Source organism: Protomyctophum parallelum, assembly GCF_964188405.1.
Source record: "Protomyctophum parallelum genome assembly, chromosome: 6".
In the NCBI taxonomy this organism is placed as follows: Eukaryota; Metazoa; Chordata; class Actinopteri; order Myctophiformes; family Myctophidae; genus Protomyctophum; species Protomyctophum parallelum.
The window spans coordinates 37,062,835-37,207,013 of NC_139701.1; the positions used below are offsets into that span (position 1 = coordinate 37,062,835).

A 144,179-nucleotide genomic window follows, 5' to 3' on the forward strand; every position below is an offset into this window, starting at 1 on the left:
CTGTACAAGTGTTACCAATAAGATACCAATTTTCTCCACTAGGCCGAAGGCATGGCCGAGACTTGTTTTGCTCCGTCTGTCAGTGTGTCCATCTGTCATTCTGTCTGACCAGCTAGTCTGAATTTTGCTAAACTAATTTTTATTTACATACTTTTCAAACTGTTTATAGACTATTTTTTCCATCACTTTTGAGATGGAGCTAAGAATAGAAATAGGGCGGTAGTTCCCGGGGTTAATTGCTCCCTTTCTTGTGTAGTGGCAGTGGGGTTACTTTGGCAAGTTTGAAATCTTGAGGGTCCTGTCCTTTTTTGATGGAGAGGATAATTTATGTGGGTGATGATTGGAGCTATGGCGATGGCTGAGTCACAGAGAAATTTGGAGGGAATATTGTCATGGCCAGTGGCGTTGTTGGGTAATTGGGTTGCAAGGCAGTGAAGGCACTCCGTTTTTTAATCGTCTTTACAAACGCCTAGGTTTTTGTAGGCTTTGATGTGCTCTACAGTCTACTCTACACCAAATCGACCGCAGGGGCATATCCACACCTGGTCCTACGTGGGCCTAGGGCCCCTAGGAGGCCCAGGTCATCACAGACACAACGGGCCAGGAGGCGGGCCGTAGGCTCATTTGGCTGTCAATCGAACAGCTGGGCACGCTAGTTTAGTGAACGCCCACCAAAAAGAAACACGAAACAACAAAGTACAAGAAGAAGCACAAGAAGTTAGCGAAAATTGTGACAAAAAAAACATGGAGGAGAAACTAAGACCACGGCAAAGAAAATGGAATGCAACATACAACAACAACGGTAAATGCACCATTTACCATTTTAACAACAAAAGGATTGTGAAAGAATTTATCCGTGAGTGAAGCCAGTGCAAGACGCACAACAAACCACGTGCTGCAGGAGGCTTCACTGTGTGATCGTATGGGACCAAAACAAGATTCCAACACAGATAAGGTAACAGCAGCTGAAATAACTAGTGTTTATACCACATAGTGCAACACTCCCAGTCATATTACAGATCAGAAGACTGTGGCAATAAGCCAGTAATGTTGAAAATGGCATGTTGTTGTACCAAGGCAGCATCCATAGTTAGCCTACAGATCTTCTTACACCTGTCTGTGTAGAGTTGTTTTTGAGAGTAAAAGTGGCAAAACGGCCCACACTTTTTTTTTCCAGGTGGCTTTGTTAGGAGGAGGATGCTTTGATAGTAAACCTTTCTTTATTGGTTCATTATTTGTTGTAATTAATGTCTTCACAATCAAATCAAAGCCTCTTGGTTGGTTGTATTGTCCAGTTGTATTGGTTGGTGTATTGTCCAGTTGTATTCTTTGGTTGGTTGGTTGGTGTATTGTCCAGTTGTATTGGTTGGTTGGGTTGTATTGTCCAGTAAATTGCAAAAATGCATATTAATTCATTAAAAATCACACCAGTGTGAACTGAGTGGTGCAACTCCGTGTGGGGTACCCCAGGGGTCCCCGGAACTTCCAGACCCACAGGAGCGCGCCCAGGGTGCCGACCTGGTTCCTGGTAGTCACTGTACTGTACTGTACTGTACTGTCACACCCAAAATCATCATATACAGTTAATATGTGTGTTTGTGTTAGGCTGTGCAACAGTGACACTTTTTGTGCTCGGACACAGCAAATGTGCCCAAAATGTGTTGACCTCATCACATTTGTCATCACGTCTATGGCCGTTTTTGTGCATTTTGTGTATTTTGTGCAAAACTAATGCTTGGAATGGAATCAGAATCATGAAAACCCCCTAGTTTGACATTTAACATGCTACTTAAAGAAAAAGGAAAGTTTGACATTTAGGGTCACAAGAAACCCCTATAAAAATTGGCCAATACTGACAGCCGGTCAGCAAGTGGATTCACGAATGTATGTATATAGACAATATTTTAGGCCAATAAGAAATACCAAATTTTCCACCCGCCCACCTCGGCTGCTGGACTACCATCCAGCTCACTATTGTGCTATCAAAACCGATTGCTTTTAGCATATTAATCAATACAATATGTCAAATGCCTTTTGGAGGTCCAGCATGATCATGCCGCAATATTTGCCCGCGTCCAATGCAGCATGTTTTATTGATTAAGTGCTAGCTGTTTGCCTGTTTCATCCAAGAGCAATCCCACCTAGCTGTTGAATGTTGGTTCTGCAGAAAGGCAGAATATCAGTAAAAAGAAGAATTAAATGACCACTTTTAGAACACAATTTATGTCTTTTCGCTCTGTCTCAGAGGGATGTTATGTGGAAAGTTTAAAAATCTGCCTAGACATGTGCCTTACCATGGCATGGGTGCCTCCCAATTTACCCTTTTCCCTAGAACAATGGTTTCTATTTCCGTTGATGTCATCATTCATGATCATTGGTAGGCAGGTTATTTCTGAACCCACCAATGAGAGGAGAGAGTACAGAGTAGAAGGAAATTGTGCCATGATGAGTGAGCACTGAGTGCTTTGAGCTTTTATGGCACAATATGGATACACACGCGTCCTGTGCTGAGTATCTGCCAAATCATTGTGTCTCACATTGCATGTGGCTAATCAATACTAATCATAGTCGACGTCTTGGTTTCTTCCACTCATCCACTGGAATGAGGTTGACTTTCTGGATGCTGGATCATCCTCTCGACAGGTCAGTTGCGCTCCAATGAATCGAATCATGGCTACAGTTTGTACACCAAAGACCAAACTACCAAAGTCACCGTGACCAGACATGGTGGACCGTCCCTATTGTAAACAAGTGTAATGCTTTATGGTGTCGTCCACAGTTAACAGTTTTGTTTTGAGTTGTGCTTGAAATGTAGGCCTACTGTAATTCTCCAATCTGTTAATAAATTCTTCAATCAATCAAACCTCATGTAAACGATGTAGTGACTTTGTAGTGCATAGTCTGCAATCTGCATACAGTTCATACCATAGGTCACAGGTGCATAGGTTGAGGTTCATACAGGTAATTTGGTGACCAAAATACATATTTGATTGAGTTTACACAAGGTAACTAAAGTAAAGACCACTGCTGCCCCCCGAAGGATTTTCTGATGGTGTGATACACACAGGCAACGTACCCGTTATCAGTGAACAGAATATATGCGCAAGTTTACTTACTTCTCCATTTAATCACTGTGCGTTCATTAGTGTAAAGTAAAAGGAGTTGTACCAATAGCATAATAATTTGAGTCTCCCAGTAACAAGGAAGAAAGCCTATTTAATCATCAGGGTTTGTCAGTGTCTGTGACATTAGGCCTACAAGGCGTATTAATTCATTCGGGTGTTCTCAATCAGCTGTGAATCACACCCATCAATTACATCATTCTGTATCCATCAAAGAAGTACTATTTTCCACATCCCACTGTCAGAATTTACACAAACCATCCAAGATTCCAAGTGCCCAGGGGTCTATTGACCATATGCACAGTTGCACACTGTGGCCACCTTGCCATATAAGTTAATGGCAGGGTGGTAACTAGGTGCAATTTCCCATTGACAGCCCATACATCCAAACAGTCATCTGATTGTATTAAAAAACGTAAAATAAAACTCACCAACATTGCAGCTGTACGAAAAGCTTGAATTATCCTCTTTCTATCTGCAAAGGGGTTGGCCAGCTGGCTGTGAATATTGTTGATTTTCTCATGAAAGAAGGTTTAGGAAGTTACATTTTTCAGTGTATTCGCCACAACACGTATAGCATTGTGTTCTTCTATTTTTGCCAAATTTGAAATGTTTGACCCACCATGTTTGACCAATAGAGATGCTAAATTTCATGTGGTTTTTAAAGCCACAAGGAATTGTATCTAGTGGGCATGCATGCCTTCTCAGTGACTAAATATATACTTTTGCCCCACTTTTGACATTTCATAAACCTTGATGTTTAGGGAGTAGGTAGTGTGGTTGATTCATTCTGTTAAATGTGCAGAGTAGGCTACCGGATGACTCTTGTGTAGCTCAAATATACCACTTTGTGTGGAACATGCATTGATGGCTATAATTTGGGCATTTCCTACATTCACAATGTGCATGTTCAACATTTAGACATGCTAACATTTTGAGGATGTTTGTGTTGATGTTGAACATACATGTTTTCTGTTTCACTGTGTGCACTGCACACGCCATGCCACATTTATATTTATCAGCCTGTATGGGAGATGGAGTGTGTGATTCGATTTCTTGGATGATTGGATTGCTTGCAGTTAATCATCATTGGATTGCTTGCAATTAATCATTCTTTGTACACTGATCTATACAGTATTGAACCAACAGATTAGAATATACTACTAAGAGCCAACAGCTGCCTCCTTCTGCCTTTTATAAAACTGAAATGTGTTACGAAAGACCAGCATGGCCAGAGGCTATGAACTGGATACTATGAAATATTAGATACTAGAGAAATGTGCAGACAAAGTCTTCTTCCCAGTAAAGTAACTAGATAAAAATTAACCTAATTTAAAAATGTACAACTGCATACTCTGTTCTCAAAAGGTATTGTATTATAGTCAATTGTATAGTAATATATAGTGTATTATTTACAGTTCTCTTGGATAAAAGAATAGATGTAGCATGTAGGTCATAAGCGCCCAATGTCCATGTTCACTACCAGCTACTACAGCTAAGAAACCTGTTAGGTTTGAGTCCTCCATCGACTGATTAATTCCTCTATTTGTAACGTAAGCACAATGTTGCTAGATGCTCCGATAATTGGCCGGTGATCGGCCATATCGGCCAATATTCTCTCTGATCTGCTGTAATCGGCATTTACCCTATCTGTGATCGGCAATTTACCCTATCTGGAGAAACTGATCTTTTACACCATTTAAGTGGTATACATGTCCATCAGATATACCGTATAGTATAACATCATTTTGCATTTTTGTGACATGCCTAAACATTCTCCCCTTCCTCCCCACGCAGAGGAACAATTGACGTGGGTTTTGACATATAATCATTTTGGAAATATACAAATTTGCAACATTTCACAAGATCAGTATCGGTATCGGACCTATCGGTATAGGCCAATCATGAGAAAAACAATCGGTGATCGGAATCGGTCCCAAAAAACCTGATCGGAGCATCCCTAATTGCTATGAATGGGAATGTTTGTTGTTTTATGTCTATGATTTAGGCATTGGGACTTGGACTTATACTGTAGAACAGTGTTCCCAAACTGTGGTGCGTGCAGTGCACCCCTTTTGGTGCGTGAATGCCCTCTAGTCTAGGGGGTGCATGACATGAAAAGGGTAATGCAAAATCCGGTAAACACTGTTGTAAGGGGATGTATAGAGCAGCTGTGGGGGTATACAGCAGTTGTGTGTCTCTCACATGACTGATACGTGACATTCCGTGATTATTTGGCAGCCGCATAATCATATTATAAAAATGATAATTTTCGGCCAAATATAACGAGAGTGAGTGTTGGGGGGGTGCGTCAGCTAGGTCAGGAGGTAACAGGGTGTGCATGGCCAAAAAGGTTTGGGGACCGCTGCTGTCGAGGTCCTGAGGAGATAAGTTGGCATAAGTTGTTACTGAGAAGGCCGGTCTTACTATTACTTTAACCATTAACCGTTTCCCATGGTTTAAATAGGGCTGCATAACTAAGGGCCTACTATAATGACTGTCACCATTATAGTGGTGTGGACTCCACTTGATGATTTTTAAAACGTACTATATATTCATTGTGACGGTATGTCACATTTACCGTACTATGAAAACCTGCATCTCCCTTCCGTCCGCCCGTTAGTTAGTTAGTCACCCACGCCTCCTTATGGTCATGCCTCGTGACATCTCGTGACATCATGGAGATCCATAGATCTCCATATCTGCATATACTGTATGGAGCCGGTCCGCAACTCTACATCTGACCTCAAACCCTTAGATCTCCATATATGGAGCTGACCTCATCTGACATTCCATGTTGATTCTACCCCACCTGTCCTTCCTGTTCAACTTCTGACATTCCATATATTGATCTGACCTGATCAAACCCTGTACACTCAAGACACGCTCCATATATGGCCAGTACAGAATTCATTCCATATGTTGATCTGACCCTCCATGCCAAAGCGCCAGCACTCTCCAAGCAGACTGCCGTCACTCAGGCAGATGCGTGCACACAACCTCACCCTTTAGGTCGTTTCTTGCCCTCAGGGGTCTTACTGGTATAGTAGTCATATAGTGTACTGTAGATACTGTAGTGCTTGGTGTGGAGTCTGTGGACGGCCCTTTAGGCTAATTGAAAATTGTGATTCTAGGTTGCATAATTATGTCATCATGAAACTTGCTAATTTAATGTGTCAGTAGTTGTACCCATTAAGTATGCCGAACTGCTCAGCACAGGCACTCACCTAGGGGCTCGCTGTGGGTGGACTCACTGTCGATGCACCCGCCTTGTTGTCAAGTGATGTAAATATCACAGTGAAAGGGTCATGCTTTTGCTGAACTGGGGAACATAGGGCACTATGTAATATTATGTAAAAGATGTATGTAAAAAATAAATGACACAGTCATATATTCCACCTTGCGGCAAGCTGAAGAAACCCCTTGAAAAGTACTGATGACTGCTGTAGGAGTAGTCTCCATTGCGTCTCCGTCGGTCATCAAATTATGCGTCAAACAAAAGAAAATATGTTCCCCAGTTACATAACCACACCCCCATCACTGGTTTTTACAAAACCTGGCAGAAGTGGAACTAATTCATGAGTTTTAGGAGTTTTTATGACTAGTTCAAGAGCTATGAAGACTTGTATTGTTTATTTACTGTTGCGTGACTGTGATATTTCAATATCCAGTGCTACAGTAGGTTATCCATCATTTATATATTGTTTGTTACATATTTGTTGCCATTAACTAATGCAAAAACTTAATCAAGTCAAATTCCTTGTATGTGCAATTTGTGAAAATATATCCTGTTTAGCTAAATGATAATGCAGCACATTCAGTGCAGTGTGAATGATTTCTTGTTTTTTTGCGTGAAAAAGTACTATACAGTGATCTAAACTTATATATATATATATATAGCCTGCTACACACAATTTATATTCACATTTTTTTCCTCCCAAGAGATATTACAATATTGAATAATAGAAATGAACTTGGGAAACAGTCCTCTCATCTCAAGTAATTTAAACATATATTACCTCTGCCAAGGATGTCAAGTTTTTGTTGGTCCAGACCATCTGTCTGTTTGCAGTTTATCTCAAGCAGTTATGAACGGATTTTTCCACTTGGTGTAGTTTGGTTGTGGTCCAAGGAATCATGTCAAAGTATTTGTGGGCATGGCATACATGGACATCTGTATCTGTACTGTACCTTCTGAGAAGATTAATTTAACCAAACCACAATATTTTGAAAAAAGGTTTATCAATGGCCCATGAAGAACTAATTGGGATTCAGATGTATTTCTCCCTCCTTTTTTCTCTTCAGTTGTGAATATTCCCTACACACGTGTAGGCCCTAAGGCCTAACTGCTAACCCCTGCAGCTGGTCTGCGTGGGAGGGTGTAGACTGTAGACAACTAAGACAAGCATGTGTCTCCATGTGTGTGGTTTTCACCTGACAGTGAGGAGTTTTGCCAGGAGGGAGAAACACATTATAGTAACCCAGTTCGTCTCTCCACTGAACAGGCACCCTCCCTGACCAAACAGTTCACTCTCCCCTGCTGGCTTTCCACCCTCGCACATGCCCAATTGTGTTCAATGGAGGACCCGGCCAAGCCGGATGCACCGCAGAGATTTCATACCCCTGGTCTCCGTGGTGAAGGGAAGAAATGCTCCACCGAGCTACCCAGGATTCAGATATATTTCGATTTTCTCTCACTTCTTACTGGTCAACTGTGTACTGCCACAAAAACCCTAATCCAAAGGCAAACCAAAGGTTTCTATGGTTTCCTCTCCATAGAAACCCTGAGTGTTTCCTCTCCATAGAAACCTGTTGTAAAGAAACGGCTTATCGTGGCTTAACAGGACTAAATCAATGACCTACTATAGGAACACACACTTTCTCTGATTCCTCCTTACTGGTCATACATTTGTGGTCATAGGCTATCATTTGGGTACATTTAAGCCACATTAAAAAAATCCCCCAATCTTCTGTTTGTCCATCTTAACATGGCATGTGCATGTAATAGGATTTCACTCCAATAAGTCTTAGTTCTAGTACCATTGTCTAAAGGGGTGTTATTCCTACCCCGAGAGCTGGAGCTTTATGCCCTGTGCAGAAACTATACCCCTTAAACCAAAATGGAGAAAAGAAACACAATTTAATGTTTTTCCTTAGAACTGGAGAAGATTCCTGTGTTCAAACCGGCTGTGACTCTCCCCTATATGAATGAACACAGACTCTCAGACACTGTACACACACAAAGAGCTCTCTCAAGAAAGTACATTAAAGTTAAAAAAATGTTAAATATATACTGTATATATAAAAACAAAAACGCTTGAAAAGAAGTTCCTTCTTTGCATACTGGAAGCATGCACAAGGAAATCTGGTACTGATCGGTCCAGAAATTAGCCCCCGATTAGTCTTTCGAGACAGACTGTTGACTCACGTCAGGAAAAGAGGGCACTGTTATCCCTTTGTTTTGCAGATGGGTTCCCAGATTGGCCCCGGATAGACAGACCTAGCCTGGTTAATAAACCAGACCGAATCAGCCGTTGGCAAAAATAAATTGCCTGCCGGCGGATTACGGTCTGGAGAGGCTCAATTGTACGCCCATTTCCTACACCAGAGAAATGGGGCGGCCAATCGGGACACGGTATGCAATATGGGCGGGCTTTGGTACAGTGACTTTCAATGCTTGAGACCTTTGACTGACAGTAGCTCTGACCAATTGCGTCAAAGATGGATTGCAAATGAAATCCAAGCTGAACCTCCCCAGACTAATATCCTGCGGTCCGTGCGATATTAGTCTGGTTTATTAACCAGGCTAAGACAGACCGGCTCACAGATGAGTATGTCTGAGAGGACTCAGCCGCTAGGGGCCACGTTGGGAAATGTTAAGTGCTTGCTAATTGTGTCAGATTTGTTCAATTCTTTCTCTAGTGTTATTTTGCAACTGAATGCTGTGCATTGCTTGGTGGTTTGTGTGTGACATTTTTCAGGGCTACTTATCGTCCTAATTAACCCTTAATTAGCAAATTAATTTGTAAACGCACCCTTGGTTTTTAAGGAATAACGGTAATTGGGTTTTACTAGTTGAATTTTATTTTATTTTTGAGGGGCGCTAGCCCCTCAAAAATTATTCAGTAGTGTAGTGTGAACTATTATTCAGTAGTGTAGATTTCCGTCCTACACAAACATTAAATTCCCATTGACAATGAATGGAGAATTACGTCATAGTGCATGAACAAATCGGCTTAGTGTCTATTTTTGAGGGGCGCCAGCCCCTCCTATATGTACAGTATAGGGGCGGCGGTGGCGCAGGGGTAGAGTGGCCACATGGCAACCGCAAGGTTGCCAGTTCGAACCCGGGCTCCCCCAGAGTTAGTGTTGAAGTGTCCTTGAGCAAGACACTGAACCCCTAATTGCTCCTGATGTGCTGGCTGGTGCCTTGCATTGTTTCCGCCGCCATCGGTGTATGAATCTTTGTGTGAATGGGTGAATGTAATGCACAATCTATGTAAAGCGCCTTTGATAAAAGCGCTATATAAATGCACCATTTACACACAGGTTTAATGTTTGTCTTTAGTTCAATGTTTGTTTTGTAAACTCCATTGACAATGAAGGGAAAATGTACGTCATAATGTGCCTCATTAAGTCATATTGTCTCTTTATTGTTAATGGTGTTTAATGTTTGTTTGTTTTACATCACCATTACATCACCATATCAACATGAGTTAGACTTTAATATATTAGCGCCCCTCACTTCACACGGGGTGTGATTTTTGTCCTACACAAACATTAAATTCCTATTGACAATGAATTGAGAATTTTACGTCATGATGATGTTAGGATGATAAGAGCTCCCCTCACTAAACATGGGTGTGATTTTTTTTTATGTTAATGTTACCATTCTAAATCAAATTACATCAAACTGAGCCTTTGCTTGTATCTCTTAATAGTAAATTGCTTACATTCAGAATCTTTAAATTTGTCTTGGATAGGACCAGCTTTACATTCACTAACTGTCAGTGGCAATGATTCAGTAAGACCTCTAGGTGGCACATTGGACCAACAGTACTTTATCCTTTTGTGCATATTATAGGTCTGTCCATAATATAGGAATTCCCATTGACATTGAATGGAAAATTACGTCATAGTGCCTAGTGCGTGAGCTGCCAAACATGTTTGGTCACATGGTTAGAAATCATTCAAAATATGTTAATATTCTCAGTGATGCCATGGTGTGCATCAAGCCTCCCTGTGCCATAAATACCAAATGGAGAATCAGAACCTTTGATTCTGGCTACTCATACTTGAATACACATTGTGAATTGAGAGAGTGGAAGGGGAAAACCTGAATAAGAAACTGACCTTTATAGAAGAATGTGAGCTATTGTTTGTCAGCACGACTCCTTTAAGAATTCCCTGTGATATCACACACTCTGTGTGTGTGTGTGTGCGTGTGCGCGCGCGTGTGTGGATTTATGACTCATTGTTGTGCACTCATGATTATGCAGGAGCCTTTTTTCCTTTCATATTTTTTTCAGCTGTTCCCAATGTACAGTACATTATATAGATCCCAATGATTCTGTGCCCAAGATTCGTTTGTAGTGTTAATATCTGTCAATTACCTCTCCTGAATATCAAAGGTGTTGTGTGCGTGTGCGTGTGCGTGTGTGTGTGTGTGTGTGTGTGTGTGTGTGTGTGTGTGTGTGTGTGTATGGTGCACTGTATGTCTGGGTCTCTGTGTGAGTGGGGCGCACCCCTGCTGGCTGAGTTGTTGTGATCATGGCTGAGCCAATCAGCTGGCTAGCACCATGCCTTCCTGCTCCTTAATTGGCTGGTTTTCCTTGGCGAGGACTGCTGATACACAGAGCCAGACGGTTTTATCAGGGAATGAGCCAGAGCCACAGGGAGAGGGGGATACAGCATAGAAAGGGTAATATTGAAGGGAAACACTCTGAGTGGGAGACAGTCAATAGCCACCACCTAGGGTCTGCATCAATTCAGAGGGAGAGAGAGAGAAAGGTCATTATTATTCCCAGTACATTCAGGAGCAGACAGAGACAGTGTTCCTTCAGTCAGAGAGGTGTTTTTACTGAGAGGCAGTAACAGCTCATCCTTCTCCCGTTTGCTGAATCCAGTGCCCTGAAAACAGACGACCAAGATGAACCACAGCTCCACTGAAGCGGAAGCAGCGACTGTTGATTCGCTGCGTTACCTCAGGTAAACTCCCAGTTTGAAACTGTTGAATTCTGATGTGTGTGGTACGTACTGTTGCACTGACTCAAACCTCTATGTGTGCATGTGCATGTCATGTTTTTATGCTCTGCTTTGATTTGGTCTGTCCTCTTCAGTTCTCTTCCATTCTGTTCTATTCTGTGACCTGTAGGATGCAACTCAATGAGCATTATCCACTCCACTCTCCATGTATCTGATTGCAACTGAGTGTTGAGAGAGAGGGCGGGAGGGGGTCAGAAAGTGATTTAAAATCAGGTTATAATAATACGCCAGACACCATGTGTCCATTGAGTGGCAATGATGTTTGTTATTATTATGGTGATTGAGATGAAATCGTTGTCATTCTTATCCATGATTTCAGCGTCTTTCTGTGGTCTTTTCTCTGTGGATTACATACTGTACATTTGATGTGTAATTTGATGTTATCAGGACCCGGGTTAATGGCTGTTGTATGTATATGTATGTACTGTATATTAGAGGTTTCATCAGTTTGTTCCACAGGGAACCTGTCTTGGGAGACCTATACAGCATCAGATGGACAGACGGCAAGATCAATAATATATTAATGAATCTCTGGGTTTTACTGAGCCATAGAGACAGACAGACGTGCACAGAAAGAGAGAGAGAGAGACACAGAGAGAGAGAGAGAGAATTTCAGTGGGTGTTTGGCATGTATGCGTACTATACAAAAAGGTGCTATGTACATGTAAATCGTGCAAGCTGAATGATGGCCATCATCAAGCCATAATGTACCGATGCTGGCAGTATTGTGGTCCTCTGTATCTCTGCTGCCAGCAGTGTTGATAGGCAGTCTGTGGTCCTTTCTTCCTTGCATTTTAATGTCCAGACCGGTGAGCCTACTCGGGGACCACACAAGTTGGGGAGCTGGAGTACCCACAGCAACCAGCCTACTCTGGAAAGAACCAGCCTACTCTGGAAAGTTGGGATTGTTTGCCCCACCTGTTCAGGCAATAACCATTGTCCTTATTGCGAACCTCTTGTTCATAGGCAATTTTAGGCTCTCCGAGCAGGGGGGGCACAGATTATTATTATTATTTTTAGGCGTACCAAACACATTTTCTTTATGGCCACCAGGGGGGCACCAGGGAGTTCCATCGTGCATTCTTCCAAGCTGCCACACATCAAGTTTGAAGTCATTCTTAATTATTTCGGATGGTACCCATGGTAGAGTTATGTCCGGGAGAGACTGACAGACAGGCTTTTTTGTGAATGTATAGATGGTGTTGGACCCACAACATGTTATGTGCAGTACACACTTGGAAAATGTGTATAAATGTTCACATTTGCCAGTAAAAATCCTATATATTTGTGTATATTGTGCATATTTTAATATTATGCAGTACATATCCCATGGTTACATGTGTTAAATGAGCTGCTTTCGTCTTTCCATCCAGCAGGTTTACTGTAAGCAAGGCTTGGCAACTAAGCATGGTAATATGTGAACCCGGAAGGATTAGATGAGATTATATCTAATTGCTCTGTAATAGTAATGGATCATATAAAGCACACATTTTATGTACAAGACAATGATGATAATAAACATGAGAAGAACTAAATCACCAAGTCACACAAGTCATCCACATTGAACATCTCCATAATGACTTGATTGGATTATACAGAACCTCTGGGTAATGCACACGATTTAAGGAAACAAAATGCTACTGTTGCTAAGTTATTGTAATTCATTCTCCATAAATGGGACATCCCCAATGGCTGGCTGAAGTAACAAGTTGCACACTGGCAGTCTGTGACAACAATAGGTTCACAGCTCACATCATGTATTTCACTCCAAATATAGCATAGCCTTTTCTCTCCATTAGCATGCACGCACATTGTTGCTGTGGCCTAGGGTGGGAAAACCATGGAAACCTTGTATCTCCATAATTCACATCACATTACGTTTCATCATGATGTACGTGATGTTGTGAGTGAGCTTGTACAGTAGATCTGCTATCTTTGCTGTCTCCTTGTTTCACCAAACATTGCTTGACGGTAGGATTGTCCTGATCTGATTGGAAATCGGGGCCGACCACGTCATTTTCAAATGATCGGAAACGGATCGGGAGCCAAAAAACGTGATGGGGACATCCCTAGTATCACTATCAATATTATATCCGTATCATGATATTGGACTGGATATTGTCTCTGATTTGGGATATTATATTATTCTGATATGGAATAAACGTGTTCTATAAAATATAAATATCGGATCGGGAAAAATCGGTATTGGCAGATGCTCAAAATCAAATGATCGGACCGGGAGAAAAAGAAACGTGATCGGGACATCCCTACTAGACGGGCGGTTTACATTTTTATACAGCGATGCATTTGAATTCCATCAATTCCTTTGGTTTGCTACACTCTGTCTTGTCACCTTACTACTCTGTCGGTGTTTGATGGTCTGAGTCAGATGGTCTAACTCTAAAACTACATTATCTTGTAAGTAAAAACCGACAGCAACAACAACAAACTGAACAAAAAAGAAAGTGTTGATTATAAAAGATAATTGAGTTCTCTAGCTGCAGTAACAGCTAGAGTATTTCAGATTTGATTTATCTGTCTATCTCTTTCTCTCATCTCATTCTGGGGCTGCGCCTGCTCTTACCCAAAGCAGTATATGTGGGGCTAAATTTAATTTATTTATTTTAAAACATATTAAATCACACAGACCCGGCCTACTTGCTGCAGTTCCCAGAGTTAAAGCCGAGTTGAGACATGGTGCAGTACCATATTTAGTTATTATGACAATTGGAAAACATGCAGCAACTCTGCGCCCTCCCGCGCACTCAGATCAGCCAACGCAGGGAAGCTGGAGGTACCTTCACTAAAAACACCGGAACAACGCTCCACATGTCCCAAACTCTTCTCCCTTCTGGCTCCAAAACTATGGAATGCACTTCCCATTGCAATTAGAACTGCAGACTCACTCCCAATCTTCCGCCGTAGTCTGAAAACCCACCTCTTCAGACTTGCCATAGCCCTGACAACCTTACAGGCGTATGCAAAGGCTCAACTTATGTAACTTAGATAATAATAATAATAATAAATAACTTTATTTATATAGCACTTTTTAAAACATGCATTACAATGTGCTGAACAACAGTTAATAACATCACATCATAGTAATAAAGCATAGCATAATAAAATAAAAACAGATTAAGAGAAAACAAAAAGTTAGGTGGCAGCTGGCAGCGGCATTCTGCACCAGTTGTAAGCGGGAGATGGATTTCTGTGATAAACAGGTGTACAGACCGTTACAGTAATCTAATCGGGAGGTTATAAAGGCGTGAATGACCTTCTCTAAATCTGCAAATGACAGGACGGATTTGATTTTCGCAATTGTTCTGAGCTGGTAAAAACATGATAGCATTTTATGTAGACATAGCACTATATAGTACCCTGTATATATGCATAGTAGACATAGCACTATATAGTACCCTGTATATATGCATAGTTCATTATATAGATATCCCACAGTTAAATTCTTAGCATACATAGGATTCATAATGACTATTTTTAAGTATTTGATGTATTACCATGTCTTTTGTTCCTGCTTACTGTAAATCACTCTGGATTAAGAGCGTCTGCTAAATTGTACATTGCGTAGACATTTATCTATGCACCACGTCTCTCTCTGGCTATATGTTTGTACGGCTGTAATGCACCTATACACGTAACTCGAGAACCGTTCGCCCCACCGACTTCAAATTCGCCACACGCGTTCCACTCATCCACAGGGAGTGCAGTGCCCGGTGTCGAGTCGGTCGGACCCACGGTTGTCCAGAACCGCCATAAAAGACCTCTGCCAGGGCTCTGGACAGGGTCCATATACTGTATGGAGCTGGCCTGTTCTGACATCACAACACTCCATATTTGGGCATATCTGAGACAGAACTCCATATATAGGAATAAAGGGACACAGGGAGACAGACACAGAAATCTCCATATATGGGCATAAAAGGGACACAGACAAATGGGTGTAACGGGTACTCTGACAGAGGTACAACATTATGGAGTGTACGACATTGCAGATATCCTCTAGTATTTTAAGTGAGCATTGTTCAGCCAAACTAGCTGTAACGGATAGAAAGTACTTCTGAGCTAAAAGTCAGTGCTCTTTAGTCGACCAGTACTGTTTGACCATAGATTTAGGGGGGCACAAGTTATACAAAGAAGAAATAGGGTTTTATATAATATTTTTCCAGGCATTGATTATATCTAGCATGTTAAATTTGATTAACCTAAGTGACATGCCATTCTTGTGTCTTTATCTCATTTGTTTCCTGGCTGTTCCTCTCACTCCCTCCGTCTCCTCTGGCACAGTTTATGTTCTCCACCCACCATCACCCCTTCATCCACAACTCCTTTCTGCCTACCGTTGGCTCTTTCCGTCTGTTGTTTTTGTCTATTGTCTCGTCTGTTGTCTGTCTCAATGTGTGTGTGATAATGATGACGATTGTGTGTTTCTGTATGTGTGTGTGAGAACTGAAGACTGTCACTGTTGAACCTAGGCTGTTGCTGCTTCATGTAAACCACTCCCTTTTCAACTCACTCCATTCTGTTTAGTATAGAGAAGGAAAGAGGAATCTATAATGGAAGGATCCTCTCTTGTCTCTCAAGTCCTTTGAAGGTTCCTTTAGCAAACTTGCCTCTCTGTCTGACCATCTGTCTCTCTGTTTGCTGGTCTGTTCATCATCCATTCTTTTGGCAGTCTGTCCCCATGGCTGTCCGTGTCCCTACTCCCTAACTTCTTGTCCTTCCCTGGCTGTAATGGCCTTGCCTTATTGTTATTCCTCTGGCTTGCCTCCTTATTATTCCTCCTAGATCCCTGCCACACTTCCCACTCTGGCACCTCCATTTGCCCGTGTGACAGGAGGGACACTATATAGGCCATCTATAATGATGTAAGCGGAAAAGGTGAAACGCAGAGAGAGCAAACACGAGCACAGAGAAGATTTGTTCCCAGGCAAGGATTCGATCATCACCGTTACTCTGCTATTAAAGTTCGATTAGCCATGAGAGCTCTCAATTTGCCATGTCTGAAGTGGGTGTGTGTGGGTGGCATAGGGGCAAAGAGTCTGAAGGGCTCTCAGCCCGACATCTCTTAAATTGTTTTGATGCTTGGCATGGATGTGAAGAGGAGGATACAGACATACAGTGTTAACACACCCATGCGCAAAAGCACACATGGAGGCAGGCACATCACGTGTGTATGGGTGGGTTCCAATAAGAGAGCTGATGGAAACACATACACACATGCACATGTACATGACTGTACATGTAGTTATCAAAGACAGTGTCCCGAGTGTTTTGTCTTTTTGCTGAGCTGCAAGTTTATGTTTTATTGCGTGGTAGTCTTTGATTAACCTGACTCTGAGTCAGGTTAGTCTTTGATGGCTCTAAAGCTTGCTTTTTATTCTCACTTGTCTCTGACACAGCCCTGCTGACTCATGATTAAATTAGCCTTCCACAAGGAGCATGTCCGTGCTTTGTTTCTCGAGGCCAATTTGAGAAAGGATTAGAGAGAATTGTATAGAGAATTATATCCTCATTATATTCCCTTTAGGATCCATTTTGGAGAGAAGTGTGCAGGTGTTCATTTGCAATATTTATACTAGGAGTGGTACATTTTTAGAAGAGCTTCTCAAGACTAGGTTTGCTTTCCCTTAACTCTGAATCAAGAGAATTAACAAACAAAACAAATGCGTTTACCCCAGTAGTCAATAATAACCTTTCATTTTATAATATGGCATTTTGGTGAAGTTGTAAATGGCACATATGCTTTCACATAATACAAAAAAGGAAAGAAATAATACAATTACAAAAATTATTGATTTTGGTTGATTGATTTAATTGATTGCATTCTATGGAAAGAGATGCTCCCTCTTTGTAATGTAATTGCTGATACATTTCACTTCAAATGTCAACAGTCTTAGTCAGTATCCATCTGTGATGGTTCTGCATGTGTCTGTAAGCGTCCCAGAGTCAGTAATCCATACGAAAAGAGCATTCTATTCTATCCCAGTCAAGCTTGGGTTGTGGAGCCTGATGGCTACTGACACAAAGGACTACTGACACAAAGGACTATACTGACACAAAGGACTGACCAAGTGTCTTTGTGGTGTGCCAGTGTGGTAGTCTGTTGCTGAATGTGCTCTTCGTCCCTACTAGCATACCATAGAGGGGAGAAGAGCTAAGGTGTGTGTGTGTGTGTGTGTGTGTGTGTGTGTGTGTGTGTGTGTGTGTGTGTGTGTGTGTGTGTGTGTGTGTGTGTGTGTGTGTGTGTGTGTGTGTGTGTGTGTGTGTGTGTGTGTTTCTGTATGTGTGTGAGAACTGAAGACTGTCACTGTTGAACCTAGGCTGTTGCTGTTTTATGTATTTTTGATCTTTTTATTAAGTTATTATATTTTATTAAGTTATTTTGTGAATCAACCGGCAGCTTTTGTGCACACTGCACTTCACATCCACAGAATAAAAACCACTCTTTTCAATTCACCGGGCTGTCCATTCTGTTTAGTATAGAGAAGGAAAGAGGCATCTACTGTATAATGGAAGGATCCTCTCTTGTCTCTGAAGTCCTTTGAAGGTTCCTTTAAGCAAACAAACAAACAAGACTGAAGGAGCTTGTACACGGCTGCGTTTTTCGGATTAGATCCTTGCCAATTTGAGAACCCATCGTCAAAATAATAAAGGAAAACAGTGCCCTATTTTCCTTTATTGATGAGAGTCAACAGTCTGTCTCGAGAGACTATAGTCCTTGCAGACTGGTGCGTTTCTCTGAAATAAGCTCCCGATATTCGGGTCCGAAAACGCAGCAGTGGGCAAAGTGGTGTGTTCTTCCCTCCATGCATGTATTTGATATTTGCAAATTTCCGGTGTAGGAGAGGTACACGTACAGTAACAGTAGGGTCTGTGTCATTTGCAAATAAGAATCGCAATGCAATTTTGGTGTCAACAAGGATCACAATTTGCACTACGGGCCTCCGTCATTGGACCAGTGCCAGACATAATTCACTGCATTTACAATTTTGCAGACGCACTTATCCGACTTATAATAAGCAAGGTATCTCGGCTCACATGCATCAAATCTGTATTAATTTTGGCAGCAAATTTGTTGCAAAGCAAGTTTGTCATAGTCTTTTTTAATACATTTTTGAGTGGTGCAACCACTCCTAGAACCAGCAATGTCTGTCTGTCCGTCCGTCCCTATGTATGTTTAGGGTACCAACAGGTGGCGCTGTTGCAACACTCACTTCAGACAAGGTCTGATTTGTATTTAGTTTCAGACATCTGAACTTTTTTATTTATTTTTTGTTGACTAAAATGTATTTTGGCAGGACTTGATTGTGTCGAAATGACCGATTTGTGGCTACTGAAAAATTGCCGATCTATGGCATGTAGATCAGCTATTTACAGGCACACAACCATGCATAAAATGCCTTTTTTTTTGTCTGTGAAAAAAGGTAGTGGAACATTTTTCATCATAGTTTTAGTTGACAAAATAACAATGCGTCAAATGCAGAGACACAGTGTAGTTTAGTGCCTCAGTAAACTAGGATTGCAATTGCATGTAAGCCAGGAACCTCCTTCAACCCAGATCCCTGCCATGGACCCTTCCCACTCTGGCACCTCCATTTGCCCAGGAACCTAGCATCAGTCTAATATACTATCAAAATAATATGAAACTATAGGATAACAGGCAAACAATGAACATAGCATGTTTATGTTTTCTTTTTCTTATTATTTTTTTCTTTTTTTACAAAAAGATTGTATTGTTTGCTTTAAATCACAGAATGGTTTAAGGCACCTCAGTATCTCTCTGCACTTCTAGAAGTCTATACTCCCCAAGGTCATTGCGGTCTGCGGACAAGTTGAAACGTATTGTCCCAATGACCAAGTTTAAAGACCAGAGGTTCAATAGTAACCCCCAAATTGTGGAATGAGCTCCCCTCCCATATCAAACTGGACCCCACGTCAAGACGTTTAAATCTCGCCTCAAGTCCCACTTTAATACCGTGGCTTTTGATCCCGTTTCAGAGTTCTGTGGTCTTTGCTTTGATTCACAGTCTGCTGACACTGCTGCGTCTTGTATTCTATAATGTGTCTCTTTTTTGTTTGTTTTTGTTTCTTATTTTACGGTGTGCTTCTTGCTGTTTTTTATGCTGTAGCTTACATAGTGTATTTAGCTTTTTTATAGCCTTTTCTTTTTGGTCTTCTGTGCAGCAGTTTGGTAACCTTGTGTTGTAAAATGTGCTATATCAGTAAAGTGGATTTTAAAAGGGCTGAGGCCTGAAGAGGTTAGTCCTTGTTATTTTCTCGCATCATACATCATCTGCTCTTGGCTGCTCAATTGTGTGCAGTTTGCATTTGAAATTATGTTTCAGAGGTTTTTCTTCCATGTGTAAAGCACTTTGTAACACAAATTTCCTGTTATTTTCCTAGTTTGTTTATTTCAAATGAAAAGCTGATGTGGTGATGACTAGAATGTCACTGAATGAAGGGATGGAGGAAGTAAGAGATGTGGGTGTCATATGGGGTAAATTGGGTAAAAATGGCTGAAGTGATGACGAGCAGATGTCAGGTGCTGGGGTTATGCTAAGAGTTATCAGATACTGTAGATTGGGTGAGTGGGAGAGGAGTTATTGCCATTAGGTGAGATGAATGAGGTTAGGAAGGGAGGAAATGTTATCACATGAGATTATTATCAGGTTATCAGCTTCAAAATCGTGACGTATGTTGCGCTGCGTATTGTGGGCCTAATGGCCAAAAAGTTGGCTAAAATGTGCCTGAATAATGGAGTTTAATATTAACTGTACAATATGTAAATACATTGAAGGCAGGAAAATAAGCCTAGATCACAGCCAGAGCACTGATTTATTAATATTCTGTGCAAGGTTGGAGCCAAGTAGAGTGCTCGTGAGCTGACGAACACCACGACATGGGCATTCTAGTTATAGGAGTAGGATTGGTAAGACCTGTGAATTTTTTTTCCAATAAGGCTGCTGTTTATAGAGCCTATTGCCTGTTTTCCAAAACTAGCGCACAACATAGAGTGTAGGAGCGCCACTAACGGCCCCATGCTACTCTTTACACCCAACTGAAAATGTTGGCTGAAGATGAAGGTACTAGAGCAACCAGTGGTCCGGGGACTACCACTGGTGCTTGAGAGGATTCCAGGTGGTCCCCAGCTAAATGATGGAAAGTTGGTAACCAAATGGTTCTCTAAAGGGTCCATTTGGTTTCATTTTACGCTCTCAAGAGTTAAATTATTGTTAAACATCTGCATTACTTAATTTACATAGAAGTCTACACAATTAGAGAATGTAAAATAATTGTTATTTTGATCAACGTTTGCCTGCTATTTCACCTAATGGTATATCAACACCGCAAAATATTATCCAACGGTAACAAAATATTCTTTAGTTTTGGGTCTGAGAGGCTAAAGGGCAGTCCATACTAATTTCTTCTCCGAAGTAGAGTTCGGAGAGTCACATCATATGGGAGTGCAGCTTTCAGAACAAAAATTCGGAGGAATGCGTTTCAGAAGTTGCGAGTGACGTCATGTTGTAGTTGTACCAGAGCTTTCCGACGGAAAGTTCGATGGTCGTAGATAGTATGGACTGCCCTTTAGTCTCATCAAATGGTGGTCCGTGGCTCAAATGCTGAATAAATAATGGGCCTTGATATGAAATAGGTTGAAAACCACAGTGCTCCCCCCCACAGTGCTCATTTGTGATCCCCCCTATGTGCCATTGTTGCCACCTTTGGATGTGTGCTCTATAGAGCGTTGCAGTCCTGCAGTACTTAAACGTTCTGAATCGTCTATGGGATAAATTAATGGGAAATTCTCTTCCGGGCCATGAAAGGGGGCGGGACTGTGACACTCTATAGAGGCCGCTCAACGTGCCATTCCAATTTGGGGTAGATTGGAATTGGATTGGGGGTTAGGGACATGACTTATACACAAGGATCATGAGGACCTTGAGGCTCAAATGAAATGAGGTTGACAGAATGGGGATGCTGGCCTCTCCTCAGCACATCTGCTCTGTATGAAAAAAGAAAAATGGATGTGGGGGCAGAGAAATGATTTTTACAGCTAACGCAGAGCCATCTCAGGCTCTGAGCTAACGTAGCTGCGGCTTATAGTCCGGTGCGGCTTATATTCCGGTGCGGCTTGTATATGGGATTTTCCCTAAATTTGGCTGGTGCGGCTTATATTCAGGTGTGGCTTATAGTCCGGAAATTACGGTAATTGAAGTTTGAGCCACACATCTGTATTAACTACTTGAACCCTAGCACCCCTATTTTGGGAGCGAACGGACGGAACTAGCACTACGTGCTGTGAGCTTGTACATCACCTAATTTCCGCTAAGATAATTGCAGGATGGGGCCTAGTATACAGCAATGCAGAACTCCAGTAAATAAAGTATAATGCAGTTAGTGACAGTGTATCCACAAGGCCAAAGGCATGGGGAGAGAGTATGTTTTGCACTCCGTCCGTGTGTGTGCGTGTGTTCGTCTGTTACCAGCTAATCTCCGGCACCGTTAACCAGGCCAAATTTTGCACACACACTCCCTGGACGCCAACGGTGAACCTCTGCCCCAAATCTTCCAGAACGGCCTGTTATAGCGCCACCAAGAGGCTGACTTTGATTGATTTGATTGATTACTCCTCCAGATTCTGTCCAAAAATCCCGCAAATTGTTACACACTATCTCTATAGTCATGTGTCCTAGACGGATCTGTCCGATATTGCAGATTCCATCCTAATTGGCTATTTATTGACTGACTATTATTATACTTATTAAACACAATGGACACTATAGGAATTGACACTGCTGATTATAGGAAAATTACAATCACATAGATTTGTGGAGAATTAAGACGGAATGAGACCTCTGAGCTGTGAATGTTCTGCAACATGTGTCAAGCTGAGGCATGGGTCTCAGGAGCGCATTCTTTCAACAAACGGAATTCGCATTACGGGTGGTTTGAGGAGGCGCTTTCCGTTGTCCTAAACCGGTGTGCATAAGATAGCAATTATAGTGAAAGCGCATCAACACGCCTACAGACACACCTCCACCCGCAAATAAAGGTGTCTGCATAATAGTGGATATAGTGGCAGCAAGATACCATTTACGCATAGTGAAAGCTCCTAAATGCGTAATTCACGGATAATAGTTAATGCTTGCGGGTAAGACATGGCATACGTTAGAGACCTAAATCCCTCTAATGCTATAGTTGCATGGATGTATTAAAGTTTCTTTAATTGCCGAGCTACAGTACTATACTTGAGCATGCATGAATGGCCATTTGTGCGTGTAATTTGCCAGGGGGTTTACTGTATATGAGGCGGGTTGTGTATGTACCTTTGGGCATTATCTTTTGTTTGTCACTGTGTTTGTGGGTGTCTGCAAGTGCAACACAGAAAGGCTTTCCCTAGTAATTGGGTTCACTCTCTTGCTCCACTGAGCTCTGATTGTCTGTTTGGTTCCCATCCAAGGAATACCATTGTTGAATTATGCAACGGAACAATGAATGATTATGTAAATGAATGATACTCTGTTGTATCTTTGGGATAATCTTAAATGCCGCTATGCTCTAGGTAGATTGAAGTGAATAAAAGTTATTTGTTTTCTATGCTAATGTGTCCACTCCTAAGGGATATATTCACAGTTGACAGAGTTCAGACTCATTTAAACTCATAATCTCAAATAATCCCATGCCTAGGAGTTAAACTCAGTGTTGGAATTTATTGACAGTGCCTTGATTGACAGTTTCTGAGGTCAGAGACACCCACTGGCCAATGAGTGAGTGATGGTGATGTGGTAAGACAGACAGAGACAAGACACACAACACAATCTAGTAGGCCCGGGAGTCCAATCAACCCACTTGTTTTGGAAAAGACAAACAATCACACACTCTGGCATGGAATAGAAGAGATGTGATGATGGTGGTGGTAGGGCAGAAAATGGGATCAAGAAAATACTTGTAGAAAGAAGAAAGAGGTAGAGGTGAAATGAAAGAGACAAAGAGAGAGTGGGGCCATAAAGCTTAATTTATGTTGTCACACAACAGAAAACGTGTTCGGCGGGCAGACAGGCCACATTTTTAAGAAAAACAAATATCTCTCTCCCTCTCCCTACCCCCCCCCTCTCTCTCTCTACTCTCCTGTTAATAAAGTATTCAATCAAGCAATCAATCAAAGCAAAGATATATCCTCATTTAAACATATTCAATAGAAACTTCTAAGACACACATTATCCATACATTAATTGGCAGCCAAACCATCAATAATATACAGGTAAATGGCTTGAGACAACTAATGCTATGTCCAGACGATGATGTATTCTGTGTTACCCAGGCAAGTATTTAGCCGATCTGCCCTTTCTGTCACACGGAGACGGCGTTTTTGGGGGCACATTTTTAAACCACCTTCCAGAGTGGGAAAGTTTGGAGACGCGACTTTGTCGTCTCCGTGTGTATAGCGAATGCCGCCTATATTTGCTGAAACGGTGATGTCATAGTCCCCTCGCCCCCTCCAAACTAACCAGTGTTAATGGTTTATTTCACCATAACCACTTACATAAGTTCACAGCTATTTTATATTTGCACATAATGTCTACAAATCTCTTCTAATAGCCGATCTGAGGCCCATGCATGAGCTATTTTCGGAGAACAAATTATGGTGATTTACCAATCTGGAAAAACAAGAACAATCAGCTTTTTCTTTTTTTGGGGTGGCCATCTACAGGCCGGGCATGTGTACTACAGCTTTCTCTGGAATCTGGAGCAGTTTACCGCTCTCGTCTGAACGACATGCATAATTAACATAACCGCAATATGTACGAAGGAAAGTTTTATATGGTTTACAAACTTGCGCAGCTAACAGCCCGAGCCGTCCTCGTGTATACAGGGTCTTCTTAGGATAACCTTTCAAATGCAGTGTCATCCTCATTATGGTTGTGTAGGCTTCACAATGTATAAATCTATATTTGACCTATCTCTGAAATGTACCATTCAACACCATGGACAGTGTAAGGCTCAGACTCAGAGCAGATGAGGGAGGAATAAGTAAGCACAAGTACTGTAAGAACCAGCCATGTGGCCTACACTGTAGGTCATGATGAGTAGCTGAAATGAGGGGTTAGTTGAACATGGTGAAGGCACACAACATAACAATAACAAATTAATAATTATAATAATAGCCAAAAGCATCAGGGTCATTAAGTAAAAAGGTAAAAAGATGATGAGATCGCTAAAGTCTGTTTCTCTTCTCTTGCCACGCAGCAGTCTCTCTCTCGCTCACTCACTCAACTCGAAACTGTCGTTTCCATATTGAAAAAAAAATTAACCAAAATAAATCAAAACAACTCAAAGCCTACAAATGGTAACCAAAACAAACAATAAAAAGGTAATAATAAGGTACAGCTGTTGCAGTACAAAAAAGAGAACATTGCAAGGACATAATAAATGGCATAAAGAATAGGCTACACATAGTACACAACATAAAAAAATGTTTGTCGGCCGGTCCGTGGATAGGTCGGCCGGTCCGTGGATAGGTCGGCCGGTCCGTGGATAGGTCGGCCGGTCCGTGGGTGGGTCGGCCGGCTGGGAAAAAATTAAATAAAAAAATTCTCAGGGGTTGGTTGGAATCGTGTTGCCTCTCTGGGCGCATTATCGATGTTTAGGAGGTTCGGGGACCCCCACATGGTAACTCTTGACATTTTCATGATAGATCTTTATTGATGGGAGGGAGACAGAACCATTTATATTGATCTGCATATTCTTCTTACTATAGCTCTCTCTCACACACACTTTTCAGATATCACTTGATATGGACATTTAACCAAGCTATTTCCCGATTCACACAATTAAAATGAGCCCACCCCCGTCCAAAACGGTAGAGGAATGACAGAGTTACCATTTGGGGGTCCCTGGGGGTCCCCGAACCTTGAGACCCCCAAAGACGCCCCCAGGGGGGCGACACGATTCAAATGAGCCCACCCCCGTCCAAAACGCAGAGGAATGACAGAGTTACCATTTGGGGGTCCCTGGGGGTCCCCGAACCTTGAGACCCCCAAAGACGCCCCCAGGGGGGGCGACACGATTCAAATGAGCCCACCCCCGTCCAAAACGGTAGAGGAATGACAGAGTTACAATTTCGGTACAAAATAAATAAATATATATATATATATATATATATATATATATATATGTAAAATATATATATATATATATATATTTTTTCCCGTGGCCGGCCGACCCACCCACGGACCGGCCGACCCATACGGGCCGGCCGGTACAAATGGATTCTGCCCTTGCTGGGACATCCTTCGTGTACAGCGTACGTGGCTGTCTTAAGTAATTAAGGTTTTTACATTCTTGCATGGGATATGCCACGTGCCTACATTATAACTGAGGTTATCAGGCTGCTTCTGTGAATGCACGCAGTGCTCTGTTACGGGAAGGAAAAGGTCAGTGGTAGCCTGAAGTTAAGGTTAGCCACATCTTCAACAAACAAACGCTGAGGTGTTGCACTGCACAGCTTGTTGGCATTTCACTATAATTTTTCTTGTAGTCCCGACTCCCGAGGCTTTTACAAGGTCACTTGTAAAACCTGATTAAATGCATCCCCTTAAATTAATTCTTCACAGATTCCATCCCAAACACAATTTCCTATTGTCCACCGTCCGGATTTATACATGATGTCACACACCAACCACATCTAACGCTTGACGCAACCAAGTGTAAATCATGGCCAACAAGATTATTGTTGCGTCATAGCAGACAAAAAACACTGACTGGAGTATCTCAAAAGTTACTGGATTGACACTTTTCTCTCTTTCTCTCTCTTGCTACGTGCAGCCGATGCTGTTCGACTGTCATTGACATTTGACATTGCTTTTATATTATGCAGCTGCTCGGGAGAATATTGTGTTGTGTCACCAACCTTGTTCTCTTTGAAGCTTTTGCCCAAACGCTTGCTACCGACACAACATCAACACATGCAGGAACAGAACACACACCCTGCACGCACACAAAACAGTGCAACTGTGAAAGGTCATCAGTGTGGCAGTTTAGTCATGACCACAACCGACCACCTCCCACCCCAGTGCTGCATCCATCAATTATGTACACTGTGTGTGTGTGTGTGTGTGTGTGTGTGTGTGTGTGTGTGTGTGTGTGTGTGTGTGTGTGTGTGTGTGTGTGTGTGTGTGTGTGTGTGTGTGTGTGTGTGTGTGTGTGTGTGTGTGTGTGGTGGCGGCTTTATGGGTGAAGACGTGGCTGAAGTCGAGGTCGGAACAACAGGCATGTGGGTGTGATGCATGTTAATGTTTGATCATCAATATGCTCTTCTGGCTTTTATAGTTTTGAATTTGATTGATGTTTTTATAGTACATGAACATATCTGTCACAAGGATAAAACGTATTTTCTTTGTGGTCCTTTGGGTGCAATTGTATGTGTAAACTGACTAATAATTGGTTTTATACAATTCCCAACGGTAACGGAGTGGCATTCCGAAGCACTGCCATTCCGACTGCGTGGCTATGGCGTGCGGTTAAGGTTAGGTTAGGGTTAGAGACAGGGTTAGTATTGAGCGAGTCGGAATGGCAGTGCCTCGGAATAGACAACTAAAATAGTAAAAAAAACGGTTTAAGCCTGCAGGGAAAAGATAACCAAATCATTCGCGTACATACTGTATGTAAGATGGTTGACAAAAGTATTACCGATGACACAGCCAGTTTTACAGAGGTTCAGTTGTCCTTACAGTAAGGAAGAATAACACATCTGTGTGGCTGGGCCAGACCCGTAGAAGAAGAGAGTCGCGTCAGACTTTGATCGCAGTGAGACATAATGAGAGCTTCCACATATCATTCTTACTGGGAGTCAACGCCTATTGTCGTCACTATCATACCAGATCACGCGGGCCTGAGTGTTTTCCTCGAACCAGGCAAAAAGAATGTATCCAGCTCACAGAGGAGAGATATATAGTATATACACACTGCTGGTTCTCTCTCTGAAATGTGTTATTGCCTGTTTCCCTCCCCACATTCTCCCCACATCCTTTGAACTGATCTTCCACTCCATGTACTCCCACTTGGCCAAGTTGGCCTGTGTGTATGATGGAGGTCAGATAAAGCTCAGCTGATACACTGTACACCAAAGGGACTGTGCATGCAGTGCAGTGTTTGCCCGGGACCCAAACTAGTTAAAATAACAGATCTACATTCTACAAGCACACAACGTGGTGCTTCGTGAAACGTTGCGAGCTTGTAGATCGGCTATATTTCAACATTTGTTTTCTAATTTATGGAATTTCTTGGATTTTGTTTTAAATTAATGAATTTTTTGTCTTTTTTGGGAATGTTTTTTGAAAATGTTTTGAAATAATAATTCCAAACTAAATATAGGAAACAAAAAATGAAGGTACCCATAAACATGTGTCCGAGACCCCAGAAATGGGTCCTGACTCCCGACCCACTGTTAGGGAAACAGTGGTGTAGTGTGAAGAATGTTAGAGAGAACAGAGCCACCTCAGCCACCTGACAGATTTTGCATTATAAAAAATCATATGATGCAAATATGCACCTATCTTTATTTGGCTACGAGAAGAGAGGAAAAGATAGGCTCAAAGGTTGCACACATTATCATTATCCTACCCTAGGCTATTATACCCTATTTTGTATGCTCTAAAAGCATAGATTAATTGTTCTTCACAGCCAAACATGTCTCTGTGGAATTCCTTTGTTCATTTAGTATGGATCCCCAACAACAAGACTTAAGAATACCGTACCGTCCCTCGTAATGAGGATGGATTATGTCTCAGGACTCACTGAGCAGTGGATTTAGATTAGCTTATCTCCCTGCGAGTGGGGGATGTTTGTATTGTGTAAGCAAGGATGATCAAGTCTGATATGAGGTGTCTTGTGACTCCGTATGCCGGTATGAATGATCACTGAATTATTTGATGAGCTCGGCAGTAATATAATCGAAGTTGATCGAATTGAAGTTTCTTCCCACCTCTCTGTTCTTGGCAGTAAATAAGCCATATACTGTGTAGACCAGTGGTTTTAGCATCGCAACGCATTGTGAGCTTGTAGATTCGGCTATTTTCACTACTTTATTTAAGGGAAAATGGCAAATCTGGGAAGAAAATGCTTACCACTAGCTTTCTTCACAGATGTGTTCATAAAGGTGTCTACTATCACCGAAAAAAACACATCTGTGAAGAAAGCTAGTGGTAAGCATTTTTTTTCCAGATTTGCCACAACTTAAGCTAATTTTCCCTAACTAATTATCTATTTTCGAATTTATGGAATTTCTTAGATTTTTGTTATTTAAGACATTATTTTGAAATAATAATTATAAACCAAAATAAAAGGGATATGTACTTGTGACCCATACAAATGGACCTGCAACCCACAAATGGGTCCTGGCCCACTGTTTGGGAACCACTGTTGTAGACTGCCCAGTCACCAAAATCACAAATCGATTCAACAACCGATTGAAAATTCTGGTTCTGCACCTGCGACAGTGAATTCCAGTCCTGCCAACTGTTGTATCACTGGCATCCCATGCATAATATAACTTTCTGCAGTCTTGTCCATATCTGTTGATCAGAGTTTGTATCTCAGCTCTGTGTTCAACTGTTCATGGATAACTTGCATTTCATATATGATGCAATAATGGAAAGTACCAAACCAACTCATTAATGCACCTGCGACGTGTCCTCAGTGATGGATCCTAATTAAGGTCATCTGGGTTTCGGGTCTCGCAACATCATACCCCTCAGTCAGGTGACACAGCCGGGGTGATCAAGTCCCGACTTATGTCCCAGTAGCTACCCTCGATCAGTCCCATTAGGGAAAGACCAGGGCCACACAACATCTATTGTGGAGGTCTTGTGATTGTGAATCACAAACTGCAAGCTTGTAATTGACAATATAATCCTACGGTCTGTAACTTTCGGTTATATTTATCTTGACTGCAAGGCCAGCCCTGCGAACCCCGTCCCAATACTCACATTTCTGCCTCCTCCGTGCTCCAGCATGGTGTTGTTATGTGAAAGTATTTGTAAGATGTGAACATTTAAATGAACTCAACAGCTGTTATATGATACTAAAGGCTCTATTTAAGTAGCTGTGTTTATCTTTTCTCATGATCTTCTGTTCCTGTGTTGCCTTAAAGGGCAACTTCACCCCTTTTGCAACCAGATCTTATTTTAATGATGTTTGGGAGACACGAAACACTTTCCTCTGGTTTTTATGTGGGCAATATGTGTTTTTAGATATTTCAATATTTCAAAGTGTCCATGGACTCCATGATGTCATGGACACTGGGCTGGCTCACTTCCTGGATTACATTGTCTCAGTAAGACAGCCCTCCCCCTAGCCAAGGAGGAGCAGTGCACCAAAGCATTATGGGAATTGCAGTCCAGGAAGGAAGTAGAGGCCAGTGTCTATGGCCCAATCCCAATCCACTCCCTTTCTGACTCAATGAGCCCTCACTGACTTAGCTGCGCATTCATGTGAAGTCTGCGAGGGCTTGAGGGATGTCCCATTTGAAATCGGTAAGTCAGTGAGGGCTCAGCCCCGCCCCTTTATGTGCCCTTTGCCAAAGTCAGCATCGATGCTGACTTTGGCAGCATAAATTACCCACAGTTCATAGCGTTACCAGGGGAATGAGGGGGATCCTCCAAACGTCAATAATTTAAGTATGCAAATTTGTTTTGAATGTCAACAAACACAATAGTGCTTTCTCACACAAGGGAGACGGAATGGAAGGATAGGCTATATATATTTAATAACAATAATAATAATAAGGGATAACATGATGAGAAATGACTAATGAGCAAAGTAAAATAATATGGAAATGCAATTTATAATGAATATTATTATATATGAATATTACAACCCATATCACACAGGAAAGTGTATTTAAGAAACTAATAATAAAGTGATCAGCTTAAATACTAAAATAGACGTGATAGACATGTATAAATAGGCCAAGCATGTAGGTATAGGGTATAGGCACTGGCTGTGAATAAGGACAGTTTTTATAAAGTGATGCAAAGTGTCATGAATGGCGGACTCATCTTCAAAGAGCTGTCCCATTACTTTCACAACAATGTGGAGCCCTTGCAGCCTCTCACCCTCAAGCACTTACAGCTGACGTCACTAAAGTCATTGAGGGCTCAGGGCTTGAGGGAGGCAATTGGGATTGGGCCTATGACAGGGGTGCCAGGCAGTTGCTGCTGTCAAAATATGACCCCCAGTCAAAAAACACTTTGTTTGAAATGCATGCTTTCTAAGGTGTGATTTGGGGCCCTAAAGATGAATACAAAATGAATATCAACATCCTAATACTGTCCAATCTTTAGGGAGGGGGGTGAAATTATGACAGGCAGTTTCTGCTGTCAAAATATGACATATTATGACCATGTCTGGCATGGAGGATTTCAATGGGATCTAGCTACCGAGTGCATTTCCATGTTGTGACCATAGCCTAATGGAAATAATTGGCAAATAGCTTTTAGGCGGATTACCACCATCTTTTGGCAGTAGTAATGTGTCTCAAAATAGAAAGATAATTATGTTATATGGTCTCATGAAATTGAAAGAACTAGCCCAGTGCATGGCTGTAGAGCACCGAGTCGGTAACGATGTAAGTTGGAGATCCATCCATGCCTCACCCGGCTATGCAATACCCGTTGTACCCATGTCAGAGTACCCGTTCCACCCATCTGTCTGGGCAGAGGCCTTTTATGGCGGTCTAGACAACCATGGGTCCGACCGACTCGACACCGGGCACTGCACTCCCTGTGGGGGGTGTGTAACGTGTGTGTTGAATTTGAAGTCGGCGGGGCAAACGGTTCTCCAGTTACGTGGATTACAGACATACATACACACACTCACAGAGATAGATGTTTGAACAATGATTGTATGAACAAGGCTCAAGTAAATTTTTGTCTCGCCCCCTAGTGGGTGGAGAGACATGGAAAACCAGTCTGTGGCCGAGCTCAGCCAATCACACTGGTTAAAGTTGTTTTTTATAACCAATCATGTCGCTTATACAGGGTCATGTAAGGGGGATTTAGTCGACCAAGATCTTATGATATTTAGTCGACTAAAATTAGACAAAAACTTTTCAGATGACTAAATGACATGTTATTCAAAAGACTGACTAAACTAAATAAAAATGTGCTGTCGAAATCGAAACTGGTTACCTGACAAAGCATAAATGTGTCATGGAGTTTTGTTGTGGGGCATAAAAGGCGATAGCCCTTGTTGTTTGCGTTCTTGGTATTGAGAAATGGCCCTTGTCATCTCTGCTTTGGATCTTGACTATAGAGTCAAGAAGTCATGAAGAGTGCTGCTTTCTGCCCTCTAGCTGTGCATGTGTTCCTGTGATGATGTTGCACAGAAACCCCTCTGTCCAGCCAATATTAGTTTTTTTTTTCCAGAAGTCATACTGTATTTATTGTCTTTCTCCCATCCCATCTTTCTCTTCGATGCTCCCCTCTGTTGCCCGGCCCCTAACCGTTTCCTGTAGCTAACCAGCAGTGACATTAGCGGTTTCGGATGTTATCAGATGATTTTCTCCTTGCGGCAAATTACAAACCACGTGAAAGGAAAGCAACGGATTTGAATTGGTTTTATCGGTTCAAACTATCACCCCCAGGTCAACATTAATGTAGCTACATAGTTGTGCAACATCAGATGACACACGCGCCGCCATGAAAGCACCACCCATAGTAGGTCAATGACGGTGCTATATTAGTTTAGACCTGCACACGCAGATAGCGGTGAAGGATGACACTTATAGGTCTACTAGGTTGTCATCTTAATGGCAGGGTTTTATTAACTGGATGGGTGCGTGTATGCTCTGTACTAGCACCACCACTGCCATTCATCCTGTTCTCCTCTCCTCTATCCCCCTCTTCCTGCTAACTTACTCTGCTACAACTCAGCCACACAGACGTGACAGTGGCTCCACTTCTTCTGTTCCCTTTTTAGCTTTCCCTCGGTTTGATGTTGCCATGACAATCCAGCCCACTTGCTACACCGCCAGGCTGCAGTTTTCCCTCACTTGCTACACTGCTTTAACTGTCCTCTTTATACAGTGTGTGTGTGTGTGTGTGTGTGTGTGTGTGTGTGTATATATATATATATATATATATATATATATATATATATATTGTACATGGCCACAGTGGCTTCAAGACAGAGGTTTTGCAAAATAAACTGGGTAAGTGCACTCCTCGAAGCACAGATATCCACCAGCACTTCGAGTGCTGCAGTTTTGGAGTGGAATACTGGAAAGCTCGCCTCGGGTGTACAGCCAACGGAACTGCTCAGCCTGGTATTCCTAAACGTGTAGTAAACTATGCTTTAACGGTTAAACCTAACCTTATTCCTATTTCCTAACCTTTACCTCAGTAAAATGGTGCCAAAACCTAACCCTTTTCCTAAAGATAACCCGAGTAAAACTATGCCTAACCTTAAACGTATTTCAAACTATTCTCAGTAAAACAAATACAAGAACCGCCCCACCCAGCGGTCGGCGTGAGGTCAGCAGAAAAGAAACGAGGGCGGGTGTGTTTTAAGGCGAGCATTCCGGGGGAAATAGTTAATATGACAGAGGGTGAAACTGTTTACTGTGCAACTGGTGGCTACTGGTGTGTGTGTGTGTGTGTGTGTGTGTGTGTGTGTGTGTTGCCCCCTGCGGGCAGCCATTTCTGCTCCCTACGAGGACAAATTAAATCTGTTTTGGAGGTATGCTGCTGTGTAGAGGCCCCATAACGTGTGATTGGTATGATTGGATGTTGTGTGAACAGTGTTGATTTTGTTGACTAAAACTATGATGAAACAAAGAGACAGCTCCAGTAGGCTAGAACTAAAAGACTGAGTGATTTTATGTTTGGTTGTGCTTGGGTGACTCGGCTCACAACATGTCGCACTGCGAGCTTGTAGATAGGTTATTTTCAGCATGCGGCATGTAAAATCAGACATTACGATGAAAACGAAAACATTTCAGATGATAAAATGTGACTAAAACTAAACGAAATGTTATTCAAGAGACTATGACTAAATCTAAACCAAACTTTGCTGTCAAAATCAACACTGGATGAATGATTGAATGAAAGGTATATTTTTTAATAGGTCAATAGTCTTCAAATGCAGTGGGAAAAAAAGGGAAACGGCAACGGCTCGGCCTGTGTGGCCTTCATCAGGCTATCTTTATCAGCTATCATAAAGATAGCCTGATGAAGGCCGTATGTAAAGATAGCCTGATGAGGCCAAAACGTAGCTGTTTCCCTATTAAAGTTTTTTAACTGCATTTGAAGACGGTGTGCGGGTGTTTGTTCTTTTTCATTGTCGGGCATCTTACCCTCTCCTACGCGCCTGTCGCCTGTAGGTGTGCAAAAGCCTTGCTTTTTAATAGGTCAATAGTGAAAGCAATTACATACGGTATGGAGTACCATTTGTACTCGAGACACGAGACCATTTGTGCCTAATTAGATGGGGAAAATAAATAACGACCTCACCTGACCCGAGTCTGAGCTGTTCCATTCATTTTATTATGTATTATTGATCCCACACACACACACACACACACACACACACACACACACACACCCCTGACCCGTACCCATTCTAATTGCATCTGAAGCTGACCCATGAAGCCCAGCAGCCCGCCTGTGTTATGCCTTATGAATTGACCCATGCATCAGGCTAATTTGACACATTTGAGTTGACTACCTTCTTCTTCCTTGGACTACTGGAAGTGTGCATGCAAAGAGTCATGCCAATCGGTCCAGCGGTGTCTGAGCACAGGCACACACACACACACACACACACACACACGCGCAGGCAGGCAGACAGACAGACAGACCTGGCAAAGGCAACTCATATTTTTGGTAACAGCTGTACAGGATGATGCAACATAAGTATTTCTGTCAACATGGCTACCGTGCAAAATGTGTCATTTATTTTCAAACGCATTCATGCACATAACCATCTGGTACTTTTTTGGTAATCAACTGGTCATGTCCACCATTTGTCCCCAAATGTGGCCTATGAATATAGTCAATATCCAGCCATACAGCAGCCATTTTGCTCTCACATCATATTTGTGGGTTGGGAAGAAACCCCCGTCGGGGTGGCATTGACTAACGAGCGAAATCGCCACCATGTCAATATGGTGAATGTCAGGAGAACACACACACACACACACACACACACACACACACACACACACACACACACACACACACACACACACACACACACAGACACAGATATTCTGCTTGTTCAGTTCTGCTGCCGTTCTCTACCATTCAGCTATTGAAAGGCGCTCTTGTCTGGAGGCAGAGCACTGTGAGTGAAGAGGAGCGTGTATGTGAGGAGGGTCAAGAGGACAAACGAGGATAATAATGGGTCAGTGATGCAAGTGCAAGACGGACAAACATTAAGTGAGAACAATCTTGGAATAGTTCAACTGATTTATCATGGAAATTGCTGAAAAGGCATGCTTTTCATTTTCAGCCCTGCTTCACAAAGTTACAATTACTGTACACAGATTTACACCTGAGAACTCTAATGAGCGCAATCACAGTCTTTTAGCATTGTGGAGCACCTGTGGAGCAATTAGGGATAAAGATAAAGTATCTTTGATGACTAGAATCATCACTGAGAAAGGCTTCATTGTCTTTGCCAAGCCGGAATGGCTGTTGGGAAAAATAATTCTCGCCCTTCTCCTTCTCTGTCCATCTATGAGCAGCTAATCTCGGGAAGCTGCTCCTAACCCTCAAACCAGACTGAGCTGCACCCCCACCCAAAGGACACAGTGTATACATTGATGTTATTAAGCCTCAGGTTTGCCAGTAGCATGGCTCATCAGTTGTCTGTATTCAGACAAGTGAAGATATAAATTGTGTTAGCCATCATGGTCCTGTAGACAGAGGATCAGCCCCCTAGCTGGCACAGTGGACATGAATGAACGGTGTGACAACAAGACATTGGCCTGTAATCTGTTTGCTTGATTTGTCCTCTGGCCTGCGGCTGCCGAGAGGGATTAATGCAGGGTGCTAAAACAGACGTTATAAATGGATGCTCAGGAAATAAATGAGAGGGCACAGGATGTCTGTGTGATGTGCGTATATTTGCTTGTTTTTGTGTACATTTGCTGAGATTGATGGACAGAGGCTCTCTATTTTTACCTTTTTATTATGTACCTCTGTAGGAGGCTGTCTGTCTATGTGTCAAGAGCTAATCTCACAAAACCACCTGACCGATCGAGAGATCAGTGCGAAATGTCTTGTGCACGTTGTCGATTGGCCAATGATATACATCCACACATTTTTTATAAAATACTTAACTTTGAGGATGGCCGCTATAGTGAAAACGCTTAATGTAGTAGACCCAGAACACACCTAGTTTCTTGGGACAGAATGTTGCCTCACACAATTTTCAAATGCTTCCGTTCCGTCATACGGTTTGTACAACGGAAGCACTGATATGGTTATGTGATATGATGCCCCCACACCACACACATTTCCGTTTAGTCTTTGACATAATCCTTTTTACCGTGTTGAGGAGCATACAGTAGGCGTTCACCAGAGCTTTCCATCTCACTCTCTTCTGGACTGGGCCTGGGTTTTTACTTCCTGCCAGCTGAGCTCACACCAATGTTCTTTACGTCCTGGAGGGTGTTTCGTCTTTGCAATCGTGTAAATAATTCATACTTTAGATCAAATTAGTTGAACCATAGCTTGCTACTGGATATTCAAATTTCATGAAAGTATATAGCATTCGAAGACTATGAAATGGTCTGGCTTTAGAGACTATATAGATAATAATACAAAATAAACAAACAAGAAAGAAACAATAACAGAAACTGCTTCGTTGGACAATCCACTGCATGCTCTTAAAAGACTTTACTCCAGTGTGCCTGTGTAGCTGTAGTGAATGTAGGACAGTTGCCAAGGGAGGCATTCTGAGGCTATGGAAATCGGTCTCTATCCCTTATTTATCCCTTATCCCTTATATATCATGGTTAACAGAGGGGGTAGGTATTTTACACATGGAAGGACTGAGGTTGGAACTGTCTGATAGTCCCGTAAAATGCTGTGGAATATTTGGTCCAGTGTTGCAGCACTTGAGGGCTTGATGTCACAAATGAGAAGTAAATGTCTACTGTGTTCCCTTCTATGGCTTGTTTTCTTTCAATTCTTTATATTTCGTTTTATGTTGCTGTGGGACATTGGGAGTGGATTATTGTTGTTTGTGTAATTGTCTTGTGGATATATTGTATTCAAAATGTAAAGGAGAGGAGATCCGAGCACTCAAGAAATGTGGGGGAGAGGGGTCTTCATCATGGCGAGAACTGGACCAACAAATATACAAACCCATTCAATAGTGTCTATTCACATAATGTTACAAGTCAGTGAACAGGCAATACTGCATACGAGCATACTGTACACACAGGTTGTACTCCGGTAGGAACATGAGCATATGAAAACCAATAAGAAAACCAATCAAATGACACATTGAGAGATGCACATGAGTGCATAAGCAGTATTAAACACGCACATGCACACACACACACGTGCGTGCGTGTGTACAGTATATAGTTGCCATGGGAATCCTTAGATTCACATGATTTCTTTGATTTATTTCACGGATTTATGTGGGTGGGTGTGAACGTGTAAAGCATTACATGTGCCTGTGTGTGTGTGCGCGCGCGCACTACCTGCTGGAGGGAACTTCATCCAGATAAGATTTGTCCTGTGGTGCATTGTAGACTACTGAATAGACAGCTGAGAACGCCCTTTCAGTGGAGTATTCAGATGAGGTCTGTCTATTATAACTATTTTCTGCCTATTTCGACCAAAACTAGCGGGCTGTCACTTCCTATATGGCTTCATTTAAAACCGGAACCACACACACACACACACACACACACACAGGTAATAAAAGAGGACATGAGCTTCCCAGCACCTGTGGACTAAGGCAAATGGGATCATGTTCACTACTTACAGGCCACACAGGTGCATCAGGGCTGAACAATGAGATTAATATAATAGACGAATAAAAGGAAAACGCAAGAGGGTACAACGGATATTGCATAACTGGGTGGGGGAGAAATATAACAATATTATTCTTACGCAAACTTCACAGCCATGTCTGACTAAAACGTCTTTGAAAGACCTCAAAACCGTGGGACAGTTTGGATATATACTGTGCTTGGGATTCAAGGTGTATGTCACCCTGGGCCGTAGGCAGCATGGGACTCCCTCCATGATGATTTGCCTACTGCATCTTGCCAGCCAGGAATAGTGATTGATCATTACACTGATCTGTGCTATTCCCTGTATGACATACAGAAAGAAGACAATAGTGATGATCATTACACTGATCTGTGCTATTCCCTGTATGACATACAGAAAGAAGACAATAGTGATGATCATTACACTGATCTGTGCTATTCCCTGTATGACATACAGAAAGAAGACAATAGTGATGATCATTACACTGATCTGTGCTATTCCCTGTATGACATACAGACAGAAGACAATAGTGATGATCATTACACTGATCTGTGCTATTCCCTGTATGACATACAGACAGAAGACAATAGTGATGATCATTACACTGATCTGTGCTATTCCCTGTATGACATACAGACAGAAGACAATAGTGATGATCATTACACTGATCTGTGCTATTCCCTGTATGACATACAGAAAGAAGACAATAGTGATGATCATTACACTGATCTGTGCTATTCCCTGTATGACATACAGAAAGAAGACAATAGTGATGATCATTACACTGATCTGTGCTATTCCCTGTATGACATACAGAAAGAAGACAATAGTGATGATCATTACACTGATCTGTGCTATTCCCTGTATGACATACAGACAGAAGACAATAGTGATGATCATTATAACTAAGTAAACCTAAACCAGTGGTTCCCAAAGTGGGGTCCGGGGTCCCCCAGGGGTCCTTGAGGGAGTTCCAGGGGGTCCCCAGCTAAATTATAGTTTGGAACCAAATGGACCCTTGTGGGTCTGTAACTCTGATGGTGTACAAATGGAACCAAATGGACTCGTTTGTACACTCTCAGAGTTAAATTAACATTCATTTTACAATATTAATTAGGTGTCCCAGATATAGAAATGCCATTAATTGGGGGTCCATAGACGAATGCACGTCAACCTGTGGGGTCCTTGAAATTAAACGGATTGAGAATCTCTGCTAGAGCTGTACAAACCTTCTCTTATGGGGGTCCCTGGCATATCTTTTCAAATGGGGGTCCGCAGGCTAATTGGTGTCAATTTGGGGGTCCTTGACATGAAAAAGTTTGGGAACCACTGGCCTAAACCACGGGACGAGGGACGAGCCGGTTTTAGCGTTCGTCCCAGCTGTGTGATGCGTGAATTCCGTTTGTGTCCGAGCATAGGCATGGTAACGCCCCGCCTGCCTGTGATTGGCCTACTGTCCTCCGAGCTCCGTCCGAGGTGGATATGCTGGAATCCTGGATAGTCTGATGCAAGGTTACTCCGTGGTGGAGTAACCAAGTAGAATGGTATGATACAAGGTTACTCCGTGGTGGAGTAACCAAGTAGAATGGTATGATACAAGGTTACTCCGTGGTGGAGTAACCAAGTAGAATGGTATGATACAAGGTTACTCCGTGGTGGAGTAACCAAGTAGAATGGTATGATACAAGGTTACTCCGTGGTGGAGTAACCAAGTAGTATGGTATGATACAAGGTTACTCCGTGGTGGAGTAACCAAGTAGAATGGTATGATACAAGAGAACGCTAACTAATATTGTTTATGGTTTAAGGTTACTCCGTGGTGGAGTAACCAAGTAGAATGGTATGATACAAGAGAACGCTAACTAATATTGTTTATGCCGTTTGCTTTGAAGGAAAAATTGATTGAACATGCACGCCATAATATGATTTGGGTGAGTTCTAAAATAAAGTGTTTGTGTTGAAACATTATTGTACTAAAAAAAGGTATATTTTCATTCATCTTCATCTTTATCCTTTTTAGTGTAATAGTATTAGTTTACTATAATTAGATTAATACACGATAATCAACACTAACTCTTTATTTCAAATCATAGTACAACATTAAATCAAAGCAAACGGCAGGCATAAACAATAAGTTTGCCTCTTCTACAAAAATAAAACGTACAAGTTAGTTACAGGGCTGCATTCTGTCACGTGTGCCAAGCTGTCATTCTCTTGTTGTATTATTTATTTCTCAATCTCACCACGGAGTAACCTCACGTCTTGGAGGACAGTCAAGACGGGCAGTGTCAGTAGACCAATAACAGGCAGGCGGGGTGTTACCATGCCTATGCTCGGACACAAACGGAATTCACGCCTGTGTGATATGTCAAGTGATTCAACTGGCCCAATTCAATGGCCCAAACCACACCGATGGGTCACCATGCATGAGTTGCATGGTCAGCTTGTCTCTGTGACTGAGTCACATGGATGATGGTCATGATGCTTGGATCTCATGATGCTTGGATCAATTGACTTTCGCTTTTTTTTCTCTTTTCTTAAAAAACTGCCTCTGATGCATAGAAGTATTTGGGCTAAAAGCTTTTTGGGATACGTCTTGTTAGAGCTGTATTTTCAGCAACTTGTCAACTAACCCTTTTTAAGAATAGTTTGTAAGAAATGGCCAGTTGGCCACTCATACGAGATCTTATGATCTCTCCGTCTTCCTCTCTCCCTTTTCGCAACACACATGCACACACACACACACACACACACACACACACACACACACACACACACACACACACACACACACACACACACACACACACACACACACACACACACACACACACACACACACACAAACAAACAAACACATTCTCTATTCTCTTTCTCGGTTCTTTCTATGCCAACATCCATCTAAGTCTTCTTCTCTGTCCAGCCCCGCAGCCCTACTCTAAAGGTAGCACTACAACACGCAAGCACACATCACACACGCACACGACACACACGCACACACACACACACACACACACACACGCACTACAGAAAGGCCTATAATGATCTGGTTATCATGATTGGCTTGGCCAATAATTTGGAACACACTAATAGCAGTAGGACATACAGTAGTTAAAGGTCATGCACATTAACATATCCCTCCATGACGGCTAACCCAGGAAGCTCCACTGTGATGATGAGTGCTGAAAGCACTACTTATTACACTCATAAGAATTGAGCAGATGAGGGACGTCTATGCCTTCTCCTCTCTAAGTGGTGCTTAGCTGGAATATTCTGAGCTAAGGATGAGAACGCGATTATCTTTGTGCTAATGGGTTTATATGACAGCACATGATTATTATTCTGTAGCTTTGCTCAAGTTTGAATATATTCATCAAGATTGAAATATTCATACGTGTACACACACATACAGTACTGTATGTCATGTGAAATGTGTGTACGGCAGACTCCACCAGACTGATCTCCCATGCGTTCACCACCCTGGTTGCTATCTCCCTAACCTATCTCGTTCTCTCTCTCTCTCTCTCTCTCTCTCTCTCTCTCTGTCTCTGTCTCTGTCTCTGTCTCTGTCTCTCATATCATTCTGATGTATGTAGGTTGTGATCCTCCATCAGAGCAGCTATGGTGGACAGATTACAGGTGTCAGTAGAATAGATGGAGGTGAGGAGTAGAGGCAGATATAATCATGGAGAAGGATGGCAGAGGAGATGAGAAATAAGGACAGAGAATTGAAAGCACAGTACACCAATGGATGGAAATAGCATGTGGCGTTAAAGTTAAAATCCAATACTGAAACGGAAAAGAAAATTACAAATAATAGTGGAGGAAGAAGCAGAAACCCCATTGGTCTCCACCTAAAAATATAAAACAATTCACAGACAGACAAAGAATTCAAAATGAACATAAATAAAAATGTAATTTGTGACTGTGAAGTTGGCCGACCGGCCAAGGCTCCAAAAAGACAGACGAGTCCAAGAATGCCCTTTTAGGGGTTTTTATTCACCTTTCCAGTCCCGTGCAGATTATGGTACAGTGTGGCCTCGGCAAAGACAATGACAAAAAACAAGCTTTGGCCAAAATAACAGATGTACAAACAAACACACTTGAAGACAACACTACTGAACAACACCTAAAACAAGGAGAAGCTGTAACAGGCCATACCCTTACTTTCCAAAGGGCCCTGGCAGCTCTCACTTAGGCTGTTACCTGTGTGTCAACCAAGGTCTAACTCTCAAACATCAGCTGCGGTCTCCCCTTTATAGGAGAGAGACATACCAAACCATATCACAGCAAATTGGCAATTCAATTAACTCACCATAAGCATACAAAAGGCCAATGAGTTAACACACCATTACTGAAGGTTTTAACCTGAACTTAAACATGAAATTCCGGACGTCCATTCATACACAAACTATAGTTTGGTTTTAAATAAGATTGCTCTCGAATCAAACACCCCTCCTCCTCTGCAGCACTTGGCACCTTCCCAGTCAACAGGAATGCCACTGCAGAGGGAGAGGTGACTCACAATCAATTCAACTTCACATCAATAAATACCTTTAAAACAATTAGTATCCTTCAGCAATGCATTTCAGTTACAGTATCAATAAATAGAACATACACTTTACAACTTGAACCACCACTTCCAAGCCGGCTAATTGATGATAATTAATTGGAAGCAGGTGTAGTAAAGTTTATGAAATGTCCCCAATCATTGTCTGTGTATAGGGCACGGGCTGCCCCGTGACAGTGACGATAACCACTCCAGTAGTAGGCTTGCCTAGAGGTTCCGAGTGTGAATGTACAAACCCGCACCACATTATTCTTCATAATTGCTAATTATCAGTGTCACTGCCGTGTCATTTTATTTATTATTTATTGTGGCTATCAGACTGACCCACAGAGTGGCGTATAGGCGTATTAGCTTACTGGTTCCCAATGTTGGGTCCAGGGACCACCAAGGGGTCCAACACTGACAATAATTTTTGAATGTGAATATTGTATGTTTTCTCCCCAATTTAGTTGTGCCACTGCCAATTCATTTCTCCCCAACTGTGCTGCCACAACTAGCCCCTACTGGCTTTTACCTTCTATCTTCTATATCTTTTCTTTGAAAGAGTAGCCAGTTATTAAATTTTCTCCCAAATTTAGTGGGCGAGCACAGCGCACACCGATTTTTGGCGGTGGTCTTTTTGTGGAGTGCCATTTCATGTCAGTGGACAGTAAAATATGTTCTCATTAGTCTGAAACTAAAACTGACTGACTGGCAGATTAAAAGATAATTCATTATGATTCATTATGAAATTATCATTACTTGTCAAATGTTCGTCTTGAAGGGCCAATGGCATTTATTGGCCCCCACACAAGCCCTTATTGGCCCCCCACACAAGCCCTTATTGGCCCCACATAAGCCCTTATTTCCCCCCCACAAGCCCTTATTGGCCCCCACATATTATTTCTTTTTAGAGAAAGGGCACTCTCTGCAAAAGGGCAGGTGCTCAAGCCCCCCTAGCCCCCCCCCCCCCCCCCCTCTGCACGTGCCTGCTGTACTGTATATAGTGGATTCCAATCCCTAGACTGAGAATTGGGAGTTGCTCAGTCGCAGCTAATATTGAAATGGAAACAGAAACACATCTAAAAATCATATACAGTGGAAACATAGACACTGTATTATAGTGAGAAATATATTTTCAATAGTGACCTATTCTTGTACTAACTTGGATGAACTACATTACCTTTTGTGAGATTATTATTCCCAGGAAGACAATTAATATTAATTATTAATAATTAACACAGCTCAATAATTCCCTTGAGAATACTCTCAATCTGAAAAAGCCATAGCTCGATCGCCACAAGGGTGAGATTCACCAACAAATAGATGTTTGAACGGTAGTGGAAAGGTAAATAAAGCTTGCCAAAATACAGCTCAGTTAAGTCAAGGTTGAGGATAAACGTAAGATTGGCAATTCTTACGTTTTGAGGTTGAGGTGACAAATGGCTGACTACTTGAAGACTGTGCTTTGTTCCTGTGTGACATTTGCACATCTATTTTCCATCTCTCTTTATCATGGATTGAAATCCCCATAGCATGGAGAGAACCATTGAAGAGCAATAGTATTGAATGATAATCCCCCCTTTACCTCATGAGTCATGAAAGGCTTTTCAAAGAATCATTGAGAAGGCTACGGTTCAAGGTTTCTTTAATGTTAGATCTTGTGTAAGGGTACATTAGACATACAAGGGTACATTAGTACAATTATTTTATTCTTGTAGCAGACTAGCAGTACCTGCAATAATTACATTTTCACAGAATGTCTGCCCCCAGAACACGGACGGTAGCATTCTTTTTCTTTTTTTCTCTCTCCAAATAACCTACGTATAAAATAGGGCATATGTGTTAATGATACCTTTTTAATATTGTGTTTGTGTGCATTTTCTGGGGCTGAACTTGGACAAAAAGACTGTGTAGGAGCTGGATAGACATGGATGAAGGCCTAATATGTGGTGTACGCTGTGTTATTTTTCTCTCCTCTTAGGAGAGGAATCTGACTAATTAATGACCACCTTCCAGCACTTAAAACGATTGTAACAATCCCACCAAATAACACGACGAGACTCCACTTTTGGAAACATTTTGGTTCAGCAGACTTGAGTTGACATTAGATTTGGAGCAAGTGAGAGAGGAGTGATAAAAATAACATAATATTCTGGGCTCTTGTACTGGTTCATGTAGAAGTGTTCCTCGTTACACTCTGCAATTATCACACAGCAACTGTATTACTCACTGTGACACCCTACTGAGCACAATGTTAGACATGCTATGTTTATTAGCTGTCACTCTGGACTCGAGGATATTGGATGTGAGATTTGGTGTTCATGTCATCATGAACTTTTGGCACAAACGTATTAATTTGATAATGATGTCATAATTTTACTTAGCCCCATATGTGCCCTCAGTCCCTACGCTCATTCTGTAGCTCCGAGATGAGGTCCCCCTTCCACTCTGTTGCAGAAACGGCGCATAGATTCCTCTAGGAACGTTGCTCACCCTTTTCTACACACCGTATCCAAAAAGTAAAGGTCCGATAATGAGCTTAACTCATTTTAATTTAGGAACGGACAAGAAAATCGAAGTCACGGGTTGAAACGAGCGTTTAAATCGCTTGTTTAGTGAACCGCTTCCATGTTTTTCAATTAAGTTGTGTGCATTAGCTCTTCCCCGCCGCCTCCCCTGGTCGAATGTGGAATTAGATTTTCCAACTGACTTCAGTTCAGTCGACATTCGAGTCAGGGGAGGTGCTAAAGCTGCCTCTCCGGCCGCAACTTCCTTGGATGACTGACTTGGATTTTCTTGTCCGTTCCAAAATTAAAATTAGTTAAGCTCATTATCTGACCTTTAATTTTAGGATACAATGTGCAGAAAAGGGTGAGCAACGTTCCTAGTGGAAACCATGCACCTGTACGTGACCTCATCTCGGAGCTACAGAATGAGCGTAGGGACTGAGGGCACATACAGGGCTACATTTTACTGAAAACTCTGTTGTGTTTATTGTTTGTGTCTAGTTATGTTTGTATAATTAATGCTTGTTTGTAAAGTCTGTGTAAAGTCATGTACCCCTACAGCACCTACACCTTATTCCTTGTACACCTCCAGTATGTATAGCCCATTATAAAAAGATAATGTCTTCAGTGATACCGTGCAGGTACATTAGTGCACAGGCCATGTGTCAGAGATAGTGCGAGCAAGGCAGAAAGAGACGGAGGGAGGGACAGAATTATGAAGTGGCGAGATGAGTAAACAGAGTCATTAAGGGAGATATGATCACAGCTGAGCAGGGTTCCTCCAGAGGAGGTTACATGTGGCCCGTCCATCACAGCTTGGTGCAATTAACTCATCCTCCAGGGATGGACTGCTGGGACCTTGCAGCTTGTTACTGTCTCGTCCCAGCGTGACTGGGGTTGCTGCTGCAACAACACACACCCCGTCCCCTTATAATAGAACTCTCTCACGAGTGTGCCTGTGTGCCTACACGCACAGTCGCATACACAAATGCAAATGTATATGGCTTATGGCTTCTTCCATGCTAAATGTAATGGATTTTCCACTTCTGCACAGCAGGAGCTATTGGTTGTCGGAACATTCCAAAGGTTGCTGTGGATTTGACCTATAAGAGCAGAAGTGTGTCTATTCAAAGATTGGACCTGCAGGGCATTGAAGGAATTCAAGAACCTTTTGGGGATTATCTGCTTGTTACTGTTGGAATGCCGCAGGTTCCTAGCTATAAACATCAAAAGGTGCTTGAAAATATATGTTGCTACTGTGATAGGGTCTTCATTCTGACACTGTGTATGCCCTGTGCTGCTCCCTTGTGGTAATAGCACCTTACTAACAGTATTGAGCTGGAGTGGAAACCCTTACTTTTCAGTGGATAAAGAAAGCAGTAATATATCCATCTACAGTAGTACCTCCTATAAATGCATGGAATCTGTTTATCTGTTCCCCGCATATTGAACCGTCTGATCGATCGACTTCAAACTCTGCATGCATGTCTCAGAGGATCCAGTTCCCCGTGTGAAGTCTGCAGGATCAGCGCTTCTCCAAAAGATATCTATAAAATCCTTAAATGGCACACTAGACAGACTAGTCTTGCCCCCGGGTGAGGGGAAATGCTTTCAAGTAGGAACTGCTATTATGGAAGGGGGGGGGGGGGCTTTCAGTTAGGAATTATTTTTGAAATGTGAAAAAGATCTATCTGTAAATACAGCATGCGTTCCCAACAGGCATCATTCCCAATTTTCCAGTAAAATTCAAGCAAACAAACTCAAAAACATAGTGTAGCCTACTATACCAGTGCAATCAATGCCAGCTCAACATGTGAGCTGTTTCAGTGTCGGGGCTGAGGCCGCAGAACAGAAAGCAAACCCTATGGACTGAGGTGAACTTTCCAAAGATCATCTTGTCACAGTAAGTCAGGAAAGCTCCCCGAGGCGAGCTGGGGAGGACAGCTGCTGCTTCTTCACTGGCGCAGGTAAAGGCCAGCAGCTGCAATCAGGCTGTGCCTGTCTGTCTGCCACGCACACCACACCTACACACACACACACACACACACACACACACACACAGCACGTGGTTGCTGATTGTAATAATCTTTGAGGTACAGCCTGTATTCAGACTAGACACTCAAATCAATGACAACAAATCGCAACAAATACACATACGTACGAGAATAGAGCATAGAAAAGATAGTGGCTTATCATGATGACATCTGTAAATGTCACACATTCTGCTGAGGGAGATAATGGTGATCTTGATGAAATATCGTTAACGTTTTTATATATACTGGTACACACACACATCAATCTCAATATACATATATATATATATATTGAGGTTGAGTATCCCCACCTGGTGGTGATGCATTATCTTTCTAGAAATTGGAAACATTAATTGCATTACTGGAACAATGTGATGTGCACTGAGCTTTAAACTGACATATTTACATTGTAACTAGATAAAGTGCCAATCGGCACAGGTCTCCACCAGGATTCTTCCTCAGCCTAGTGGGAATATGCGTGCACAGTTTCATCGCAATCGGACGCTGCGTTGAGGAGTTGTGGCCATTTGCTACTCCTGAAAACTGTAGGAGCCAATCGTGGCCAATCAGGATGGAATATGAGAAATCAAACAAACCTGTCTTGATCACATGACTATGGAGATCATGTGTACCGATTTGCGTGAAATTTGGATAAAATGTGAAGGAGTAATAATAGAAAATGTGTTTTACATATGTCGGCCTCCTGGTGGCGCTATAAAGAGCAGATGTGAAAAATTCCAGGCAAAGGTTTTTCCTTGGCCTCTAGGGAGTTGGCATACAAAGTTATCCACAGATCTGTGCAGTTAGAGGTAAAAACACTTTTCGGCCAGTTATAGCGCCACCTTGAGGCTGAGTTGAAATTGTTCATGTGGCATTTCGTCCTCGGCCTAGTGGGAATGTGGGTGCACAATTTCACGGAAATCACACGATGTGTTCATGATTTGCAGCATTTTGTTTGAAACTGAGCACTCCTGTGAATTTTGGAAGCCAATCTTAACCAATCAGGATGGAGTCTGAGAAATCTGAAAGACCGGTTTGGTTGAATGGCTCTAGAGAGACTGTGTACCAATTTGCGTGATGTTTGGACAAAATCTGTAGGTGTACTGTGCAAAAACTTGTTTTGCACAAAGCGGCCTCCTGGTGGCGCTATAACAGGCCGTTCTGGAAAGTTTGGGGCAGAGGTTCATGGTTGGCATCCAGGGAGTGTGTGTGCAAAATTTGGCATCGACCGGGTTAACGGTGGCCGAGATTAGCTGCTCACGGACGGACGGACGGACGGACGGACACACGGACGGACGGACGGACGGACGGACGGACGGACACACGGACGGACGGACACACGGACGGACGGAGTGCAAAACATACTCTCCCCCATGCCTTCGGCTGGTGGAGACAATTATGCTTAAGCATTAAGTGTGCATCCTTAGCTCCGAGAACAAAAAACTTTTGCCTCAATAAAAGGACAAAAAAACTATTTGGGGATTTCCATTGCATTTGGTAATCTTATCTATTGGTGTCTGGTTATGGTATGGCCACATCACACGACATACCTCCCCGTCAAAGACCATCCTACAGGTGACGGTAGAGGGAAAGCGAACAAGAGGCAGAGAAAGTACTGAAGCTAATCTGATACAGTCTTCTCCTTGCTGTGCCTCTACTGTTTGTCGTCTGTCTGTCACGTCAAGTCGAGGAGGCTGATGACAAGACGTTGATTGTGTTTCTGGATATATTGGGATGGAATATTTCAGTATAGGCCCATGCAGTAGATTGATTTGGAGGCTTCCACATGCTGCTGTTGCAGAGAGCAGCGTCAGATTTGCTTTGCAGAATCCTGGAAGGCATTGTAATTGCGAGAAAGAAATGCATTAAATATATTTGTGTTTAAAAGATATTGGCCCGCAGACACACACACACACACACACACACACACACACACACACACACACACACACTGTGGTGCACTGGTGTACAACAATTTTGAAATAATGCTATACAGGCTGCATGCAAAATAGAAATATCTATTATTGAACAGCTATGTTCATTAGTAGCCTGCGGCAGAATTACTTTTTGTAATTAACCTTTTGACTCAAAAAAATATGTTTCCTCATACTTACCCGAGGGCTTGCTTGGCGTAAAGCAATGCGTTTCATGACAAATACCATCCAGTATTGCATTCGTTGGTACATCTAGGTACTTGTACAGTTGTACCATATTAATTTCCCATAGGATTTTGTTCAGAATTCAAGAACAGCTGTAGTTCTTATCACCTCCAATAGGTGTCTCTGGTGTACCAGGAGAGTGCAGGGTGTAACTGGAGCACATCTGAGCCCATCTTATTTAGAGTTCATAGTTCATAGAGTATAAAGTAGACCTGAAGCTGATTCTACAAATCCTAACTGGATCTGTTGCTATATCAGTGGTGCTCAAACGTTTTGTCAAGGACCTCCAAAATTACTGTGTATATATATTTGGCCGCCAACACCCATCCAGGGACCCCCATAAGCAAAGATTTTTGTTAAATAAGTTCGCTTTCAAAAATACATTCAAATCACGATCCAAAATCCAAATCCAAAATAGCGAATCTACACACGCTATGAGCTTGTATATCTGCTATTAGTAATAGCCAAAATATAAAATAATGGTTAAAGTGGTTAAACTCTAAAATGACACAGATGCTTTCCCTGCATTAATGGGTTAATAGGACTGAAAGTGCAAAACTGAAACCGTGCATTTAGAAACCTGTTTCCCAAACACTGGGTCGGGAGTCGGGATCCATTTATTTTTTTGTTTCCTACATTTTGTTTTGAATTATTTCAAAACTTTTTCAAAAATCATTCTCAAAAAAGTTTTTCATGAATTAAAAACAAAATGTAAATATTATTCCAGTAATTTCATGAAGAAATCAAAGGAAGATCTAAGAAGTTCCATAAATTAAAAAAAACAAATGTTTAAGAACTAGATCTATGAGCTTGTAGATAGCTATTTTTAGTTTGGGTCCCGGACAAAGGTCTAATTTATTTTTTGGGGTCTTGAGCTAAAATGTTTGCGAACCACTGCTTTAGAACATGTGTGGGGACATTATGACACAAAGCCAGCGAGTCACACATTTTACACAGACATGTGACTCAGTCACTCACTGTCCAAACGTAAAGGCTGCCTTGAAGTCTATTTAGGTTTCATGACTACATTCTGCCGGTGCAGGAAGACCTACAGTACCTGGACCTTGACATTGGGTAGCACGTAAATACCCACCGCAAACGTGTAACCGCTTTGATCTCCTGACAAAAAGACTTGTGACATATTGTCCTATGAATGCATTCATAAGCATACCAACTATAATACTCTCCTAAATACCTGTGTGTGTGACTTTAATGGGCCACCATGTGGCTCATCCTACAGTGCAGGACATAATTATCTCCCACCGGATCAAAAAACGTTAGGAGAAGGCGAGGAGTAGTCTCTTACAATAGCTGGCTGCAGATTATTTAATTTTTTTGTGATTCAAATTTTTTTTTTTCAAAGTAGTACTCTTGAAGATAAAGAATATCCACACTCTCTTGAGTATAGTTTCTTTTGAACTTGTTTATTTTTTAGCAATCACACAACAGCAGTCTACCTAAAGAGCAACTGCAGCACACAGCAACCACACTATAACTATTATTTCAGTAACACTTCTTTAATAACAGGAATTGATTTTCCACCCCCCTGTAATGACTTACAGTGCTGAGAGAATTCCGATCCAGGCGACAAAAGCCATCTGAGAATTTCAATCAGTGCTTTAAACACATTCATTAATCTAGACCGGGGATTGTAATGTAAAGTAGAATGAAGGGCAAAGATGAAAATAATAGCCACTGCGATTGCTGCTGAAAATGAGACTTATATCACAGAAAAACACTTGTTGCTACAGTAACTACATCCGGTCTTGTCTGTCTTGTTTCCCCCAGCAAAGTGGAAGTGGCAGCCATAGAGACAGAGCTGCTGAGAGACTACAGGTTTGGACAGCAGCAGCTGATAGAGATATGGGGACATGCCTGTGCCATCGCCATCAACAAGGTCTGTATAACCCCTTTAGTACAATATCCATCACTTAGGATCACAGTACAATATAACCACCTATAACATCCACACATCACTGTCTCATAATGTCTCTATCCACCCTTCCTTCAAACGAACCTTGGTGAAGATCCTGATAAGAGTGCTATAAATTTAGATTAAGAGAGACGAAGCAGAGGGCTAGAACATGTTCTGTTTTTTAGTGGAGAAGTAATGTCTTGATTTTATTGTCATGGCTCTTTGAGCCATTAGGCCTGTGGCGCTGCTAGGCAGAGGTCACTGTTTACTGGAATGTGAGCCGTGTCTGTCCTGATAAGGACAGTTTGTCTCTGCTCTCTGATCTTCTCCTTTCCTCTCCTCTGTGCTTTTTCCCCTTAATTTTGTCGTTTTCTACCGCACATTACGCAAAATTAGATTTCTTGAAAATGTCACATGGTGGCCTGTGTACGGCACAGCAGGTCAAACAATCACTACTGCTTCCAGATTTCCACTCTCGCCCATTACCGTAACATCACCGGATGGTTCACGGAGGTAAATGTTATGATTTCATTTTACATGGATTTTTTCCAAACATCTGAGCTGAATCTCCAGGCAGTGCTGCACCTGAGGACATTCATTCAGCTCTGCTATGGTGTGGGTTGTGTGGTTGTGTTCTGGAGTGTGTCAGGGGCCACAGAGTGTCTGTCAGTCAATGGAGGGCTGTTGAGAACACATGTGTTTCCCTTCCACCAGAGCGCTCCGTTGGTTCATTGCCACACCGTCTTCCTCAGCGGTCCCACAGTAGACTGTGGTGAAAGTTTGTCTCAGGCAGCTACCAGACACATGAGCTCTCCGTTGCTGTCGAACGCATGGAAGCAGTGGAGAGATGGATGAGGCGGGGTAGTGAGAGAAAGAGAGAATCAGACAGGCAGGCACACAGATGGAGAGAGAGAGAGAGAGAGAAAAAGAGAGAGAGAGATGGACTTGGAGACAGAAACACAGACACAGACAAGATAAAGACACACGCAGACAGAGACGCATAGCAGTGAGGAGGGTGAGGAAGGATGAGGGTGGGACAGAATGAAAAAAGAAAGCCAGACTGGATCATTCTTGAGAAGTTGACAGGAACAACAAAACCCTGTCAGAGAGCGAGAAGGACAGATCCTGCAGGAGACAGACAGGCAGAAACACAAGAAGAAAAATAAAGCCATGGATGTAATACAAAGAAAATTGAATGTCTCGAGACAGAGTGAGAGAGTGCGTGTGTCTGTGCGTGCGTGTGCATGTGTGTTCATGATGCTCCAAGCATAATATGCCCCAACAGATTCACTTCCCCTCCATTATCACCAGCCACCACTGGCCCTATCCCGGACCCCCCCCCCCCCCCCACACACACACACACACACACACACATACACATACCCGAGGCATGGTGTTTCTAGACAAACATGAGCCACCCGCGGCCACGGAGCAGGATGCTGCCGGTTACCATCATGACATCATAGGTTAACCGGTTACCGACACCACTGTTATTTATGGAAAATGAGTGGCGGGAGTTGCAGACAGTGTGATTTCACTTCTGGTCCACTGTTGGTTTGCCAAATGCACCGCACAAACATGCATGTATGCACGCACACACACACACACAGTCACACACACACACACACACACACACACACACACACACACACACACACACACACACACACACACACACACACACACACACACATACAATTACACACACACACACACACACACACACACACACACACACACACACACACACACACACACAATTACACGTACACACACATACACAATCTGGAGTTGTGTGGGCTGGCTCCTGCTGCCAAGCAGTGGAGGGATTATTTACTAAAAAGAACCTATAATCTATCTGGCAACCAGAGGGGGGGGGGTGTGTGTGGGGGGGGGGGGAGGGGGGGGGTGTGTGTGTGTGTGTGTGGAGATAGGATAGGATAGACCCTTGACCCCTTGAGGGCAATTCAGCTGTCTTGGGGTGCGTGCGTGCGTGCAATGTTCATTATGTGCATGATAAAGGTGCATGTGTGTGTGTCTGTGAGTATTTCTGTTTGATCTGGCACCATATTATAATTGTAGCGCTGGCTCAGCTTATGAAGACTGGGACATGTGACTGCCAGTAGCTCCAGTCTGGTGGACCAGGGACATGTTCAGGTTACATTAGCAGAGCCTCATAACGGGCCAGTTTCTGCTCTGATCCTCTATTATAGAAGGATAGGATATAGTCGAGGGATACAGAACACACAAATGGGCATTGGCTGGGTTTCCCAAAAGCATATGGTAAGACTTGTAGTGCTGCACATGCTCAGATGCCCTCATAGGCCGCACACAGAAGCCTGCGAACATAGACATTTCGTGCATAGATGTGACAAGCTATGGTAGGCCTCAGGCCTGAGGCTTGGTATGGTAGGCCTCAGGTTTTTTATTTAGTAATATTTGGACAGCTGACAGTAGACTCTCTTTACTCTTAAAACATATATTTACATCTATACACGAAATGTCTATGTTCACAGGCTTCAGTGTGCGGCCTATGAGGGCATCTGAGCATGTGCAGCACTACAAGTCTTACACCGTGTGTGTGTGTGTGTGTGTGTGTGTGTGTGTGTGTGTGTGCGTGTGTGCGTGTGCATGTGCATGTGATATTTGCTTAGGCTCAGTATGTGTTCCGAGCTGATTGGAGCTGAGACCACATGTCAAATTAGCATATGTGTCAAGAAGGCTATACCTCTGAGATTATTACATTCACCAACTGTGTGTGTGTGTGTGTGTGTGTGTGTGTGTGTGTGTGTGTGTGTGTGTGTGTGTGTGTGTGTGTGTGTGTGTGTGTGTGTGAAATTCTAGCACAGCGCTCCCTCCAAACCTTCTACATAATTGAGGCCCCACTCAGATCTGTGCTGTTTTACTTGGTCTGGCATGTCCTTCAACCTGGAGGTTAGCATGGAGTTCACACAGTCCATCCCAGTGATGGGAGTCAGACTGACAAAGAAAAACATGGAATGAAAGTTGAAAGGAAAACATTCTGGTGGTCCATGGGAGTTCAAATTACCAACATTAGTGTAGTTGTTGTCATTTTACACAACTTACTTTTAATGTATCCCTCAACTTAATCCCCATCAATATGTGAAACACATCACCACCGTCTAATGTCTATAATATAGACACACTCTGAGTGAACTCATGGAAATAGACCTGTAAGGGTCCACTCATAAACACCAGCTGAGCCCTTCCACATCTGCTGTCTGCAAAATAATCTTCCTAGAACTATTTCCCACTTGAACCAATCAACCAACATATTTTTGCAATAGTTTGATGCTGTTCTTGCCAAATGGCACCCCTATTGGCATGCAATTTGAATGGTAGGCTATACCCACACAAAACCATCTGCAAATGGCAGAGGAAAAGATGCATGGACCATAACATGGATTCTAAGATATAACATCAGACTGACTGCACATGGCAGATATTAATCTTTCCAGAATGCCTTGGCAAGCTGTCGTTGCCTCTGCCACCCAACACATCCACAAAACTACAATGGAAAAGAGTTCTGAAACATGCCAAGTAGCATCAGCATAATGTAGCCAGTTGTAAGTAAGTGTACATGTCCGATCTCAAGCAGTGTGTGCGTCACACAAAGGCCTCCGCAGGCCTGTAACACAGGAACTGTGCTAATTCTCCCAGAACACTCCGATGGTCTGGTGTGTTTAGTCATTTGATTGCAACTATACTTGACATTATTACCAACCATTTCCCAAAGATACCTTTTTTATTATTTATATATAGGAAGCCCTGGATTCCATTTATTTCAATATGATCTGAAAATATAATTTACAGAGACTTGAAACTTTCTACGGATATGCAGTCCAACACAGTAAAACATTGATGCTGCATTGTTTATTTGTTATTTTGTCAAAGTTATGTTATTGTTGCCTTTTAATGGCATTTGAAAGTGAGGATTGATTTGACAAAATAGTCTCTGTACAAAAGATTTAAACATTTCAAAAGTCCATGACTTCTTAAAGTTCATAGAATTATCAGCTGGGGAAGCAAATCATTGTGGGTTCATTACAGAAGATGTACAAGACAGATGTCTAATAATGGCCCTGTCCAACCATCTACCAAGTATGTTTCTGTGTGTGTAATTTGTTCAAATCACAATGCAGAGTTACTACACAGGCTGGCTGCTTGTGTGCATATCCATATCCTAGTGTGGTGATGGTCTACGCCTCATTTGGCCAAATGGAAAAAGCTATCATTTTGAATAGCCTACTATTAATATATTTCTAAACCAATAACGGCAAACTTGCTTCACAAGAACAAACAAAACAAACAAAAAAGAAGAAAAAAAAATCACACCCATGTGAACTGAGTGGTGCAACTATACTTTTATTGTGATAGCTACTGTACTGTACTCTGTACTGTACTGTACTCTGTACAGTACAGTACTGTAATCTGTACAGTACAGTTTCATTGTTAGCTATACTTTTATTGTTTATAGTGTGAAAGGCCCTTTAGGCTGCTCAATAGTGCCACTTTGGTTCACCCTGTGGTATTGCAGCTGTTCATACCCCAAACAGACAGACACAGGGTCTGACTCTGAGCACACTTTAGATTCCATGCGCGGACAGAAGAAGCTGTGTTTTGCGTAATGTCCGTTTTTTTAGACAGCTGGTGGCTGGAAAAGAAGCTCCACCGCGTGGAGCTTGGGTGGGTGGAGCTTCTTTTCCATCCACCAGCTGTCTAAAAAAACCATAAATGACGGAAAACACAACTTCTTCTGTCCGCGCATGGAAGTTCAAGTGTGCCCAGGCTGATACAGGGACATAATTAGGGACACACGCAACAAGTCATTGGAGTGGTGTGCACCGTTCAAAATAAAAAGTGCATAGATACTACCGCCCAACTTCCGCTCTCCAAAGGTGCTTCTCTTTCATGACCTCATGCACTTAGCAGCATGAGCTGTGATTGGTCTACTTTTGAGGGGACACACATTTGAGGGGACAAACCCTACAGGGTTGGCCTATGGCCACACCATTAAAATAGCTAAATCTGGTAACTATTCCAAAATCGAACAAACAGCAGTATACTTTGAAAAATGGTCTGCAGTAATGTTAATGGCCTATGCATGCCAGACCACTGCTATGGTCCTTTAAAGATGATAGCCCAGACGTGTGTGTGTGTGTGTGTGTGTGTGTGTGCGCGTGCGTGCGCGCATGTTTTGGTCTGTGCAATTTGTTAATACTCCCAGCAGGCAGTGTGGTGTAGTGTAGCCATTAATGGTGGGCTTTCGTAATTAGCATTTCCTCCTTTAGGAACAAGACAGTCTAGCCTCGGAAACCCAGACGTTTTTATTTCCAGGGAGAAAAAAAAAGTCTGGGTCCGAGTCCACTTCAATACGGCATACAGTAGCGCGAACGTCGATCACTCTCTAGTCTCTACTGATTTCTGATCATCTGCACCTTTGTTAAATTGACGCACACACGTACACACATATACACACACTCCTCTCTGTCTAATTAATTAGTCTCATGTTGCGCAGCTGCGTCTAGATTCTCCCGGCGGATCCTGCCGGGAGCTGCCTATGCCATAGAAAGCATAGGTGGACCCCAGGCTACATGATCACAGTCTCACAATAATACACATAGACTACATTTGTTTTGGGAACGTTTTACCCATTGCTGGCTGTCTGAATACCAAAAACAAACAAAAAAAAGGTAATTACAATTTTGACATTATTGCTTATAGCAGCTTTAAGTCACAACTGTATTCAGACTGCTTTCATCCGGAGTTTGTCATCCTGTCATCTTGTTTGTCATCTGTTTGTGCGAGTTCTGTATACTTCCTTTGTTTCCAACTCCTTCCATGTTTCTGACTCTGTCTCTGCTTTCTCTCTCCGTCTATGCTTCTCTCTCTCTCAACTCAAAGGATCTTTATTAGCATGAGAAAACATTGGAAAAGCAAAAGCATTGTGTAAACAGAGCTATGTCACATTACGTCATTATAGGTATAAATCTTTTTGAAACAAATAGCACCAATCTTTTGCAGTCAGTTTGGGACAAATAGCAGCATTTTTTCTCAAAATAATTTAAATAGTATACAAAACAAAGAAGCATCACACCTGTGTGAAGTGAGGGGCGCTCTTATCACCATACATCATCTCATTCTGGCCAATCACAATTTTTGCGTCCTCACTTTTCCGTCTTCACTTTTCTGCCCTCACTTTTATCTTCAATATGTACTTTGCTCAGCCAATCAAATCATCGCTATGGGGTGATTAGCCAATCACACGCTAATGTTTGTGTTTACACAAACCCGAAAAGCTGGGCATAGGAGGGGCTAGCGCTTCAGATTTAAAATGTAGTTTAAAGGTAGCAGTTCTGTTGTATGTACAGTAGTTCTACAGGTCTATCAAGACAGATGGTAGTCCTGGTATTCCATTGGCTAACCTTCTTTTATTGCAACATCTCTCTCTATCTCTCTCGCGCGCTCCACGCGTGTCCATCATTCCCCATATCTCTCTGCTGTCCTAGATAGCCATAACTATCTATGTTCTGTGTTATTGTGTGCTGTTGTCTGTTATGATGGAGATAACAGTTATTCTCTAGGCTTGATTGCACTTCATGGTTCTCGTGCCCAAGGATTCTGCACTGGGAAAAGCCCATTCCTCCACTCAAATCCGCTGCCAACATATTATTGGAAGTAGAAGTGAATGTCAATTTCCAAAAAGTTTGTTTTTGAGTTCTCTGCTTTTGTATGCGATCTTTTTTCTTCACATATTACAGGATTATTTAAAATGTGTCATTTTGCTGTATGTGCTTCATGAATTTCGCCGCATCAGACACTTGAAATGAAATACTATGGGGATCAATGGGACGATAATGTCAGGCCAAATGCTCTGCTCTATGGTTACCCATGGCAATGATGGCATATAACGATTCACTCAACCCACGATAGCGATTCAAATCACGATACTAGGTAATAAACACTTTAACACTAAAGGTTTTATTTATTTACAAATCAACACAAATCGAGTATTTTCTTCTCCTTTATTTGTTTACAATACTGTATTTTCTCTCATCCTCTTTTCAATAGTAGCTAGCTACTTACTGGAAACTATTTCATCAATTCTCTTACAAAGATCCAGTATTTTCTTTTTTTGCATCGCGATACATTTCAAAAAACAATTAAATCAAATTTATTTGTCACCAGTTTGAACCGATTTTAATTGATTTACGATAAATGGTTACATGCCTATAGGCATGTAACTATAGTCACGGCCAAGCTACACCAGGCAATTTTGCGCACGTGCGTATGCGTTTACTGCGCTAGGTAGGACCAATATATGTCAATGATACCAGCTACACCAGACGCACGGATACCACGGGCCATCCTACGCATGCTCTAAAAATAGGATCGGTTCAAAAAAAGTTACGTGCGTATGCCCCCGCACAAATCTGCCGCGCGCCACAGATCTGGTGTAGCCGGGGCATTTCGCACGCATACTTTGTGCGAGCAGTGCGCTTACGTCAAATGCACACATGCCCGGTGTAGCTTGGCCGCTACCCACTATCCAGTCTAAATGTATTCATCTAACAGGTACTTAAAAGGATATTCTGTGTACATCCTTACATCATGTAGACTTAGGCCAGCTCTATCCCCATGCAAGCATCAACTGGGCCTGTTTTTCATCATCATTCTTTTTTTTCTTTTTCTTTTTTTTACTTTAGGACGGTCTGGAATATTGAGCAAGAGCATCATAGATTAACCATTTTAATAACATTCACTTTAACCCCAAAGAGACATTTTCAGTTACCCCACTTTTTTTAATAATGATTAACTAGCGCCTTTTTCATTGTGATTAGTACTGATTACACAAAATGGAGGAATTCACATGGTAGTCTCTCTGCTTTCTATAAGTTTATATAAAGCATCTGGAATATGCCCACTCACAGCCATGGTCTCCCTCACCTCATGCCACACTGACATCAGACACTTTCTGTATGGCAGTGGCACCAGGCTGTGGTTGGTTTCTGTATGGCAGTGGCACCAGGCTGTGGTTGGTTTCTGTATGGCAGTGGCACCAGGCTGTGGTTGGTTTCTGTATGGCAGTGGCACCAGGCTGTGGTTGGTTTCTGTATGGCAGTGGCACCAGGCTGTGGTTGGTTTCTGTATGGCAGTGGCACCAGGCTGTGGTTGGTTTCTGTATGGCAGTGGCACCAGGCTGTGGTTGGTTTCTGTATGGCAGTGGCACCAGGCACCTCTTGAGAGCGTCCAGGTGCATTTTAGGATGAATGAGTCAGGTTTTACATGATTCCAGTCTTTGCACCTGTAACTAAAATCCCTTCAGGATTCTCATGTGTTGCATAATATGTTAAGATAATAATTGTTTTTTTTGTCTTTCCCTTTAAAACACTTTGCAGACATTACGTTAGTTCTGGATCCTGCATTAAATCCAATTAATGGCTAGCCAGCCAGAGGCTCATTGGTAGAGCCGTTTAAACCAACCATTGAAGCCCCAGGTAGATGCTGACGCTGTACAGCTTCTCTTTAGTTGTCCGCTTGGATCTATAAAACTGCCTCATGACTGTATTGAGCTCAGTCTACTTAACATAATGAATGTTGATGTTTATATTTTTGAGTCTGCCAAATCTGAAGGCAGTTCAAAGCCCAGGTTGTTTGGCTTACAGTTTTGGCTGCAAGTGTCTTCTTCTCTTCTCTAATTTGTCACGGTTGGCTGGTGTCATATAAGCACACCTGACAGGCTGGAATGGCTTAGGGTTGAGAGTACAGCATCTTGCAATGGGTCTGGTCTACAAGATTCGCTACACCACCAAGATACCCATGTACCTGTCTAAATACTTCATTAATGTCAACAAAGTCCACACTCGCAACACCAGAGGGAGTTCAACAAACCATGTGCAACCCAGATTCGGCTCAAACAAGGGACTAAATACATTTCCCTCCAATGCCACCAAAATGTAGAACGCCCTACCAACAGTCATTAAGACATGTGAATACTCCTGAATACTCCTTCAAAACCGCTCTCAAAGGGCACCTACGGACGGCTGCAATTCGAAACTGGCCCCCGTAAATAATGAGTCTGAGTCTCCCCATCCCCCACCCCTTTTCCCCCATACTGTACATATTTTTCCCTTTTTTACTCTCTATGATGATTTGTGTAGTGTATATAAGTGTATATTTGTACGTCTCTAAATTGAAAATGGTGGACCCTGTTGTAAACTATTGTGTAATGCTTTATCATTCGTCCACAAGTAACAGTTTTTGTATTGACTTGTGCTTTCGTTTGAAATGTACCCATTCTACATACTGTGAAATAACAATGTCAATCAATCAATCAAACCTGGGAATTTGGGGTGCAGTACTTAGTTTAGACAGTTTTTGGTTTAGACTAGTCATTGGTTAGACCAGTCATTCGTCCTACAACTACAACCTATCTCAAACCCTCACCCTAAACCTAACCTCCCACGGGGCAGCACACCTAAACCTAACCTTAACCCATGTCTAACCAATGACTAGTCTAAACTAAGTATGCACCCCGGGAATTTGCACGGAAGTATTCAGGCTTCTTTCCTTCCCTTTGTCCTTTTTTTTTTGGCTTTTGCCTTTATTTTATATATTTTATGGAGGGACAGACAGTAGGCTGACAGGAAATGGGGAGAGAGATGGGGGGAAGACATGGAGTGAAGGCCGTCGGGATCGGGAGTCGAGCCCACGGCACACTGCCAGACTGGATTACCAGCCAAGGTGCCTGGACCACTGAGCCACGGCCCAGGCCCTTTTGTCCTCATTCATAAATTAACCTCCAACGTCAAATGTTGCTAGCGCATGTTTAGGCACCCTTGTATTTTAGTATTGCTTTGTAATTTTCTTTTAGCTTAATTCCTATTATATACAAACATGTATATTATAATCATTAGATTTTAAGTTTCAAATAGCTTTTATTTGAGAAGCTTTTTGGAAATATCAGAAACATCTAAATATTAATCTGACCTCATCAAACTCAAGACACACTCCATATATGGCCAGACCTCATCAAGCCCTGTACACTCAAGACACGCTCCATATATGGCCAGACCTCATCAAACCCTGTACACTCAAGACACACTCCATATATGGCCAGACCTCAACAAACCCTGTACACTCAAGACACACTCCATATATGGCCAGACCTCATCAAACCCTGTACACTCAAGACACGCTCCATATATGGCCAGTAGGCCTACAGAATCGTGACCCCCCCATGCCAAAGCGCCAGCGCTCTCCCAGCTGTCTTCTGACACCCAGGCGAATGCGTACACCCGACCTCAGGGCGTCTCACTGGTATATATACTGTGTACTGTATGTACACCCAAGACACATACTGTGCATACTTGTTCAGGACTGGTCAACCACGCAGTATGTGCCTGCCTACTGCCTATAAGTATAAGGTTAGGTATGCCAAGCTTAACAAAGGAAATGGCAACAGCTCCATTGTCTGCTCTGTCTATAAGAAACGGGCCAATGTCTTTAAAATAGCCCCTGGCAGCAGTGGAAAAAATACCAGTGCAGTCGCCATGGGATGTTTCCGTATAAAGAACACACTTTCCATCCATACTCTGAACCACACAGACAGGATACTGAAATGTCTCTCATTTACTGGGCATGCATTCCCCTGTAAATCACCTTGCACCTTCTTAAATGAGATGTATTTGCCTGCTGTCTGTGTGTGTGTGTGTGTGTGTGTGTGTGTGTGTGTGTGTGTGTGTGTGTGTGTGTGTGTGTGTGTGTGTGTGTGTGCGTGTGTGCGTGTGCGTGTGCATGTGCGTGCATACAGTACACAATTGCTATATCTCTTCCAAAATATCCCAGTGTTTATTGCCAAATCATTCATTCTTTACACAATTACTCAATTGTAATTATTTTTGTGTGGGTCAATATAATTGGTACTTAGGTGAGTAAAGGCATATTCATAGAAAAAACGGAGAGATGTGTTGTGTGAGTGGTGAACACTGCGGTGTGTCACTTTGTAGTTTTCGGTGGTCGCCTCTTCACCGAAAACTGGACTATGAATAGGCCTTAAGGTCGCAGAGGCTTATTGTCGGTATCAGCCAGATCGCAGGAGTCTATCCCTGTTCTACAGTGCGCTAGACCCCTGGGAGATGGATTGCTGAGGTGGCTAAATCATAAGGCATTTATATTTATTATTTTATTTATATACGTATATCGTATAGGGGTGACAGTGGCTCAGGGGTAGAGTGGCCGGTATATCGGCTTGGTGGGAACGGCAAGGAAGGTGTGTGTGAATGGGTGAATGTACAGTACTGCACAGTCTTCTGTATGTACGGTATATGAATGCACCATTTTCTATTTCTCTCGGTTTCTCCAGTAGCCTGCCTCTCTCTCTCTTTCTCTCCCTCTCTCTCTTTCTCTCAAGCAATCACAAACTCCCTCTAACCTTCTTCTCTATCTCTCCCTCCAGGTCTACCCTCTCAGCGCCATGACCGTGGGGAAGAAACAGCCCACAGTTTTGGTGATCTGTGGTCCAGATCAGAATGGCTCTATTGGCTTGGTGTGTGCACGATACCTGCGCATATTTGTAAGTTGACGACTTTAAAGCATATAATTTGAAGGTAGGTCTGTAGTTATTGTGAATGATATCTTTCTATTGATTTACACCCTTCTATGTGCAAGTGCAACTCATCAAAAAGCATTGTTTAGAGTAATTTTCATGAACGGGACTTGAACACGCATGTCAGGCCAGAGCCAATATGTGGCATGCTCCTGGACCACTAGGCCAGCGGGCATCCGTGTTATTGCTTTTAAACCACATTACTCCATTACTTGTGGGATCCACCCACAGTGTTTAACCAAAACTTCTCAGGTAGCACTGGGCAATCATGATTATACAATGTCATGATTTAATTTGAAATGTGTTATAACTGTGATGGAATTGAAGTACAAACTGGGATCAAAACCAACAGCGAAACACAACACATTGCTGGAATCTGGATACAGGTACAAAATCTGGACCACACATGTGGTCACAACATTTAGTCATTTTAGATCTTGACTCTGTAGCAGATAGATAGACACATGTGGTTCTGGACATCTGGATATCCCAAACGACTCAGCGGCCGACACCACACTCCCTTAGAGTCCTTGCTGATGCACATGCCGAGTTTGAAGTCGGTTGGTTCCATACTGTATAATGCATATGATATACTGTATGCGCATAGCGGTTCAGAAAACTCTTTTAGAATCTGCCTCAGCTATAGGTCTAAAAGGGTTAAGCAACTAATCTCTGACACAGCTGGACCCATCAGCATGAAACTTGCACGCACAATCCCCGTAGGAAGAACCACATTTTGGGGTGGCGCTTATGAGGGGCCGCTTCACGTTTTAATAAAAACGAGGGGCCAGATTTGAACCACAAACTAAACAACAGCGATGTGCTCAGCTGACCACACTTGTCTACTTTATACTTAGTTACACACTGGAAATAGATCTCCAAGCACACAATGTGTTGCGATGCAACACTTTGTGTGCTTGACTGTAGATCGGGAGAAAGATGCACAGTCTCTCAGCACGTCTAATTCCCATCAAACTAACAGGGGCTCCCCTATACAGGCCCTCTGGGTTTTACACGACCTCAGCTAAGCCCCTGTAAATACCTCCCCATTATCTTATTATTGTTTTTATTTTTCTTATTACCTTCTGTGTCGGGGCACCGGGACAACAATGATGTCATACTATTGTTATTCTCGTAAAAAGCTGTCTGGCTTTTCCAGTTGGCAACCATGATACTGTAGATGCTATGATGTCATGCCCACATCGTCCCTTCTTTAGACCACATGCTGTAAATGGATGCTTCTGAGGGAACGGGCTCACAGAGGTCTACCGTCCATTTCAAATGCATTACAGTTCTCCGACTTTAAACGCTTCCTCTTAAGTTTGTGGCCGGTCTTTATGTCTCTATTGTACAGGGGGGTGGGAGGGGGGGTGTTGGATGAATGTTTGGGGTTTTTCAGCTTGGGACTGAACGTATGAAGTGATCTATATAATGTGCCATGTGTGTGTCTGAGGTGCTGGATTTATGAGGCATCTTATAGCTCTGATTAAAACCACCTTGATGGAGCCAGTTTAAGCTGTCCAATCGCTGTCTCTGGTGTCTCGCTCTCCAACCGTCTGTCTAGTCTCTATCTCTCTCTCTCCCTCTCCCTCTCCCTCTCTCAGTCACACACACACACACACACACACACACACACACACACACACACACACACACACACACTTGTATTACTATACTTGTGAGGACATCAAAAATGTAGGAAGGCCATTCGTTCCTCTCATTATTCTCTTGAGTTTCACTCTTCATTTCTCACTTCTCCCGCTCCCCTTCATTATTCTCTCTTTTCTATCTCTCTCCTTCCCTCCTCTCTCTCTTCCTCTCTCCCAGGGCCAAGCGGTAGACCTAGGGTCAACTCAGAGGGAGATATATCTTGCACTGCCATTTCAGGAATGCATGAAGCGCTTCTCCATAACTTTGATCCAAAGAAACCAGATCATCCGGCGCTATGAATCATGGACACTGCATTATTCCTTTGTTTGCACTTGCCTTTCTTTCTTTCCTTTTTTCGGTGCCTCCCCCCAGATGGACTGTTGTGGTTTAGAGGTAGTTTAAGGAGTGGCATGCCGCAGATAGATAGGCTCAACAGATGCAGATGCTCCGGTTTGAGACCACCACTATAGGATGAGGTAGTCCTATACGCTGCGGTTTGAGACCACCACTATAAGATGAGGTAGTCCTATAGAGCAGTGGTTTTCAACTGATTATGAACCAGGGACCACCCTGACTGAGAATCAACCTGGGGACCACCACCCTGACTGAGAATCGACCTGGGGACCACCACCCTGACTGAGAATCGACCTGGGTACCACCACCCTGACTGAGAATCAACCTGGGGACCACCACCCTGACTGAGAATCGACCTGGGTACCACCACCCTGACTGAGAATCAACCTGGGTACCACCACCCTGACTGAGAATCAACCTGGGTACCACCACCCTGACTGAGAATCAACCTGGGTACCACCACCCTGACTGAGAATCAACCTGGGTACCACCACCCTGACTGAGAATCACCTTCACACCTTCACGGACCACCAGTGGTCCACGGGCCACCTGTCGAAAACCCATGCTATAAAGCGTCGCAGTCCCGCCCCCTTTCAGAACGGCGAGTGGCCCAGGAAATGATTCTCCATTCATTTTCTCCATAGGCTTTTCAAAAAGTATTTATTTAAAGACGGTTATGCCGCGGACAAAGCCAACTCGTGACAATGAACACAATATTTTGGGCCGATCAAATCATTAGAAAGAAGAAAATAAAGGCAGGAGACAACACTATTTGTTTTGTTGAGCTAAAAAGCATTATTTGGCTGTTAAAAAATATCAGATATGCAGTACAAGCTCGCTTGTGGCATGCAAGCTTGTAGATCTGATATTTTTGAAAAATCGTGACAATATATATATTTATGTAAAGCAAACGTTTTTTACTCAAAACTTTGCTTCTGGGGTCCCTGGTACAAAATATTTTCAAATCGGGGTCAGCGGCATAATGTTTTAGAAGACCTTTGTAGAATCGGCCTCAGGTCTTATTATAATGGGTTAAGCCAATACATCTTTACAAATACAAGCTTTGTTTGGATGTTTTTAATAAGCCATGGTGACTTTCAATGGGAAACAAAAATGTAATCTTGTGGATCTCAGGACACATGGCCAGTCATCCAACACATGCATTTGGATAGTCTGATATTTGATTTCTACTTTACTTTCACGGCTTTCACGTCATAGGATAAGGAGCCTTAAACAATATAGTTTACATGCATTGAAAATAGGTTTTAATGCAAAAATAGGTTAGGCTTCTTCTTCTTTCGTGTATCATCAGATGGCCAACTCAGTGTCATGCAGCCATGCCCTCGTCTCTGGTCCTAACTCAAAAAGGCTAGCTTCTGAGGGTGGGCTGTGTAGGGGGCAGTCTGTGATGATATGTTCGGCAGTCGGTTCAGACTCGCCACACTCGCATGCCGCGCTGTCCGATAGGCCCCACTTCTTCATGGATGACTTGAAAGCGTCCCACGCCACAGCGCAGACGGTTCAGCGAGGTCCAAAGATGGCGTGGCATGTCTTCTCCTTTAACGCCACCTGCTGGGTCCCAGATGTATTGTTGAATCCGGGAGGGCCCGGCCGTCTCCCACGACTGTTTCCAGGATGCTGCCAGCCAGGAGTCTCTGGACAAGTCCTCAGGAATTGACTGTAGCATCTCTTGAGCTGCCTCGTTGTAGGGATGGCGAGACTTGAGCCTGCCTGGTGGTGCCGGTGTTGTTGTGGCTTTGTGCAAGATGTGCCAGTCGTACTTCTGGGCTTTTCTTGCCAGGGCTAGCGTAGCCGCATCCCGTCGGAGACTGGCTGGAGCAATTCCAGCCAGGTTAGGCTGACTGCACTGCACTGACATTGACTGCACATTTATAGGTTAAAAATAGGTTGCATTGATTGACTCCACATTTTTTAGACTCGCGTTTCTATGTATATCTGTCTGATGTATTGTTGTATTTGTTTGTTTGGTATGTTTTAGTATTTTTTTGTGAAAAGGAATATGAAATAAGCCCTCTGGCTTATATGATGTCACCAAATAAAATCAATCAGGTTTCAGCCGCATTCCTCATTCCAAAATACTTATATGGGACCCCCCCCCCACACACACACACACACACTCAGACATTTTGTATAGATGGCTAACCTCCTGCACGCCATAAAAGCGGTTAGGATCAACAGCAGAACACCCTGTGACCTTTCTGCAACCCACGCTTGCTTCTCTCTGAAGGCTCGTTTCCACTTTATTCATGCTCAGTGACTACAGACCTCCCCAGAGCGCTTCCTCCCAGATTGACTGTAACTGCTGTTCAGGTCAAGGGCACACAGGACTCACCCGTACCCCCCACCCACCCCCGCCCCCGGAGGGCAGATATGGGGGATACTGGTCGTCTCGGCTGCTTGCTCTCAGTTCTTTGGCGAGCACCATGGAAATGACGTCAGGCGGCCAGTGGCCGTGGCCGTGGAGTACTGATTGGTTTAGCGTCCCCGAGGAGCCAGTAGTCTGTCTGGACTGACAGATCATTTCCTCCTTAAGACCTTAGTCAGAACTTAGTGGATAGTTCCTAATTGTTTCTATTTCATGGGATTTTTAGACATCTTGTCAGCCCGCCCTGGTCAAATGATAATGCATGATATACATATCATATTAGTTAAAAAGCTAAGTGAGGGCCGCTTTTTTGCTTTTGTACGTCTAACTCTAAACAAAGTGCTCTAAACAAACATTAAAATCATACCCATATGAACTGAGTGGTGCTGTACTGTGTGTGTGTGTGTGTGTGTGTGTGTGTGTGTGTGTGTGTGTGTGTGTGTGTGTGTGTGTGTGTGTGTGTGTGTGTGTGTGTGTGTGTGTGTGTGTGTGTGTGTGTGTGTGTGTGTGTGTGTGTGCACGCATGCGTGCGTGTGTGCTGGCTGGCTACAGTGACAGTGTCAACAAACGCTATTTCCGTACTCAGACGGTACTCGGACACAGGGCCAGACATACGGACACACATTGCTGTCTATAGGAGTGGCTAGCACCACTCAAAAATCCCATAGACTTGATATGAGGATGAGGTAATCTTCAAAAGTCATGTATTGGAGGGGATAGCGGCCCTCAAAAAACTAAATCCACAACAACATCAACAACATACTGTATGTTCCACTCCAGAAGGCTCCAAAGCAATGATACAAACAAAAATTGTACTGCACTGTATTTGATATGAAAATCAGCATGGATTCATGGAATCTACTTCAATGACCTTTATAACATATTCAGTGTTTCACGTGACTTTGGTTCAGGCATCATGCATTAATATTTTAAAAGCAAAGAATGTTGTCTTGCTATCCAGTGTGAACATCAGTGAGTTTACTGTATATAACTCGCATGCATGCACATACGTACACGCACACGCATACACACACACATTCAAAAACTAATAATCACAGAGCAACAGTTAATAAAGATTTATCTATGTGCCTATGCAGAGGTCATGTATCGCGCACGGGTGGTCACGGTTTCAGTGTTGCATGCCTCTCAGACCGTAGGTGTCTGGATTTCTACTCTGCACAGCAGCATCCCTCTCATAAGCGTTGAAATTCAGTGAACAGGGAGACTGGTGGGAACCGCAGTAATGTGGTAATGACAGGGTGAATAGTTTGTTCATGTGTCATGAACTGCAGCCTGAAGGTGCACCCATGCGTCATTCACAGTCAATCATGTCAACACGTGGTGCAACAGTTGACTGCAATATTGATGTTTTCCCGCTTTTCTGTTTTTATTGCCACCCCTGGTGTCCCTATTTTGGGCCTGTGGTGGTAGGCGAATGTTTCCAAAAGAATCCATCACAATCTGATGGAACAAAGACAGACGGTACAACATCTACTCTGACAAAGCCTGCTTGACACTATGACCCGTGTAGACATATCATATGGTCAAAGTACTGACACTATGACCCGTGTAGACATATCATATGGTCAAAGTACTGACACTATGACCCGTGTAGACATATCATATGGTCAAAGTACTGACACTATGACCCGTGTAGACATATCATATGGTCAAAGTACTGACACTATGACCCGTGTAGACATATCATATGGTCAAAGTACTGACACTATGACCCGTGTAGACATATCATATGGTCAAAGTACTGCGTATCGCCCTGAACTCTGGATGTGAGGGCTGCGTAGTGGTCCAGAACCTCCAGTTGGCTAAGTAAAAAGGCCATCCACACTAAGCACTTAATGAACTGTCAAGATATTGTTTTAATTAAAGTGGATGGCAGGGTCCACACCACACCTATAACGACGCAAGTGTTGAAGGATAGTTCTTGTTTTAATTCTTGATGTGGACGGCCCTTAATATCTTTTCTGTCTCTCTCACTCTTCTGTCCATGCAGGAGTATGAGCCGACCATCTACTATCCTAAACGTTCCACTAACAGTCTCCATCAGGACTTCACAGTTCAGTGTGAGAAGATGGACATCCCCTTCCTGTCCTATCTCCCCACAGAGGTGAGCAGCATTAGCTTTACTTTTAACACCATATTCACAAATAATTACCACGTGAGGTCGCCCATCTCCCCTCCCAGAATATGATGTAAGGGCAATATAGCTGCTGTCATTGACCATTCCAGGTCAATGACATTGGCCATTTATCAATGCCAAGAACATAACGAACGGACTTTCGTCCTTCAGAAGAATGTACTTGTCAAGTTAACTTGGGGAGACTTCATGAGACCAGAGAATGCATCTTTCCAATTTGCGACAGATTTTCACCCGGACAATTACTGTATGTTTAAGTAATTTTCATAATGTTGCTGATGTCTGAGGTGTGTGGATCCTTGGGTACCTTCAGGATGATCAGTGAAATCATAGAAGGTAGGTGTGTTTCCCTGCACACACAGTTTTTTCTACAGGCAGGTGTTCGGGTGAATATATATATATTTTTTTAAATAATCATTTTGTAACACAATAACAGTAATTATTCAAAAAAATGTTTAGCATTTCCTCCTTAGTCATTGCTGCTGGTCACCCCTCACCTCCCAATCAATAAAGTTGGCAGATCAGTTCAGCTGGATTACCAGAGACTGAACTGACCTTGGCTAGATGCGAACTTTTGATTTGGGACAGTACTCGGGCTGCAATTGATGATGACATTCCCACAGGAACACAAGTAAAGTACAGTTATTGAGAAACGGCTATTGTTTTTGGTGATATTGGACATGTGGACTGGTTTGATCAGTTACATGGCCAGAGTCATTCTTTGAATATGAACAGATACAGATACTGGGCTGATAGCCCTATTTACACACAGTGTTTTGTGATTAGATGTAATGTAGATCTAGAAATGTACCTAAATGAGCCATTGTCTTTTTTGTAATAAACCACGTGTCAATGCTGTCTCCGCTCTCTGCTTGCTGTATCTATCCCTCTCCTTGTGGGACACACTCTGGCTAAAAACATCACCCATCCATTATAATCAAATGCTAATTCCTCGAAATCAAAATCAATGAATATTATTTCTGACGTGACTCTAGAAAGAGAGGCAAACACTACTATTGAGAAGTGGCAGACTCCTCTTCCCATTACAAAAAAAGATCACCTGTCTGCAATTTGCAACTGGACGAGGTCTAGGTCGAGGTGCTTTTCTGTGAATATACTTTTGATGATATCTTGGAGGGTATTGTAGGTCTTTATAATGTCTTGATGAATTGAATACACAGAACCACAATGGAAACAGGCCCTCGGGACGTTTTTCTTTAATCCTTTTAGCTTGTACAACTGTATGTCAGCACTTTTTGCAAACTAACAATTCCCGGTCCCTTCCAGCAAAACCACTCCATTGGATGGTGTGATAAATAAACTGGAAGAATGTTTTCAGGCAAATAACATAACATACGGTAATATAAGCCTGCATTTGGAAAATATTACCACCAGTTTTTGCCTTTTCTGAAATATATGATTATTATGTTCTGAAAATACTGGATGAGATGTCAACTAAAGACCCTTATTAAAGTACCACTTTTTGTATATTTTAAAACCATACCCTTCACATAATATTGATGACGATGTCTTCTGTCTTCAGGTTGGGTTGATTAACGATGCCTACAATATTGTGGTTGACGCCGTCCTGGGTCCAGAGACAGACCATGACAACATTAAGGAGCCCTTCACCGGTATACTGGTCACCCTCAAGCAGATCAAGATCCCCATTGCCAGTGTGGACGTGCCCTCAGGTAAATTGTTCACACTCCATGACATCATTTGGCTTAGAGTTCAGTAACACTACATGACAATTATCCGTCAAGCAACTCCCAAGCAATGTTGCACGGTTTTAATGTCTGGAAGCACGTAAGCAAGGGAAAATCTGATGCTGCGTTAAGCATAGTGTGAGCTCATCCCACCTCAAATACATTACCATAAGTGTGAGTGCAAAACACTGTAATTTGTAGCTGTCTACAGCAGTGTCTTTTTTCCTTAGCCAACTTGGTTCTACATCAGGAACTCATGTAATCGGCTGTAGAACATCCATTTGGCCTGTGGCCGCGTCTTCTATCACAAACACACTCTCTACATCTTCTCCAGCAGGTGTCTCATCTGTTAAACATCAAGTTTGCTTTCAACATTAAAGACATACAAAATATAATACAAACACAAATAAATAGTATCCCGTTTAACAATTGGAGGCTCTTCTATTCAGTGTTTAATGTGTTCCTCCCTTTGTCTCTCTCTCTCTCTATCTCTATATTCTATCCCAGGATGGGAAGTAGACATGGCCAATCAGGAGGGGATAACCCCTGATGTTCTCATCTCACTCACAGCACCAAAGAAGTGTGCCGCTAGTTTCTCCGGGAAACATTTCTTGGCTGGACGGTTCTTGCCCTACGACATCCAGAAGAAGTACGACCTGAACCTCCCAGAGTACCCTGGCACAGACTGTCTAATAGAACTGTAACACACGCAACGCCACACCATGCCCAGTACAGCAACTCCTCCTGTTTGAATAATATGGTTAATCTATTCTCATGTTTTGTATTTTATAGATTGTTACTGTGATATATTGGTAATGTGCTATCTATCTCTCATGTGCTTAGAGCAGGTTGCACCTTATTGGTCAAAATCAGCTCTGCTAAACTACAGTAGGAGGCTTTAGAGATTTGTGCTTGGAGTCACATGGATCATGTTTAGAGTTTGTGCTTTGAGTCTCATGTCTTCTTAGGGAATGATTTTGAGGAGTGCTCGTATCTTCTCATACACTGCAACATTATACTATTCTGTGATTCCTTTTTCCTTTCCTCTCTCAGCAAAACAGAGTTATTTGTAGTTATGTTTGATATACAGTGCCAACAACCAACCACTCAAGGAAGAGTATGCAAAGCATTTTACGTGTGGCCACTTCAATTAAACCATCCGAAGTAAAACACTGGAGCACACTTACAGTACATGTATGCATGTTTATTGACAGCGGTACTCTCAAATGCTACAGTATTTTCTCCACGCATATTTTTCAAAGTCAACGTTTTTCTTCCCATTGAAGTGTGTTTTAAAGGTAAAAATGTATACACAATCAAAACTGGAGTTTTAATTTGACTCTGAAAGTATAAAATCCTCAGTGTTCATTTAAATATAAATATAAATGAACACTGAGCAGCTGCTGCATTTCTTTGGTCTCTCTGTCCATCAATTCGCTGATATGGTTGACCCACGGGTTTCTCATTGTCCAATAAAAAGAGTCAATTACACAGAAGGTGTTGGTGGTGGTGCTGGTGTTTTCTTGCTCTTTCAGAGTCAGTAATCAGGATCTAATGAGAGACATCCCAGTGAGCGCACTCACCATCTGAAAGTAAGTCCATGACCAACACATTCATGTTGTATACATCATCATATACTGTACTGACTGTACACATACGACAAGCATGTGTGTGGGCACGTCATCCAGCCATCACATACAATTACACATGCATTTCTTTACGTGCCTGATGCTCACACACCGTTTCTCTTGTTTACCGGGAACCCAAATGGATCTGATCTGGCTAATCAAAGCCATAAACAGGTGTGGATGATGATGCGACTATAGTTGGTCAAAGTAAAGAAAGGTCTCCACATCATTCAATATGTTTATAGCCTACTTTAATGGGTTCAATGAGAATTACTGAATACTTTTCGTTTATGGATGATGTAATGTGTGCTTCTGCCAAGTAGAGGAGCCTCCACTGAATACTAATGAGCTAGTGTTCTGTGTGTGTGTGTGTGTGTGTGTGTGTGTGTGTGTGTGTGTGTGTGTGTGTGTGTGTGTGTGTGTGTGTGTGTGTGTGTGTGTGTGTGTGTGTGTGTGTGTGTGTGTGTGTGTGTGTGTGTGTGTGTGTGTGTGTGTGTGTGTGTGTGTGTGTGTGTGTGTGTGTGTGTGTGTGTGTGTGCGTGCGCGCGTGCATGTACGTGTGTTAATTTATCCATTTCTAACTGAGTGTACAAAATAATTACCAAATTAACCCACTTTGAGTTAAGCTTACACTCAGCCTCCGAGACTCAGGCAATTTAAGTTAACACATAGTTTACAATGTGTGTACCCCATGCGTGCATGAGTACTGTATGTCATTGTAATGGAATGCTGATTTATTTGCACACAGTGATGCTAAACCTCTTATAGGAGCAACATGTACAGTATAGGGTGCTTCTAGTATACAGCAATGGTCATGTTGCCTACGCCATTCCATTCCTATCCCATGGTGAGTGAAATTGGGCCTCTTCTTTACTTCCTTCACAGGTCTTACCACTTATACTAATTAAGGCTCTGTTCCATTTAGTGTACCACTACAGTGGTTCTCAAACTTTTTAATTTCAAGGACACCCATGACTCTGAAAGTGTACAAATCATGTGTACACTCAGAGTACACTCCCCTAAGGGGACATTTGAAACCAGAGACTCACCAGAGTGTTTCCGGTGAGGCGACACGCACAATATCAGCAACCTGACTGCTTAACCACAATGGACCAGAGAAACACTAGCTGCACTAGCGACTCCTATAGGTTGGTCGGAGGCGACTATTCAGTGGAGAGTGGATCTGAGAGGAATACTCCACCTGCATTACTCCACCTGCATTACGTCATCCTAGTGAAGATGCCCCGCGTCACGTGTACACCCTGGCGATTTTGTGAGGTATGTGACTGTCGTTTATGATATTGAGTTTCATTTAATAACGTCTGTCTTTGGATAAATTAGTTATTTTCCACGGTCATATCCATATGAGCAAAATCACCGGGGGGGGGATTTGTTTATTTCTGGAACACAGTTCTTACACAATGCGATAGATTTGCCTATGGGAATTCCAATACTAGGGCCGTGACGCGTCCCGTTTTTACTACCCACTTTCGCACCAGTGAGGGGTGGGAGGGGCTCGCAGCAGCCAGCACACAGAAGTCAAGGCAGGGCCACAGAAAGGGCCTTTCTGTGTGGAGTTTGCATGTTCTCCCTATGTCCCCTAGGACAGTAATCCTGGCCAGCCGGGGTGCCTGATGGAGGGGAAAGGAACTGGTTGGAATAACGTGTTCCTTCCACGTGCTACGTCCAACCAGGGAAACTCCCCCCTGTCAGGTGTAAAGGAGCAACTTGGACACTCAGGCATGAAGGAAGCATGAGTTCAAGTCCGTTGCTCTCCTCATGTCCCGGGGACTAGGTTGGCGGAGGGTGTGTAGAGCCCAGGATCACATTAGATAATTGACACGGGTGAAAAATGGGTTACAAAATCGTGGAATAATAATTATAAAAAAAATAAGTCAAGGCAGAGGCTGTGTGGAACGTGATAAGCACAATGAAGCTGCGCTTATGAGAAACAACACAAATAAAAACTTCAGCGAAAACAGAAGCCCAACACAAGGATAAAGGAAACATTCAGTCCAAATGTCCAGTTTGCTAATTCACAACTACTACTAGCCTACTTTGGTGTTGAAACTTTGAATTTCTCGTAAATTTACGCTATGTGGGGATTATCTGACGAGGATAAAACTTACATAGGCTATACTAAAGCCTACTAAATTGGTCAATATAAGTAAAAATTATATAGCCTTTCCATAGGAGTATCTTTTTTATTTTTCCAAGAAGAATACAGCCAGTAGCATATTTGAAATAACTAAAACATAACTCATTCACCTCAGAGAATGTTTTCATTCTGCATTGATAAAATCATAAAAATGGTCTATGGTCTAATCTAATGGAATAAATGGCATTACATTGGTGCTGTGACCCGGATCGGGTTTCCGTGGGAGGAGGTCAAAGGGGGGCTGATCGTAGCAGAGCAGCTCACTGCCTCCGCCTGTTAAAAGTCTAATATCTCCCCTGGTCCATACTCCATAGGGATGTCCCTTTGGTGACTCTAGTGGTTAAAGGTATATTCAGTGATTTCACTTAATTCAAATATCACTTATTTTTTTGTTTTGTTGTGATAATCCTGAATGTGCTGACCATATAAGGAGTTCCTCCCTGTCCCCAGTTAACCCCTGGGGGTCAAAAAAAACGTAGGTTTCGTTTTTGGCTCTCTATCCTGATTGGATGAAAGGCTTAGGTCCCAGCCAAAAACGAAACCTAAGGTTTTTTGAGTGAAATCACTGAATATACCTTTAAGATATTGGACTTTCATGCGGGAGACCTGAGTTAAAATCCTGGGCGTTACATCAGTCCAAGATACCTCAATATGTAATGTAAAAATGTGTTTCATCTAAAGCAATTAAGGTTTTAAGCTGCCTATTATTATTTAGGCCTACAGCAATTTCAGTAGCTGGATGTGATTAAATAAGTGATTCAAATCAAATGCTACAAAATGCACTCTAATGACATTCTTTTCTTGTGTGTTGCAAAAGAGCTGCATGGAATTAACATGGATTAGGATTTTATGAGCATCATTCATAAACGATAACGATGCAGACGGTGTAAATGAGCGCCATTTCTTCGCACCTCATAAGAATGTCCCATGTCTGTGTTTTGAAGTGTTTTTTAACTGAATGGCATGCTAGATGACGACACTTCCACTCTCTGGCAGCACATTGCCCCGCAATCAGCGGCTGTTAAAAAGTTACAAAACTGAACCAGAAGTGGAATCGGGGGGAGCACAGCATCTGGCACTGTCTTGTGCCTGAGAGAGAGAGAGAGAGAAAGACAGACGCAGTACTATTTACAGGTCCAGTGACAGTAGAAAGGGCGGAACGGAACCGTTTTAGAGATCTTGAAACTCTTGTACTGTAAAATCTTCAGTGTTCCTTTAACCGTGAGAGTGTATGAATGCAACCAAATGGATTCAATTTGGATATATTTTTACACTCAAAATGAACTGTGGATGTTACTGCTAAAAATATAATAGTTAAAAAAAATTCGATTGTTAACACACAAAAATTTGGCACAATTTGCACAACCTTCACTTCAAGTACCTAATCACTCAACACAATTTGCACTACATCACACTCCCTTATCTGCATTAGACTCTGACTTTCTTTCTTTACACTCTGGGCGTGTGTGAGGGCAGTCATGTACTGTATGTGGGGGATGTTTCATTTAGGGAACAGTTAAGAGATTTGATAGCAAAGAGTCATCATGGAAAAGGAGAGTCAGGGTTTAGCATTTTGTGTGTATTGTTTTCAGATTTATGTGTGCAGTTTTGAGAATGCCGTTAGGTTGTGAAAAATGTGTGTTAACAATCGTGAAAAACTATGAAATTATGATCAATGACATGTCAAAACTCAAAAGCATAAAATTACACAGTAAATAGTCTTGGTTTTTGTCTGGGGGGACAACCGTCAAAGTGGAATCATTGTCTGAGCAGTAGTGGAAAAGCTACCACAGTTCAAGACGTTCAATAGTGTATTTGATTAATACTTTACAGTAGGCCTATGTAGTACCTACTCAAGTTTCCTCAAGTGGTATGTATGTATGCGCGCGCACACACTTGCAAGACACGTGCAAACACACATGCACACATTTGCACGCACGGGTGTGCAACTGTGCATGTGCACACATACACCTGTCCTAGGGGAAAGCGCACAAGCATGGATCAAACTGTTATACCTGTAAGGAACTACATATGAAATCTTACTTTGTGGAAACTGATGGCCCTCACACACGCCCAAGTCCCAACACACTCTTTGGGGATGTATCTCTCTCTCTGAGAGTGTAAGAGAGATAGACCTACCATACCATTACTTTTTTGGGGGATGCTGATATGGGGTGATGTTACATTGCATTGGCCAATGGCAAGCAGAGAGGGGCTGGATTGGTCTGCACTCTGTATGGCCCTTTCTTTTAAAACTCCTGTACAGCCCCAACAACTCTCATATGAGTGAGACTAACAACTGGGCTCTCCTCTATACCTCCCACAGCATTATACTCCCACCTGGGAAGCCATCAGCTCAGTCCAGTTGCCCAGAGTTCATCCATCTATGCCCCAGAGGATCCAGGGCAGACAGAGCGCCCGGCTGGGATTGACAGAGTGACAGCATGACGGACATTACAACAGTGTTACTCCTGCTCTCTGTGCTGACTGCAGTGGCCCTGGCTCAAGGTAAGAGACGAGTACACACAATATACTGTAAAATGTGTTTTTTACAGTATATTGTATATTAAAGAGATTTTTTTTCTGAAATTTTCTTATTTTTTTCTTCCCTTTTATTAGTGTATTGTTGCCATGTGGTTTCAACTAATTTGTTTATTATTATTAATAAAGTTGTCAGAAATAACATAAATGTCACCAAAACAAAATTTGAGGTGACAGCTAGGACTAAGAGAATAGTTTTCTGTGATTCAGTAGGTCCACTTTCGACTTGCACGCGTCTCCGCTGTCAATCAAAAGTGTGGCACACAGTGGTAGAGAATGCCCACACATGCACATCGTTAGTGACATAACTGCAGACTTTTTGTTGACATTTCCCAGAGGATGTCAGTGGAGGACTGGTGTAGAACTGTCTGGTGGTGGTGAGGTCATACGATAATATGATAAGAGAAGCGTGTGTGTGTGTGTGTGTGTGTGTGTGTGTGTGTGTGTGTGTGCATGTGTGTGTGCATGTGTGTGTGTGCACACGTGCGCACGTGTTGGGTTACAGACCACCACAGGAGATGTTGATCCCTATTTTAAGTCATTGGCACGTTCCATCTTGGAGATAATCAGCAGCATGTGGCGACAGTGGACAGAAGTTTAAAAGCTCCCAGCTCAATAGGTCACCACATCCCCTTTATAATACAGTGTGGGTCTCCATTCCACTAATGCTCACTATAGGATGGTCATGGTACCATTTTGGTGCTGTGTCTCAGAGGTGGACTGTGGACTGTTTGTGCCTACAGGTGGCATCATCAGTGGTCACTTATATATATATTTTTTCATTGAGGTATGCTAATTTTGAATATGTATTATCTATTACCATGGAACCAGCAACAATGATGTCATGGTATAGGCACATTTCTGAACTATTCCACAGTCCACCTCTGAGACGCAGAGCGAGTAGACAGAAATGGTTGTAATGAAGATAATAGATAAAGTGTTCCTGGCTCAGTAGTTTTTCCCGTATTTTGTCGCATTCAGTTCCCAATTCACAGGGCTTTACACAAGACATTTTTGATTAAACAAAAACGGTACATCATGATCATTTGAATATAACAAAAATAAATAAAAAATAAAAAGTAAAAATGAAACGGAAAAATAAGAGAACAAAATACAGTGCAGAAGAATGATTTTAAATAAATCTCAATATAAGGCAGTGGTAAACACGAAGGGTTTTTTTTTAGTGGTGCAACCACTCCAAGGAACAGCAATGTCCGCGTCATGTGACGCCTACAGTATGTATGCGACGTTAATGAGCACGATTATGACTAGTACCAGTAGGGGCGCTGTTGTGCCAGAAACAGAGAGAGAGATAGTGCTGTACTGTTGCCTGCTAATGAGAGAGAGAGAGAGAGAGAGGAGGGGGGGGGGGGGGGGGAGAGAGAGAGGGGAATTGCACCACTATGTTCACACGGGTGTGATTTTTTTTAGCTTTTATTAACCTGCCGATTTCTGGTAGTTTGTTCTAGATACTGTGTGTGGTGCATGGCAGAAAGCACTAAGCAGACCTGTCTAATATGGTTCATGATAGACCTCAAGATTAGAAATATATTGTCCCTAAACCATTCAGTGCTTTATAAACCAACTGTAATACTTTGTCAATTAAATAAATTCTTCTGACAGAGGGAACCTGTTTAAAGATGTAAGAACTGTAGCGGAGAGTTACTCGGACTCAACTGCAGTCATCTGATCAATTTCTTTTAGGGAAGGCGGTCTGCGAGGAGAGTCTTTCTGTTATAGTCTGTGTCTGTCCAGGGGATAATCTCGCAAACCGCTTGACCGATCGCCACCACATTTCTTGTGAACACATGGAAGAACTTTCTAGAACTTTACATTTATACTATAAATGTAAAAGTTCTTCCATGTGTGCACAAGAAATGTGGTGGCGATCGGTTCAGCGTTTTGCGAGATTAGCCCCTGGAAGTCAGTTGAGGTGAGATTTAATATTGCCCAAAACATGGAAATGATTGACAACAGTACTGACATCATAGAACTGGCGTCATACGATAGCTGACTGGAGTCCTAGACTGGCCACATGATGCCAGAGATCCACATGGAAGCCACTGTTCTTAGACACTGTCTTGATTTTTCCATGTTAGTCAACTCCGCTGATGATATGCAAAGAACAGGAATTTGGATTAAAATTAGATACTTCGACATCGAAGGAAACTCGAAGGATGCGATTCGTCAATATAGAGGGTATGCGCGTGACATCATCATCAAATCCGGAAGTTATGCAGGAATGCCTACTGAGTGGCAAAAAACTACTTTCTGGCCTTGACAGCCCATACAGCCAAACAGAAAAGTCCTATCTGGTTGCATTAAACAACATTAAACTATGTTAAACTCACTTTGCCTGTTGCTTTTCCACTCGATTTGCCACTCACTTTAACACAATTAAAACATAGGACGTGTGAGAACGTCATAAGGATCCCAAAATATTGGTGCCTACGACGTCTGTGGACGTCCTAGCGACGTCCCAGCGACGCGGGGCGAGAGAAGAATATTCAGAATTTTTCCTATTTTATTTTTTTGGCATTTCACTTTTCGCTTGCCGTATGCTAACGCTCAGTGCAACTATTAGCTTGTCATTGACTCCCATGTTAGCGCGGCGGAAATAATGACTCGTATCTCCTAATCCAAGGCGCTCTCCGTGGTGATGAATGGATCGATATGCTGGCGCTTCATTTCTGCTCCTCATCCGTCTCTCCCGCAAAATATGAACGCTTTTTGGAGCGTAAAAAAATATATTAAGATGATCGGGGATCTGAGGTCTCTTTGTAAAGTCAACTTTTTTAGGAAAGTGTTTCCGGTTCATGGCTTTCAAAGTAAAAGCGATCAGACAACTCTGGCACCCCGGTGCTTCTATTTTGATGCACTTCCGGCACTAAATGTGTTTTAAGCATGCGCATACCCTCTATGGCCACACAAGGTTGATTTGCAAGTGTCCTTATTTCACCTTCAAGCCCAAGCCCTGCCAGCAGTCCCCAAGATATAAAAGACGGTCACCAAGGAAACTGGCAATAATAACAATCCAAGCGCTCCACTTTCCCTCCTGCTGGGTTTGTGTGTGAGAGAGAGAGAGAGAGAGAGGAACAGGGGGAGGCTGGAGGGGGAGGACAGGTGAAATTTATGCCTTGCTGCTTTTCCTTATGTTTCCTCCTTGTGACATTCTGTTGATCACGTTCCTCTGTCTTTCTCTCTGTTTCAGGGGTGTAACCCTTGTAACCGATTTTAGAAAAACATCTTTTCGATAGCAAAAATTGTGGAAAATAGCAGATGTACAGTACAAGTTCACAACAGACAAAACCTCATGTGGGGAGCTATTTCTTTTTTACTGATGGACTATAATCGATTTGGTCAATTTAAAAAAGTTATACAAATGTTGTGTTGATTTGTTGAAAAATAAAACTAAAACACGTTTATTTGATTAATCGAAAAAGCAATTGTTGACTGTTCTGTTCTTCCGAACATCCCTCTCACCTTGTCCCCCCCCTCTCTCTCTCCCTCTCTTTCTATCTCTCTCGCTCTCTCTATCTCTCTCTCTCTCTCTCTCTCTCTCTTTCTATCTCTCTCTCTCTCTCTCTTTCTATCGCACTCGCTCTCTCTCTCTCTCTCTCTCTCTCTTTCTATCTCTCTCTCTCTCTCTCTCTCTCTCTCTCTCTCTCTCTCTCTCGCTCTCGCTCTCTCTCTCTCTCTCTCTCCATCCTACTTAGCTCTCGTTCTGTCAAGCGAAATTCTATCACCATTTTTCTTCACCCCTTCCTCCCTGCCCCATAAGGCTCTCTCTGTCCCCCACTGTCTCCACCTCTTTCTCGTCTCACAGACCTTCTTCATCCCAGTCTCTGTCACTCTCTCCATCTCCCCCATGCAGGGTTCACAGATTTATGAGCTGTTTCCCTATTTCTAGGGGACAGCTGTTGCTGGATGCCCTGTGTCACCGGGGTGGAACACTGGGGCGGACAGCAAACCCTACATTAACTACGGTGCTATTCAAGACTCTGTGTGCCATGCAGTTAAACCCAAATGAGCTGTATTATTATTATCCTAAGTGAAACCAAGCACCGTTTGAACCTGCAATGGGCAAAGAGGCACTGGAATCACCTTTGTTCTCTTAGTACCGAGTTGTACTTTGACAGAGTTGATTAGGAGAACTCTATTCTATTCCAGAAGCAGCTGAAACCCAGACTGATGCGTGCGTGCGTGCGCCTGTTCGTGCGTGCGTGCGTGCGTGCGTGCGTTCGTGCATGCGTCTGAGCTGTGAGGAGGCTGAAGACCTGTGTCTGTAAGACAGAAGGGAATGGCCAGTTCTCCAGATGTTGACCACCACAGTCTGGTCCAGTCACTCTAAACAGAAGGCTGTATAGTCTATTACAGTCCATTGACTAGAGTGACCAAGACCGAGACAGCTATAGGGCTCCAAATCAAAGGCACAAATTCCTTTATTCCCATTCCATCAACCACAAGATTAAGTTATGTCCAATAACTCTCTCTATCTCCCTCTCTCTCTCTCTCTCTCTCTCTCTGTCTCTCTCTGTCTCTTTGAGGGGCACGCCGCTATCCCCTCCAATGTCAGGCTTTCGGAATTACGTCATATGGCTTTTAATGTTTGACTTTTAATGTTTGTTTAGAGCACTAAACATGATGGTCATGTGGCAGCCAAGTCTATGGACTTTTAATGTTTGTTGAGAGAGAGAGAGAGTGTGTGTGTGTGTGTGTGTGTGTGTGTGTGTGTGTGTGTGTGTGTGTGTGTGTGTGTGTGTGTGTGTGTGTGTGTGTGTGTGTGTGTGTGTGTGTGTGTGTGTGTGTGTGTGTGTGTGTGTGTGTGTGTGTGTGCGCGCGGGTGTGTGTGTGTGCGCGTGCGTGTGCATTTGTGCATGCATGCATGTGTGTTCCCACTTGCAGGCTTACATGATGTAACTGCAGATGAGAAATGTAATATCATTATTTTGTCTAAGGATATTATATTTTGATTGGTTGCGTTTATAGCTGTGCTATTTTCATTTAGCTGTGCTATTTTCAGCTCCTGACACTGTGCCGTTGTTGTAGAAGAGCAGAAGTTAAAGTGAGGATTTCCAGACATTTTAATACAGGGTACAGGGGGGTTGTGTGTTTAATGTGTGTGTTTAATGGGTACAGGGGGGTTGTGTGCAGACCGGTTGTGAATGACGAAAAAGTGTGGTGGAATCTGCTTGCAAGGAACACAAAGCCACTGTTATTCTTGTTTTGAATCCATCCGAATCTTGTGGTTGATTAGCTAATGTCACAGGATAAATTGCAAATTGCATTTTGGATAATAGTCCACAGATGCTTAAGGAATCAGCCCAGGGCTTTGGAGATGAATAAGATGAAGTGAGAGAGAGAGAGAGAGAGGACAGAGACAGAGACAGAGAGGGGGGGGGGGGGGGGCATGAGACAGACAGACAGACAGACAGACAGACAGACAGACAGACAGACAGACAGCAAAATTAGAGAGGCAGACTGAGAGAGCAGACAAGCATAAAACAGCTTCCACATGACATGGTGCACTGCACACGCACTTACGCACGCACACTGGCACACAGTGCTACAGCACAGTTCCCAGGCATTCGCTCACATACATTAATTCATAAGAGGAATGGTTTGCCACATCCTTGTATAAATAAAAATAAATAAATGCCAATGATTTAGAACAAATACCTCCTTATTTCCTAAATCTGTGACTAAAGAAAGAGTTATATGGGACAGATGTTTCCAGTTGCACTCACACGCCACATTACGCACAGTGAAAGCCCATAGAAGTTAAATAAAAACTCTGTGTATATACATATAATATATTTGCACTCAGGGTTTTGCTGTGTAGACTATGTCATTGTGCTTCTGCATGTAGAGGTCCAGAGATGTTGGTCAGTAACTTAATACTAAGTAATATAATATAATGACTTTCCACAGTAATGAATAGTGTAAATGACTTCAATTGCAAAACAATAATTTTATTATAGTTACTAATCAAAGTAACTCAATTTGACTGATTTGTGACTCCTGCTGAGAGATACTCTTCCAATAAAGGGACTAATAACTAGAATATAACAAGTAGTGTATAATTACATTTGATGATACAAGTAACAAGTAAAGCAATAGTATTATTTTAAGGAGTAAAAGGCCTAAGTAAAAAACATATTACACTTCCTTGGTAACTTGTGTAAAACTGGACACCACGACTCAAACTGCATCAACAAATGCAACTTTTTGTCTCCACCAGGCCGAAGGCATGGGGAGAGAGTATGTTTTGCACTCCGTCCGTCCGTCCGTCCGTCCGTCCGTGTGTGTGTGTGTGTGTGTGTGTGTGTGTGTGTGTGTGTGTGTCCGTCCGTGAGCAGCTAATCTCGGCCACCGTTAACCCGGTCGATGCCAAATTTTGCACACACACTCCCTGGATGCCAACGATGAACCTCTGCCCCAAACTTTCCAGAACGGCCTGTTATAGCGCCACCAGGAGGCCGCTTTGTGCAAAACAAGTTTTTGCACAGTACACCTACAGATTTTGTCCAAACATCACGCAAATTGGTACACAGTCTCTCTAGAGCCATTCAACGAAACCGGTCTTTCACATTTCTCAGACTCCATCCTGATTGGTTAAGATTGGCTTCCAAAGTTCACAGGAATGCTCACTTTCAAACAAAATGCTGCAAATCATGAACACATCGCGTGATTTCCGTGAAATTGTGCACCCACATTCCCACTAGGCCGAGGACGAAATGCCACATGAACAATTTCAACTCAGCCTCAAGGTGGCGCTATAACTGGCCGAAAAGTGTTTTTACCTCTATCTGCACGGATCTGTGGATAACTTTGTATGCCAACTCCCTAGAGGCCAAGGAAAAACCTTTGCCTGGAATTTTTCACATCTGCTCTTTATAGCGCCACCAGGAGGCCGACATATGTAAAACACATTTTCTATTATTACTCCTTCAGATTTTATCCAAATTTCACGCAAATCGGTACACATGATCTCCATAGTCATGCCATGTCCTACATTCCTATCCTGGTGGAGACCTGTGCCCAGAAGGGCACTCTTTCTAGTCACCTTTATTCTTTGTGGTATGGTGGTGTGTACATACCCATTTAGAATGTTTCTGTATCAGTGATTCTCAAACTATATCATGTCAAGGACCGCCAGAATTATATGTAATTGGCCGCGGACCCCCATCTGAAAATATGTTGTTGCAGGGACCCCCCAGAACCAAAGATTTGAGTTAAAAATGTTTGCTCTGAAAGAATATTCAAAGATTTGCACCACATTTTCACAAATGTTGAAAAATAGCAGATCTACAAGCTCGTATCACGGCACTCGATGCCGCGCTGTGAGCTTGTAGATCTGCTATTTTTCAACAGCTAAAGTATAACATAATGCTTAAAACACCAAAAGGGGTTCCCGTCCTGAATGGGTTAAAAGGGGTGTATGTTTGTGATTTTTTTGTTTAACCAAGTGTTCAAAGAAATTAATATTGTTATCATTGCTAATATAAACTCATACAGGATAACAAGTGGAATTGCAAGCGACGAAACAAAGAAAATGAGCAGACAAAATTGCAACTGGAACACTACAATAAATAAATGAATCTGATAAAATATTTCCACACAGCTCTCTCTCCTCAATGGATAGAAGTCTGTATCTTGATCTGAGAATGAATTCATTTTTACTGTAGCTGGAGTGATGGGGAGACCAGTTTTAACAAGAACATTATTTTTTATCCCATTAAATAGAAATCCTATCACACTCCCTAAGCATAAGCAAATCTCACTTGGACCAATCTGTTACATAACAAGGGGAAGAAGAGGCGTTTTAATTTGTAAGTATCCTATTGTAAACAGCTGGGTGCAGACGTGCTGGAGGAGGCCTGTCTGCCGACGTACCATCTGGCACAGCGATACCTCTCCGATCCGACTAAATCAATTTTCAGTGCAACTTCATAAAGTCTATACTTCCCCCACCCCCACCCCCCACACCCTCTCTCCTATTCTGCAACGTTTTATTAGCCACTGGCAAAGGCCGCACGCGAAAAACTCCAGTCTTGGAAAACTCACGCTCACCTTAGAGAGTGAGAGATTTCCCTTTGCAAAGGGAAAAAAACAATTTCAGCTCACTCTTCTTATTTCTAATATTTATTTATGATTATATTAGCCTGCACGTAACCCATTAACAGGAGAACGTTTTGTGATGTTAAAACTTTGAATTCAAGACCGTGCAGACCTTCAATAGCGCTGTTCAGCAAAATAAAGCTTGATTTATACTTACTGTAGTTGTATGCTGGCAAGTTGTGGATCTGCGGTATTTGTACACTTTACTTTGTACGTTTGTACGTTTGTACTTTAGTTACGTGCACACACAGTAAGGCTCCATCTACCAGGCAGTCATTTAGCTGGGGGTATCTGGACCCCATGTAGAGAGAACCATTGCAATAAACTCATGGTTATTGCCTGAACCTGGCCATTAAGTACAAAAACGCGGGTGCTAATGTATCGTTTCCGTTGACTGAACTATGTGTGGCCCCTCGCCTTCGCTGTATCTCGTTACCTTTCTCAGAGTTTATGGTGGGTCAAGGTTGAGGTCGGCTGTAGGGACTTAATGTAAACCTTATTGTTGGGGGTTCGCGTCAAAAGGTGAAGCTGAACTGGAGGAGTGATGTGTCCTTTTCAAGTAGGATGGACAGTCCACCATCGTTCAGCATTCCTCTGGGTTTCCAGACAGAAGGAAAAAGGAGAGGCCAAATGAAGTGCAGGCACACTTTGCACAGTGAGCACATGGATAGTTCCCAGACAAGCCCAGTTCACTACAACAGCAGCAGCAGCAGCAGGGCACCTTGTGATGGATTTACCTTAACATGGAAGAGGAAATCATTAGTTCCAACCCCTTAAACTAAAGATCTGTTTGAACTTGACTCTCTAGATGAGGTAAGCTCTCTCGCGTACCAGACACATGAAGCAGTGCACGATAAAACGTAGTCCTTTATGAATTCATAAAGTGTTAACAAGCCACTTAAAAGAATGATAAGTGCTGCTATACCACAATGAGAACCAGGCAGGGGCATACCCTCCATAAGGTCACTGTCCTAAGATTTTTAGATTGTATTATCCTCACCTCTTAATGGACTACCATTATGCCCCTAAACGCTTTTACTGCTTCATTGTCATTATGAACATCTTGAAGTGATAATCACAAACTAAATGGTCCTGCAGAGCAAAACCCAAAAGCCTCTGTCATGGCACACACACAGGCAGGGAGCTATTATATAACGATACTCATTTTGAGGGGCACTAAACCGTCAGCCCGTTAGTCCAACTACGACGTGGCCGGTTAAGACTCACTCCGTGACCGGTTAAGACTCGTCCCGTGGCCGGTTAAGACTCGTCCCGTGGCCGGTTAAGACTCGTCCCGTGGCCGGTTAAGACTCGTCCCGTGGCCGGTTAAGACTCGCCCCGTGGCGTCTGTGTGCGGTTATGGTTAGCGTTAGAACGTGAGGTCGGAGTAATGAGCGGTCCGACCAGTGTCACACTACCCTAGCCCCTCCAACATATGGCAGCCAAGTCTATGGACTTTTAATGAAGTAAAAAAGAAAACAGCACCACTTGTGACGTCATGTGGCAGCCAATGTTTTAATGTTTGCTTAACAAACAGCACCCCAAAAAACAGGACCTCAGCCAAGTCTATGGACTTTTAATGTTTGTTTAGAGTACGACTTTAGTTTAAAGAAGTGAGGTGCCCCTCACTTCACACAAGTGTGATTTATTTGATTAACTAACTAAGCTGAATATTTTAAGGGGACAAAATAGATGCGCTTGAGGAAAGGCAGCATAATGTAATTACGGCGCAGCCACTCCTGAGGATGTGAAGTGATTGGAAGCCATTTAGCACAGTGTTAATAATCAACTCCTTATACAAAACAATGTTCAAGTTCACTTCCCTCAATCAGAGTGTCATCCAAGGATCTCAAGCGTCACAGTGCTCATTTTAATTTGGACATTCAGTTGTTTTTATTTAGCATGCTGTACTATTAACTCTTCACAGTTTGAACTTGAAGGTTGAAGGTATATTCATTGATTAGTGTAATATTGTTTGGAGGAATAACATTCCATCGCGCACTTTTGTAATATCTAGCTTGTAATTGACAGAGTAGTAAACTAGATAAAGTGCCCCTCGGGGCACAAGTCTCCACCAGGACAGGTCAGGTTGTGGCCTCCTGGTGGTGCTATAATAGGCCAATGTGAAAAGGGTGCCATTTCTTCTTACCCTGGGATGGCAATTGGATGATTTGAGGCATTTTGTTCCAAAAATGTGTTTTGCAAAAATCCACCTGTTGGTGGCGCTATGACAGGCAAATGTGAAAAGGGTGGGATATAATCCTCAGCCTAGTAGGAAAGTCTGTGTCGCTTAAATTGCACGCTGCGTTCAAGATTTGAGGCGTTCTGTTCTAAACGGGCCAATCCTGCAAACTTTGAAAGCCAGTGTTAGCCAATTAGGATGGAATATGAAATATCAGACAGATCCGTCTTGAACACATGACTATAGAGATAGTGTGTAACGATTTGCGGGATTTTTGGACAGAATCTGGAGGAGTAGTGTTTTTCAAAAGTCGGCCTCCTGGTGGCGCTATAACAGGCCGTTCTGGACGATTTGAGGCACATGTTCATCGTTGGCATCCAGAGTGTGCGTGCAGAATTTGGCACCGACCGGGTTAACGGTGCCGGAGATTAGCTTATAACAGACGAACGGACGGACGCACACACACACACGGACGGAGACACACACGTGCAAACACTTTTAATATGAAATATCTGACAGATGCGTCTTGACCACATGACTAGACTATAGTGTGTAATGATATGCGGGATTTGGAGGAGTAATGTCTGGAGGAGTAATGTAAGGGCGGCTGTGGCTCAGGAGGTAGAGCAGGTCGTCCAATGATCCCTGTGGTCGGCGGTTCGAATCCCGGCTCCTCCAGTCCACATGTCGAAGTGTCCTTGGGCAAGACACTGAACCCTACATTGCCTCCAATGAGTTGGTTGGTGTGAGCTTGCCACCATTGGTGTGTGAATGTGGGAAGTGAGGACGCTGGCGTCGACTGTTCGCCACTTCACCTCCCAATGTATGAATGAATGAACCATTGTAAAGCGCTTTGAGCACTTGGAAAAGCGCTATAAAAATGCAATTCATTATTAAAAAAAGTCAGCCTCCTGGTGGCGCTATAACAGGCCGTTCTGGAAAATATGGGTCTGGTAACAGAAGGACGGACGGACGCACACGGACACACACATGGACTCTCTCCCCATGCCTTCGGCCTGGAGGAGACAACAATGCAGGGGAGATGAGCAGGGTGAAAGTATCGGGTTGTGATTGATTTGGTTTGAAACAAAACAAAACATCTGCCTGACAGAAAGTGCTGTGGAAACATTTGTTTCTGCTTATCAAGCCATTCCATTGTATCTGTAAGAGATTGGTGATGAGAAGTGAAAAGCAATCAAATGGCCCCAAGGCTGCAGCACAACATTGACATAAAACCTATCTTATATATGGTTCTTGTAGTCTTTTGGCATAACAATTCTGCTATGAAAACGCCATCCAGCACAAAGTTAATGATTGAAAATGAAATCTGCTTGTATGTATATAAATAACAGTAATACAGTAACTTCCCTAGATTTGTTGAGCAACAATCCTAGTTTAAAGTAAAGAAGGGTTAGATTTGTTAAATGATGATAATAATAAAATACTTGTTTGTAGGTCAACAATAATTTTCTAGATCTGCTATTTTTGTTATTTAAAAAACAAAACAAAAAACAAAACATTTAAAACTTTTTTTTTTAATTGTCCAAACTATTTTATCAATTTAAAGAAAACACCCAAAGGACGAGACATTTTCATAACCATACACACACACACGCGCACACATGCGCGCACACACACACACACACACACACACACACACACACACACACACACACACACACACACACACACACACACAGAGAGAGGTTGTATAAGCTGCCTTGTCTCACAGAATTTCTGTCATAGAGCATGGCATTTATTTTTTCCACACATCCTGTCTCAAACTCCAAGATGAAAATGTCAAGCAAACAGCTGACGCTTATTCAAAAAACAGTTAAATTGGTACTGTAGGAAAATCATTTTGCTTCAAAGCAATAACAAAAAGCCATGTCATAGCGTGTGCTTAATAAATCAGGATTTGGAATTAATGAAGAGTGTCAGTGTGAATATCTTTCTCGGTTCAGTGAGGCCATAGTTATTAAAAGTTGTGGCTCGGCACTGGCAGTGTCTTGCCACTTGTGTGTAAAGGGTCACACAGCTGTAGGCAACCCCCCGCCCCTCATGATGCCTGGCACAGCTTTACATGGGGTGCGTCTGTAATCAAAGACAGACTGCTACTCAGCACGGCTAATGAACAGATCAGATACAGAGAGAGAGCAGAGGTATATGAGGACAGCTGAACAGTGGGGGACTCCGCTTCATCCCTAACATGCTATATGCTGCTTTCACAGTAGGGAGGAATGGTATGTTGTTCCAGCGACAACATGGCGATATTATATAGTACGGTAGTCATAGCATGCAGTCACAGCATGCAATGCAAAGCAAATTGGCACATGAGCACAGAGCACCATTACGCTAGAACTCTTTCGCTGCATGCTACTGTACAAAACCATCTAAAATATAATATAATATAAATATTTTATAGAGTAATACATTTCCAAATGGTCAAAAGCAGCCTATTGTATATCTGGTCTATGACAGACAGAATTCAACCTTTGTCAGCCTTCTGATTGGTCCCTGACTGACTAACCAGCAGCCTCTTTCTGCCTTGTTTATGTTGAATTTGCTAAAACATATTTTTTGGAAAAAACTAAAAACAAACATGACAGTCACCATGCTGCACGTGTGATGTTCCTTTTTACTGACACCAAGTTTAAAATAAGAATTGAGTGCACATAATAATCAATATGAAGCAACTGAAAAACCTGATATTTCAGTGGTAGTGGATGGAGGAGAGGATTTTTGTCCAACCACGAAACGGTAACCAATGGGTGAGAAGAGGGGCACAACCACGGGCGGGAGTTGACAAAGGGTGGCAGTGGCCCCTATTAAACAGCTGAAAACTACACCGACCAACGTCCCACTCTAGAAAACACACTCTGGTACTCAACGATTACGTGGTGTGTGCAGTTATTGTGGCCTGATTTTGCTGGCTCTGCCAGTACATGGAATAGAAAGGATCACAGTAGGTCCAGGTTCATGAGCAGGTAATCAGTCCAAACAGGATGAGGCACAAAATGGACAAGAGCAGAGGTAATTCCAGGTAACAGGCAAGATTTCAGAACAGTAATAAATATGCAAAATAAAAACTGGCAGAAAATGTGTGATGATTCATGAGCAAAGTAGAATGGCATCATCAGTAGAAATGAGCACAGTCGTGGAATGGGCACAGGTATAGAAATGGGCACAGGTGTAGAAATGGGCACAGGTGTAGAAATGGGCACAGGTGTAGAAATGGGCACGGTGTATTTGGAGACATGAGCTGCTGTGATCGCCGGCGTTACAGGCGAACAGAATGCATACAGTGACAGATAAATTAGCATGGGTGAGGAGCAGGGAGGAGAGGTGGACACTAGGGAGGAGAGGTGGACACTAGGGAGGGGAGCTGGACACTAGGGAGGGGAGCTGGACACTAGGGAGGAGAGGTGGACACTAGGGAGAAGAGGTAGCAGACAGAGATGGAAGATGAAGGGCTGAGGGAGGAAATGCGGTAGGTGATGGAAGCAGAGGAGAGGGGAGGCGTCTATTTTTAGCATTGGCACAGTTTCATAGAGGTGGGTGTGGTACAAAGGGAAATACTATCTGTCTGTCTGTCTGTCTGTCTGTCTGTTTTATACAGAATAAGGACAGCAAGGATAGGAAGAATAGAAAAGCAACAAAATTTTTTGAGAATAAATACTATTGGATAAAGAGAATAATACTTTTCCATATTAAGATTGAGATTAAGGGCCCAGGCCGTAGCGTAACGGTCTGGGCACCGGACTGGTAATCCAGTCGCAGTGTGCCGTGGGTTTGACTCCCGGACCCGACACGGCCTTTACTGCATGTCATCCCCCCATCTCTCTCCCGTTTCCTGTCAGCCTACTGTCTGTCCCTTCAAAAATCAATAAAAGGCGTAAGCTGCAAAAAAATATCTTAAAAAAAAAAAAAAAAAAGATTAAGATTAAGCTGCTACGCCTGGACCAGGGACCAGAACATGCTTAGACCTCTGCATAATATAATGTGTGCTGTCAGTGTGCGTGCATATGCGAAGTGTGTGCGCGTGCATCCGTGCGTGCATGCGTGCGTGTGTGCATGGATTCATGGGTGCGTGCGATTGTGCGTCATTTGTGTTTATGCATGAGTACAGGTATATGTACTATATATGCATTGAAGCGTGAGATCCACTGTCATACACACAAACGCATCCATGCAGTAAAACACGTATGCACGCAGACACCTGTCTACTACATGAGCACACACGCACTGAAACACGTTCCCTGAGAAATAAAAGCATTCGCAGATGGGATAACAACCATGGATTTCCCCCGCAGTCCGTACACCCACATCCTGGAGTGAGACATTCCACTGACATTCACAGACAGTCTTGAGTCCAACTGATGTAAAGCATTAATGCAGAGGTTCTCAAACTATATGGGTCTGGAGTCGGGACCCTGTCTCCGGGATGATGATGGTGGGGTTGTACAAATTATACCATTATACCAAGTCTGTTGAATTCCTTTTTCCCCCCCCTTTTTTTTTAAGGTTCTGGATGTCATAGGCCAAATTATACAGTATGCCTCTATTTACAAATGTGTACATACTGTACCAAGTTTAAATAAGCAGGAATCACAGCATTGTAAATGTAATATAATATATATCACTTTTTAAATATTTCATCTTCTAAATTGCACTATAAATCAAGTGTGGGAATCGCCAAAACATTTCCCCCATAAAAAAGTCCTTGTATAAAATGTTTAAGAACCCCTGGTCTAATGCTTAATGTATGCTCCATTGTACTATGGTGCCGTGTGCCGGAAATAGAAGATCACATTTCTGAAACTTGTATGACGAGGTACAAATAACTTAACCACTTGTCTTAAACCAAACTTACTTCATCACTGGGGTCCCCCAGGGCCAGGGGTCTGTACTTGGCCCCTTCCAAATGTCTTTGCATTTTTGTTCTTTTTTGCAGAATGTTCGTCTATTATTCCCCAGAATAGGGACACTAGGGTTCATATGGTTAAAGGGATATTTCTCTTTCAAATAAAACAAACATTCTCTCTTGTTGATGAGCTTTGGATATATTGTGTATTATGTGATGTGCTTTTGCATTACACGGTAAAATCCTCAGTGTTAATCTAACTCCAAATGGAACCCAATGGACACGTACAAGGTCATGTGCTAGGGAGATATGCATTGGTACAGTACGTAGATTATGCTGGAGAAGAACCTTTTACAGTGGAGATTTGCTTATGTATTTACTAGACCCATCAATCCTGAGAGAGCTTCAGCCATGGACAACTTGTCTCCATCGCTATGTTCTGGGCAGTCCATGACCAGTTCATTCCACCTCATGCTGGTTGTCTTGGCCTGTGCCGCTGTCTCATTTCTCCAGGTGTTCCATGGACGCCCTCTTTTCCTTTTCCCTTGTGGCTTCCAGGTCAAACCCTCTGTCTTGTGATGTTGGTGGAGGAGGCGTTTCGGAGGGAATGCCTCATCTGCCCCCTACCCGTCACCTGTGAATCTCCTCTGCAGCAGTGGTTCCCAAAGTTTTTCATGTCAAGGACCCCCAAATTGGCACTAATTAGCCCGCGGACCCCCAGATAAGATTTTTACGGCTCCAGCGGTGATTCTCAACCCGTTTAATTTCAAGGACCCCCAGTTTGACATCCATTAGTCTACGGACCCCCATTGAATGGCATTTATATCTCTGGGACCCCCAATTAATTTTTTCATAGAATCGAATCGTTACCTCAACCTGGCGAATCCCAATCTAATTGAATCGTGGCGGCAGTGACAATGCACACCACTAGAGCTCCCCATGAACCAATGTTACTGAGTCTGTCTGTCTGTCTGTCTGTCTGTCTGTCTGTCTGTCTGTCTGTCCGTCCACTATCTGAATATATAGTTCTTACGTTACATCCCCAAAAACTGGAATTTCTCTCCAAAACTACTCGGACTGAACTTGGCTAGATGCAAACTTTTTAATTGGGACATTTGTACTTGGGCTGTGAGGATGTAGACTGGCTAATAAGCCAGACTCAAATTACGGGTCTAGCTTATTAGCCAGGCTAGTGAGGATGATGTTTCACAAGTACAGAAAATACAGTTATTGAATAACGACTAATATGCTCACTTTTTGGAATTCTTTAAACACAGTAAAACAATAGAAATACAGTTTGTTTAAAGCAATACAATCATGGGGTCCCAATGCAGCCTTTTCATAGCGGCCACTGTGACACTGGAGATTCATGATGTTATTGTGGGAGTGTTTATCCTTCAAAATGTTCACTGGGAAAAGTGTCTATTTGCAATATTCAACTCCAATTTGCATTCTGCTGTTGTCACTGTTTCTAAGTAGGTTTCATTCCATTTCTGTATGGGTTTAGATTCTATCCTTGAGCTCCAAATATTGCTGAGAGAGATGTAGGCAATTCGTGACTAATCTTCATCATGTTTAATCAATGGCACGTCACATACACGTCACATACTCAGTTACTGTACTTACAATTTTGAGTTATTATTTTTTAAACTTTCTTCAGTATTTTCAATACTTTTTTACAGTACTTCTACTTCTATCCCACTACATCTCAGAGTACAATATTGTATTTTTACTCCACTACAATTATATGAATGCTTGAGTTACTACAGTTACTTACAAAACACATGCACTATAACCACTATTTAAAAATACCAGATCTACAAGCTCATAATGCGTCAGTCGCATCAAGCTTGTAGATCGTCTGTTTTCAAAATTATGCTTTTGAAATGGGACATTCTGTACAATGACTAGTACTTTTACTTTTGGTACTTTAAGTATACTATTGGGACCATGCATACAGTGATGGTCAAGTACAATTTCAAATACAGGACTTTTACTTGTAACAGAGTACATCTACATTGCAGTATTGATACTGTTACTTAAAGCATGTGAGTACTTCTTCCATTACTGTGTTTAATGCGTGTACCACACAACCACAACGTCATGGGTTTGATTCCTGGCCCAGGGACCTTGGTTTTGTACCATGTGTCTCTGGCCTCACTTACTTTGTACTGAAACTGTCCACGGTCCACCATCCACATCATGCTTAATAAACAATAAGAACAAGAACATCTCTTGTTGAACGCTACACTGTTATTTTCCAGGAACGGGCTCTTGAAATTGTCACAATAATAGGATTTAAACAATAAGAACAAGAACATCTCTTGTTGAACGCTACACTGTTATTTCCCAGGAACAGGCTCTTGTATTTGTGACACAGTACACTACACTGCAATACAAGGATTTAAGAGGAATGTAGGAGAATATTAAAGGAAACCCCTGAATCCGAGCGGACCCAGAGGGCATTGACAGAATAGACTAAAAGACGTCAGACCCAACTGTGAATTGAAATGTGGTGAACATGGTGATATCACTGTGCTCTTCCATTCTGATGGTGTCATCTTTTCCGCTCTGAAGTTTGATAATGTCAAGTTTCTTTCTTTTTGTTGTTGTTGTGCAGGGCCTGCCTGGAACAGCTCTCTGCTCAGAACTTGGCGTCAGAACGACAGGAGCAGAAAAGGGACCCACAACAGGCTTACTGATACACATACTGCAGGTAGGCTATACTACCACTAAAACATCCCACCCATCTGCACGCACGCACGCACGCAAACACACACACACACAAATACACACACACACACACACACACACACACACACACACACACACACACACACACACACACACACACACAATTATAAAATAATGTGAGGAGTTACTTTCCAAAATTGGAAAGATTACTCGTACATTATATATTTAAAATAAAGCAATCAATGTTGGTATTATGACATTATATTGTCAATTACTTGCATCAGAGGGAGAGGTGGTGGCACTTTTTAGCACAATTTGTTTTTTAACCAACACACAAATGTAAAGGATGTTCAATAGCATTGATTTATGAATGAAAGCTGGTTTCTGCTGGACAGTGACGATATATCAATTAAGCCTCATTTTATACTTTTCAAAGCCCCCAAATTCACCGCAAGATGGTGTTGCTCCCAGAAACACAGGTGTGTGCACATATTTGGACCCACATCATTTTGTGAGAATCAAATTTTTTTCTTTGAGTCGCATTTCTTTTACAACTGTTTTTAATTAAACACTGGGCGCCAGTGATAGTCTGCATTCTGCAGCGCATATCTTGACCTCAAACCATGTCCATAATAGAAAGGTTTCTACATGGGGCTGAGCGATTACACTGGAGCAATACAAAGTGACAGAAAAGACACTCCATCAGTATGGTGCTAATGTATTGCATACAGCCTTTCCTTGACACGCCCCTCACACCCCGCGCCCCAATGCTGTGAGCTCAGAACATGTGGCAGACACAAACCTAGACAACGTGCCTCGACCGTCAAGCCAGGGGTCTTGGAAAGAACCTAGACAATGCAGACCTCCCCTGGGTGTATGAACTCAACCCCAAATGGCAGTAGCAGACCTCCTCTTAAACTTTGCAACTCCTCTCGCCTCTTTCTTTCTTTCTTTCTTTCTTTTGTACCCTTTTCTCTCTTTAACTTGGTTCTGAACCATGTTTCCCCATCATGTTAGAGCAGCTCCCCTTTCTTTCTTTCATATTTGGGGTTATGATGAGTTGTCTTTCTTTCTTTTTCTTTCTTTCTTTCTTTCTTTCTTTCTTTCTTTCTTTCTTTCTTTCTTTCTTTCTTCTGTCCTTGACTTTTCACCCATGTCTCTCGTCCACGTGCCTCTACAGGAGTGACCGAGTGGACGTCCTGGTTCAACATCGACCACCCTGGGGGGAACGGAGACTATGAGCGCCTGGAGGCCATCCGTTTCTACTACAGAGAGCGTGTGTGTGAACGGCCCACGGCCATGGAGGCTCGCACCACAGACTGGGTGGTAGCAGCAGAAACCGGGGAGGTGGTTCACTCCAGTCTGGACAAAGGCTTCTGGTGCATCAATAAGGAGCAGCCTTACGGACGCATCTGTTCCAATTACCACGTCCGCTTCCAGTGTCCCCCAGGTACGGTAGCACTGAGACAACTCAGGGTTGTGCGGCCAAGACAGTGCAAGAGGTACTCACATGCACATAACTGACAAACTGCAGACACACACACATGCCTCCGTCTGCTCATGCACACACATTCTTACGTAAGTGCACATGTACGGTTACAATAAGTACAGCAGTTATCTGCCATGGTAAACCCATCAAAAGTGCTTTGAATTTTTCCCACCATGAAATTAGTCTACCCGTCGTCAAGGGACCGTTAAACACTACATTATTTTTAACCAACAAAGACCACGCCTCAAGAGAATGTACTGAAAAGGTTTATTGTGATAGCTTGCCAAGCGGGTAATGAATAAAGGAGCGAATGGAGGACTGCGGACTCAGGGGGTGGGTTGATGGAGCTTATAACCCAGGGAGACTCTGGGTGGGGGGGCATCGTGTTGGCTCCGAGTCTGCAGACGGCGTAATGAGGGTGTAGTTAGGCATGGTCTTAACCTTCATTAAGGTATTACGTGATTGTATGAAAAGACCAATTCTGTGATGCCCATGGTGTTTATGGCGTGTGTTCAGTCCAGGCCTACTGGACAGACTGGAGTGAGTGGGGTCCCTGTTCCACCGTGGCGTGCAACGACGTGGGCGTCCAGGTCCGGCAGAGGACGTGTGTGAGCGCCCAGGTCCTCCCACTCCTGTTGGTACCAGCATGCCAAGGGCACCACTCGGAGAGGAGAGAGTGTGCCACCGCGCCATGCACAGGTACAATAGCAACGATAGTCGTACTCTGTATAGTCATATTGGAACTGAAACAATGTGATTATGCAGTATCCTATTGCTGCTATCAGGCAGAAACTTCTTGTATCTCCATATTTGAACTTTTTAGGTTATTTCATAAATGAATGTCTTACTTTGCCATACTAGTGTCACAGTGGGAAAATGTTGGACATACAAGGTTTCCACCCGACAGTGACAATATGCAAATATAAAATACCCAGCTGCTTTTGTTCATTTGTTTTCTACTGTATATACTATCCTTATTTGTAGCAGTATATGGTCTAATCAATGAATGGTCTAATGGATGAGGGCGAAGATAAAATGCAGTGTTTTGATAACTGGCAGCAGCCTAGACCGGCTTCTCACTCTCAAAGTTTTATAACAAATGTGCTCACAACTCTTCTTTTAGTTCAACCCAGTGCTCGATCACGCCATAGCAAATATGCAATATGATCCGCAAAACATATAATCTGTATTATTATTATTATTATTATTATTTATGCATCTTTTAAAACGACATGGGATGGGTCTTAAAGACAGCAATGGGCCTCAGGCCCAAACTGTTACTTGGGCCTGACAGCTACTGACAAAGGGCCAATTAAGGCAGAAGCTGAAATGTTTGGCTACAAGAATAGACATCACGTTTCTTTTAAAGGATGTCGTGAATATCAGTTTGAATTTCATTGGAACCACTACATTGTAACTTCAAACAGCCAGCCTGTCATGGGCATTTCAGATTCTAAATCAATCATTAACATCAGTACATTAACAATTCCTTCCCATTAAAAAAAGAACATACGTAGAAGCAAAAATATGCAGGAAGCTGGATAAAAGGAAAATTAGCGACTGGCAAGTCAGTAGGGGTTTATCATATGAAAGTATTCGCAGCTTGTCTTCTGTGGGGTTCTTTTCTTTTGGGGGGAGGGTGGGGGGGTGTACCTTTGATGTGAGCAGAGCTCTAGAAGTTTTGATCAGTAGAGGACTCTTGAGTCTCCAATCTGTCATGGAGGTATTGTAATTTGTCTCCAGTACACCTGTAGCGCTGGAGAACACATGGCAGGCCACAATGGCTTCCCTCCCTCCAGTCAGTCAGGCCGTCGGCATGTTTTATTGTTTAACCCAGTGGTTCCCAAACAGCACTGTTGAGAGTCTGAGTGTGCCTTGGGATATGATACCATGACACAGCCACACACTATTATTTTAACAGTAATACAGTAATTAACTATACAAAAAAATCTGAATTAGTGAAAGAACTAGAGTATGTCACGAGATAATGTATTTTTATTTATTATTATTATTTTTTTATTTTTTTATTATTATTATTATTATTATTATATATATTTTATATATATATCAGCATTCAGCACTCAATTCCCGATACAGATTATAACCATAAAACATATTTTAACCATTTTCAACATGTTCTCCTTATTTTGGGAATGTACAGTGGTAGACATTAATCATTCAAATATACTATTTTATTTGATATGGTGTGTTATTTTCACTATGAATAGGCCTACAGGTGTGGCTTGACTTGCCCCATTGGTGTGTTGTGTTGGCCACAAAAAGCACTGGTTTAACCAGTTCCTCGTGAATTAGGCTATATTGATTAAAGAAACCAGTTGCAGATGTGTGTTTTAATCAGTTGCAGCTGTTTATGCCATACTCAAGCATACAGATATTATATGTCAATGTCAGAAGTGCATGGCCGGCTGACACCGCTTAAAAATATGATCGGTGTCTGGTAATGAAATAATGTATGTTACCTGTTGTGACTTGTTGCCCTGTCTTTTCTGCTGTCTTATAATGCGAGTAGCCAAATGGAACCCGTGGGGCCCATGGGGGTCCTGCTCAGCGACCTGTGGAGGAGGTCGAATGGTCAGACGGAGGACCTGTGCGAGGAACTCGCAGAGAGTGCAGTGCGTTGGACGACCTGTGGAAGTCCAGAAGTGTGGGAAGAGGCCGTGCCCAGGTAGACGTGCACGTCAAATCATATGAACTACAGATGTGAATTTATGCCATGATAGATAGAAGATAATGTTGTATATAACACTACTTCCCAAACGCTGGGCCAGTACCCATTTGTGGGTCGTGGACACATTGTTATGGGTCCCTGAGGAGCATTCAGTGATTTGGAAAAAACCCTGGTCCGTCCCGGTAACAAGATGTGCACATGCACACGCTCTACAGTGGGGGGACCTTAGAGTGTATATGAATAGAGACGGCACCCGGAGGAATTAGCATGGTTTAGCTTGATTTTGCTTAGGCTAATGGTTGGCTAATTCTGAGAGCTTAGGCTTTGGTTGGCTAATTTTGAGAGCACTGTCTTAAAAGTAGGGTCACTGGCGGCAACTATAAAGGTCCTTGCAGACTGCTGCAATGAAAAATGAAAAAACACATTCCATTTGTTGCAAATGAATGGTTACATCTATGACTGGGTGTACACAACTTAAATATGCACAGCAAAATCCTCAGTATTAATTTAACTCTGAGAGTGTAACCCATTTTTCACCCCTGTGTCAATTATCTAATGTGATCCTGGGCTCTACACACCCTCCGCCAACCTAGTCCTCATATATGGGGGACATGGGGAGAGCAACGGACTTGAACTCATGCTTCCTTCATGCCTGAGTGTCCAAGTTGCTCCTCCTGACAGGGGGGAGTTTCCCTGGTTAGACGCAGCGCGTGGAAGGAACACGTTATTCCAACCAGTTCCTTTCCCCTCCATCAGGCTGGCCAGGGGGAGGCAGTTTAGAGACCAGGATTACTGCATGTTTTTTGTGAGGGTACCTACCCTAGGGGACACGGGGAGAACATGCAAACTCCACACAGAAAGGCCCTTTCGCCAACGCCACCTCAGGTATGGGCACTGATGAGCACCCACAGCGTCCCGAGCGGGAATCGAACCCAGGACCTTCTAGCTGTGAGGCGACAGCACTACCAACTGTGCCACCGTGCCCTGAGAGCGTGACTTTGATCTGTTATTTCTTTACACGTGTGTTTGTGTCCTGACATCTGTTTCTCTCTCCTTAGCTAAATGTCAGCGTGTGTGTGCTGAGGGTCGTCCCAGCGAGGACTGCAGTCGGTGTGTCTGTGACGGCCACTTGTTGCATGGCGAGGTCTACACAGTGACTGGTGTTCCAGTGGCAGGTGCCAGGGTGGCGCTGGCCAGCCGGCCAAAGATAATCCGCGCTCGGACAGATGCCAAGGGCCGGTTCACCCTGCCAGGGGTCTGCTCCTCTAGCCTGACTCAGCTCTCTATCAGAAAGGAAAAGTTTGCACCGGCTACCGTCTCCACGTCCAGCAATACCACAGAGTCATCCTGGGTTCGGGCTGTGCTCAAGTCAGCTGGTGAGTATCACCGAGTTTAAAAGACCATACCAACCAGAATAGCAAAACGGTAGAGTTAAGGTCTATTCATAGTCTGGATTTTCGGTGAGGTGACCACCGCTCCAGTGGTGAGGTGACCACTGGAGCTGTAATAACGTGGAGCGGTGGTGAGTAAAAACAGAGAGAAGTGCTGGGGAGAGCGGTGGTTTGCTCTTCACCGCGGCTCTGTGACGTCATGTTGTAGTTCGGTGGTCACCTCACCACCGATAAATCAGACTATGAATAACGCTTTAGGGGCTGTAATGAATTCACTTGTGAACAATGCAAATTGATCTACAAGATAAAGCAGTTAATTTATTGTGGTACAGTCCATTAGCAACTTTATTTGTAATCTTTAGGTTATTTATAATGTCAGTAAATTGAGAGTGAGTGTTGTCATTTATATGGTCCTACAGAGGCAATAAGGGGCATCCATTAATGGAGCATATAGTCACCTCCTACTATATGGAAACACACATACGGTATATACATGTACAGTAAATATAGTAGTGTCATAGACTGCAAGAGGAAAGCCGAAGTAGTCTGAAGCAGCTCAGACTACACACCTCCATATGGATAATATGTATTCGCCTCTGCAGTATTTCAGTCTACAATCCCCGCACCAACCATTTTTCATAAGCACGGAGACCAACAAGAGTTTAGGGTTTAAGGCTTCATTGAGTTTTATGTGTTCTGAGGACCCTGTGGTGCCATTTACCACAGTCAGAGTGAGGTCCTGAGGGCTTCTATTTCCTTCTGTTGTCTGCAGAGAAGCCGTACATCGTCAAACACCCAGAGGACAAGGTGCGCTATGAGGGAGGACGTGTACTGTTGTGTTGCAGGGCAACAGGAGCGCCCACGCCCGACAAATATTACTGGTGAGATGACGTATCGCATTCTCAACTTTTAAAATGACAAATGAGTAACAGTCGCAATGCTAGTTTGGACCTTGTGTGAAACTGCCAAGTGGAAGCTGTTGTGCGTGACTATGCATGCATGTGTAGATTTGTGTGCCTGCACAAACATATGGAAACTGTTTTAAATGTTTGGCTGGCTGGCAGCTTGATTGAAGTGTGTTCTTCAGGACGACTTAGAGAAACTCTGCTCTCCCTCCTCTTTGCCCCCACGCCTGGCTCTTTCCCCTGCCATTCAGGTACCATAATGGGACTCTGCTGGACAGGAAGTTGTATAAGTATGAAGAGGACCTTGTACTGAGAGAGCTGAAGCGTGAGCAGGCAGGTCACTACCATTGTAAAGCCAGCAGCTCTGCAGGCAGCATCAAGTCCTCCCAGGCCTTCCTGACAGTCCTTGGTACGTACAGCATTGGGTCATATTACCATAAACATGTTTAATGGTTTAATTTGTTTAAGATGGGTGTCAAATAATTGCATGGCTTGTCTCTGGATCTCCGATGTCATATTGATTATTATGGAGGGACTGTGGCTTACTTTGAGACTACTGGCAGTGTGCATAAGACATTTGGCTCTGAGCGGTCCAGTGGTTTGAGAGATTAGCCGCTTGTAAGGTTTCATTTTATTTCTTCTTATTTTTTATTTACCCAGGGTTGTAGCTGAGCACTACCAAGTGCTGATTTCCAGCAACACCCCCCCACCCACACACTCACACAGACACACACAGACACACACACACACACACATACACGCTCTTCTAGACAGCTCGCCCACTAGGTGCCACGCAATAAAGACAGCAGACAAAGCCAGTTGTTTTTACCTGAGATTACACATTTTGACAAAAATCCTGGAAAGGAGCATTGGTTGGCACATTGAATTTCATTATACAAAGTGCAGCTGCAATGGCAATTGAATATACATCTTCATGGGAAGTTCCAGCCAGCTGATCCACTGTGGACCTCACCTGAAAGAAGTGAGAGAAAAACGTGCTCTAGCTGTGTCATTTAATAGAACTATATACAAGGAAAGTACGTAAGATCAGAAACTATTTAGACTCCCAGCATCTGGGTGCTTTTGGAGCATTAAGTTTTTATTATGTTTACATTGGTTGAAATGGCTCCTTTCTATAAACAAAGATTCTTTACTGTGAGAGATGGCCCCTAGACACTGTAAAACCCTAAATCCAACTTCTCCAGAGCTCCATATTACACATACTGAATGGAAATCCAGGATTGTCTATAAATCCTGCTTCTTTTTTCAGTGGTGAAGTCAGACAAGTCCGTTTCCATATCCGTGTGGGAGAGATATACACTGTGCATATCCCACAGGGGCTTGTTATAGCTTGACAAAAAGTTTCTGCGTGGGGGTGTGTTAAATCAATCTACCCCAAGCCTCTTCAGAAGAATCACTGCCACACCTCCTGATGGTGTTAATACAGCTTGGATGAAAACCCGAAAATAGATCAGTGTGATCTCAGCACGACAAGGCAGCTTTTGTTCATTATTAGCCACTTTTCATTCAAATATAATAAGCTATACGTAGAGTTTTATTTTCAGATGAAATACAAAAGGGTCCATTAATGGTATTCCGGAGTAATCAGACAGTTCCATCTCTCTGCAATAATCAACTTATTTGGGAGATGGGGGTTTTAACAAGAATATTTGACGGTAAACCAGACCATGATATCATGCACATTAATAATTTTGCCAATGTCTGGCTGAACAATAATTCTTTTCTTTCCAGTTCCCATCTGGATGGTTGGTAAATAATGTTCTCCTCAACTTCATGTCTAATTACCACATCGTGGATGTTTCACAGCCCGACTTGGCCCGTTACGCATGTTCTCAGTTGCGTTTAAAAGTGTGTGCGTTCATGTCTGATTGCGTGCGTGCGTGCGTGCGTGCAAGAGAGAGAGAGAGAGAGAGAGAGAGAGAGAGAGAGAGAGAGTACATGTCAAAGCCGTACATCGGCTTTTAGAGAGAGGGGAGAGGGGGAGAATTTTTTTGTATGAAGTTCTTGTTCTTAAGTTACAGAACAAGCTGAATCTGTATTGCAAATTAAGCCCCTGCGTGGGCCCTGGCGTGCATGAATGTAACCCTTCCCTTTCCCTACAGCAAATGCAAAGCATAACTCTGCCATTTCTATACAAAAAATAAAACAATATTATTTGTTTGTACTGTATTTAACATTATCTTAAAGGGAAATACCTAAAATATTTACAACATTGAAATACGTCATTTATATAACTTTGAGTTGTAAATAACAAAAGGTCTGTTTAGCTTAGAACTGGAGTTCTAGAATTGGGGTCATGTGATGAGTGTCATCACGTCGTTGTACTCTTTCGGTGCGTTCACACGGGCAGATGAGACCATGTGAAGACGCGCTGTGAGTTGATTTGGAGCAACGTCATGTCGCTGGCTTCCATTGACAATGAATGGTAGACTGCATCCTTTAATCTGCCTGTGTGAACGCAACATTTGGCTTGCAGAATAGACCGACGTGATGTCACTGATCACATGACCCCAAGATCTAGACCTCCAGTTCTAGGTTAAACAGAAGGGGGTACTTTTTATTATTATTTCCACGCAACAACTCAAAGTTATCTTAATTACATAGTTCAATGTTGAAAATGAGTGGTATTCCCCTTTAATCCCCAGCAACATTACAGCAATAATATTACTGTGATAGTATAACTCTTAGTTTCCATATAATTATGTGTGTGTTGCTATGTATCAAGTGTAAATATATTCTGTGTCGGCACTAATTTATCATTTGTTGTGTAATTCACAGCCAAAGGAACACCAGCATGTAATTCCACCCCGGAGAATCACTTAATCAGGCTGCCCATGGACTGTTTTCAGCCTGGGACTGACTCCAAGCATTACAATGCTGGCCGGTGCCCCCACAACAAATGCGCTGGCTCCTTGGATTTTGATATGCGCTGCAGAGATGGCGGTGCTTTCTGCTGTGCCGTTGAAAGCATGGAAAGTCAAACCATTGACTGTAGGAGCTACAGCTTGCCCGTCCGTGTTGTGTCCAAGTGCAGCTGCCAGAAGTGTGTTGAGCCAATTGTAATGGTTCGTGGCAGAGTGGTCTCAGCTGACAATGACGAACCACTTCGTTTTGGACATATCTACATTGGTAAAGAGCGAGTAGGCACCACTGGGTACCAAGGCGGTTTTACACTGAATGTTTCTCCAGAAACAGAGAGGCTGGTGGTGACTTTTGTTGATCCCACACTGAAATTCATTGACACTCCAAAAGTGTTCATCTTTGACAAGAGGGGAGGGTCCATTTACCATGATGTGAAGGTGATGAGAAAGCAGACACCAATTGATATCAATGCAGGGGAGACCAACACCATTGAATTAGGTGAAATCCAAGGGGAGGATCCCATAGGCCAGTTAGTTATCCCCCCCAATTCCTTCCACAGGGAAAACGGAGAGATCTATGAAGGAACTGTAAAAGCCAGCGTCACATTCATTGACCCCAGAAATATCACGACAGCTGCCGCAGCCCCCGGTGACCTCAACTTTGTGGATGCTGAGGGTGACATGCTCCCACTGAGGACCTACGGCATGTTTTCTGTCGACTTCAGAGATCAAACAAACCAGGAGGTCCTTGGAGCGGGTGCCGTCCAGGTCCTCCTTGACACACAGCATATCACAATGCAAGAGCATATCCCCAAAATGAAGCTGTGGTCCTTGAACCCAGAAACAGGGGTCTGGGAGGAGGAGAGTGAATTCAGCTACACGCAGAGGACCACTGGTGGGCCTGGGAGGAGCAAACGAGAGGAGCGCACATTCCTCATAGGCAACATGGAGATCAGAGAACGTCGGTTGTTCAATTTGGACGTGCCTGAAAACCGGCGCTGCTATGTCAAAGTCCGGGCCTACATGGGTGACAAGTTCCTCCACACCGAGCAGCTGGAAGGCGTTGTGATCAGCCTGATAAACCTGGAGCCCAAGCCTGGCTACTCGTCCAATCCCAGGGCATGGGGCCGCTTTGACAGTGTGATAACTGGACCCAATGGGGCCTGTTTACCAGCGTTCTGTGATGCCCAGAGGCGTGATGCTTATACAGCTTATGTCACAGCGATGATGGGAGGGGAAGAACTTGAGGCGGCTCCTTCTACCCCTAAGATGAATCCAAATATCATCGGAGTATCCAAGCCATATCTGGATAAGTTAGACTACCAGCGCTCAGACCATGATGATCCCGCCCTGAAGAAAACAGCCTTCAGGATCAACTTGGCAAAACCCAACCCAAATAATTTGGACGAGACCAATGGGCCAATATACCCCTACCGGAGTTTAGTAGCCTGTGAAAGCGCCCCTGTTGATGCAAACCATTTCAGATTCTTCCGAGTGGAAAAGGACAAGTACGAATACAATGTCGTTCCCTTTCAGGAGACTGATCTGACGACCTGGACGGGCGACTACCTCTCCTGGTGGCCCAATCCCCAGGAGTTCAGGGCCTGCTTCATCAAGGTCAAGGTGCACGGGCAGAAGGAAGTGATGGTCAGGTCCAGGAACCTGGGAGGAACACACCGTGAGACCAAGGGAACGCTCTACGGCATCAGAGACGTACGCAGTACCCGGGACATGAGAGAGGCCAACACCTCGGCAGCCTGTGTGGAATTTAAATGCAGTGGAATGCTGTTCGACCAAGCCGAGGTGGACCGATCTCTCGTATCGGTCATCCCACAGGGAAACTGTCGCAGGATTAACACAAATAGCCTTCTACAAGAATATCTCACCAAACATCCACCGGTGGTTCAAAACAATGATTCCTTTGCATTCAACATGCTGGCACCGTTTGATCCACTGGGACATAACTATGGCATCTATACGGTCTCAGACCAGAACCCGAGGGTGGCGAAGGAGATCGCTATTGGACGCTGCTTTGACGGCACCTCAGATGGTAACTCCCGGGAGATGAAGTCAGACTCTGGAGTAGCGCTGACTTTCAGCTGCCCGGAAAGGAAAATCAACAGGGAAAGCCTCTTCCAGCGTCTCCAGACCAACCCAGCACAGACCCTCTCTCAGATGGCCAGGGATATGAGGGAGTCCGAGGGACTGCAGGTCCAGAGATCGTCCACCCAGGTGGTGGCCTATCCGTCCGAGCAGCAGGGCAGAGCCCAGCGACGCAGAGCCAGCTCTTCAACCAGGAGGAGAGTTGTGCGCACACAGCAGACATAGATCTGAGGTGGGTAGAATTTAATGGATGAGAGTCACTGTGTGTGTGTGTGTGTGTGTGTGTGTGTGTGTGTGTGTGTGTGTGTGTGTGTGTGTGTGTGTGTGTGTGTGTGTGTGTGTGTGTGTGTGTGTGTGTGTGTGTGTGTGTGTGTGTGTGTGTGTGTGTGTGTGTGTGTGTGTGTGTGTGTGTGTGTGTGTGTGTGTGTGTGTGTGTGTGTGTGTGTGTGTGTGTGTGTGTGTGTGTGTGTGTGTGTGTGTGTGTGTGTGTGTGTGTGTGTGTGTGTGTGTGTGTGTGCGTGCGTGCGTGCGTGCGTGCGTGCGTGCGTGCGTGCGTGCGTGCGTGCGTGCGTGCGTGCGTGCGTGCGTGCGTGCGTGCGTGCGTGCGTGCGTGTGACTGCGTGTGTGCGTGCGTGCGCATGTGTGTGCGTGTGCCCCAAACCAGCAAGGCTATACTACACAGTATACTGTTTGGAGCTTTTTCCATTAAGTATCTGATTTCAGAGAGTACAATAGAGAATGCCAAAAGGGATGCAAAATTGCAAATGCGAACAGATAGATTCTCCACTGGGTTGGAGTTAAGCATTTTACCACATGAGGACCATAGAAGAAGACATGCAGCTATGTTACCCCTTATCCCTAAACTTATTTGCCATGTTGCACTATTTTAAAACATTTTAAAATAGTTCAAATAGCTGATCTACAAGCTCACAATGTGTCAATGTAGATTGGCTGAACTATATTTGGGTTGGGCTTTCTTGAAAATGTAGCAATGATACTATGATACCGACCATATATACTGGCAAGATAGTGTTAACAATTACATTAGAACAATTAAGGACAACTTTGTTTTTTTTTACAACAATGGTTCATTTATTAGTTTGTAATGATAATAATTAAAAAAATAAATGTATTGCTTTCTATCGTTTTTTTAACTGAGGGGCGGGGGCATTCAGTCAATTGTCTTTTTTGCAAAAAAGCTACAAATCTGGGAAATAAATCAATTTTAATGGAGTTGGTACGTCCTGAAACTGGAAGACACAACCATCGCATTAAATCTAACTTAGTGCCTTTAATTCTGTGAGTGGACAATTCTATCATTGTTTCAAAGGCGCTGAAACTGTATGCCCATACTGTATAATATAAGTCACTTGACAATAACCATTTCTTTTCATTTCTAGGATTTGGGGATGGAACTGAAAAAGTCACCCATACAAACAAGCCAAGGAACAAGGAAGGAAAAGCCATTCTTGGTCAGTCTGTTGATGATGGATATGAACTCTGTCCTGTCGATGAAAATAATAAACTGAGATGGACAGCAATCTAAAAACCATTCAGAACAACGGAAATTCATTGGTTGAACACATTCATTAGTACTTACTTGAAGCTTGGCAACAAATATCAGAATTAATGTGCTCCTTCTAAAAGACATGCATTACTTGCTTGTACTGTATTCATTCATTCATTTGTGTTTTATTTTTTATATATTTTTTTATTTAATTGGCTTTAATATGCATAGAAAATGAAAAAAGATTAATCAATTGTTGGAAATGTGACCTTTACAATTCTGATCTTGGCATTCGATAATCAACCATGCTGACACCCATTCTACAAATGTCTGTTCTGAAAAACATGTTACTAGAATCAGTGGTTCTCAAAACGTGTTACTAGAATCAGTGGTTCTCAATCTTTGAAGCAAAACAAAATAGCAAACCCATGACAAATGTTTTCTCAGTCTTAATGGGTTAATGCTTGAAGAAACCAAATGTAACTAAGGCCTCACTCACTCATAAATACGTAGTGGAGTAAAAGTACAATTATTTGCCTCTGAGATGTAGTGGAGTAGAAGTAAAAGTACTGACAATTTGACATACATATATCAAGTAAAGTAGAAATACCTCAAAATTGTACCTAAGTAAATTTACTTAGTTACTTTCCACCACTGCCAAGCCCCAACCACTTCACCACTGGCAGACACTTTCTGTTGAACTTATACAACCCTTTCAGATCAGAGGGAAGAAAAAATGGCATTGGTATTATCAGTAGATAAGTATCAGTACTTTTTTTTAAATGTGGCTGAACATGTTTAAGAGAGAGACACTGGGGATGCATTTTTTCAACAACAACAAACAACCATTGTCCTACACACATTCCACATTATTTCCTCACTCAACAATCCTTAAATATATCCCTCAGTATCGCTTTCTTATGTCGAACCAGAAATGATAACTGGTTCAGAGGCTTTATTGACACCGATGTTGCTGTTTGGTGTGGGTGACTGTTATAATCTCTTGAAGTGCAATAATTGAATAACATTTTAACTTGAGAAACCTTGCAGCTCAAACCATGCAGCCATATATGTACATAAAGGGTTGGTATTAAGCAAGAAATCCTTCAGTATATGGGAGGAACTTTGTCTAGGTATTTGCAATGGATCTTGTACAGGATTTATCTGAGTGAATTTCAGCAAATAATTGTAATAGGTTGGTTTTTGGGTCATTCTTTGACATTGTCCACGCCACCTACATTTTATGTACCTTTTAATATCTTGAGGCATGACTCAGTACACTGCAATTAGTACAATACACAGTAACTTTGCAGCTTCAGAGAGCAATCAATTTCCTGTCAATTCAACCCTCAATGGAGTCTTCCCTTGAGCTGGGAAAAAAAAGAAATATACTCAAACAGGATATTTTCCGGACTATGATATAGATACCATAGTTCCCGATTTGGCATTAAAGTAGCAAGTGGAAAGACATTCAAAGAGGACTGTTTAATTGGAGTTTCTAATCGGAAACAACTTCACAATTTGATAATACATTCAGACTTGAGAGTGCCTATGGGTCTCTCTTTAGACCAATGGGGGAAACTCAAGCTGAACTAATCCAAAATCAAATGATGTGAGCCAGTGGTCCATGGAGAAAGAAGCTTTGGCTGGAAAGTAAATACCAGTCTGTTGTTAATTAGGAAATTAATTATGGACACTCTTAACCCTTAAAATAGTTTGACCATGACTTTCATAAACAGCCAAACAAATTAATTTCCAAGATGAAGCGTTGTTTGTATACAGCTGTAAATCAGGCCCAAGTGTTGTGTGATCAAACATTTGCAATCGCCATAGTTCACTTTAGGAATAAATATAATATAAACAGAATTCCAATAATGTTAGGACTCTGGGAAATCATTCAGAAATGTTCAGGAGTGAGGACTTACGTCAGTGGCCAATCTTGAGTGAAGAGCTTCCTGTCGCAGATATAACATCCGGGCTGTGTGGAGGATGACAGTAATGTGTTACAGGTGTAGGGAGATATTAAGAAGCAATGCTGTGTCACTTATGGATTCTCAGGCATTGAAAGTGGTAACATATGGAGGAGTGTTGAACGCTTTGACAAGAGAATTGTTTTGTTTATGTGGAGAAGCTACATTAGAGTTTGAGGGTCAGGGTGACACTAATAGCCGGGGTTAAGTATTTACATACTTAACCCGCTAACATAAGAATATAACAGAGCTATCCCTTCTTTGTTTTGTGAAGAAATATGGATGGAGTTGATGATCATTTTGTAATTTGAATGAGGAAAGCAATCCTATTTAAATGTTTGTCTATTTCTCCAAGAATGAAGTGGAATAAACTAAGAATAATACAAAACAAAACATCTTATATGAGTTAAACCATATACTTCTATATGTCTAGGCCCCCTCCTTTTTCCCTCTACACCAAATATGTTCAACAAGCTTGCAACGTGTTATTTTTGCCCCAGGAAAGATCTGCCAAATATGTGTCATTTTGTGCAGATTTCCTTCCTTTTTATTTTCTTTCTGATGTTTAAATGTTTCATCTGTAATGACTGTGTAGAGATCAAACTTGTATCCCTTAATCAAGAATAACTAATACAACAAACAACAAAACTAACCAAATGAATGGAATTGCACTGAGGTCAAATATCACTCATGTAACATCAATTACGAAACACAAAGCACAGGGTTCTCAAATATCAGGACCCTCACCCACAAAGAATTTAAGGATTTAATTGTGCCTTTAGCATGAACAATCAGTCCTCGACTTTCCTTTAAAGTCTGACTTAAAAGAGACCATTATTCAGAAATATTTCTTGGCAGGACCACGCTAGGATCTTTCCACCATTGCCTGGACTGTAAAAAGAAAGCTGTATATTTGCAACCATACGCCAGCAAATTTCCAGGGCCCACCGTGGGTGTCATGTAAATTGATTTCTGGGAATACTCCCCGTAACCCCTTATGCAACATTAGTTATTGCATGGCATTGCTGATTTCTTTGTTTCACTCTTTGAACAAAGTTTTATGTGTACATTTTTTTGCATTTTATGAAATTTGCTATGAACGTGCAGAACACGGATTTGTAAATAAAAGTTTCGCTGTAAAGGTTTGGGGTGATCTGTCCTGATTCATTGTGTGCATGTATTATAAAGAGTCTGCACTGCAGGTGTATCACAGTGTTACTGAAGGTGCCATTTATGCAACCAGAAACATGTAACTACTGTATCAGAAAGAAAGGTGTACTGACAAAAGAAAATGACTTTCAGAAAAGGCTGAATTAAATCTAGGCCATATAAACAGTACCCTAGATAAGAAAATACCAACAGATAAGCCCAGCATGTGAACTAAACATGAGGTAATAGATAGCAAAGGGCTGAGATAAATGCTGGCTTAATTCCCCAATGTCTCAGGAAGCTGTGAATTCAATATAACCCCATAAACAACAAAATATTTGGAACCATCTGACTGCCAAAGATGTGAAAATCATTCGTGGACCATAGAGTCTGCTGGACACTGACGTAGATTGTTTCTACAAAAACACAATAGCTGCATCTCAATCGTGCGTATGTGCGTGCGTGTGTGTGTGTGTGTCGACTGTGTCCATTGGTGATGAATGAAAATACACACAACAGGGCCCCTGGTGTGCATATAGACATTCGCAGCCAATGGAATTATTATTGTAATAAAGGCACACAGGGGAAGCACAGGGGAGGAAAGCTAGAATGGTGAGCAACACTTTCACTGACATGTTTTTGGCTGGACTGAGAAAACTGAGAAAAAGACTGAGAAAATGTAGTAGGCAGAAAATGTAGTAGGTGAGTGGTCTAACAGGTGTAGAAAATGAAAACACACATATAAATACTTTCACTTATGCATATACTGTACAAAATTCAATAACAGGAGATTTGTCTATTGTTTCTTTTGCTGTTGTTTATCTCTAGACGTTAGAATGTTTATGAACCACAATGGAAACAAGTCTGGCTCTTCTATCATTATCTATTTGGCCTTTTGAGAACAGCATGCACAGTGTCACTGGGTACAGAGCCTGCCTGGGAATCAGGAGGCCGCAGGTTCAAGTCCTGGCTCTGACATATTCATGAAAATATGACGTCCGAAAACATGGACTATAGTGTGTCGTTTTTTCATGATTTTCATCTTTTTTCCAAATCCTCCAAAATCACGAAAAACAACATGCTATAGTATGCCGTTCGAAACCATGAACTATAGTATGTCGTTTTTTCATGATTGTCTCCACCAGGCCGAAGGCATGTGGGGAGAGTATGTTTTGCACTCCGTCCATCCGTGTGTCCGTCCGTGTGTCCGTGTGTCCGTCCGTCCGTTAGCAGCTAATCTCGGCCACCGTTAACCCGGTCGATGCCAAATTTTGCACACACACTGCCAACGATGAACCTCTGCCCCAAACTTTCCAGAACAGCCTGTTATAGCGCCACCAGGAGGCCGCTTTGTGCAAAACAAGTTTTTGCACAGTACACCTACAGATTTTGTCCAAACATCACGCAAATTGGTACACAGTCTCTCTAGAGCCATTCAACGAAACGGGTCTTTCAGATTTCTCAGACTCCATCCTGATTGGTTAAGATTGGCTTCCAAAGTTCACAGGAGTGCTCAGTTTCAAACAAAATGCTGCAAATCATGAACACATCGCATGATTTCCTTGAAATTGTGCACCCACATTCCCACTAGGCCGAGGACGAAATGCCACATGAACAATTTCAACTCAGCCTCAAGGTGGCGCTATAACTGGCCGAAAAGTGTTTTTACCTCTAACTGCACGAATCTGTGGATCACTTTGTATGCCAACTCCCTAGAGGCCAAGGAAAAACCTTTGTCTGGAATTTTTCACATCTGCTCTTTATAGCGCCACCAGGAGGCCCACATATGTAAAACACATTTTCTATTATTACTCCTTCAGATTTTATCCAAATTTCACGCAAATCGGTACACATGATCTCCATAGTCATGTGATCAACACAGGTTTGTTTGATTTCTCATATTCCAAAATGATTGGCCACGATTGGCTCCTACAGTTTTCAGGAGTAGCAAATGGCCACAACTCCTCACGAGTCAACGCAGCGTCCGATTGCGATGAAACTGTGCACGCATATTCCCACTAGGCTGAGGAAGAATCCTGGTGGAGACCTGTGCCGATTGGCACTTTATCTAGTTTTCATCTGTTTTTCAAATCCTCCAAAAACACGACATGCCGTCCGAAACCAAATATGAGAAATGTATAACTTTGGCATGCTACTAGTCCTACATACTTACAACTAGAAACGCCATTCAAACCTATTTAGGTTCATCTTACGGTGGACATGTTTGCCTGAAAAGGAATCTTTGAAATGTTTCAAAGTTTTAGAAATATAGTGCTTTCAAATTTACAATGGGGCTCAATGGCAGACATTGGCACGTCAACATTTACTTTCACCTAGAAACTCCATTCACACTTTTTATTATTCGGCTTACTGTGCAGACACATGGTGGAACTTTTTACTTTGAAATGTTTTGTAGTTTCTGAGTTATTTAACTTAAACGCCCAATGCATTCTCTATGGCAATAGCACAAACTTTGGCATGCTACTAGTCCTACATACTTACACCTAGCAACCCCATTCTAGCCTACTTAGGTTCATCTTAGGGTGGACATGATTGCCTGAAAAGGAATCTTTGAAATGTTTCATCGTTTTAGAAATATAGTGCTTTCAAATTTTATAATTTTACAATGGGGCTCAATGGCAGACATTGGCACGTCAAAAAAGCACTTTCACCTAGAAACTCCATTCACACTTTTTATTATTCAGCTTACCGTGCAGACACATGCTGGAACTTTTTAATTTGAAATGTTTTGTAGCTTAGCAATAGCCGGCTATTAGACGTCCATCGTTTGTTTATTTTTTTATTTATTTTTTAATCCTCATTTTTCATCCTTTTTGACCATCCCACTGAGCAATAGCCGGCTATTAGAAGTGCGTTTAAAAATGGGATAAAAAACATCTAAAAATAGACGTCTAAAACACGTCTATTTTTGTCTCCACCAGCCGAAGGCATGGGGAGAGTATGTTTTGCACTCCGTCCGTCCGTCCGTGTGTCCGTGTGTCCGTCCGTCCGTCCGTGACCAGCTAATCTCAGCCACCGTTAACCCGGTCGATGCCAAATGTTGCACACACACTCCCTGGATGCCAACCATGAACCTCTGCCCCAAACTTTCCAGAACGGCCTGTTATAGCGCCACCAGGAGGCCGCTTTGTGCAAAACAAGTTTTTGCACAGTACACCTACAGATTTTGTCCAAACATCACGCAAATTGGTACACAGACTCTCTAGAGCCATTCAACCAAACCGCTCTTTCAGATTTCTCAGACTCCATCCTGATTGGTTAAGATTGGCTTCCAAAATTCACAGGAGTGCTCAGTTTCAAACAAAATGCTGCAAATCATGAACACATCGCGTGATTTCCGTGAAATTGTGCACCCACATTCCCACTAGGCCGAGGACGAAATGCCACATGAACAATTTCAACTCAGCCTCAAGGTGGCGCTATAAGTGGCCCAAAAGTGTTTTTACCTCTAACTGCACGGATCTGTGGATAACTTTCTATGCCAACTCCCTAGAGGCCAAGGAAAAACCTTTGCCTGGAATTCTTCACATCTGCTCATCCTGGTGGAGACCTGTGCCCAGTAGGGCACTTTTTCTAGTTAGACGTGTTTTAGACTTCTATTTTTAGACGCTCGTCTAATAGCCCATATCGTACGGCATACTGTAGTATGCCGTTTTTCATCATTTTTGAGGATTTGAAAAAAATAAAAAATAACGATGGGTTATATAGCCCAACGTTTTTGGATTTTTTGATTAAATTTTTTATCCTTGTTTTTCATCATTTTTGACCATGGGCTATAGCCCATACTGTACGGCATACTATAGCACGCAGTTTTTCATCATTTTTGAGGATTTGGAAGAAAAAAAAAAGAAGAAAAAACGATGGGTTATAGCCCATCGTTTTTTTTTTTTTTTTTTTTTTTTTAATCCTCGTTTTTCATCATTTTTGACCATCCCACTGAGCAAAAGCCGGCTATTAGACGTGCGTTTTAAAATGGGATAAAAAACGTCTAAAAATAGACGTCTAAAACACGTCTATTTTAGATGTGTTTTAGACGTCTATTTTTAGACGCTCGTCTAATAGCCCATATCGTACGGCATAGTACTGTAGCACGCCGTTTTTCATCATTTTTGAGGATTTGAAAGAAATGAAAAAAAAGAAAACGATGGTCCCATCGTTTTTTTGATTTTTTGATTTTTCTTTGTAATCCTCGTTTTTCATCATTTTTGACCATCCCACTGAGCAATAGCCGGCTATTAGACGCGCGTCTAAAAATGGGATAAAAAACGTCTAAAAATAGACGTGTTTTAGACGTCTATTTTTAGACGTTTTTTATCCCATTTTTAGACGCTCGTCTAATAGCCCATATCGTACGGCATTTTTTGATTTTTTTTTACCATGGGCTATAGCCCATACCCAGCTAACATGTCCACCTGGGCCCAATTGGGTTTTGACATGGGCTATGGGCTTGGGTTCCAAGTGGGCCGTGCACCCGGTATTCACAAAGGGCCCACCCGTGTTAGCCCATATGGGCTTATGTGGGTTTCTAACCAAATGGGCCATTTTATTTCAGAACCATGTGTGCCACCTGTGTTTGCCTATATGGGTTTGAACTGGGATCTGATTGGGCCTTAAGTGGGTACCAGCTGGGCAAATTAACAGGCCACAATTGTGTCCGCCCTCATTGTCTTCCGTCCTGTTTCTGTTGTCACCTTGTTCATTCCTACGGATAGGATGCAGTGCGCCACATTGGCAGTGTTTCCAGTTTTCTGTAGTAGTTTCTTCAAGTGTTCAAACTTTATGACTGGATAGCACTCGATCTGTAGAGTCCTACATTACTATCTCCTACGATCAAGGGTTAGGGTTAGGGAACTGTAGCATGCCGTTTTTCATCATTTTTGAGGACGAAAATCACTCTGACACCATGGACTATAGCCCATGGTCTAGAAGTGATTTTGTCTTTTTTTCAAATCCTCGTTTTTCATCGTTTTTGACCATGGATTATAGCCGGGTTAGGGTTAGGTTCCACGGGCTAATAAAGTGTAAATTCGGGGGTTCTTGACAAGAAAAGGTTTGGGAACCACTGTTGTAGAGGGTCTATACTAGATGATAAGTTAGTGACTTTGACAATGTACAAATGGAACCGGTTTTCAGCAGGTCAAATGAGGTACAGAAAACCGTATGACTCCCAGGCTGATCTCACTGGGGGAAAACTGTATGAGTTTATTTGTTTAAGAACTAACAATCAATTGAAAAATATATTCTGGATGTGACACTTGCAAGCCGAATTAGCGCAGTTGGTAGAGCATTAGACTGAAGATCTAAAGGTCCCTGGTTCAAGCCAGGCTTTCGGCAGTTGAAATGAGGTACAGAAAATCCTATGACTCTTAGGCTGATCTCACTGGGTGAAAGACTTTATGAGTTTTTTTGTTTAAGAAGTAACAAGTAACAGTCAATGTAAAAATAAATACTGGATGTGTTACTTGCAAGCCGTAATAGCTCAGTTGGGAGAGCGTTAGACTGTAGATCTGAAGGTTCCTTGTTCAAACCTGAGATTCGGCAGTTGAAATGAGGTACAGACAACCGTATGACTCTCAAGCTGATCTCACTGTGGGATGAACTGTATGAGTTTATGTTTAAGAACTAACAATACATTGAAAAATACATTCTGGATGTTTCACTTACAAGCAAACAAACAAAAAAGCAGTGTGAATTGTCTGAAGCCAGTGGCTCAGTGTGTTAGAACACTGTCCACATGTTTGGGAGATGGTGAGTTCAAACCCCAAATAAGTCTTTATTTTCAAGACCAATTTCAGAAGAAGAAAACAAACAAAAAAGCAGTGTGAATTGTCTGGAGCCAGTGGCTCAGTGTGGTAGAACGCTGCCACATGATCGGGAGATGGTGAGTCGGCAGTAGAAATGAGGTACAGACAACCGTATGACTCTCAAGCTGTATATGTTTAAGAACTAACAATGCATTGAAAAATACATTCTGGATGTGTCACTTACAAGCTGAAATAGCTCAGTTGGAAGCTCATTAGACTGAAGATCTAAACGTCCCTAGTTCAATCCTGGGTTTCGGCAGTTGAAATGAGTTACAGAAAACTGTATATAGTTTCGGAAGACTTACTATAATATATTATTTTGAAGGATAAAAAAAAGACATAATATAGTTCATGGGTTTGGAAGACATACATGTGTACTTCATGATTTGGAGGATTAAAACATATCAGCCAAAATCCAACTCCAAACTCTAACTCACAGGCAAAGGAAGACTGTTGTTGCAGATAGTAATAGGTAACTGAGTTAGGGTGCTGTCGTCATTGTCTGGAGATTGAAGGTTCAAACCCCACTCAACTATTTAATGTGAAGTTTTCCTTTCTACACTCACATCAAGTGGCCTGGAAATTCCAGCTGAACTGTGTGCCGCTAAGTGGCCCAGCGGATAAATCACAAGTTATCTGTAGAGTACCTTGTAGAATTGTGCTAGTACAAACCCAACACACTCAGTAGGAAGGTGCTGTTTTTTGACGTGCCAATCATTCTGATTGACAGATTCCTTGGCCAATCAGATCGGTCTGCCTTCAGCCAATCCTAGGGCTCCTTACATTGTCTCCTCCAATCAAATGGTCGCAGACCCGGACCACTTCCTTGTTTATAACTGGATGAAATACTCTGACCTGTTTTAGATTTATAGTGATTATTCAACTTCATTTTCTTCATTTTCACAGTTTTTGACGTTTTATTAATATAATTGATCATTCTAGATCACTGCTAGATCTGTAACAATCTTCTCTTATGGGGTTAGGGTTAGGGTTAGGGTTAGGTTCAGGTTCCACAGGTTAATAAAGTGTAAATGTGGGGGTCCTTGACAAGAAACTGTTTGGGAACCACTGTTGTAGAGGGACTATAGAATAGATAGATGTTGATAGTATTAAGTTAGTTACTTTGACAGTGTACAAATGGAACCGGTTTTCAGCAGGTCAAATGAGGTACAGAAAACCGTATGACTCCCAGGCTGATCTCACTGTGGGAAAACTGTATGAGTTTATTTGTTTAAGAACTAACAATCAATTGAAAAATATATTCTGGATGTGACGCCTACAAGCCGAATTAACGCAGTTGGTAGAGCATTAGACTGAAGATCTAAAGGTCCCTGGTTCAATCCAGGCTTTCGGCAGTTGAAATGAGGTACAGAAAATCCTATGACTCTTAGGCTGATCTCACTGGGTGAAAAACTTTGAGTTTTTTTGTTTAAGAAGTAACAAGTAACAGTCAATGTAAAAATAAATACTGGATGTGTTACTTGCAAGCCGTAATAGCTCAGCTGGGAGAGCGTTAGGCAGTAGATCTGAAGGTTCCTGGTTCAAACCTGAGATTCGGCAGTTGAAATGAGGTATAGACAACCGTATGACTCTCAAGCTGATCTCACTGTGGGATGAACTGTATGAGTTTATGTTTAAGAACTAACAATACATTGAAAAATACATTCTGGATTTGTCACTTACAAGCAAACAAACAAAAAAGCACTTTGCTTTCCACACTTAGGCCTACATCAAATAGCACAAAAAAAGCTGTGTAGTATTATCCAGCAGTTAGCTCAGTGTAATTAGAGGCTGTCATTGGGAGCCACAGGTCCAGGGATCAAATCCCACATTAGTCATAACTGTGACACTTTGCTTTGCAACTGATTTCCAGAAGGACAACTTTAAAGCAGCCCAGAAATTCACCATGTTTGTGTGCCTCAGTGGCCCAACGGATAAGTCAGATGATATCCGTAGTATACCTAGTAGAAGTGTGCAGGTTCAAACCCGACATACGACATGCAGTGTTCAAATCACCAACACATGGGCTGCGTCCGAATTGCTAGGGTTGTTCCCTACTCCCTATCCCCCATACGGGGATCCAGACTCTAGTGGACTCTATAGTGAAGATTTCGGACAATACTCCCTGTATGGGGAGCACCGACTCTGACGTCAATATCGGTAGAGGGCGCTGTAGTTCCGCGGGTTCATGTACTTTTTATTTGCATGAAATCCCCATTAGGTTTTTTCAGATCGCCTCATAAAGAACTGTTTGAAAAATAAACAAATTATCCCGGCCGTTTCACTCATTTGGATATGAAGAATCAACTGACTACAAGAAACCAGTCAAAACGCTGCTGCTGAATTATGTATCAAATAAGTGACTGCAGGCTGTCACCTCCCTGCAAGGACAGTTTGTTAAATTCATGAATGAATAAAGAAAAAATAGGTTAATGAAAATATGTTTGCAGGCATTTAGGCCTATATATCTATGATAAAAAGGTTATTTTAAAATAACAATGGGCCTATGATTATGATCAATAAATTAATATTAGGCTATATCCATTATCCAGCAATATGAAAACAGTGCACAACCTTGACAATATATGAAAATATCAGCAGCATGATTGATTAACCACATGAACCCCCGCTAATCCTGGGGCGGGGTGATACGGCAAAAGTAGCCGATCTACAAGCTCTGCTCACAATACGGACGTTTGGTGTTAACAGAAACAGCAGACCAATAAATGACTGCCTACACAATGAAGTTTTAATGCATTTATCGCAATTCAATGAAATAATGTTAGATAGCATATTTTGTCATGGCAGGAATGAATGAATATTAATAAAACGTGTCTCACATGCATGTATTTAGCCTACGTTTGTGATAAAGAATCTCACAAATATATTCTACAGCAAGCAACTGATTCCTCTCCTAACGTCATGCGCTGGGCCTGGGTGATAGGCCTACAATGAATCAGATTAGTAATACTATTGCAAATGAGTAGATTTATTAAATAAATAAAACCATTTCAAATAAATGCACAGATCATTTGTCTCGATCTGTAGCTTCGAGATCCGCCAGGGAAGAAAAGAGGGGAAAACGAAAGTTTAAAAAGTACATTTGTGTTGAGTTCTTTCGCTGGTTCAACTTCTGCCTCTTCTGAGTTGGAGCGCGATGAGCGCATGCATGCAGAAGCAGCGCACGTGCGCAAACGCGTGCATGTGCGCTCAAGAGCGAGCTTGCGCAATGCATTATGGGGCAGATTTGCTTCGCTGTGTTTTTGTAGTGACCATCGGGAGCTCCCTACAATTCCCGGTGCATTGTGGGATACTTCAGTCCACTACTGTAGGGTGCAAAAATGCTCACTACACATTCGGACACTATAACAAAATGGCGGAACCCCAAAGTAGTGCACTATATGGGGCATAGGGAATGAATTCGGACGCAGCCCTAGACTAGGCGTGTCACAGCGGTCTTTCTTTACTGTGACACTTTGCTTTCCACACTTACATCAAATAGCACAAAAAAGCTGTGTAGTAGTATATAGCAGTTAGCTCAGTGTGATGAGAGGCTGTCCTTGGGAGCCACCGTTCCAGGGTTCAAATCCCACATTAGTCATAACTATGACACTTTGCTTTGCACACTGATTTCCAGAAGGACAACTTTAAAGCAGCCCAGAAATTCACCATGTTTGTGTACCTCAGTGGCCCAACGGATAAGTCAGATGATATCCGTAGTATACCTAGTAGAAGTGTGCCGGTTCAAACCCGACATACGACATGCGGTGTTCAAATCACCAACACCTAGACTAGGCGTGTCCCAGCGGTCTTTCTTTACTGTGACACTTTGCTTTCCACACTTACATCAAATAGCACAAAAAAGCTGTGTAGTAGCATCCAGCAGTTAGCTCAGTGTGATGAGAGGCTGTCCTTGGGAGCCACAGGTCCAGGGTTCAAATCCCACATTAGTCATAACTGTGACACTTTGCTTTGCACACTGATTTCCAGAAGGACAACTTTAAAGCAGCCCAGAAATTCACCATGTTTGTGTGCCTCAGTGGCCCAACGGATAAGTCAGATGATATCCGTAGTATACCTAGTAGAAGTGTGCTGGTTCAAACCCGACATACGACATGAGGTGTTCAAATCACCAACACCTAGAGTAGGCGTGTCCCAGTGGTCTTTCTTTACTGTGACACTTTGCTTTCCACACTTACATCAAATAGCACAAAAAAGCTCTGTAGTAGAATCCAGCAGTTAGCTCAGTGTGATGAGAGGCTGTCCTTGGGAGCCACAGGTCCAGGGTTCAAATCCCACATTAGTGATAACTGTGACACTTTGCTTTGCACACTGATTTCCAGAAGGACAACTTTAAAGCAGCCCAGAAATTCACCATGTTTGTGTGCCTGCTGAAATAGCTCAGTTGGAAGAGCATTAGACTGAAGATCTAAACGTCCCTAGTTCAATCCTGGGTTTCTGCAGTTGAAATGAGTTACAGAAAACTGCATATAGTTTTGGAAGACTTACTATAATATGTTGTTTTTCATGATTTTGAAGGATTAAAAAAAAGACATACTATAGTTCATGGGTTTGGAAGACATACTGTGTACTTCATGATTTGGAGGATTAAAAAATATCAGCCAAAATCCAACTCCAAACTCTAACTCACAGGCAAAGGAAGACTGTTGTTGCAGATAGCAATAGGTAACTGAGTTAGGGTGCTATCGTCATTGTCTGGAGATTGAAGGTTTAAACCCCACTTAACTATTTACTGTGAAGTTTTCCTTTCCACACTAACATCAAGTGGCCTGGAAATTCCAGCTGAACTGTGTGCCGCTAAGTGGCCCAGTGGATAAATCACAAGTTATCTGTAGAGTACCTTGTAGAACACACTCAGTAGGAAGGTGCTGGTTTTTGACGTGCCAATCATTCTGATTGACAGATTCCTTGGCCAATCAGATCGGTCTGCCTTCAGCCAATCCTAGGGCTCCTTACATTGTCTCGTCCAATCAAATGGTCGCAGACCCGGACCACTTCCTTGTTTATAACTGGATGAAATACTCTGACCTGTTTTAGATTTATAGTGATTCTTCAACTTCATTTTCTTCATTTTCACAGTTTTTGACGTTTTATTAATATAATTGATCATTCTAGATCACTGCTAGATCTGTAACAATCTTCTCTTATGGGGTTAGGGTTAGGGTTAGGGTTAGGGTTAGGGTTAGGGTTAGGGTTAGGGTTAGGGTTAGGTTTAGGTTTAGGTTCAGGTTCCGGTTCCACAGGTTAATAAAGTGTAAATGTGGGGGTCCTTGACAAGAAAAGGTTTGGGAACCACTGTTGTAGAGGGACTATAGAATAGATAGATGTTGATAGTATTAAGTTAGTTACTTTGACAGTGTACAAATGGAACCGGTTTTCAGCAGGTCAAATGAGGTACAGAAAACCATATGACTCCCAGGCTGATCTCACTGGGGGAAAACTGTATGAGTTTATTTGTTGAAGAACTAACAATCAATTGAAAAATATATTCTGGATGTGACACTTACAAGCCAAATTAGCGCATTTGGTAGAGCATTAGACTGAAGATCTAAAGGTCCCTGGTTCAATCCAGGCTTTCGGCAGTTGAAATGAGGTACAGAAAATCCTACGACTCTTAGGCTGATCTCACTGGGTGAAAAACTTTAAGTTTTTTTGTTTAAGAAGTAACAAGTAACAGTCAATGTAAAAATAAATACTGGATGTGTTACTTGCTAGCTGTAATAGCTCAGTTGGGAGAGCGTTAGACTGTAGATCTGAAGGTTCCTGGTTCAAACCTGTGATTCGGCAGTTGAAATGAGGTACAGACAACCGTATGACTCTCAAGCTGATCTCACTGTGGGATGAACTGTATGGGTTTTTGTTTAAGAACTAACAATACATTGAAAAATACATTCTGGATGTGTCACTTACAAGCAAACAAACAAAAAAGCAGTGTGAATTGTCTGGAGCCAGTGGCTCAGTGTGTTAGAACACTCTCCACATGTTTGGGAGATGGTGAGTTCAAACCCCAAATAAATCTTTATTTTCAAGACCAATTTCAGAAGAAGAAAACAAACAAAAAAGCAGTGTGCATTGTCTGGAGCCAGTGGCTCAGTGTGTTAGAACGCTGCCACATGATCGGGAGATGGTGAGTCGGCAGTAGAAATGAGGTACAGACAACCGTATGACTCTCAAGCTGATCTCACTGCGGGATGAACTGTATGTGTTTAAGAACTAACAATGCATTGAAAAATACATTCTGGATGTGTCACTTACAAGCCGAAATAGCTCAGTTGGAAGAGCATTAGACTGAAGATCTAAACGTCCCTAGTTCAATCCTGTGTTTCGGCAGTTGAAATGAGTTACTAAAAACTGTATATAGTTTCGGAAGACTTACTATAATATGTTGTTTTTCATGATTTTGAAGGATAAAAAAAGACATACTATAGTTCATGGGTTTGGAAGACATACATGTGTACTTCATGATTTGGAGGATTAAAAAATATCAGCCAAACACTCAACTATTTACTGTGAAGTTTTCCTTTCCACACTGACATCAAGTGGCCTGGAAATTCCAGCTGAACTGTGTGCCGCTAAGTGGCCCAGCGGATAAGTCACAAGTTATCTGTAGAGTACCTTGTAGAATTGTGCAAGTTCAAACCCAACACACTCAGTAGGAAGGTGCTGGTTTTTGACGTGCCAATCATTCTGATTGACAGATTCCTTGGCCAATCAGATCGGTCTGCCTTCAGCCAATCCTAGGGCTCCTTACATTGTCTCGTCCAATCAAATGGTCGCAGACCCGGACCACTTCCTTGTTTATAACAAGGACTGTATAAAGAGGACAGGAAGCGAAGACCGTAAGGGCGCCGCCATGTTGCTCACATGGTGCTCCATGGAAGGAAAGAAACATGCGCAATGGGCTTTATGCAGCCAACACTTTCCGCGTTCAGCTTCCTTGGTCTGCAACTGCGCATGTTTCTTTCCTTCCATGGAGCACCATGTGAGCGCCCGTACGGTCTTCGCTTCTTGTCCTCTTTAGACAGTCCTTGGTTTATAACTGGATGAAATACTCTGACCTGTTTTAGATTTATAGTGATTCTTCAACTTCGTTTTCTTCATTTTCACAGTTTTTGACGTTTTATTAATATAATTGATCATTCTAGATCACTGCTAGATCTGTAACAATCTTCTCTTATGGGGTTAGGGTTAGGGTTAGGGTTAGGGTTAGGGTTAGGGTTAGGGTTAGGGTTAGGGTTAGGTTCAGGTTCCGGTTCCACAGGTTAATAAAGTGTAAATGTGGGGGTCCTTGACAAGAAAAGGTTTGGGAACCACTGTTGTAGAGGGACTATAGAATAGATAGATGTTGATAGTATTAAGTTAGTTACTTTGACAGTGTACAAATGGAACCGGTTTTCAGCAGGTCAAATGAGGTACAGAAAACCATATGACTCCCAGGCTGATCTCACTGGGGGAAAACTGTATGAGTTTATTTGTTTAAGAACTAACAATCAATTGAAAAATATATTCTGGATGTGACACTTACAAGCCAAATTAGCGCATTTGGTAGAGCATTAGACTGAAGATCTAAAGGTCCCTGGTTCAATCCAGGCTTTCGGCAGTTGAAATGAGGTACAGAAAATCCTACGACTCTTAGGCTGATCTCACTGGGTGAAAAACTTTGAGTTTTTTTGTTTAAGAAGTAACAAGTAACAGTCAATGTAAAAATAAATACTGGATGTGTTACTTGCTAGCTGTAATAGCTCAGTTGGGAGAGCGTTAGACTGTAGATCTGAAGGTTCCTGGTTCAAACCTGTGATTCGGCAGTTGAAATGAGGTACAGACAACCGTATGACTCTCAAGCTGATCTCACTGCGGGATGAACTGTATGTGTTTAAGAACTAACAATGCATTGAAAAATACATTCTGGATGTGTCACTTACAAGCCGAAATAGCTCAGTTGGAAGAGCATTAGACTGAAGATCTAAACGTCCCTAGTTCAATCCTGTGTTTTGGCAGTTGAAATGAGTTACTAAAAACTGTATATAGTTTCGGAAGACTTACTATAATATGTTGTTTTTCATGATTTTGAAGGATAAAAAAAGACATACTATAGTTCATGGGTTTGGAAGACATACATGTGTACTTCATGATTTGGAGGATTAAAAAATATCAGCCAAACACTCAACTATTTACTGTGAAGTTTTCCTTTCCACACTGACATCAAGTGGCCTGGAAATTCCAGCTGAACTGTGTGCCGCTAAGTGGCCCAGCGGATAAGTCACAAGTTATCTGTAGAGTACCTTGTAGAATTGTGCAAGTTCAAACCCAACACACTCAGTAGGAAGGTGCTGGTTTTTGACGTGCCAATCATTCTGATTGACAGATTCCTTGGCCAATCAGATCGGTCTGCCTTCAGCCAATCCTAGGGCTCCTTACATTGTCTCGTCCAATCAAATGGTCGCAGACCCGGACCACTTCCTTGTTTATAACAAGGACTGTATAAAGAGGACAGGAAGCGAAGACCGTAAGGGCGCCGCCATGTTGCTCACATGGTGCTCCATGGAAGGAAAGAAACATGCGCAATGGGCTTTATGCAGCCAACACTTTCCGCGTTCAGCTTCCTTGGTCTGCAACTGCGCATGTTTCTTTCCTTCCATGGAGCACCATGTGAGCGCCCGTACGGTCTTCGCTTCTTGTCCTCTTTAGACAGTCCTTGGTTTATAACTGGATGAAATACTCTGACCTGTTTTAGATTTATAGTGATTCTTCAACTTCGTTTTCTTCATTTTCACAGTTTTTGACGTTTTATTAATATAATTGATCATTCTAGATCACTGCTAGATCTGTAACAATCTTCTCTTATGGGGTTAGGGTTAGGGTTAGGGTTAGGGTTAGGGTTAGGTTCAGGTTCCGGTTCCACAGGTTAATAAAGTGTAAATGTGGGGGTCCTTGACAAGAAAAGGTTTGGGAACCACTGTTGTAGAGGGACTATAGAATAGATAGATGTTGATAGTATTAAGTTAGTTACTTTGACAGTGTACAAATGGAACCGGTTTTCAGCAGGTCAAATGAGGTACAGAAAACCATATGACTCCCAGGCTGATCTCACTGGGGGAAAACTGTATGAGTTTATTTGTTTAAGAACTAACAATCAATTGAAAAATATATTCTGGATGTGACACTTACAAGCCAAATTAGCGCATTTGGTAGAGCATTAGACTGAAGATCTAAAGGTCCCTGGTTCAATCCAGGCTTTCGGCAGTTGAAATGAGGTACAGAAAATCCTACGACTCTTAGGCTGATCTCACTGGGTGAAAAACTTTGAGTTTTTTTGTTTAAGAAGTAAAAAGTAACAGTCAATGTAAAAATAAATACTGGATGTGTTACTTGCTAGCTGTAATAGCTCAGTTGGGAGAGCGTTAGACTGTAGATCTGAAGGTTCCTGGTTCAAACCTGTGATTCGGCAGTTGAAATGAGGTACAGACAACCGTATGACTCTCAAGCTGATCTCACTGCGGGATGAACTGTATGTGTTTAAGAACTAACAATGCATTGAAAAATACATTCTGGATGTGTCACTTACAAGCCGAAATAGCTCAGTTGGAAGAGCATTAGACTGAAGATCTAAACGTCCCTAGTTCAATCCTGTGTTTTGGCAGTTGAAATGAGTTACTAAAAACTGTATATAGTTTCGGAAGACTTACTATAATATGTTGTTTTTCATGATTTTGAAGGATAAAAAAAGACATACTATAGTTCATGGGTTTGGAAGACATACATGTGTACTTCATGATTTGGAGGATTAAAAAATATCAGCCAAACACTCAACTATTTACTGTGAAGTTTTCCTTTCCACACTGACATCAAGTGGCCTGGAAATTCCAGCTGAACTGTGTGCCGCTAAGTGGCCCAGCGGATAAGTCACAAGTTATCTGTAGAGTACCTTGTAGAATTGTGCAAGTTCAAACCCAACACACTCAGTAGGAAGGTGCTGGTTTTTGACGTGCCAATCATTCTGATTGACAGATTCCTTGGCCAATCAGATCGGTCTGCCTTCAGCCAATCCTAGGGCTCCTTACATTGTCTCGTCCAATCAAATGGTCGCAGACCCGGACCACTTCCTTGTTTATAACAAGGACTGTATAAAGAGGACAGGAAGCGAAGACCGTAAGGGCGCCGCCATGTTGCTCACATGGTGCTCCATGGAAGGAAAGAAACATGCGCAATGGGCTTTATGCAGCCAACACTTTCCGCGTTCAGCTTCCTTGGTCTGCAACTGCGCATGTTTCTTTCCTTCCATGGAGCACCATGTGAGCGCCCGTACGGTCTTCGCTTCTTGTCCTCTTTAGACAGTCCTTGGTTTATAACTGGATGAAATACTCTGACCTGTTTTAGATTTATAGTGATTCTTCAACTTCGTTTTCTTCATTTTCACAGTTTTTGACGTTTTATTAATATAATTGATCATTCTAGATCACTGCTAGATCTGTAACAATCTTCTCTTATGGGGTTAGGGTTAGGGTTAGGGTTAGGGTTAGGGTTAGGGTTAGGGTTAGGGTTAGGGTTAGGGTTAGGTTCAGGTTCCGGTTCCACAGGTTAATAAAGTGTAAATGTGGGGGTCCTTGACAAGAAAAGGTTTGGGAACCACTGTTGTAGAGGGACTATAGAATAGATAGATGTTGATAGTATTAAGTTAGTTACTTTGACAGTGTACAAATGGAACCGGTTTTCAGCAGGTCAAATGAGGTACAGAAAACCATATGACTCCCAGGCTGATCTCACTGGGGGAAAACTGTATGAGTTTATTTGTTTAAGAACTAACAATCAATTGAAAAATATATTCTGGATGTGACACTTACAAGCCAAATTAGCGCATTTGGTAGAGCATTAGACTGAAGATCTAAAGGTCCCTGGTTCAATCCAGGCTTTCGGCAGTTGAAATGAGGTACAGAAAATCCTACGACTCTTAGGCTGATCTCACTGGGTGAAAAACTTTGAGTTTTTTTGTTTAAGAAGTAACAAGTAACAGTCAATGTAAAAATAAATACTGGATGTGTTACTTGCTAGCTGTAATAGCTCAGTTGGGAGAGCGTTAGACTGTAGATCTGAAGGTTCCTGGTTCAAACCTGTGATTCGGCAGTTGAAATGAGGTACAGACAACCGTATGACTCTCAAGCTGATCTCACTGTGGGATGAACTGTATGAGTTTTTGTTTAAGAACTAACAATACATTGAAAAATACATTCTGGATTTGTCACTCACAAGCAAACAAACAAAAAAGCACTTTGCTTTCCACACTTACATCAAATAGCACAAAAAGCTGTGTAGTAGTATCCAGCAGTTAGCTCAGTGTGATGAGAGGCTGTCCTTGGGAGCCACAGGTCCAGGGTTCAAATCCCACATTAGTCATAACTGTGACACTTTGCTTTGCACACTGATTTCCAGAAGGACAACTTTAAAGCAGCCCAGAAATTCACCATGTTTGTGTGCCTCAGTGGCCCAACGGATAAGTCAGATTATATCCGTAGTATACCTAGTAGAAGTGTGCCGGTTCAAACCCGACATACGACATGCTGTGTTCAAATCACCAACACCTAGAGTAGGCGTGTCCCAGTGGTCTTTCTTTACTGTGACACTTTGCTTTCCACACTTACATCAAATAGCACAAAAAAGCTGTGTAGTAGTATCCAGCAGTTAGCTCAGTGTGATGAGAGGCTGTCCTTGGGAGCCACAGGTCCAGTGTTCAAATCCCACATTAGTCATAACTGTGACACTTTGCTTTGCACACTGATTTCCAGAAGGACAACTTTAAAGCAGCCCAGAAATTCACCATGTTTGTGTGCCTCGGTGGCCCAACGGATAAGTCAGATGCTATCCGTAGTATACCTAGTAGAAGTGTGCCGGTTCAAACCCGACATGCGGTGTTCAAATCACCAACACCTAGAGTAGGTGTGTCCCAGTGGTCTTTCTTTACTGTGACACTTTGCTTTCCACACTTACATCAAATAGCACAAAAAAGCTGTGTAGTAGTATCCAGCAGTTAGCTCAGTGTGATGAGAGGCTGTCCTTGGGAGCCACAGGTCCAGGGTTCAAATCCCACATTAGTCATAACTGTGACACTTTGCTTTGCACACTGATTTCCAGAAGGACAACTTTAAAGCAGCCCAGAAATTCAACATGATTGTGTGCCTCAATGGCCCAGCGGATAAGTCAAATGATATCCGTAGTATACCTAGTAGAAGTGTGCCGGTTCAAACCCGACATACTCCTAGTAGGCGGTGATGGTTCAAATCACTGACACTTAGAGTAGGAGTGGCCCAGTGGATAAATCAGATGATATCCATAGTCTGCACCTAGTACAAGGTGCGGGGTTCAGGTAGGAGGAGAGTAGCGTGGGCAGGTAGGAGGAGATTAGTGGGGTCAGGTAGGAGGAGAGTAAGGTGTTCAGGTAGGTGGGGGGTCAGGTAGGAGGAGAGCAGGGTGGTCAGGTAGGAGGAGAGTCGCGTTCAGGTAGGAGGAGAGCAGGGTGGACAGGTAGGAGGACAGTAGCCTGAGGCGGAGTTCAGTCAGTAGGAAAGGGGAGTGGCCAGGCAGGGGGAGAGTAGGAAGGGGATGGGCCAGGCAGGGGGAGAGTAGGGAGGGGCCAGGCAGGAGTAGAGTAGGAAGGGGAGGGGCCAGGCAGGAGGAGAGTAGGAAGGGGAGGGGCCAGGCAGGAGGAGAGTAGGAAGGGGAGGAGCCAGGCAGGAGGAGAGCAGGAAGGCGAGGGGCCAGGCAGGAGCAGAGTAGGAAGGGGAGGGGGCAGGCAGGGGGAGAGTAGGAAGGGGAGGGGCCTGGCAGGAGGAGAGTAGGAAGGGGAGGGGCCAGGCAGGAGGAGAGTAGGAAGGGGAGGGGCCAGGCAGGAGGAGAGTAGGAAGGGGAGGGGCCAGGCAGGGGGAGAGTAGGGAGGGGAGGGGCCAGGCAGGGGGAGAGTAGGAAGGGGAGGGGCCAGGCAGGGGGAGAGTAGGAAGGGGAGGGGCCAGGCAGGGGGAGAGTAGGAAGGGGAGGGGCCAGGCAGGGGGAGAGTAGGAAGGGGATGCAGAGAAGACAGAGGGGGTCTTCCTGATTTTTTTTATGTTTTTTTTTTTTTTTTTTTTTTAATTTTTAATTTTTAATTTAGAAAATTATAAAAATAATCAGGAAGACCCCCTCTGCCTTCTTTGCATCCCTTCCCTACTATCCCCCTGCCTGGCCCCTCCCCTTCCTACTATCCCCCTGCCTGGCCCCTCCCCTTCCTACTCTCCCCCTGCCTGGCCCCTCCCCTTCCTACTCTCCCCCTGCCTGGCCCCTCCCCTTCCTACTCTCCCCCTGCCTGGCCCCTCCCCTTCCTACTCTCCCCCTGCCTGGCCCCTCCCCTTCCTACTCTCCCCCTGCCAGGCCCCTCCCCTTCCTACTCTCCTCCTGCCTGGGCCCTCCCCTTCCTACTCTCCTCCTGCCAGGCCCCTCCCTTTCCTACTCTCCCCCTGCCTTGCCCCTCCCCTTCCTACTCTCCTCCTGCCTGGCCCCTCCCCTTCCTACTCTCCCACTGCCTGGCCCCTCCCCTTCCTACTCTCCTCCTGCCTGGGCCCTCCCCTTCCTACTCTCCTCCTGCCAGGCCCCTCCCTTTCCTACTCTCCCCCTGCCTTGACCCTCCCCTTCCTACTCTCCTCCTGCCTGGCCCCTCCCCTTCCTACTCTCCGCCTGCCTGGCCCCTCCCCTTCCTACTCTCCGCCTGCCTGGCCCCTCCCCTTCCTACTCTCCTCCTGCCAGGCCCCTCCCTTTCCTACTCTCCCCCTGCCTGCCCCCTCCCCTTGCTACTCTCCTCCTGCCTGGCCCCTCCCTACTCTCCCCCTGCCTGGCCCCTCCCCTTCCTACTCTCCCCCTGCCTGGCCCCTCCCCTTTCCTACTGACTGAACTCCACCTCAGGCTACTGCCCTCCTACCTGACCACCCTGCTCTCCTCCTAGCTGAACCCGACTCTCCTCCTACCTGACCACCCTGCTCTCCTCCTACCTGACCCCCCACCTACCTGACCACCTTACTCTCCTCCTACCTGACGCCACTAATCTCCTCCTACCTGCCCACGCTACTCTCCTCCTACCTGAACCCCGCACCTTGTACTAGGTGCGGACTATGGATATCATCTGATTTATCCACTGGGCCACTCCTACTCTAAGTGTCAGTGATTTGAACCATCACCGCCTACTAGGAGTATGTCGGGTTTGAACCGGCACACTTCTACTAGGTATACTACGGATATCATTTGACTTATCCGCTGGGCCATTGAGGCACACAATCATGTTGAATTTCTGCGCTGCTTTAAAGTTGTCCTTCTGGAAATAGTGTGCAAAGCAAAGTGTCACAGTTATGACTAATGTGGGATTTGAACCCTGGACCTGTGGCTCCCAAGGACAGCCTCTCATCACACTGAGCTAACTGCTGGATACTACTACACAGCTTTTTTGTGCTATTTGATGTAAGTGTGGAAAGCAAAGTGTCACAGTAAAGAAAGACCGCTGGGACACGCCTACTCTAGGTGTTGGTGATTTGAACACCGCATGTCGGGTTTGAACCGGCACACTTCTACTAGGTATACTACGGATATCATCTGACTTATCCGTTGGGCCACCGAGGCACACAGACATGGTGAATTTCTGGGCTGCTTTAAAGTTGTCCTTCTGGAAATCAGTGTGCAAAGCAAAGTGTCACAGTTATGACTAATGTGGGATTTGAACACTGGACCTGTGGCTCCCAAGGACAGCCTCTCATCACACTGAGCTAACTGCTGGATACTACTACACAGCTTTTTTGTGCTATTTGATGTAAGTGTGGAAAGCAAAGTGTCACAGTAAAGAAAGACCGCTGGGACACGCCTACTCTAGGTGTTGGTGATTTGAACGCCGCATGTCGGGTTTGAACCGGCACACTTCTACTAGGTATACTACGGATATCATCTGACTTATCCGTTGGGCCACCGAGGCACACAAACAGGGTGAATTTCTGGGCTGCTTTAAAGTTGTCCTTCTGGAAATCAGTGTGCAAAGCAAAGTGTCACAGTTATGACTAATGTGGGATTTGAACACTGGACCTGTGGCTCCCAAGGACAGCCTCTCATCACACTGAGCTAACTGCTGGATACTACTACACAGCTTTTTTGTGCTATTTGATGTAAGTGTGGAAAGCAAAGTGTCACAGTAAAGAAAGACCGCTGGGACACGCCTACTCTAGATGTTGGTGATTTGAACACCGAATGTCGTATGTCGGGTTTGAACCGGCACACTTCTACTAGGTATACTACGGATATAATCTGACTTATCCGTTGGGCCACTGAGGCACACAAACATGGTGAATTTCTGGGCTGCTTTAAAGTTGTCCTTCTGGAAATCAGTGTGCAAAGCAAAGTGTCACAGTTATGACTAATGTGGGATTTGAACCCTGGACCTGTGGCTCCCAAGGACAGCCTCTCATCACACTGAGCTAACTGCTGGATACTACTACACAGCTTTTTTGTGCTATTTGATGTAAGTGTGGAAAGCAAAGTGTCACAGTAAAGAAAGACCACTGGGACACGCCTACTCTAGGTGTTGGTGATCTGAACACCACATGTCGTATGTCGGGTTTGAACCGGCAAACTTCTACTAGGTATACTACGGATATCATCTGACTTATCCGTTGGGCCACTGAGGCACACAAACATGGTGAATTTCTGGGCTGCTTTAAAGTTGTCCTTCTGGAAATCAGTGTGCAAAGCAAAGTGTCACAGTTATGACTAATGTGGGATTTGAACCCTGGACCTGTGGCTCCCAAGGACAGCCTCTCATCACACTGAGCTAACTGCTGGATACTACTACACAGCTTTTTTGTGCTATTTGATGTAAGTGTGGAAAGCACAAAAAGCAAAAGCAAAAGTGCTTTTTTGTTTGTTTGCTTGTAAGTGACAAATCCAGAATGTATTTTTCAATGTATTGTTAGTTCTTAAACAAAAACTCATACAGTTCATCCCACAGTGAGATCAGCTTGAGAGTCATACAGTTGTCTGTACCTCATTTCAACTGCCGAATCACAGGTTTGAACCAGGAACCTTCAGATCTACAGTCTAACGCTCTCCCAACTGAGCTATTACAGCTAGCAAGTAACACATCCAGTATTTATTTTTACATTGACTGTTACTTGTTACTTCTTAAACAAAAAAACCTCATAAAGTTTTTCACCCAGTGAGATCAGCCTAAGAGTCGTAGGATTTTCTTTACCTCATTTCAACTGCCGAAAGCCTGGATTGAACCAGGGACCTTTAGATCTTCAGTCTAATGCTCTACCAAATGCGCTAATTTGGCTTGTAAGTGTCACATCCAGAATATATTTTTCAATTGATTGTTAGTTCTTAAACAAATAAACTCATACAGTTTTCCCCCAGTGAGATCAGCCCGGGAGTCATATGGTTTTCTGTACCTCATTTGACCTGCTGAAAACCGGTTCCATTTGTACACTGTCAAAGTAACTAACTTAATACTATCAACATCTATCTATTCTATAGTCCCTCTACAAGAGTGGTTCCCAAACCTTTTCTTGTCAAGGACCCCCACATTTACACTTTATTAACCTGTGGAACCGGAACCTGAACCTGAACCTGAACCTGAACCTAACCCTAACCCTAACCCTAACCCTAACCCTAACCCTAACCCTAACCCTAACCCTAACCCCATAAGAGAAGATTGTTACAGATCTAGCAGTGATCTAGAATGATCAATTATATTAATAAAACGTCAAAAACTGTGAAAATTAAGAAAATTAAGTTGAAGAATCACTATAAATCTAAAACAGGTCAGAGTATTTCATCCAGTTATAAACAAGGAAGTGGTCCGGGTCTGCGACCATTTGATTGGACGAGACAATGTAAGGAGCCCTAGGATTGGCTGAAGGCAGACCGATCTGATTGGCCAAGGAATCTGTCAATCAGAATGATTGGCACGTCAAAAACCAGCACCTTCCTACTGAGTGTGTTGGGTTTGAACTAGCACAATTCTACAAGGTACTCTACAGATAACTTGTGATTTATCCGCTGGGCCACTTAGCTGCACACAGTTCAGCCGGAATTTCCAGGCCACTTGATGTCAGTGTGGAAAGGAAAACTTCACAGTAAATAGTTGAGTGTTTGGCTGATATTTTTTAATCCTCCAAATCATGAAGTACACATGTATGTCTTCCAAACCCATGAACTATATAGTATGTCTTTTTTTATCCTTCAAAATCATGAAAAACAACATATTATAGTAAGTCTTCCGAAACTATATACAGTTTTTGGTAACTCATTTCAACTGCCGAAACACAGGATTGAACTAGGGACGTTTAGATCTTCAGTCTAATGCTCTTCCAACTGAGCTATTTCGGCTTGTAAGTGACACATCCAGAATGTATTTTTCAATGGATTGTTAGTTCTTAAACATAAACACATACAGTTCATCCCGCAGTGAGATCAGCTTGAGAGTCATACGGTTGTCTGTACCTCATTTCTACTGCCGACTCACCATCTCCCGATCACGTGGCAGCGTTCTAACACACTGAGCCACTGGCTCCAGACAATTCACACTGCTTTTTTGTTTGTTTGCTTGTAAGTGACACATCCAGAATGTATTTTTCAATGTATTGTTAGTTCTTAAACAAAAACCCATACAGTTCATCCCACAGTGAGATCAGCTTGAGAGTCATACGGTTGTCTGTACCTCATTTCAACTGCCGAATCACAGGTTTGAACCAGGAACCTTCAGATCTACAGTCTAACGCTCTCCCAACTGAGCTATTACAGCTTGCAAGTAACACATCCAGTATTTATTTTTACATTGACTGTTACTTGTTACTTCTTAAACAAAAACTCATAAAGTTTTTCACCCAGTGAGATCAGCCTAAGAGTCGTAGGATTTTCTGTACCTCATTTCAACTGCCGAAAGCCTGGATTGAACCAGGGACCTTTAGATCTTCAGTCTAATGCTCTACCAAATGCGCTAATTTGACTTGTAAGTGTCACATCCAGAATATATTTTTCAATTGATTGTTAGTTCTTAAACAAATAAACTCATACAGTTTTCCCCCATTGAGATCAGCCTGGGAGTCATATGGTTTTCTGTACCTCATTTGACCTGCTGAAAACCGGTTCCATTTGTACACTGTCAAAGTAACTAACTTAATACTATCAACATCTATCTATTCTATAGTCCCTCTACAACAGTGGTTCCCAAACCTTTTCTTGTCAAGGACCCCCACATTTACACTTTATTAACCTGTGGAACCTGAACCTGAACCTGAACCTGAACCTGAACCTGAACCTGAACCTGAACCTGAACCTGAACCTGAACCTGAACCTGAACCTGAACCTGAACCTGAACCTGAACCTGAACCTGAACCTGAACCTGAACCTGAACCTGAACCTGAACCTGAACCTCAACCTCAACCTCAACCTGAACCTGAACCTGAACCTGAACCTGACCCTAACCCTAACCCCATAAGAGAAGATTGTTACAGATCTAGCAGTGATCTAGAATGATCAATTATATTAATAAAACGTCAAAAACTGTGAAAATTAAGAAAATTAAGTTGAAGAATCACTATAAATCTAAAACAGGTCAGAGTATTTCATCCAGTTATAAACAAGGAAGTGGTCCGGGTCTGCGACCATTTGATTGGACGAGACAATGTAAGGAGCCCTAGGATTGGCTGAAGGCAGACCGATCTGATTGGCCAAGGAATCTGTCAATCAGAATGATTGGCACGTCAAAAACCAGCACCTTCCTACTGAGTGTGTTGGGTTTGAACTAGCACAATTCTACAAGGTACTCTACAGATAACTTGTGATTTATCCGCTGGGCCACTTAGCGGCACACAGTTCAGCTGGAATTTCCAGGCCACTTGATGTCAGTGTGGAAAGGAAAACTTCACAGTAAATAGTTGAGTGTTTGGCTGATATTTTTTAATCCTCCAAATCATGAAGTACACATGTATGTCTTCCAAACCCATAAACTATAGTATGTCTTTTTTTATCCTTCAAAATCATGAAAAACAACATATTATAGTAAGTCTTCCGAAACTATATACAGTTTTTGGTAACTCATTTCAACTGCCGAAACACAGGATTGAACTAGGGACGTTTAGATATTCAGTCTAATGCTCTTCCAACTGAGCTATTTCGGCTTGTAAGTGACACATCCAGAATGTATTTTTCAATGTATTGTTAGTTCTTAAACATAAACATACAGTTCATCCCGCAGTGAGATCAGCTTGAGAGTCATACGGTTGTCTGTACCTCATTTCTACTGCCGACTCACCATCTCCCGATCATGTGGCAGCGTTCTAACACACTGAGCCACTGGCTCCAGACAATTCACACTGCTTTTTTGTTTGTTTGCTTGTAAGTGACACATCCAGAATGTATTTTTCAATGTATTGTTAGTTCTTAAACAAAAACCCATACAGTTCATCCCACAGTGAGATCAGCTTGAGAGTCATACGGTTGTCTGTACCTCATTTCAACTGCCGAATCACAGGTTTGAACCAGGAACCTTCAGATCTACAGTCTAACGCTCTCCCAACTGAGCTATTACAGCTTGCAAGTAACACATCCAGTATTTATTTTTACATTGACTGTTACTTGTTACTTCTTAAACAAAAAAACTCATAAAGTTTTTCACCCAGTGAGATCAGCCTAAGAGTCGTAGGATTTTCTGTACCTCATTTCAACTGCCGAAAGCCTGGATTGAACCAGGGACCTTTAGATCTTCAGTCTAATGCTCTACCAAATGCGCTAATTTGGCTTGTAAGTGTCACATCCAGAATATATTTTTCAATTGATTGTTAGTTCTTAAACAGATAAACTCATACAGTTTTCCCCCAGTGAGATCAGCCTGGGAGTCATATGGTTTTCTGTACCTCATTTGACCTGCTGAAAACCGGTTCCATTTGTACACTGTCAAAGTAACTAACTTAATACTAGCAAGTGCAACATCTATCTATTCTATAGTCCCTCTACAATAGTGGTTCCCAAACCTTTTCTTGTCAAGGACCCCCACATTTACACTTTATTAACCTGTGGAACCGGAACCTGAACCTGAACCTAACCCTAACCCTAACCCTAACCCTAACCCTAACCCTAACCCTAACCCTAACCCTAACCCTAACCCCATAAGAGAAGATTGTTACAGATCTAGCAGTGATCTAGAATGATCAATTATATTAATAAAACGTCAAAAACTGTGAAAATGAAGAAAACGAAGTTGAAGAATCACTATAAATCTAAAACAGGTCAGAGTATTTCATCCAGTTATAAACCAAGGACTGTCTAAAGAGGACAAGAAGCGAAGACCGTACGGGCGCTCACATGGTGCTCCATGGAAGGAAAGAAACATGCGCAGTTGCAGACCAAGGAAGCTGAACGCGGAAATTGTTGGCTGCATAAAGCCCATTGCGCATGTTTCTTTCCTTCCATGGAGCACCATGTGAGCAACATGGCGGCGCCCTTACGGTCTTCGCTTCCTGTCCTCTTTATACAGTCCTTGTTATAAACAAGGAAGTGGTCCGGGTCTGCGACCATTTGATTGGACGAGACAATGTAAGGAGCCCTAGGATTGGCAGAAGGCAGACCGATCTGATTGGCCAAGGAATCTGTCAATCAGAATGATTGGCACGTCAAAAACCAGCACCTTCCTACTGAGTGTGTTGGGTTTGAACTTGCACAATTCTACAAGGTACTCTACAGATAACTTGTGACTTATCCGCTGGGCCACTTAGCGGCACACAGTCCAGCTGGAATTTCCAGGCCACTTGATGTGAGTGTGGAAAGGAAAACTTCACAGTAAATAGTTGAGTGTTTGGCTGATATTTTTTAATCCTCCAAATCATGAAGTACACATGTATGTCTTCCAAACCCATGAACTATAGTATGTCTTTTTTTATCCTTCAAAATCATGAAAAACAACATATTATAGTAAGTCTTCCGAAACTATATACAGTTTTTAGTAACTCATTTCAACTGCCGAAACACAGGAATGAACTAGGGACGTTTAGATCTTCAGTCTAATGCTCTTCCAACTGAGCTATTTCGGCTTGTAAGTGACACATCCAGAATGTATTTTTCAATGCATTGTTAGTTCTTAAACACATACAGTTCATCCCGCAGTGAGATCAGCTTGAGAGTCATACGGTTGTCTGTACCTCATTTCTACTGCCGACTCACCATCTCCCGATCATGTGGCAGCGTTCTAACACACTGAGCCACTGGCTCCAGACAATGCACACTGCTTTTTTGTTTGTTTTCTTCTTCTGAAATTGGTCTTGAAAATAAAGATTTACTTGGGGTTTGAACTCACCATCTCCCAAACATGTGGACAGTGTTCTAACACACTGAGCCACTGGCTCCAGACAATTCACACTGCTTTTTTGTTTGTTTGCTTGTAAGTGACACATCCAGAATGTATTTTTCAATGTATTGTTAGTTCTTAAACAAAAACCCATACAGTTCATCCCACAGTGAGATCAGCTTGAGAGTCATACGGTTGTCTGTCTGTACCACATTTCAACTGTCGAATCACAGGTTTGAACCAGGAACCTTCAGATCTACAGTCTAACGCTCTCCCAACTGAGCTATTACAGCTTGCAAGTAACACATCCAGTATTTATTTTTACATTGACTGTTACTTGTTACTTCTTAAACAAAAAAACTCATAAAGTTTTTCACCCAGTGAGATCAGCCTGAGAGTCGTAGGATTTTCTGTACCTCATTTCAACTGCCGAAAGCCTGGATTGAACCAGGGACCTTTAGATCTTCAGTCTAATGCTCTACCAAATGCGCTAATTTGGCTTGTAAGTGTCACATCCAGAATATATTTTTCAATTGATTGTTAGTTCTTAAACAAATAAACTCATACAGTTTTCCCCCAGTGAGATCAGCCTGGGAGTCATATGGTTTTCTGTACCTCATTTGACCTGCTGAAAACCGGTTCCATTTGTACACTGTCAAAGTCACTAACTTAATACTATCAACATCTATCTATTCTATAGTCCCTCTACAACAGTGGTTCCCAAACCTTTTCTTGTCAAGGACCCCCACATTTACACTTTATTAACCTGTGGAACCGGAACCTGAACCTAACCCTAACCCTAACCCTAACCCTAACCCTAACCCTAACCCTAACCCTAACCCTAACCCCATAAGAGAAGATTGTTACAGATCTAGCAGTGATCTAGAATGATCAATTATATTAATAAAACGTCAAAAACTGTGAAAATGAAGAAAATGAAGTTGAAGAATCACTATAAATCTAAAACAGGTCAGAGTATTTCATCCAGTTATAAACAAGGAAGTGGTCCGGGTCTGCGACCATTTGATTGGACGAGACAATGTAAGGAGCCCTAGGATTGGCTGAAGGCAGACCGATCTGATTGGCCAAGGAATCTGTCAATCAGAATGATTGGCACGTCAAAAACCAGCACCTTCCTACTGAGTGTGTTGGGTTTGAACTAGCACAATTCTACAAGGTACTCTACAGATAACTTGTGATTTATCCGCTGGGCCACTTAGCGGCACACAGTTCAGCTGGAATTTCCAGGCCACTTGATGTCAGTGTGGAAAGGAAAACTTCACAGTAAATAGTTGAGTGTTTGGCTGATATTTTTTAATCCTCCAAATCATGAAGTACACATGTATGTCTTCCAAACCCATGAACTATAGTATGTCTTTTTTTATCCTTCAAAATCATGAAAAACAACATATTATAGTAAGTCTTCCGAAACTATATACAGTTTTTGGTAACTCATTTCAACTGCCGAAACACAGGATTGAACTAGGGACGCTTAGATCTTCAGTCTAATGCTCTTCCAACTGAGCTATTTTGGCTTGTAAGTGACACATCCAGAATGTATTTTTCAATGCATTGTTAGTTCTTAAACATGAACACATACAGTTCATCCCGCAGTGAGATCAGCTTGAGAGTCATACGGTTGTCTGTACCTCATTTCTACTGCCGACTCACCATCTCCCGATCATGTGGCAGCGTTCTAACACACTGAGCCACTGGCTACAGACAATTCACACTGCTTTTTTGTTTGTTTGCTTGTAAGTGACACATCCAGAATGTATTTTTCAATGTATTGTTAGTTCTTAAACAAAAACCCATACAGTTCATCCCACAGTGAGATCAGCTTGAGAGTCATACGGTTGTCTGTACCTCATTTCAACTGTCGAATCACAGGTTTGAACCAGGAACCTTCAGATCTACAGTCTAACGCTCTCCCAACTGAGCTATTACAGCTTGCAAGTAACACATCCAGTATTTATTTTTACATTGACTGTTACTTGTTACTTCTTAAACAAAAAAACTCATAAAGTTTTTCACCCAGTGAGATCAGCCTAAGAGTCGTAGGATTTTCTGTACCTCATTTCAACTGCCGAAAGCCTGGATTGAACCAGGGACCTTTAGATCTTCAGTCTAATGCTCTACCAAATGCGCTAATTTGGCTTGTAAGTGTCACATCCAGAATATATTTTTCAATTGATTGTTAGTTCTTCAACAAATAAACTCATACAGTTTTCCCCCAGTGAGATCAGCCTGGGAGTCATATGGTTTTCTGTACCTCATTTGACCTGCTGAAAACCGGTTCCATTTGTACACTGTCAAAGTAACTAACTTAATACTATCAACATCTATCTATTCTATAGTCCCTCTACAACAGTGGTTCCCAAACCTTTTCTTGTCAAGGACCCCCACATTTACACTTTATTAACCTGTGGAACCGGAACCGGAACCGGAACCTGAACCTGAACCTGACCCTGACCCTAACCCTAACCCTAACCCTAACCCTAACCCCATAAGAGAAGATTGTTACAGATCTAGCAGTGATCTAGAATGATCAATTATATTAATAAAACGTCAAAAACTGTGAAAATGAAGAAAATGAAGTTGAAGAATCACTATAAATCTAAAACAGGTCAGAGTATTTCATCCAGTTATAAACAAGGAAGTGGTCCGGGTCTGCGACCATTTGATTGGACGAGACAATGTAAGGAGCCCTAGGATTGGCTGAAGGCAGACCGATCTGATTGGCCAAGGAATCTGTCAATCAGAATGATTGGCACGTCAAAAACCAGCACCTTCCTACTGAGTGTGTTGGGTTTGAACTAGCACAATTCTACAAGGTACTCTACAGATAACTTGTGATTTATCCGCTGGGCCGCTGGGCCACTTAGCGGCACACAGTTCAGCTGGAATTTCCAGGCCACTTGATGTCAGTTTGGAAAGGAAAACTTCACAGTAAATAGTTGAGTGTTTGGCTGATATTTTTTAATCCTCCAAATCATGAAGTACACATGTATGTCTTCCAAACCCATGAACTATAGTATGTCTTTTTTTATCCTTCAAAATCATGAAAAACAACATATTATAGTAAGTCTTCCGAAACTATATACAGTTTTTGGTAACTCATTTCAACTGCCGAAACACAGGATTGAACTAGGGACGTTTAGATCTTCAGTCTAATGCTCTTCCAACTGAGCTATTTCGGCTTGTAAGTGACACATCCAGAATGTATTTTTCAATGCATTGTTAGTTCTTAAACATAAACTCATACAGTTCATCCCGCAGTGAGATCAGCTTGAGAGTCATACGGTTGTCTGTACCTCATTTCTACTGCCGACTCACCATCTCCCGATCATGTGGCAGTGTTCTAACACACTGAGCCACTGGCTCCAGACAATTCACACTGCTTTTTTGTTTGTTTTCTTCTTCTGAAATTGGTCTTGAAAATAAAGATTTATTTGGGGTTTGAACTCACCATCTCCCAAACATGTGGACAGTGTTCTAACACACTGAGCCACTGGCTCCAGACAATTCACACTGCTTTTTTGTTTGTTTGCTTGTAAGTGACACATCCAGAATGTATTTTTCAATGTATTGTTAGTTCTTAAACAAAAACCCATACAGTTCATCCCACAGTGAGATCAGCTTGAGAGTCATACGGTTGTCTGTACCTCATTTCAACTGCCGAATCACAGGTTTGAACCAGGAACCTTCAGATCTACAGTCTAACGCTCTCCCAACTGAGCTATTACAGCTTGCAAGTAACACATCCAGTATTTATTTTTACATTGACTGTTACTTGTTACTTCTTAAACAAAAACTCATAAAGTTTTTCACCCAGTGAGATCAGCCTAAGAGTCGTAGGATTTTCTGTACCTCATTTCAACTCCCGAAAGCCTGGATTGAACCAGGGACCTTTAGATCTTCAGTCTAATGCTCTACCAAATGCGCTAATTTGGCTTGTAAGTGTCACATCCAGAATATATTTTTCAATTGATTGTTAGTTCTTAATCAAAAACTCATACAGTTTTCCCCCAGTGAGATCAGCCTGGGAGTCATACAGTTTTCTGTACCTCCTTTGACCTGCTGAAAACCGGTTCCATTTGTACACTGTCAAAGTAACTAACTTATCATCTAGTATAGACCCTCTACAACAGTGCTTCCCAAACCTTTTCTTGTCAAGGACCCCCGAATTTACACTTTATTAGCCCGTGGAACCTAACCCTAACCCGGCTATAATCCATGGTCAAAAACGATGAAAAACGAGGATTAAAAAAAAAGACTAAATCACTTCTAGACCATGGGCTATAGTGATTTTCGTCCTCAAAAATGATGAAAAACGGCATGCTACAGTTCCCTAACCCTAACCCTTGATCGTAGGAGATAGTAATGTAGGACTCTACAGATCGAGTGCTATCCAGTCATATAGTTTGAACACTTGAAGAAACTACTACAGAAAACTGGAAACACCGCCAATGTGGCGCACTGCATCCTATCTGTAGGAATGAACAATCGACAGCAGGTGACAACAGAAACAGGACGGAAGACAATGAGGGCGGACACAAGTGTGGCCTGATAATTTGCCCAGCTGGTACCCACTTAAGGCCCAATCAGATCCCAGTTCAAACCCATATAGGCAAACACAGTTGGCACACATGAAAATAAAATGGCCCATTTGGATACCACCTAAAACCGAGTTAGAAACCCACATGGGCTAACATGGGTGGGCCCTTTGTGAATACTCGGTGCACGGCCCACTTGGAACCCAAGCCCATAGCCCATGTCAAAACCAAATTGGGCCCAGGTGGACATGTTAGCTGGGTACCGTACGACATACTATAGCACGCCGTTTTTCATCATTTTTGAGAATTTGAAAAAAATGACAAAAAAAAAACGATGGGTTATAGCCCATCGTTTTTAGATTTTTTGGAAAAAAAAATTATCCTCGTTTTTCATCATTTTTGACCATCCCACTGAGCAATAGCCGCCTATTTAGACGTGTTTTAGACGTCTATTTTTTGACGGTTTTTATCCCATTTTTAGACGCTCGTCTAATAGCCCATATAGTACGGCATACTGTAGCACGCCGTTTTTCATCATTTTTGAGGATTTGAAAAAAATGAAAAAAAAAACAAAAAACGATGGGTTATATATAGCCCATCGTTTTTTGAATGTTTATTTATTTTTTTATCCTCGTTTTTCATAATTATTTACCATGGGCTATAGCCCATACCGTACGGCATACTATAGCATGCCGTTTTTCATAATTTTTGAGGATTTGAAAGAAATTAATGAATGAATAGCCCATCGTTTTTAGATTTTTTGAATTTTTTTTGAATCCTCGTTTTTCATCATTTTTGACCATGGGTACCGTACGGCATACTATAGCATGCCGTTTTTCATAATTTTTGAGGATTTGAAAGAAATTAATGAATGAATAGCCCATCGTTTTTAGATTTTTGAATTTTTTTTGAATCCTCGTTTTTCATCATTTTTGACCATCCCACTGAGCAATAGCCCCGGCTATTAGACGCGCGTCTAATAATAATAGACGTTTTTTATCCCATTTTTAGACGCTCGTCTGATAGCCCATATCGTACGGCACACTATAGCATGCCGTTTTTCATCATTTTTAAGGATTTGAAAAATTTCAAAAATTTCAAAAAACGATGGGTTATAGCCCATCATTTTTTGAATTTTTGATTTAATCCTCGTTTTTCATAATTTTTGACCATAGGCTATAGCCCATACCGTACGGCACGCCGTTTTTCATAATCTTTGAGGATTTGAATTTTTTTGAATTTTTTTAAAAACGATGGGTTATAGCCCATCGTTTTTTGATTTTTTTTAATCCTCGTTTTTCATCATTTTGGACCATGGGCTATAGCCCCATATCGTATAGCACGCCGTTTTTTTAATCATTTTTGAGGATTTGAAAAAAATAAAAAAATGAAATAAAACGATCGTTTTTTTGAATTTTTGAAAATGGTGAGAAAATGGTGCAACTTACCGTGGACAGCCCTTTCATCCAAACAGAACATTCCCATCGAATTGTATTAAATAACGTCAAACTCACCAACATTGCAGCTGTAAAGAAAGCTTGAATTATCCTCTATATCTACAATGTATTTGTTTAATAAAAATCCACTGTAGACATGTTATGAACTATACTCTCTGACAAGAAACTCCTTGCAGATTATTTCTTCCTAAGTGTTGGAGTGCTCGTTGACTAGGTGCACCTTGCTGGCAAGATG

General features: G+C 42.6%; 2 protein-coding genes across 3 annotated transcripts; both read left to right on the plus strand.

Moving 5' to 3' along the window:
• The first annotated feature begins 833 nt into the window (after window positions 1–833).
• Window positions 834–71,876, plus strand: yjefn3 (YjeF N-terminal domain containing 3). 2 transcript variants are annotated; one of them, XM_083767181.1, is made up of 7 exons: window positions 834–955; window positions 11,249–11,330; window positions 50,463–50,571; window positions 62,069–62,185; window positions 68,620–68,733; window positions 70,307–70,457; window positions 70,980–71,876. In XM_083767181.1, the coding sequence occupies exons 2-7, from the start codon at window positions 11,272–11,274 to the stop codon at window positions 71,174–71,176; spliced, it is 747 nt and encodes a 248-aa protein (XP_083623307.1). In that variant the 5' UTR covers window positions 834–955; window positions 11,249–11,271; the 3' UTR covers window positions 71,177–71,876. The 2 variants fall into 2 exon arrangements, with proteins under 2 accessions (XP_083623307.1, XP_083623306.1); XM_083767180.1 differs by lacking the exon at window positions 834–955 and having other exon boundaries at window positions 11,029–11,330.
• Window positions 71,877–76,554: 4,678 nt separating this feature from the next.
• cilp2 (cartilage intermediate layer protein 2) lies at window positions 76,555–110,741 on the plus strand. The gene is made up of 10 exons (XM_083766940.1): window positions 76,555–76,766; window positions 94,587–94,682; window positions 95,841–96,110; window positions 96,666–96,848; window positions 98,680–98,835; window positions 99,897–100,214; window positions 101,002–101,110; window positions 101,386–101,543; window positions 103,934–106,351; window positions 107,520–110,741. Exons 1-9 carry the CDS (start codon window positions 76,703–76,705, stop codon window positions 106,342–106,344), a joined length of 3,765 nt encoding a protein of 1,254 aa, XP_083623066.1. The 5' UTR covers window positions 76,555–76,702; the 3' UTR covers window positions 106,345–106,351; window positions 107,520–110,741.
• The last annotated feature ends 33,438 nt before the right edge of the window (window positions 110,742–144,179 follow it).

Bases quoted from the DNA above. Each gene is read 5' to 3' on its own strand.
- yjefn3 (XM_083767181.1), top strand. From the start codon at position 11,272: ATGAACCACAGCTCCACTGAAGCGGAAGCAGCGACTGTTGATTCGCTG. The intron at 50,572-62,068 runs GTCTGTATAACC...CTCTCCCTCCAG, and splicing joins GTGCCATCGCCATCAACAAG to GTCTACCCTCTCAGCGCCAT. The intron at 70,458-70,979 runs GTAAATTGTTCA...ATTCTATCCCAG, and splicing joins CAGTGTGGACGTGCCCTCAG to GATGGGAAGTAGACATGGCC.
- cilp2 (XM_083766940.1), top strand. From the start codon at position 76,703: ATGACGGACATTACAACAGTGTTACTCCTGCTCTCTGTGCTGACTGCA. The intron at 94,683-95,840 runs GTAGGCTATACT...GTGCCTCTACAG, and splicing joins TACTGATACACATACTGCAG to GAGTGACCGAGTGGACGTCC. The intron at 101,111-101,385 runs GTGAGATGACGT...CCTGCCATTCAG, and splicing joins ACGCCCGACAAATATTACTG to GTACCATAATGGGACTCTGC.